The sequence below is a fragment of the Mauremys mutica genome, chromosome 3 (genome assembly GCF_020497125.1).
Source record: "Mauremys mutica isolate MM-2020 ecotype Southern chromosome 3, ASM2049712v1, whole genome shotgun sequence".
Lineage (NCBI taxonomy): Eukaryota > Metazoa > Chordata > Testudines > Geoemydidae > Mauremys > Mauremys mutica.
In genome coordinates, this window is record NC_059074.1 from 175894911 (window position 1) to 176039089 (window position 144179).

At 43.3% G+C, this 144179-nt stretch overlaps 4 protein-coding genes across 7 annotated transcripts; 2 read left to right on the forward strand and 2 right to left on the reverse strand.

The window, feature by feature from the left end:
* Window positions 1-1579: 1579 nt before the first annotated feature.
* Window positions 1580-44241, forward strand: RHOQ (ras homolog family member Q). 2 transcript variants are annotated; one of them, XM_045008943.1, is made up of 5 exons: window positions 1580-2098; window positions 2669-2727; window positions 30772-30936; window positions 34227-34322; window positions 34991-35160. In XM_045008943.1, the coding sequence occupies exons 1-5, from the start codon at window positions 1957-1959 to the stop codon at window positions 35021-35023; spliced, it is 495 nt and encodes a 164-aa protein (XP_044864878.1). In that variant the 5' UTR covers window positions 1580-1956; the 3' UTR covers window positions 35024-35160. The 2 variants fall into 2 exon arrangements, with proteins under 2 accessions (XP_044864878.1, XP_044864877.1); XM_045008942.1 differs by having other exon boundaries at window positions 1602-2098; window positions 34987-44241.
* PIGF (phosphatidylinositol glycan anchor biosynthesis class F) lies at window positions 34620-82216 on the reverse strand. 3 transcript variants are annotated; one of them, XM_045008941.1, is made up of 7 exons: window positions 82081-82216; window positions 79835-80085; window positions 77539-77630; window positions 76222-76338; window positions 52823-52931; window positions 35539-35668; window positions 34620-34770 (listed from the first exon to the last, which is right to left on the reverse strand). In XM_045008941.1, the coding sequence occupies exons 2-6, from the start codon at window positions 80060-80062 to the stop codon at window positions 35555-35557; spliced, it is 660 nt and encodes a 219-aa protein (XP_044864876.1). In that variant the 5' UTR covers window positions 80063-80085; window positions 82081-82216; the 3' UTR covers window positions 34620-34770; window positions 35539-35554. The 3 variants fall into 3 exon arrangements, with proteins under 3 accessions (XP_044864876.1, XP_044864875.1, XP_044864874.1); XM_045008940.1 differs by lacking the exon at window positions 34620-34770 and adding an exon at window positions 80327-80454 and having other exon boundaries at window positions 35335-35668; window positions 82081-82197; XM_045008939.1 differs by lacking the exon at window positions 34620-34770 and having other exon boundaries at window positions 35335-35668; window positions 82081-82214.
* Window positions 82217-82272: 56 nt separating this feature from the next.
* On the forward strand, window positions 82273-89643 carry CRIPT (CXXC repeat containing interactor of PDZ3 domain). The gene is made up of 5 exons (XM_045008944.1): window positions 82273-82421; window positions 83027-83092; window positions 84026-84080; window positions 85168-85271; window positions 89169-89643. Exons 1-5 carry the CDS (start codon window positions 82406-82408, stop codon window positions 89231-89233), a joined length of 306 nt encoding a protein of 101 aa, XP_044864879.1. The 5' UTR covers window positions 82273-82405; the 3' UTR covers window positions 89234-89643.
* Window positions 89644-104840: 15197 nt separating this feature from the next.
* Window positions 104841-118933, reverse strand: LOC123365737 (GTP cyclohydrolase 1-like). Its single transcript, XM_045008598.1, has 6 exons — window positions 118322-118933; window positions 115283-115392; window positions 110225-110280; window positions 107460-107491; window positions 106544-106628; window positions 104841-105261 (listed from the first exon to the last, which is right to left on the reverse strand). Exons 1-6 carry the CDS (start codon window positions 118605-118607, stop codon window positions 105135-105137), a joined length of 696 nt encoding a protein of 231 aa, XP_044864533.1. The 5' UTR covers window positions 118608-118933; the 3' UTR covers window positions 104841-105134.
* Window positions 118934-144179: the final 25246 nt, after the last annotated feature.

The window sequence follows — 144179 nt, forward strand, 5'->3', positions numbered from 1 at the left end:
ATAATTTCCTTCAACTGTGAAAATGTAAACTAATAAAAAAAGAAAAAAAATTAAACCTTATAATTTTGCACAATTGTGAAAATATAATTTGATAAAAATTGAAAAAATGCTTTAAAAAATTGATATCCATTGAAATGATTAAAAAATAAAAATTGATTCTGCCAAGCCTAAATAAAAGATAAGTGAGTTTCACTATCACTGAATTCACTATCAGTGTGGTCTCCTGCATTTAAGGAATCTGCAGTTTAAAAAATTGAGTAAGGGGGTGAACTCTGAGCACCAATGGGAGTTTTGTCATTGACCTTAATGGAGCCAGGGTTTCATCCATAATCTCTTATACAATATATTTTATTATTAGTTCTTGCCAAGCTAATGTGAGGGTATTGGCCAACAAGATACTACCTGGGAACTCAATAAATCTCAGGGCTCTGTTAAGTATTAAGTACTTGGCAGCTCAGCACTGCATCCAGGCTTCTCAATGATGGTTTAAAACTTGACGCAAAGTTAGCAGCACCCCCTAGTTTGGATGCATTGCGTGTTGCTTGAAGACCCAACATGTGTGGTTGTTTGGATATATGGACTATTGTGGTTTAATTTATTAGCTATGAAAGGCCTGGTTTCTTCAGCACTGGATATATATTAGAGATGGGTTCATACTGAGGCAAATCTGTATTTAGGACTGAATTTCATGACTCGGACATATACACTTCCCGAATGTATGCACATGACGCAGTCATGAAATTCAGACCCAAGAACAGATTTGCTTCTGTATGAGGGCATCTCTAATATATATGCAGTGCTGAAAAAAACGGTCCTTTTCTGACTGATTCTTTTCACACTGGCCTTCGCAGGTCAGCCCCATTTCAACCTGACACCATTTTGTTTTTAAAAGTTCTCTTCTTATCCATAGAGGCTAAGTTCTCATTTTGTGGAGGGAAGGGAGAAAAGATCCCAACAACTCTTCACAATAGGAAAATTAATTGGTGTTAATTTCTAACCTGTCAAAATCACACTCACTGAGAAGGAGGCTCTCTCAATTCGAAAGTAATTTTTGTAAATCTACCCCTTTGGGATAAAGGATGAAGGATTTTGCTGTGTGTGTGTGTGGCGGGAAAGAGAAAAAATGCGACATTACAATCTCATGTTCTCTAGTGATGAAATTTCAATATGCATAGATATGTGCTTGTTTAATATAGGTGCATGTATATGTATGTACATCATCTCACACCATCATCTCTATCCATCTAGTTTAAAACTCCCTCTTTCAGACAGCCAGCTCATCTACGAGACGATCAGCTCCCAAACCCGCCGGCATGTGACGATGATTGTATTGGAGGAAGGGATTCCCCTTTTTCTTTTCCTTTCCAGAAGGAGGCCCTGGGCGCACTTGCAAAGCCTTGGACGTTTCTAAGAGCTGCTGGCTCTTTGGAGAGGAGCCCTGAGTTGCTCTTTAGCAATCTGGCTTCGCTCCTCCTTTTCTCCTCCGAATCAAGCTAGTCTGAGATTGCAGGGTTTCCGAAGTGGTGGCCGAAGCCGGGACAAGTTGGGGGAGGGGGCGGGAAGGAAAGTGGCCGAACAGTTGCTTCGGGGAGCTCTGCCCTGGCCCCTCTCTCGGGGCTGTCTGTCACCGCAGCCTGGGGGCGAGGTTGCACCTGGGTGGCCGGCTGGGCTGGGCTGGGGGAGAACAGCGCCGTGCTTCGTACGGGTTTTTCCTGCTCAAAGTTCCTGTTTTCTCTGGGCTGCAAGTCTTATGATCCATTGTGTCATCGTGCTCAGCTGGCAGGGGCGAGAGGAAGGAAAATCCCTGCGAGCCAAATCTGGCACTGCCCGGGGGAGAAGTGCCATCCCCGGCGGGCTGCGGCGCCTGCTAAGCGCCCCGCGGCCGGGGGCGGCCGGGATGCGGACTCGCCCCTCGGCGCTCAGCTGAACCCTGACAATGACGAGTGGCCTCGAGCCATGGCCAATGGGAGCGGGACGGTCATGCTGAAATGCGTGGTGGTGGGGGACGGGGCCGTGGGGAAAACGTGCCTGCTGATGAGCTATGCCAACGACGCGTTCCCGGAGGAGTATGTGCCCACCGTGTTTGACCACTATGCAGGTAAGGGGCGCCGGGGTCGGTAGTAACCGTGTGGGCTTGGAAGTGCTGAGTAAGAGGCTCCTCCTCTGCAACAGAAGAACTTTAGCGGAACTTTGCCATTTCCCGACACTGGGCCTCCTGCCTTGACCTTCTTCACAAAGTCTGGTTTTAACCCTTCTGTGCCGGTCCTGCCTGCCTGCCCCCTTCCAGCTCCCCTTGGAAAGGATCCTCCAGAGGAAAGTACATACAAAGGCTCCTGGCCCAGTATGCTTTAACTGCTGGGGGGCGGTGCCGGCGGATGTCTGAACAAGACCAAAACGTTAAAAAGTGCCTGGAAAGGTTTTAAACAGAACTGCCACTGGCTCTGGGTGCTTGACATGAAAGGACATAAATATTACACCCATTCTTTCTGCATCTCCAAGTGCATTGCAGATGTGTTCTTGTACTAGCTTGTTTAGAGCTGCTGTTGTTTTTTAATGTTGAGTCTGCTTGTAAAACTGAAAACAGTCCTCTGCCTGTGTGTCAGAAGGGTGCTTTGTACGCCCCTTAGCTACATTATTAGCGACATCTTTATTTTTTCCTCTTTTACAGTCACTGTTACAGTTGGGGGGAAGCAATATCTGCTGGGGCTGTATGACACTGCAGGACAGGTGAGTACTCTCAGATCCAGCCAAAACGCTAATCCAACACCTGGACGTTTTTTATTATTCCAGCCTGAAGTGTTTTCCAAAGCGTAGTTATTTTCATGGTTGAGTACACATTGATTAATTCAGGGGTATTTGTTTATGTTGGGCTGTCTCTACACTGATTTGTAGTAATCACCTGCTTCCATCAAGTTCCATGTGTTGCCATGTTTTTAAAACCAATGATAAAAACAGGATGTTGGGTTTAAAAAAAAATTAAGCGAACTCTTATTCGAATCAGCTATGATAGACTTTATTTTTAGTTTTAAATGGCCAGGTCCTCTTGAGTTCTCTGTCTAGTCCCTTATTGGTGACTGAAGTACATGACTGTAGGGTTCTGATTGGTGGCTAATGGCATCATCTAATATTATGGGAAGGCATTTTGTGTGGTTCGGTTTGTTACAGCATTGCAACACATCACTTGAATTCCTGAAATCATCATTCCAAGTCCAAACAATTGCAATGACTTCTGTAGCCTGTCTAGATTTAAAACCCTCTTTTGATTAGTATTCTGAATGGCTTTATGCAGTGTGAGATCTGTTTCTCTTCCTTTTCAAGCACACCACCTTAACAGAAACCCAGATTATTGCAGTCTCTCTCGATCATGCTTAATTAGGAAAATTTAAATAACTAAAAGTTTTGCAATTTATAAAAAAGACTGCCTCATTTTAAGTGTTATCGCTCTCCGCCACCTCCATTTGTAATAATTTATCTGGTGCCTGAACAAAACAAACTGAATAATTTGTGTTAGCAAGCCTCCAAATACAAATCCTATTGTGAAAGATGCTTTGTCCATCTGTAGTTTTTGAAACTGTTTATAGCAAACAAAACCTGCTTGAAGTGCAAGAGATTCCTGGTATTATTGTATTGATATTTGTGGCATCTGTTAAGATGTCAAGAAAAGATTTCAGTAACTGTTGAGTTTACATTAAAAACACCTACTTTCTGCAAATCTGCAGACGAAGAAACTGTCACAAGTTAAAGGACATGGAGCTGCTTGGGGGGCTTATGTAAACAAAATAATTCATAAAGGTTGACATTGCAATGTCTTGAGCCTCTCACAAGGACATGACTGTGTTTTTCATTTCAAATATATGTAAGGGTTTTTTTTTCATTAAGATAATCTAGTCTGATCTGCATAATACAGACCATAGACTTCATCCTGTAATTTCTATATGTAGCCCAACAACTAGTGTTTGAACTAGAGTATATGTTTCAGACAGACATCCATCTTAAGCAAAGTAAACAACATTCAACGTAAACACGCAAAGTAAGCAAAGTAATGGGCAGCAGGTTTAAAACAAATAAAAGGAAGTTCTTCACACAGTGCACAGTCAACCTGTGGAACTCCTTGCCTCAGGAGGTTATGAAGGCTAGGACTATAACAGGGTTTAAAAGAGAACTAGATAAATTCATGGAGGTTAAGTCCATTAATAGCTATTAGCCAGGATGGGTAAGGAATGGTGTCCCTAGCCTCTGTTTGTCAGAGGATGAAGATGGATGTCAGGAGAGAGAGAGATCACTTGATCATTACCTGTTAGGTTCACTCCCTCTGGGGCTCCTGGCATTAGCCACTATCGGTAGGCAGGATACTGGGCTGGATGGACCTTTGGTGTGACCCAGTATGGCCATTCTTGTGTTCTTATTCACCCAGTTATATATAATATGCTTTCATTGGGCATGAAGTGAATTGCAAAATTCCTACTAGCAGAGGCAGCAGAAATAAGTATTTGAACTGGCCTCATTTCCAGCTAGGCAAAAGTCATATCTATATCTGAAGGATGTTTGGTTTGGTTTTAAACCAGAAAGTCATGTTTCAAGACTAGGGCCCTACCAAATTCATGGCTATGAAAAACACCTCATGGACTATGAAATCTGGTCTTTTGTGTGGCTTTAACCTGTACTATACAGATTTCCCAAAGGAGACCAGTGTTTCTCAAATTGAGGGTCCTGACCCAAAAGGGAGTTGCAGGGTTGTTGCAAGGTTATTTTAGGGGGGTGGGGTTTGATGGTATTGCCACCCTTACTGCTGCCCTGCCTTCAGAGCTGGGCAGCTGGAGAGCGGCAGCTGTTGGCCAGGTGCCCAGCCCTGAAGGAGGTGCCCCACCAGCAGCCGTGCAGAAGTAAGGGTGGCAACATCATACCGTACCACGCTCCTACGCTGCCGCCTTCAGAGCTGGGTGGCCAGAGTGGGGGCCGCTGACTGAGGGCCCAGCTCTGCAGGCAGCAGCGCAGAAGTAAGGGTGGCAATACCATACCCTGCCATCCTAACTCCTGCGCTGCTGCTGGCGACAGCTCTGCCTTCAGAGCTGGGCTCCCTGCCAGCAGCCACCGCTCTGTGGCTGCCCAGCTCTGAAGGCAGCACCGCTGCCAGCAGCAACACAGAAGCAAGGTTTCAGAGTAGCAGCCGTGTTAGTCTGTAGCCGCAAAAAGAACAGGAGTACTTGTGGCACCTTAAAGACTAACAAATTTATTTTAGCATGAGCTTTCGTGAGCTGTGCATCCAAAGAAGTGAGCTGTAGCTCACGAAAGCTCATGCTAAAATAAGAGAGTCATTTAGTGTTTCCTCTATCATAGTCCTATTATCCAACATTCAACTGTTCTGTAAATGTTTTGTTGTCAGACTGGAATTAGGCCTCTCCTGTAATGCCAAAGCTCAAATATATGAAACATTTAAAAAATACATTCAAGAAAATAGGGCATTTGATTTAATAAAACATTTAACAACATTCTAAAACCTATTTAAAGTACAGTAAAGAAAACATAGGACTACTGGTTTTAAACAGAACTTAGTGTTAGGTGGCATCTGAAATCACTCTGTCTCAGCTTGTTACTGTTTTGGGGGGTTAACAGTGTACATACAGCTTTGTCTCAGTCTTGCAGTATTCTGTATGTTTATGTATTGCAAGCATACCAATATAGAAACTGGGCACCCTATGTCCTCCTGTGTAACTAGTGGGAGGCACCAGGTAAACTGAGTTTATCTGACTGCTATGCATTATCTGGAGTATTAAGTCAAAGAAACTCTGTCAAGATTTTTAGTCCTCAAAATTTAAACTTTAAAACTGTTATAATCTGATGGACCAGATCCTGCAGCCTTTACTCAAGCACGGTGACTCACTTGACTTAGGGTCAGTGAATCTGGCCCTAGCTTTTTAAGTGTACCAGCCCATTTAAAAAAAGTAGTGTCTGCAGTATCTTTGTAAGGTGTCTAACAATGGGGGAAAAGAGGAAATTTGTGTTTGGCTCCTCTCCCTTACCAGATCCACATGCAGATCTCCCTTCCCCCGCACCAAATCTCCCCTTTGTGATGAGAGCTCATCTGCCTTTATATCACTGTCCCCCACGCTCTTGTTCCTCCACCTCCATGGAATGTGCCCACCAGGTCCAGGATCAGTACAAGGGAGGAGAAGAATAGAAATTGGGCTGGGGACAGGGATGTGTCCTCCCGCTGCTCCTCTGGAGAGTCTGAGGAAATGGTCATAAAACCTAGGTGTGTGAGATCCTTTCTGCAGGGTCCCCTGTGTGGTTGGGAGTCCCTTTCAAGGGTTGGAAAGGGATCCCCAGGGGCAGTTATAACTAGGGGGAGTACCTGATAGCTAGGCACAAGTGGAGCTGTGCTAGGAGGTGCTGGTGGCCAGGCCTACAGCATTACCATGGATCTCTGCATGGGTAGTAGCCCCAGCCTCCTATGGCTTCCCCAAGGGCATTTGGATAGGTTTGTGACTTTTTCTAGAGTGGGGTGGTAGGAAGAGCATCAAATCCTTCCTTCATCAGAAAAAATCAGAGAGGAACTCCATGAAGGGAACCTTGTAGAGGCTTCTCCTCCTCTGTGCTCCCCTCCCAGTCAACCCAGCCTGGTGTGTTTATACTGTCTGCTGGCTCATCAGAAGCAGTTATCTGGCAAGCCCTTCTTCCCAGAGTTATGATGTCATCTGGGATTATGCTGGTGCATGAAGATACAGATGCTTTGCTACAATGAGTTGCTGTATAAAGTGGAGGTTTTTAAGACAAAATAGTCTCTTTTTTTTCCAATTCCTTGGAAACAGTAGTGGCACTGTGACGAGGTCAGTGTTTGCCAAATGGAACAAGAGAAATGGGGTAGGGAAGCAGTTCTCAACCAGAGGTATGGGCCCCCTTGTGGGGCTGTGAGCAGGTTTCAGGGGGTCCACCAAAATAAAACAGAGAGCAGGGCCAAAATTAGACTTGCTGGGGCCCAGGGCAGAAAGCCAAAGCCTGAGCCGCCCTTTCCTGGGCTGAAGCCAAAGTAGGGTTGCCAACTGTCTAATTACACAAACCCAAAGACCCCTGCCCCTTCCCTGAGGCCCCACCCTACTCACTCCATCCCCCCTCCCTCCATCACTTGCTCTGTCCCACCCTCACTCACTTTCACGGGGGTGGGACGGGTGTGGGGCCGAGTGGTTCGGAGTGTGGGTGGGGACTCCGGGCTGAACCTGGGGCAGGGGGTTGGGGTGCGGGAGGGGATGAGGGGTACAGGCTCTGGGAGGGAGTTTGGGTGCAGGATGGGGCTCTAGGCTGGGGTAGGGGGTTGGGGTGCAGGAGGGGGTGCGGGGTGCAGGCTCCAGCTGGGAGGTACATGCCTCGGGTGGCTCCTGGTCGGCGGTGCAGCAGGGCTAAGGCAGGCTCCCTGCCTGCCTTCCCTGGCCCCAGGCCGCTCCCAGAAGCGGCTGGAATGTCCCTGTGGCCCTTGGGGGAGCAGGGGACTCTATGCACTACCTGTGCCCACAAGCGCTGCCACTGCAGCTCCCATTGGCTGCAGTTCCCAGAAGTCTGAGCAGCTTAGCTTTTGCAGGCCTCTTGTGGTGTGGCTCTTGGCAACTGCTCTGCTTGCTATGCCCTAACACCAGCCCTGGTTTTTAATCTACTCCTCTGGGGTAGGGGGACAGAAAAGCTTCTAAAACAATATTCTTAAAATAGAAAATAAAAATATTTAAAGCATTATAGATATTGCTTCTGGGTGTCTCCTCCACATCAGTGTGATAGCAGGCGGCTTCCTAAATACGTCGTCTGCTGACTGCTAATTTAACAATATACTTCACAGCCTGATCCCCAGTGGCTGTACGTAAGAATAGCTCCATTGAAGCTTTGCTGATTTACACTAGCAGAGGATCGATCCTTGCATTCTGACTTAGTGATGCAGGTGATTTTCTCCCCCTCCCACTCCAAATTGGTTCGCTATGAAATACTGTGTCAGCCCTATAGCACCTATCTTCTCAGAGCTTTGTCACGTACGTGGTCCTCCCTTTACCATAGTAGTTCTCCATATAACACCCCTGTAGATGGGGACTTAGTATTTACCTATTATACAGATGGGAAACGGGCACAGAGAGAGACTAGGTGACTTGCCCAAAGTCGTCTGTGGCAGATCAAGGAATTGAACTGGGGTCTCTTGCTAGTGCCCTAACCACGGGCCCTCCTCCCTTTCCTGATGTCCTCACTCTCTGTAGGCCTGAAATTCTGACCTCTCTTGTCAACCCAGGTGTCTCTTTACTTATTCCCACACTTATCCACCTGTGAGAGGCTTTTGTTCAGTGGAAGGTTCAGTATCCTTCCAAGTTACTGGCGGTGCTGTGAAGAAGCCAGTTGGAAACTAATAGTAGGTTTCTTAATCACCACAAACGACTACAGATCACTTAATCCCTCAGACCTAGGTTGAAGTAAAATGGTTTGAAAGACTAATTCTGATATCTTCATAAAAAGATGAGAGGATAAAAGTTACGTTGGTCCGAGGTTGTGAATATACAGAACGAAAAGACTGGTCAGGATCTCACACACACAAACTTCTTTCTATACACAGACAGACATTTCTCTGTAGGTGCATGCGTGCACCCACCAACCCATCAGGCTTTCCTCTGACTGAAAATATTTAGGGCCTAGTTCAGCAGAAAATAGCCAGTTCAGCTGCTGGACAGTAGAAGCTCTAGTAGCCTGTTTAGTTCTGCAGCTGTTCTAGCTCCTAGGCCAGGAGAAGGGTGATAATTATGCCTCTCCAGTGGCCATGCCATGCCAGATAAGGCATTCCACAGCCAGTTCCTCTCAGAGGCGCAGTCTGCTGCTCCACCCAGCCCTGCTGCTGTGTATAGGAATTCAGTGAAGCTGAGGAGAATTATTTTTGACCATCTGAGTTTCAGATCAGGCCCTCAGGATTTGTAGCAATGTCACCCATTTTTAAGTTGCCTAGATTTCCTCCCTTATCTTTATTTTCCCTCACTTTCTAGCAACCTCTCCCTTTGAGAGGATATGCCAGTGTCCAATGGACAAGTAACAGTGTGCTGCAGTGGTGCTTATGAGGGGACCACTGTTTTTCAGGGTGGCTGGATTTCATCTAGAGGTTAATGTTACTGCCTCCGTGTTTCCTTGCTGAGACTCAGCCTCCTTCCAGAACACAGACTGTCCCTCCCTTTTGAGTAAGGAGCATGTTGTGAGTCCAAGGCTGTAAAGCTCTGAGCTCCTCTTCAGCTCCCACTGAAACGGACAGAAGTTGAAGGTATTGAGCACTTTGTTTACCCAGTTTAGATAATGATGAAGATTTGTATTCCAGTAGCACCCAGCAGCCTCAGTCAGGATCTGGGCACTATTGGACTAGCTAATACTTAGGTGCATACTTAAATCTGGGTATTCTCACTGAAATCAGAGGCACTTATACCTTGTCTTAGTGTAGGCCCTGGTATTGGAAATCCTTTTCTTTCTTGAGGTCAATATGACTAGGTGCTAAAAGTTAAGCACGTGTGTAAGTGTTTGCAAGACTGGGGCCTAAATTAAGACAAGGCACAAAAACAAGTGAGTAACTAAGAAGCTGGGGGCATGCATGAGGGCAGGGGCGGCTTCAGGCACCAGCGCACCAAGCACGTGCCTGGGGTGGCAAGCCATGGGGGGCAGCCTGCCGGTCGCCGTGAGGGCGGCAGTCAGGCAGCCTTCAGTGGCATGCCTGCGGGAGCTCCGCCGGTCCCGCGGTTTCAGCGGCAATTCGGCAGCAGGTACGCTGAAGGTGCGGGACCGGCAGACCTCCCGCAGGAATGCTGCCGGATCCGCATTACCAGCGGACCTCCCGCAGAAGTGCCGCCAAAAGCTGCCTGACTGCTGTGCTTGGGGTGGCAAAATACATAGAGCCACCCATGCATGAGGGAGAATGAGGGTGACGGAGGGGCATGGTTACATTGACAAGCTGCATACACAATTTGCAGAATGAGATTTGTTGTTGCTCTAAATCAGGGGTAGGCAACCTATGGCACGGGTGCCGAAGGCGGCACGCGAGCTGATTTTCAGTGGCACTCACACTGCCCAGTGCCTGGCCACCGGTCCAGGGGGCTCTGCATTTTAATTTAATTTTAAATGAAGGTTCTTAAACATTTAAAAAACCTTATTTACATACAACAATAGTTTAGTCATATATTATAGACATATAGAGAGACCTTCTAAAAACATTAAAATGTATCACTGGCACGCGAAACCTTAAATCAGAGTGAATAACTGAAGACTTGGCACACCACTTCCGAAAGGTTGCCGACCCCTGCTCTAAATAAACCGAGAGATAGTAGTGATATCTGTAGTCCCTGCTGGACACCTCTCTAGCCATTATCAGATGATCCAGTTCAGCCATCTTTTCACCATGGTACTGACTTGATAATGCAACACATTTTCTGGCTGGTTACAGGTATGTGTGTTGAAATATGGCTTTCCTCCCTTACAGCCCGTTTACTCTTACTTGGCCCTGAAATGGCATCTTGGGCCAAATGCAGCCCCGGAGCATGCAAGTGCAAATCCATTGAACACTGGGCCCATAACAGTTAACGGCTTGCATCTCAATTACTGTAAAACTTGAAAAAACTGGCTATTTTAGTAGATAAAAAATAAATTACAGCAATTATCACTTCTCCCTTCCTAGTTAGGCTAGCTGCAACCGGGAAGTTATGTGCCCACTGTTCAGTGCCCACTGCCCCATGTGTATTTCAGCACCTCAGTCTGTGTAGAGCACAGGACGTGCTCCCTTGAGCGGTTGGTGTGTGCATGGGGATGATGTCCCTAGCCAGAACGTATGGAGCTCTCCAGCAGCAACTAGCCTGTGGAAATGGGTGTGTGCAGATGACATTAAAATGAAAATGTGCCTAATGTGCTGTGTGCAGTTTAAGCCTTACAGTATCTACAGGGCAACAGACTAATGTCAAACATGATTTTGTTAATTCTTATATCAGGCTGAGAATTATAGGGAAGAGTTGTTAATGAAAACCAGATTTCCTCAGTAACAGTAAAGGGAATACTAAAAACTACAGGTTGATTTTAAAAATGTTTTTTGAAGAATAATTCTTGTGCAGCGCTTTCCATTTAATCATTTCAAAATGATTCATAAACATCAATTAAACAGGTTCCAAGCACCCTTGTGAGGTAGAGAAGTATCACTATCCCCCATATATAGATGGGGGAACGCTGAGGATCAGAGATACTAATGCCTACATTTTCAAAAGTGCCCATTAAACTTGGGTGGTAAATTTGAGACACTTAAAGCATTTTTCCCCCCAGTTTGTGCTAAGAAGTAACAGTTTCTTTTGAAAATCAGGCCCTGGGTACCTTAAATTGGGTACCAAAATGTAATGGATGCTTTTGGAAGCTACAGTGATTTGACCAAAGTCAGTGGTAGAGCTTAGTAAAGACCTCAGAGCCAATTAACCCAGTGTGAGAGGCCCTTCTGTAAAATCTCTAACACTAAAGACTACAAATGAAATGTTTGAAACATATTTCTGGAATCTCTGCTGATTGGGAGACCCTACTAATAAACAGACTATTTCACGCTGACTATACAGTCAAGTAAAAAAAATCCACATTTTAGATTAATAATAACTAGGTGTCCTTGAATTTGAGACCAACATCCGTAAGAACTCCATTCTTTATTATGATATTTAGGTTTTTGTGAAACATATCTAGTACTCTGTGCATCTCCCATAAATTAAAAAGACAGTATTGAACACAAACAGTAATTATTGATCTGGCAATACAACATTTCCACCTGTTTGGTTTTTTGTTTTTCTGCATTGATTTTAACTTGTCACATCAGCACTCATTCCATAAAGGATAATATCAAGTAGAGGGGGCAATCTCATCCCTCTTTCCTCTTTGAGTTAAGGTGGTTTAATTAAGTCTAGAAATTCTGATAGAGATTATATCAAACTTTGAGAATTTCAGGCAGGTTTGTCATTGACTCTCCTGATCTGAATCTGTTTGCTTTGGTTCTAAAATAAGAAGGGACTCATTTTCTGGAGCCAACTTTGAACCCACGCCTAAACCTAATCTGTACCTGAATACATCTTTTTCAGTCTGTCTACTTTCCATAGTTAAATACCTTAGATCACATTACTTGTCTTCTTAGTATCTATATTAGGGGCTAACCCAAAACTATTTGAAGTTAACAGGAGTCTTTTCATTGACTTCTATGGCCTTTCCATCAGGTCCTATATCAAGAGTACACTGACAAAATGACGGTCAATTTAATTTGACAAAATATTATTAATTTCCAATCCTAAACATTCAAAAATCATGAGTCAGTTCCATCCCTTCCCCAATCCATGACACTTTTGGGAAAAAAATCCACTCTGAAGTTCTTTTCATTTGTCTTCTGATTTGAGTCTTTTGGGTTAATGTTTTCAAGTTTTTCTCCACACCCATAAGGGCTAGAAACTCACCTTTGACTTTAAATTAAAGCTGTGATTCTTATGTAATCACAGGCCCAGCTGCTGGGGCTTTAAGAAAAACACTAGGTTTCATGAGACTTGCAATAAAAATCACAAGAGTTAGCAACACACATGAATATTACCATTCCTAGAATACAGACTTTTGAACAGAGCCTCAAGACTTATTTTTTCTAACTAAAAAACCAAACCCACCATCACAGCTTCTTTTTATAATCTTATTGAGAAACTGGAAAGAATGGGAGAGCAGTAAAAAGAAAAGTTCACTTCATATTAGATTGGAATTGAATAATCTGTTTATGAAAAATGCTTTTGAATACCAAAGTAACACTTATAAAAGTGTTGTGGAAATATTGTCATTTGACTCATGTAGCTACTACAGTATTCTTCTTTAATGTTCTATACTGCATCATTCTGTGACAGTAAATGCAGTAATTCTTCTTGCAATAGCCAACACTTAGTGGTTTGCATATAACAAAACACTGTTTATCCTCCAGAGCAAAGGAACATTTATCAGCATCATAGGTGAACATAGTGCTTTATAGACAAAACAAAGACAGAATCCTGCCTCAAGCAGCTTGCAATCTAAATTCGACATAGCAACGGCCAGAGATAAGAGTGAATGCTGAATGATCGTCAGTGTTGCTGAGTGTTAAGTATGCATCTTGCTAGTTCCTCTTAGGTATTGCTTTTCATTGAAATTTGGATACAATGTTTGGAGTGAATGCTTGGGTGGAGCTCAGAAGTGACACAGGCGGCCTTTATTAGTAATTTAACACAGAGGTAGAGACTGTACATAAACAGTGAGATGTTTGTGAACAGAACAGTGGAGACCCAGGGTAGGATTTTCAAATGCACTCAATGTTAAGCTAGTTCTGCTTCTACTGAAGTCCATGAACACGTCTTGAAGGGAAGGCTGATGCTGAACACTCTTGAGAAACCACCCCCGCCCCCAGCACATTGTGCAAAAGAATTCCAGAAAACACATCCCCTTTAATTCCTGAAAGTTTCTCATAGTGATGTATTCTAAAATGTGCATGAGGTGACATCAGCATCATAGGTGTGATGAGTCAACAGTGTGCCCTTGTTGCCAAGAAGGCTAATGGCATTTTGGGTTGTATAAGTAGGGGCATTTCCAGCAGATCGAGGGATGTGATCATTCCCCTCTATTCAGCACTGGTGAGGCCTCATTTGGAGTACTGTGTCCAGTTTTGGGCCCCACACTACAAGAAGGATGTGGATAAATTGGAAAGAGTCCAGCGGAGGGCAACAACAATGATTAGGGGGCTGGAGCACATGACTTATGAGGAGAGGCTGAGGGAACTGGGAACTTTGTTTAGTCTGCAGAAGAGAAGAATGAGGGGGGATTTGATAGCTGCTTTCAACTACCTGAAAGGGAGTTCCAAAGAGGATGGATCTAGACTGTTCTCAGTGGTAGAAGATGACAGAACAAGGAGTAATGGTCTCAAGTTGCAGAGGGGGAGGTTTAGGTTGGACATTAGGAAAAACTTTTTCACTAGTAGGGTGGTGAAGAATTGGAATGGGTTACCTAGGGAGGTGGTGGAATCTCCTTCCTTAGAGGTTTTTAAGGTCAGGCTTGACAAAGCTCTGGCTGGGATGATTTAGTTGGGTTTGGCCCTGCTTTGAGCAGGGGGTTGGACTAGATGACCTCCTGAGGTCCCTTCCAACCCTGAGATTCTATGATTCTATGATCAGTGCTTCATATGTGCCAGGGCTGAGCCCTCACACCTCTCAGCTTGCTGCATCAGTTATAAATGTTAAAATTAAATTGCTTGCTCCCTGGCATGTCTTTCATTACAAATAAAACACTGGGTGGCACTGGTCTCTTAAAACTTTAGTGCTATTCTAGATCTGCTGATGCGCAACAATGACTGGAATTAATCTTAAGGAGTCTGTATAAAGACTTGGGTCCATTTATCTTATAAGAACTGTTTTTAAATTACTTAGTGTTGGAACAATCACTTTTGTCTTTATTTGTAATAGGTCCTTTCCCTGGGAAGGTCTATAAGATCATTGAGTCCATCGTCCGGCATGTGTAGGATATAGTACCCAAACAGAGGACGTGTCCAATATTAGACAATACACTACCCCAGCACACTTTTTTTTCCCCCCATTCCCTCTAGAAAAGGCTGCTTGACCTCCAGGCCCTACTACAAATTGTAACGAGTGCTGGTACAGTAGAAGGAGTTGTCTGCAGTGCACTCAGTCTCCCAGGAGAAAACAACTGAGCTGAAAGTTAAATTTCTGACCATCCCGTTATTCTCAGAGTGTAGCATTTTTGCCATATTGTTGAACTACTGGGTGAATGTCAAGTATTTAAATTTAAGTCCAAGGGAGTAATGGTTGCTAGTGTGAGGTTCTTACAGGGGGATGTCACAGAACTCAGTGGGATCCTATTCCTTTTCCTTTCTTGAAAAAAAATCTCTGCTTGATAGTTGAATGAATTTATCTAGCATTAACCTAGAGTTGCCAATTTTGGTTGGATGTATTCCTGGAGGTTTCATCACGATAGTCTTTCTTTAATTAAAGATTACTCTTTGATTCCTGGAGACTCCAGGACAATCCTGAAGGGTTGGCAACCCTGCATTGACCCTATGCATGCTTCTCCCTCCCCCTGCCCCCAGCTTGTCTCAGGTTGGTGCCAGTGTTGTTAGAAAGGCTGCAGGCTCAAACACATGTGAACCACTGAGGTTAAGAGCTTGTTTTAGGAAGCTGCAGACTAATTCACTCTGTGCCAGATCCTCAGCTGGTGTAAATTGTTTCCCACCATCATAGTATTGGAGAGTCTTAGTATCGGTTTGACACTTAGAAGTAGTCCCACACATGAAGTACTTGCTTGGTGTTAGCCAGCCATGATGTAGAACACCTATAAAAGCATTAAACAGACCTCCCCTCTCAGCTGTCCACTTTAGGTTGAACAGTATCATTAAGAGTTGCTCCATCGTTTCCAACTCTCAAATAATATAGAGCTATTTGCATGGGTCTCAGTCCTCAAGTGGTGAATATGGCCATAGCTCCTCTGGGCCAGATCCTCATGGATTTCACTTTGGTCTTGCATTGTGTTGCAGGCTACAACACAACATTTTAAAAAAAATCTGTCACTGTGGATTTCTATGATTCTGTTGTTAGTGACTGTCTAGAATTAACACTGGTGGGAATACATGCCATATAAGTGACATTCACATGAAATTGTGTGTTAAGGACCAAATCCTGAGTCTAGCACCAATCAGGCTGGGCAGAAGTAATCCTCCTTCATGCTCTGACAGCAGTGCTGTAGATGCTCTGTGAAAGCTGCTTCACAGCAAAGTAGACTTTGGTGGCCCTTCTGTGTCTCCCCACATGAGGAAGGACTGGAAAATCCATGCAGGAAGTGATCGTCTGGCTCCCTCCAGCCCCACTGAGAAGGAAGCTCAGGCAGACTGGAGTTCTGTGCCATTCAGAGCGGGCAGGCTTCCACCCCAGCATCCATTCCCTTCCTTGCCCAGGAGAGTCACACAAGTTTCGCTGCCAGGGGGACCGCCTCTGTAGTCCGGAAGGTGGCTGGGCTTGACCCAAAGGCTTAAATTTACCTCCCCCAATAATCTTTCATTCTATTCACAGTCCAAATAAACAAGGTTTGTTCTAGGGACTATCATGGGGGTTGGGAATAGAATCCACTTCTGAACATGAGGGTTAGGGTAGGGCCAGTTCTGCAAACCACTCTACCAACCTATAGACTGGTATAGCAGCTGAGACCCTTGCCTGTGTGGAGATGTGTGGCTACTGGGGCTGCATAATGGTGAATGCAGGGAGCAGCCCCCATCACTGCAGTCCAGCCTAGTTCTTTTTGTGGTGAGCCATGCAAAGCAGCTGTAGAGGTCAGCCACACCGCATATAGAGGGGAGCAAAGTGTTCCTGGGTTCCTGCTTCATGGCCATCCCACCCACTCATATGCTATGCAGCACCATGGCTCTTCCACTGCATTGGGGAGTCTTCTGCTGTCACTGTGGTGGTGGGTAAATTTCACCCACTGTGATTATTATAAATGCCATTGGTCTCTTCCAGTTGTTAAATACATTGAAACTAAGTTTAATAGGCTTCTGTATAAAAGACAAATATCCAGCTGGAAGAAGCAGCTACTCAGGCATGTAAGCAATCCCACTCTTACAAATGCTTCAGAATAAAATTGTATCAAAATCATAATTCAACTAGGCTTCTTCAATGTATAATTAATACCTGCTCTGAACAATTCTGCTCATCCCAGTTTGGAAGTGGATTTGGGTCTACTTATTTCCTTCTATAATACAGTAAGAGAGCACTTATCTTGTGCTCTCAGTGTCTTTGCCATAAATTAAAAATACATGACTGCCATAAACTGGCAGCCTCTCGCCTTCCCTGTGAATCTAATATTAGCGGACCACAATCTGGGCAAACAGATCACTTGCTCCATAAATGCAACCAGAAACCTGTGAAAATAGATGGGATTTGCTGTGTGCTCTCTTCCCCAAATGCTTTTCATGGGTCAACAGAACTTGTTTTGCAAGTATAGAAAATAAAGTTTGAAGATTTCAGGAAGTAGGAAAACTAAATGTAGCAGCCAGCACAACGGGGCCTTGGGCCAAATTGGTGCCTCTGAACACGGCTATAATAGGAATAACACAGACTATCATCAGGGCAAATTCTGCTTTCATTTAGGGCCAGATCAGGACCTGCCTAGTTAGTTCAAAATTTGGCTGCTCTCCCTCTGGCAGTGCCTCCTGTGGCAGCTTCCACACAGGTGGGTACGGGAGTAGGTAGAGCCAAAGGTGAACAAGATCAGATGAGCCTATGCACCAGGCCACGTAATTTGTGCTTGGTATAGAGCTATCACAGACTACTTCCCGCTCCCCTCCAGAGCAAGCAGGGAAACTAGAAACCAGATTGTGGCTGGCTGAAACAGTCTTGTTCACACTGATCCTTGTTCAGGGTTTGTAGCAAAACTGCAATTTAGCCCTTATTTCTGGGTAACTAGGTTTGAAGCCAGTGGAACTATCCTGGATTTACCCTGGTGTAACTCACAGTCCAATTTAGCTGTCAGGTGTGCACAACAGACACTAGAGATAGTACTGTCCACTTGCTTATTGGTGAACAGATCTAAAAATATCACACTAGACCTTTTAAAATGGAAATGCTCTTATCGAGGAAGAAAACTATTGGTGCTGTAATCGTTCTTTAACTCTTCAAGGATAGCTTTGAAACAAACTCTGAAATGATAAAAGTAAAGCAAAGTGACTCAGACCAAGTGAGGATTTATAGACTGTCATTACCACGTACTACTAGGGAAATGGATTATAATTTAGATTTGTAGCAGGGACTTCTCTTCAGAAGCCAGCTCTTGTAAGTGTGTGCGCTTCACTGATACCCTTTGAGCAGCAGTAACAGTTACCCTTCACTGGATGAAGGTTGGATTCCTCCAGCAGCTTTGCCTGATATCTATTTTTGGTTTGCCTTCTAAAAACAGATGGTTCTGATTGAGAGCCTCCTCTTATGATTGCTGTTATAAGCCATGAAAGCAACAGATGATTACTAACAGATCACAAAACCAGAGCTGTCAAGTTGAAATTTTTCTCCACAGTGATGCAAGTTTTACGCTCTTAGAAAATTTCTATTCCACATTTTAGATATTCCCATGGTATAAGAATTAGTCAAAGTAGACCCTGTATTAATGTTATATAATATATGATTGGAGGTATCAGATTCCTCCCCTAGACTGCAATACAGTCAGGCCTCGATTTGCACTGTGGTTATGTTCTTTTAAAAACACCATGCAAATAGAAGTCATGTAAAAAGATACCAAGGGTCGATGGGAAATAAGGTTTTAGGTTCCAGGCTCACAAAATGACCTCCCTAATTTACACAATATAGTACAACAGGTTTTATTAATTTTTTTAATGAAATTTAAACTTACTACAGGTACTAACCTTTACTGATGTTGAGGATTAACTTGATACAGTATCAGCATTATCATCATATTGTTGAAGTCAGTGAATCCCTACCATGTACACAAATAAAGGGTTATAATTAATTGACCGTGCATAACTGAAACTGTGCAAAAAACCCCTGTGTAAATTCAGGCCTGACTGTATAGGGAAGTGTAATGGTGTGCACTCACCTCTCCTGAGAGCCTCCTGTCAGGTGAGTGCAAACCTGCTCTCTCTCTGCTCATGGTGCCCCCTGTTGGCAGTTGCCCTCGTCATGTGGATCACCAGTGGCTCAGCCTTCCAGCTAAGTCATACATATTCCAAACACATGAAGGACCCCCTTCTGGGGTAAAAAGGTCAACAGGGCCTTTCCTGTGCCCTTGGTAATGTCAGCCCTGTCTCTGGGCTCAATTCTCAGCCCCTTCTGGGCTCGCTTAAAATCCATTCCTATTGCTCTCTTGCATCCGACGAAGTGGGTATTCACCCACGAAAGCTCATGCTGCAAAACATCTGTTAGTCTATAAGGTGCCACAGGATTCTTCGCTGCTTTTAAAATCCATGTTTGCCTTGGTCTAGCACACTGCCCCCGGGGCTTCCTCTCTGGAGACTCTTTAAGTCCTGCCCTTCACCTGGGCCTCTAAACAAGCCTTATCCCCTTCTTGGGGCTTAGGCCACTCCCCCAGTGGCCAGTGGGGGGGAATCTAGCTCCACCCACTACTCTGGATCCTAACCCAGGGACCCTACAAATAGCAGCCACATGCTGCTTTCTTTAATAATTACTGCTGCTATTCCCTGGGTTGCTTCCCATGTAGCCCCTTTCTCCTCGCCCTTACCTCAGAGCTGAAATTCTTCCTGGTCAGGCCCAGCAGCTCCTTTTAACTGAGCCTGCTGTGCTCTGATTGGCTGCTTCCCTGTGACCTATCTAGGCAGGCCTGGAGGACCCACCTTTACTGCTCCTTTTCTGGGATGGGGTATGGTAGGACTGCAAGACCTCCAGCAGGGGTACTCAAAGGGCCTGGTACACCCTGTCACAGGAAGATATTAGCTTTTTATTTTCAGTGCCAAAAGAGATGCAGTAGATTGGATTAAGCCATAAATTGCTATTAGGCCTGTGCCTAGGGCCCCAGTTCCTGGAGTCATGTGATTACATCAGGATGTCAGCTTTCATTTAAAGTAAAGTTTCTAGCCCTCATCGTTGTGAAGAAAAGCTTGAAAAAGTGACCTAAATATAACCAGCTCAGTGACATCTGAGTCTGCAGGCAGCCTGAGACAATAGCGCTGAGAGGTGTGAACTACTCCATGCATCTCAGTGGAGGTGTTAAGTGCAAGACTCTGCTAAAGCAGAGCAATCTGCATGGGACAGGAGGAGATGAGTGCAGCATGCCAGACTCACCTGCTAAGCAGATAAACTCTGGTTGTTGGGGAAAAGTACTGGGGGACGGGGCTTCCGGGGACTGCTGCTAACACCTCTTCTGGTCACAAAGGGAGGAGGACTTCTGATGGCACGCCTGAGGAGAAGTGGGCATTGTTCCCTTGCCTCTTTGGAAGGAGAGTGGGGCCCATTGCCACCACCGCTCCAAGTTGAGGGCTGGGGCCATGGCACAGGGGGAGCCATAGGGACCCAATGTCTTGGTGTGCCTCAGGCCCCAGATTCTCAGTCCAGCCATGTAGCAGGTACTAGGAAACACCATTTACTGCCGTCTTAGAGGGCTGTCCAGAGGTCCAGGGCTGTTAGAAGTTTTAATTTGTTTAATAAAAAAACTTCCATTAAGTATAATCTGATGTTAAATAAAATGTGTACTTTTATTGCTCCTTTCTTCAAAGGACCTCCGAGCATTTCACAAACCCTGATGCATTAAGCCTTACAACTGTCCCTGAGGCATCCTAATTTTACAGGTGGACAAATTGAGGTACAAAGTGGATAGTGACTTACTCCAAGTTGCACAGCAAGTTGGTGGCAGAGGTGGAACAGAACTTACATCTCCTGACTCTGTCCTCTTGTTTTAACCCACAGAGCACCCATCCCATCTCACATCTGTCGAGTCAGGCAAAATATCAATTTAAAATCAACTTTACACAGTGTTAACAGAACTCCCCTGAAATCAAGCAGTACAGTCTATGATTAGTCTGAGCCAGTGGTCCCCTACCTTTTCGTCTGGCGGGCGCCAGACGAAGGACCACTGCGGCGGTGGAGCACCCGCCGAAATGCCGCCGAATTTTGGTGGCATTTCCGCCGAAATGCCGCCGAATTTTGGTGGCATTTCCGCTGAAATGCCGCCGAATTTTGGTGGCATTTCAGCGGCGATGCCTCTCGATGACGCTGCTTGCCGTCGACAAGTGGCGTCATCGAGAGGCGTCGCTCCCGAATTTCGGTAGCGACGCCTCTCGATGACGTCACTTGTTGACAGAAAGCGGCGTCATCAAGAGGCGTCCCCGCCGAAAAGCGTTGTCATCAAGAGGCGTCCCCACCAAAATGCCACTGAAATTCGGCGGCATTTCGACGGGTGCTCTCCTGGGGGCCAGGACGCGGGCGCATTAAGATGGCGCCCGCGGGCACCGCGTTGGGGACCCCTGGTCTAAGCTGACACTTGGAATATAGTACTCTGCTGCAGAACTGCAAGCCAATCCCTCACATTAAAAGCTTTTTTGACAATAAAGGAAGGGCAAGCTGTAGACTGGAGAAATAATCAAGTTTTGGATGAGTTAAAACAAATCCATCCAAAATGTGAATGCAGTGACACTCTGCTTCAGTGCTCCACCACAGGGGGGCACACAATGTCAAATGTGCAGGTAGAGTAATTGCCAGCTACCATAAAGAAAAGGAGACCAGAGGAAAAGAAGAGCTACCCCACAGAGCAGCAGAGAAAATGAACTACTTCAAGTAATGGTCCCTATTGTATTCCATTGTGGGCTTACACATGCGCCCGGAGTCAGAGAATTTGAAAGTCGTGTCCATTGTTCTGTGCATGCGCCCTGGCTCACCTCATGCCTCTGACTGAAGTGATAAAGGGCGGGGTGGACCGACCACGTCTTCAGTTCCTTCTCTCCCCCGCATGGGTGGGGTCAGAATCTTTAGCATCCTCAGGTCTGATGTCATTCTGCAAAACCATATTAATCCAGTTGCAAATAGTTCATAATTTTAATAGGATATGTCCCTGCTAGGTTGAGGAGCTTATATGGGCAACTGCATGGCACAAGGAACGTGGATATCTCGAGAGTCTAGAATGCATATCAATTTACTGGAATTACATGCAGTAAGAAAGGTAAGTGAATCTTTTCTCCCATTCATCTGCTCTCACCATGTCCTGATACAGTCAGACAACTACAACTGTCTTCTACACCAACAAGCAAGGGGGAGTGAGGTCTGCCTCCCTATGTGCAGAGGCAGTCATGCCAGTTTCAGAGACTATCAGCAGTCAGATCACCCTATCTGCAGCCTACCTTCCAGGGACACAGAATGTGCTCGAATACTTCTTCAGCAGACACTTCATGACTGACCACAAGTGGGAAGCTCACAACACAGTGCTGCGTGACATTTTCACACAGTGGGGAATCCCAACCAGAGATCTCTTCTCTTCCCAGGCCAACAAGAAGTGCGCAATGTATTGCTCCAGAGGAGCCTTAGGTTACCGCTCCCAGGGCAACGCTCTCCTTTTCTGACCAGACCAGTTCAACTTCCCTCCACTGCCGCTACTACCACAAGTGCTATGCAAAATATGGCAGGACAGGGCAACAGTCATCCTGATCTCCCCTTTGTGGCCCAGACAGTTCTGGTTCCCCAACCTCCTGTGGCTGTCACCTTGGCTGCTGATTACCCTCCCAATATTTCCTGAGCTCTTGGTCCAGTGCAATAGCAGGATCAAACACCCCAAATCCATGACCGCTCTACCTCAGGGTGTGGTATTTGGATGGGCAGCATCCCTAGAACTTGCATGCTCCTCAGCTCTATGAGACAGCCTCTCTAATAGCAGAAAGGACTCGACTAGAAAAATGTTACCTAGTTAAACGAAAACGCTTCTCGTCCTGGGCACAACAAAGAGGAGTTCTACCAGAAACTACAGCTATCCTTGAAGACATCGGGTCTATCCCTCTGGCCCTTTGTGAGTCCACTTAGTGACAGTCAGGGCATTCCATCCACCTACTCAGGGCTACTCCATCTTCACACACCCATTAACCAATTGATTCTGATAAGAACTTTCCCACCACCTCAAAAAATTGTGCTCCAGTTCGACCTGAATCTTGTTCTTTCGATAATGACAAGGCCCCACTTTGAGCCTTGTTCCATGTCCTTCCTCTCCATAAAGGTCACCTTCCTTGCAGCCATCACACTAGAACAGGGAGCAATGACAGACCCTTCCATACACTGTGTTCCACAAAGACACAGTTTCTTTACACCTACACTGCAAATTTATCCCTAAAGTGGTTTTGGAATTTCACCTTAACCAATCCATTCATTTGCCTGTATTCTTCCCAAAACGGCATGCATCGGCCTAAGAATGTAGACTCCACTCCCTCAATGTTCAATGAGCATTGGCCTTGAGAACAAAACCAATCAGGAAGTTCCTGAGACTATTTGTCACTATAGTCAAGAGAGTCAGAGGGCACACCATCTCTACCCAGAGAATTTCCAAATGGATATCTGGTTGCATTCCACTCTATCAACTCTCTCGAACGTCCCTTCCCCTATAGGGGTATGAGTTCTCTCCACTACAGCTCAAGCAACGACCATAGTTTCTCTTCAGGACATACCCCGCCTAGACATCTATAAAGTGGTCACATGGAGCTCCATCCACACGTTTGCAAAGCATTATGCACTGGTATAAGACTCAGCTGCTGAAGCCTCCTTTGGGAGGGTGGTTCTCCACTCAACCCTACCATCCTCATCCTTGCACTCTCCTCCTACTTAGGTACTGTTTGTCAATCGCCCACAGTGGAATACAATAGAGACCATCACTCAAAGAAGTTACTTATCTATAACTGCAGTTTCTTCAAGATATGTGGTCTTTGCCTGATTCTACTACCTGCCTGCCTTCCCTTCTGCTTCGGATATTCTCTGATTGGCAGTGGAGAAGAAATTGCAGAGGTGGTTGGTCCGCCCCACCCTTTATCACCTTGGTCGTAGGCATGAGGCGAGCCAGGGTGCATGTGTGGACCAATGGACACTACTTTCAAATTCTCTGACTCTGGGCACAGTGTGTGCATGCGTAATCCCACAGTGAAATACAGATAGGGACCACGCATCTCAAAGAACCTCCAGTTACAGGTAAGTAACCTCCTCTTTCCTAGAATGCATTTAAAAACAACCGTGAGGGTATTTTGAATAAAGAACTATGCATACACAAATCTGTCAGCATCAATAAACATGTCTATAGTTGAGATGCTGAGACAGATTATTAGCAACAGTTCCGTATATCCTTGTCTTTTTATTCCTTTCACTTCCTATTGGCAGCCACTTTCTTTGGTTACCAGAGTGACACCCAGCAAGTGATGGCCAGTGTCTTACTGCAATTAACAACATAAAATACTTTGTACTAATCAAGTGTCTTCCACTGGAGGTGTTCAAAGCACTTTGCAGACATTAAACAAATAGGATGCAATGGTATTGGCTTAGTTAAAATAATTCTTCTTCTTCTTTTCCTATCCTGTTTCTCCATTTGTATTTGGCTGCTTTGACAGATGACAAATAGGGTTGGTTTTTTTTTATTGTTTGTTTGTTTTTTTGTTTTGTTTTTTTAAAAGCTCATAATACAACTCTCTCCACTTTGAATGTTAGGCAAATGTATTGCACCATGTTGGTCCTTAATCACTTTCTTTCATAGAATCATAGAATATCAGGGATGGAAGGGACCTCAGGAGGTCATCTAGTCCAACCCCCTGCTCAAAGCAGGACCAATCCCCAAATGGCCCCCTCAAGGATTGAACTCTCCTCCTATCTTTGGTTCTTAAAATATTCCAGTCAAATTCTTCAAATGTTCTTAATACCTAAGTCTACCCACGCCTCCCCCATATTAGAATGAAAGTTTAATTGAGATAGAGTGTGAGTGCATGCACTCAAACTGGAATTTATGTTGACTTCTGACTAGTATAGTTAGATTTTGCCATTGCACTTAATTTTGGAATAAAGCTAATTTCTCTCCTGTACACTGACGAATTCAAATAATAAAAGTATACTGTGGCACGCTGATTTTTTTTTTCCCCCATGTTTCTCAAATGGTCAGTGTTTAGACTGACAGTATTTCTAGCTGATCCCATGGAATTCAGCCATTATTTAGGCCCGAATACAGGAATTTTTTTTCCAGAATTCCCACCGTTGCTAACGTGGGTTTAGCTCAGTCAGTGCTAGCCATGTTAGGGATCATAGTGTAGATGGGAACCTGGCTGCTGACAACATTTTAAGCACCATGTCATCTTACCTTGCTTAGAGCTGGTCTAATTGACGTGTTGAAACTGGTGGAAGCAGCTGGCCATCTGTTTACATTTGGGCTACCCTTGTTGCTAATACTGGTGGAGCTGAACCAGTGTTAGCAACAGTGGGATATTTTTGAAGAATTTCCATAGCATAGACAAGGCTCTAATATGAGAGACATGACAACATTATGACTGTTTCAAGTGGAATATGGTGTGTGTATATATAGACTCAAGTTCCCTGCTGCTGTAAGTGGGCAGAACTCCATTGAAGTCAATGGAGCTGATACTATGTACTTTAGCAGGCAATTTGATTGTGATGCATAAAATATCCAAACAAATGGTATTTGTCTTTAGTTTAACACCTTAATTATACAGGATGGACTGAGACACGTAGGCCTTGCTGTTGTAGAAGAAGCAGAGTATAAAGTTATATAAATAGATGCAGAGAGCAGAAAGGAGAAGTTTGTCCGCATAGGCACCAAAGGAACAGTAGTAGTGCTCATTTCTAAAACAACTGCTAGCCAGCTTTTTCAGACGGAATGCAAGGTACCAAGATGTATCTAAGGGCAGGTCTACACTAAGAATGGGGGTCGAACTAGGGTACGCAAATTCAGCTACGTGAATAGCGTAGCTGAATTCGAACTACCCTAGTTCGAACTACGTACCCGTCCAGACGCCGCGGAACCGAACTCCGCGGCTCCAAGGTCGACTCTGCTAACTCCAGCTGCCGAGGTGGAGTACCGGAGTTCGAACTAGCGCTTCCGGAGTTCGAACTATCGCGTCTAGATCAGACGCGATAGTTCGAACTCCGGAAAGTCGAACTCACCGCGTCGACCCGCGCGGTAAGTGTAGACTAGCCCTAAGTGTAAAAGGAATAGTGTCCTAAGACAAAAAAAAGTTAGTCTAAACTTTCATGCACACTGCAAGTTTTCCAACAAAGTATGCAAATGTAAGACAGCTTTGCAACTGGGAAATAATTAGTGTTCATTGTCTGGAAGTAGAGCTCTAGAATTTAGACTGATTGAGAGGCACTTTAAGGTCATTGAACTAATTTAAATATATATATTTTTTGAGTGATGGTGTGTGTTTATCATGCTAACAGCTGATGAAATATTTTATTGCTCTTTGTTTTAAGACACATTCTCATGTGTTAATGTTATGTTGAGCCTGAATAAAGTGATTTCTTGCTGACAGGAGAGGGTGACTGATTTGTAATTAAAAAAAAATATTTTTTTTTACAGGTTTTCAGTAGTCCTGAATCTGAGAATGACTGACTAACCTGCTTAGCTGATTTTCTTATGTATTAGCTTGAAGATCCTACACTCCAGGGACCAGTCTAATTTGTAGTTGTGAAGTTTCTTTTTAGGATTTTGATCTCCACCCAGTAAATGTGGTTGCTTCCCTGAATAGGCTCTGACTGCATACAGTAGTAGAGGTAGAGGGTAAAATGTATGCTTATAAGAAGATGGGAGATTGTAAAAAGGGACATGAACTTCAGTTACATTTCTCCCTCAAAATTTTGTATCTACTAAAGTTACAAGTAAATTACTAGAACTGAAAGAAGTGTATTAGGAAGAATATTCTCTATATTTTAATTTTGTTTAATCTCTACATTTGGCAACATTTTGGGCACAGTCAGCTTACATGCATGGAAATAGTGGGAGTTAGTTTCTCTTCTGCCCTTATAAACAAACATCAAAGGGGGAGAGAAATATCCCTTTTACACCTTTCATGTATAAGGAGGGGAGGGTGGAAAGTGTATCAGGGCATTCTGTTTAAAGTGGGCTCTATCAGAAACTGAAGGAGGTTTTACATAATTCATGGTAACGGTGCCTTTTTATTCTCTGTTCTTAGTAATTTCAAACATTTGGGGCATAGACTGTGGCCTGAGATCTGCATCTATTTTTGTACACATGTGCATGTTTTCTACTGCACATTCATTTACTGCAGTTGTGTACACAGTGGGAGGGATTGGCATGCTCACAGAAAGTCCCTGACTTGAAAATGCACATGCGTATATAAGCATTTAATGCACACAATCCACCAAAAAACCAAAACAAACAACCTTGACTTAATTCTGTTTCAAGTGATCAGAAAGCATGGCAACTCAATTAATTATTATAATTTATTATTATTTTATTGCAGTAGTGGTACAGCAGGGATGGGCGACTGGTATCCCGAGGCTGCACTGGCCCACCAGCCAGGGGCATAGGAGAGGTTCGGGGTGTGGGCTCCGGCCCGGCGCCGCTTACCTTGAGCAGCTCTCATTACCTTGAGCAGCTTCTGTTCCCAGCCAATGGGAGCTTTGGTGGAGGTACCCGCAGGGGAGGGCAGTGCAGTGCACAGAGCCCTCTGCCACCCGTCCCCAGGGGCTGCAGGGACATAATGCCAGCTGCTTCCAGGAGCAGCGCGGGGCCAGGGCACGCAGGGAGCCTGCCTTAGGCCTGGTCTACACTAGGCGTTTAAACCGGTTTTAGGAGCGTAAAACCAATTTAACGCCACACCCGTCCACACTAAGAGGCCCTTTATATCGGTATAAAGGGCTCTTTAAACCGGTTTCTGTACTCCTCCCTAACGAGAGAAGTAGCGCTAATATCGGTATTACCATATCGGATTAGGGTTAGTGTGGCCGCAGATCGACGGTATTGGCCTCCGGGCGGTATCCCACAGTGCACCACTGACCGCTCTGGACAGCAATCTGAACTCGGATGCAGTGGCCAGGTAGACAGGAAAAGCCCCGCGAACTTTTGAATATTTCCTGTTTGCCCAGCGTGGAGCTCCGATCAGCACGTGTGGTGATGCAGTTAAAAATCAAAATAAAGAAAGAGCTCCCGCATGGACGATGCGTACGTGATCGCTGTAAGGGCAGGCAAATCTGTTCTATCAGCGCTCCGTTACAGAAGACGAAATTCAAAATCATTTTTAAAAAATCTCCAGACAGATGCCATAGCAGGGACTCAGCGCACTGCTGCGTGACAAGCGTAACGGAAAGCCAAAGAATCAAATGGACGCTCATGGACTGGAGGACTCAAGCTATCCCACAGTTCCTGCAGTCTCTGAAAAGCATTTGCATTCTTGGCTGAGCTCCAAATGCTTCTAGGGTCAAAAACAGTGTCCGCGGTGGGTCAGGGCATAGCTAGGCAATTTACGCACCCCCCCACCCACCCCCAGAAGTGAAAGGGAAAACAATCCTCTCTTGACTCTTTTACATGTCACCCTATCTTTACTGAATGCTGCAGATAGACGCGATGGTGCAGCACTCAACACCAACATCCTTGCTCCCCCCACGCCATGGATGGCTGATGGTACAATATGACTGGTATCCATCCTCATCATCAGCCTATTGGCACATGGGGCAGTGCAAAAGGACTGGTAACCATGCTGACTAGCATCGGTAAGGTCAATCAAGGGCACCTGGTCCTAATTTTTAGTGGTAGATGGTACAGTATGGCTGATAACCATCGTCATCATAGCAACAGGGGGCTGAGCTCCATCAGCCCCCACCCTTCATGTGTAAAGAAAAGATTCAGTTGCCCCTGGACTAGCAGAGGGATGCTGGGCTCCTCTCCTCCACACTCCTTACTGTCCTGTCTGGACTATCATAGCAGCTGGAGGCTGCCTTCCACTCATATCTCACTAACAAGTCACTGTGTCTTATTCCTGCATTCTTTATTACTTCATCACACAAGTGGGGGGACAATGCTACGGTAGCCCAGGAAGGCTGGGGAAGAACGGAATCAACAGGTGGGGTTGTTGCAGGAGCACCCCCTGTGAATAGCATACAGCTCATAATTTCTGCAGGATCTGACACAGAGCAGCTGTGCTCTCTGGTTCTATGATACAGTGGTTCTCTAGTACACTTGCCCATATTCTAGGCAGGACTGATTCTATTTTTAGATACCAAAAAGGAGGGATTGACTCAGGGAGTCATTCCCAATTTTGGCTGATCTCAGCCAGGGGCACTTATGCCAGCAGCAAATGGTGCAGTGCAAAAGGACTGGTAGCCACAATCATCTTATTACCAATTTATGGTATGGTAGATGGTACAATATGGCTGGTAACCATCTCTGCTATCATGAAAAAGCAAAAGCATGCTGCTGTGTAGCGCTGCTGAATCGCCTCTGTGAGCGGCATCTAGTACACATACGGTGACAGTCACAAAAGGCTAAACAGGCTCCATGATTGCCATGCTATGGCATCTGCCAGAGCAATCCAGGGAAAAAAGGCACGAAATGCTTTTCTGCCGTTGCTTTCCCAGCGGAAGGAGTGACTGACGACATTTACCCAGAACCACCCACAACAATGATTTTTGCCGCATCAGGCACTGGGATCTCAACCCGGAAATTCCAAGGGGCGGGGGAGGCTGCGGGAACTATGGGATAGCTACAGAATAGCTACCCACAGTGCAATGCTCCAGAAATCGACCCTAGCCTCGGACCGTGGACGCACACCACCGATTTAATGTGTTTAGTGTGGCCGCGCACACTCGATTTTATACAATCTGTTTTGTTAAACCGGTTTATGTAAATTCGGAATAATCCCGTAGTGTAGACGTACCCTACGTCCCGCGGCGCCACAGGGGTGGCAATCCCGCAGGCCATAGTTTGCCTGCCCCTGCCTTAGCTGTTCATTTCCAGACTTCTGAGGGAGACAGGGTTGGTAGAACTATTCTGTGGAAATTCACACATTCTCTGGCACCCCACTGACACGCTTTCAATTGTAACTATTTGCTAATGAAGTTTTTCATTTACAAGTAAATATGTACAATCTGGCAGTTTGGGAAAAACTATAGCTGAATTTCCCAAAGTGTAGGTAGTGTTGAATTACATCGGGCTGTTTTTATTTAATGAATAAACAGGTCTAATATTTGTGGAATGTAATTCAGATGGGAATTTGTATCAAGAAGCTTGCAGCAGACTGTGGTTAGCCCTGCCTTGGTGCACATTTTAGGAGAGAGGGGACCAAAATCCTTCCCTGTGCAATGTGGGCATAATGCCAGTCCTCAGTGCAAAGGCTCTGAGGCTAGTGATATACATTAAACTCTTTCAAATAGGAATGACACCAGCATAGCTTGCTCTCTTCAATGCCATCCAGCAGAACAAGCCTAATGTGTCTGTGCACCTTCCCTATATGGCCAAGTGGCTTCGATGCTGTGGCTCTAAAAAACTAAAACCTGAGTGATTTGTCCATCCACACTGAGAATTCCTCCAAAGGAGCATCAGTGTCTTTTGGATGGTCTTTTCCTTTAGAAAATGTCAGTACTCTTTAATGCCGAATCTTCCCTGGTGTTTGGTGGGTGCACTGGGCTAAAGAAGAGTGTGGATAAAGGAGCTCTGATCCCACTCTGTGCCCCAGGACAGGATCATAAGTAATAGGACACAATTTCCTGCTGCCACTTTAAAATGCTAGGAGAGGGCCCGGGTACCATTCATACCTGAGATCCAAGAGGGAGTGGTTTCTTGGTTAGGTGGATAGTCAGAAGCAGCACTATGGATTTCTCTGATTTGCCTCACCCATTTTGCTTTGTACAGGCAGAATGGTTGTGGAATCAGCATGTGTCTGCTTATTTCCCCTCAGCATGCCAGGGCAAAAGCTAGCTCTTAGGTTGCAGATATGCAAAGATTGTTTAAAATGAGGCTTTAAAGAAGTTTTTAGCTTTCCATAAATACCATATTGCATAGATAACAGTGTAACTACTGGTAGCGACATTACCAGGGTTTTCACGTGCATTCATGTATATGTTTATGTCCTGTGTGTGGATTTTAATCTAACAGCCATAGTAATTGACTGGGAGTACCGCTAAAACAGCCAAGTAAACTGAGTCTGTTTAAATGAGTTTTCGATTTGAGATATTTGAGCACAGTCCCTGAATGTAACTGTTACAATGAACAAAATATGAGCTTCAGTTCAGGATTGCCGATAACAACATTTTTCTTCCTCAGGAAGACTACGATCGTCTGAGACCTTTATCTTATCCTATGACAGATGTCTTCCTTATCTGCTTCTCCGTGGTAAATCCAGCCTCATTTCAAAATGTGAAGGAGGAGTGGGTACCAGAGCTAAAGGAATATGCACCTAATGTACCCTTTTTATTAGTAGGAACCCAGGTATGTCTGGTTTTATTTTGCTTGTTTTATTTAAATAATACAGATCATCTAACGTGTGCTTTCTTTGGGCCCAAGGCCCCTGCAGCAGGATCCAAATAACTCCCTTTCTCTGACTTCAACTGGAAGAGTTAGACCTAGCCTACACCTATAACTTAGGTAGACCTGGCTACGTCACTCAGGGCTGTGAAATATTTCACGCCCCGAGCACTGTAGTTAGACATAAGTACATGAGAATGGTCTGACCCAGTTTGGCCAATGGTCCTCCTAGCCCAGTATCCTGAAGGAATGAACAGCACAGGGCAGTTATTGAGTGATTCATCCTGTTGTCCAGTTCCAGCTTCTGGCAGTCAGACGTTTGGGGATACCCAGAGCATTGGGTTGCGTCCCTGACGGTCTTGGCTAATAGCAACTGATGGACCTATCCCTCCATGAACGTATCTATCATATATACTCGTTCATAAGCCAGACTTTTTTAGTAAAAAAAGGGAAGCACCAGAGATGGGGGTCGGCTTATAGAGAGGGAGAGGTGGGACACAGCCCCTCCCCCCAACAGAGGGAGCAAGGAGAGGCAGCACAGCCAGCAGAGCCAGAAGGGAAGAGGCAGGACCACGCTGGTCTCCCCCCAGCCTCCAAAGCAGTTGCAGCTCCGGAGCTGGCAGGCTGCAGCCGTGCTGCTCGGCCCCGCCCCCCAGAACAGGCTGTGGCTGCGCCACCCGGCCCGCTGGAGCACGCTGCAGCCATGCTGCCCGGCCCGGTGTATGATGTGGCCGCGTTGCCCGGTCTGACCTGCCAGAGCAGGCTGCAGCTACGCTGCCCAACCTGCCGGAGCAGCTCTAGCCAGGCCAGAGACATCCTCCCCTGGCCCTCCCCAGATAAGGTGGGAAGGGATGGGATGGGGAGAGTGTGGGGGGTCCCAGGCTAGGGGTGGGGTCATGTGTGGGGTGGGCACAGGGGTTAGTCCTCTGACTCCCAGCTTCTCCCCCCGCAAAAAAAATTTCCCACCGGTTGCTGTCCCAGCCTGTCAGGGTCAGAGGCTGGAGTGCCGGAACACTTTGTTTACTTAGCTTTACCTACGTGCCTGCAGACGCTCGAGGTAAACAAACCGTCTTGGCCCACCAGTGGCTTATCCTGAGGGCCTGGGAGCCAAAGTTTGCTGACCCCTGAATTATAGGGTCGGCGTATGAATGGGTTATAAAAATGTTCCATTTTTACTTATCCATCAGGGGGAGGGGTGTCGGCTTATAAACAAATCGGCTTCTGATCGAGTGTATACGGTAATTTTTTTGAACCCAGTTATACTTTTGGCCTTCACAACATCCCCGGTAATGAGTTCCACAGGTTGACTGTGCTTTGTGTGAAGCGGTAGTTCAGTTAGTAGTTTTGTTAGTTTAAACCTGCTGCCTGTTAATTTTATAGGGTGACCCCTGTTTTTGTATTATGTGAAGGAATAAATAACACTTTTCTATTCACTTTTTTTCTCCACACCATTCATGATTTTATAGACCTCTATCATATCCCCTCCTTAGTTGTCACTTTTCCAAGCTGAACAGTCTTAGTATTTAACTTCTCTGCATATGGAAGACATTCCATACCCTTGTCCTTCTGTCCTTTTTCCAATTCTAGTACTGTATATCTTTTTTGAGATGGGGTGACCAGAACTACACCCAGTATTCAAGGTGTGGTTGTAGATTTATATAGTGGCATTATGCTATTTTCTTTCAGACCTTCCCTCTTATTAGGCAACCTAACCCCCAATGTAGATGCCTAGGTACTGCCTTTCAGAGAGGTGGATTAATTACGTCAATGGAAAAACCCCTTCTGTTGATGTAGGAAGCATCTATACTATGCTGCTGTAGCGGCTGTAGTGTAGACATGCTCTTGCTCACATCCGATAGTAGGAAAACGGGGTCACTTGTGTTCTAAGTACTCCTCTATGAATAACCGATTCTTCAGTTTGTTGGCAATACTGAAAAAATTAAAACTACACTTTGGGTAGACCTAAAATGAATTTTTCTCTAAATTTTTGGTGAACTGAGGAGGCAAAGAAAATTATTGTTTCAAGGTCATACAAAATGTTTAGTTTGACATTTTAAAATCTTTTAAAAAATAAATCCAGTAAATTTCAAAACAAATTTGTTTAGACTGTATACACCTCATTTAGAAAATGTCAAAACAAAAGGTTTCAAATTTATGGGAATATTTTTAGGGTTTTTTTTTTCTTTTTCCCCAAACTAAATCAATATGGTGAATTCCCCATGAATTTGCAAAATGTTTCCATCAACCTGGATCTGCATTTTTCAGTGAAAAGTTTTGGCCAAAAAATGTGTCTCAGCTCCAGAGTTATCTTCATTCTATTAAAACAAAATGCATCATGTTACGCAAGCAGTTGAGGCTGTTGAGCAGGGGTCTGGGTTGACAAGCATTACTCTTCCAGGAAACTCACTGAAATCAATAGGATTACTAGTCCCAGAATGCACTGCAGGATTGGGCCCCACATTAGTAGCATAAGCCTGTGCCACAACTAACAGTCCTACCAGTACCCATTGAAACTAATGGAGAGACTTCTCTTGATTTCAGTGGACACTGGATTTATAGGGAACCAAGGTGTAGGCAATCTGGCTTAGCAGTCATGGCTGGGCTGGTGTCCACCTGTCAAGGATGGCCATGAGGCAGTAGTTAGAGAGCAAGGATCGGAGTAGTCACTAGACCTGGTATCAACAGGCAAGAGTCAGGCTCAGACTCAGGCTGGGGTTAGAGGCCAGAGATCAGAAAACAAGGTGAGGTCTGGAGTCACAGCATGCCAGAAGTCTGCACGATTGCCTAGACAACTTTCTGGGGCATCCTCCAGGGTTAAATAGTGAGCAAGAGCCAATCAGAAGGCCACAGGGACTCTGTGGGCAGTAATTCCTGAGGTGCCAAATCTCCATAGTGCTCCTTGGATGTGGCACTGCATGGCCTCTCAGTAGCAACGTGGGACTGTCCCAGGTTCTAGTCCCATGGATTGTGGTCTAAGCAGAAGCAGCTCAAATTTCCCCAGTGTGTATTGGATTAATCCTGCCCTCCTGTGTTCATTGGTGATTCTGGAGTGTCACACTGAAGTTAAGGAAAAAGAGCTGAGAATAAATAACCCACCTACCCTTCCTTTGGATACTCGGGTATTGGGGAGCTGATCTACATCTTCATGTGGTTTTTGGATCAGGCCCTAGAACTGAGGACATGATATGGCTCAATGATTTCTATTTGACATGTGTGTAATCATCATGCAATATTATTACCATCTTTCCTACTAGATTGATCTTCGTGATGATCCAAAAACTTTAGCAAGACTGAATGATCTGAAGGAGAAGCCTGTATCTATGGAGCAGGGACAGAAGTTAGCAAAAGAGGTAAATCAGACACTTGGGGGGAAGATAAACCTGCTCCTACCCAACTTATTCTTGATTGCATTTTTTCTCCTTATGTGCTATTTTCATACTTACTTCACCAGTCTAGATAATCAGCTTTTTATAAAACCACTGCTAAGAAGCAGACTCACTTAGATGTTTCCCTTGTAATAACAGTATAAATCTTTTCAGTACAGAAGTCAATAATGATTGAGTCAGATAATTAATTAAAATGGGGGCTGTACCTGTAGGCCGTTAATCATTACAAAACACAAACATTTTTTTTAAAAATGTCAGGAAGATGCTAGGCATTTTTATTTATAGCCCATTTTCAGAAACGAATCTACAAGTTGGCAACAATTTTTTTTCTTCCTGTTCTTTAGCTGAAGCATTTAGGACTGTATAGTCAACCCAAAAGCTGCTTGTAACATGCTTTCTTCAGAAGCAGAACCTAAAGAAATGAATTCCAAAACTATCTTCAAAAGACAAAGAAAAGGAATAATTTGCTTTACAGGACACGGAACATATTGGGATGATTTTTCTAGGTCAAACAAGACTTTGAGGTGTTTCTATAAAAACAAAAAAACCTCAAGAGCTAACGAATAGATCTGAATATATACCTATGTAGCTATTAAATTCATCCTTTTTTTTTTTTTTTTTTTGACAGATAGGAGCCTGCTGCTATGTGGAGTGTTCAGCTTTAACACAGAAAGGACTGAAGATTGTTTTTGATGAAGCTATAATAGCCATTTTAACTCCAAAGAAACACACAGTGAAAAAAAGAATAGGATCAAGATGCATAAACTGCTGTTTGATCACGTGAGATACATTTGACAATGGCCAGGCCTGCTGTGAATTTCTATCAAACGTAAATGATACAGTTCATAAGTACACAGAACTTGTGTTAGATCATAGAAGTTTGTAAGCTAAACTTAGGAATCTAACCTCTGAAATCAGTGAAATTCAGAGGAACAAAACCAAGCAAATCAACAAAGCTCTGGTAAGAAGCAGCCACCATCTTTTACAAATACTTTATTTGGACTGGAAGATACAATCTCTCAGGGGTTAAAAAGCGTAGAGCTGGCAACAATAGCATATAAATAATGCCCTAAGTGGAGATGCTTGGCCCAGAACCACATTGAAAATATTTCAATAGTCTCTTGCTATGATCACATAAAAATTTCTGCCCAGTCTGTGTGGGATCTGCACAAAGAAATACCTTCTCTCTGCCCCCGTTATCTGCTTTTGTATGTAAGCTGCTTCCGATTCCAGTATATCCACAGAGGTGCAATAATGAGGCCAGCCACGTAGCCAAAGGTAGCTCCGAGGGAACAGGAAATGGGCCAGATCTGAGGGCAGAAAACATACAGTAAAAACAGAGAAACAAGGAAAATATTGTTTGAGCACAAGTTCAGTGTAGTCGAAATACTGAAAGGCGGTACAACCTTTTTCTCTTTAAAGCTTGACATGCTTTCCTAAAGAATGCGAAAAGTATAACAATCATACATGCATTTATCATGAACACTAAGTGTTGTACAGTTAACTACTATACATTAAAATGTAACCAGCCTTCTGCCTCCTGCAGGCTTAGTGTGATACTCACAAAAGCATCTGAGAAACTTAAGTATTTGTGTTACCTGAAGTTTGGGCTAGATTTATTGAAAAAGTATTCTTCAATTTTTCTGCACTCCTTTTGAGACTTTAAAAAAAAAACCTGCATATTTTACAGCATACACTTGTACCTTTTGCCTTCTTTCTCCCCATGGACCTTCTAAGCTGTTGGATAAGCGTGCAGAAAAGAATGAAGACTACGGAATGAGCCTACATACCAAGATGGGGACAGGGTTTGGTTGACTACACATACCAGCATGGACTTGAAAAGCAGGCAGGGTAATTTCATAGTTCCTTCCTACTGCTAGTCAAAGGGGAAGTATGGATGCTGACTGCACATTTTACACACAGCTCAGCAATCAGTTAAATGCGTGCCCCACTGGGATTTACTGCTTAGAAATTCATTTCATTTCCTACTACAAGGACAGAATTGGCTCAATATGGTCAACTCATTCTCACACTGCCTCAGGTAATGGGGCAAGCACTAGAGTGGATTTTTTTTTCCATATTTGAACCTGGGGGGAGAGGGAGAAATCAAAAAAGTATTTAAATTAAAGCTGTAATCTAGCCTAGGATGTGGTGATTAGAGCGTAATTACCATCCAATAACATCCCGTCAAATGAAGAGCCTCACTATGTATGTTGGTGACAAAAGATAAAATTTAATTCCTATTGCTTTTATAATGATTCCTCCATCTTTTGCCAGGACAACCCTTACTATGTCTGCAGAACAATTTTCTCCATTTTGAGGCAAGTATACAATGTACTGTTCTACTGTCTTCAAGGTGGAGGAGAAAACTGGGCATCAGAAACTATCACTTTCTAGCTTTTCGCTCCAGGTCTTGGCTTGTGCTTCATGAGCAGCAAGTGTGTGCTTGCTCTTTATAGTACTCATCTTCCTTCTGCAGTCAGCTTTTTCCTTGTTTTGATTCTGTCCATTACATCCTCTGGTTTGGGGAAGCATATTTCCCTCCTATCCTCTGATCCTGGGAAGTTTAACTTGAGTAAGAACTTTGGTCCTCTGCTGTTTCACCTTCCTTATTGTGTGCAGTTTTGTAAGCATTATTTGGAGGTCTTTAGGAGTGTAGCAAGGATGGCTATCTATAAATGAGGTGCCTTAGGTACTCTTTATTGACCTTGATTCACTTTCCATTTATGGCCCATTTCTATTTGGTAATTTTGTTCAACAGTGTCATAACTGCTGCCTCTTTTAAACCAAAGATTTGCTCATTTTCATTCATTAAGAACGGCATTGCATCTTTTTTGTATAAAGTCTTGATGTCTTCCCACAATAAGGTATTACATACATTTAAAAATAGTGTAGTGTGTTTTGTGGCCTTGGGTAAGATCATGCTTCAATTGGATCTTTGCATTTCCATTATCAGGTTGAAATCAACTTCAATAAGTTTCAGAATTGTACAGGTTTACAAAGCAAAAATCTCTGCAATGATATAACAAACGTGTTACCTTCTGTATGAAAGTGCCTCTTGCAGTACCACTAGTGGTAAGAAGAAACCATTTGTATTTCAGCCAAGTCAAATACCTCACAGTGGCTTGATTAACTTGGCAGTTTTGTCTGTGTCCAGTTCACTAACTCTAAGTGATCAGTGACCCTTTATTAAATCTTACCTACATTAGGTGAATTCAAGTATGTAGGTCCTCCTCTGCTTTTCACAAGTACATGTTGTTCCTGGTGGCTTTTGGAATCTTTCATATTTCCCATTGTGAATCAATATCCCTCACCATCTTCAGCAACTCTTTTTTTGCCCTATCCATGCTCTTACTGGGTCATTCAACTGCTACTATGACTTAAGGAATTTTGGGGGATCGTTATAGCTTCTCCTGGTCCAATTGTAAATTACATCAAACCTGGTGTAAAGCTCAACATTAAAAACCCTCCTGCATTCTCAGTCACTGTCCAGCACTTCATAACTTTATTTTTTTTTAAATACTGCCGTCACTTTCTTCATAACTTCAAAGGCATTCTTCCTTGCTTCCTTTTGAATCTGTGCTAGTATACTGCAGAAGTTCATAGACCATACCATCGAAATTCAATACAGAGATCTCTGACAGACCTCTGCAATCCTCCCTTGGCTTTTAGCAGCGCGTGCTCTCACTCCCACTCTCTCTCTTTCTCTTCCCAGCAGCTAAGTGGAAGGGGGCAAAGAGACAAGGAATGCCACACTTCCAGTGGCACAGAAGGGAAGGATGTTGGGCCAGATGCTCAACCTGACTGCAGTCCCTTTGCACTGCTCTGATGGCACAAAGGAGCTGTAAAGCCAGTTTTACTGGCCTCCCGTGGATTCCCCAAACATAGGGGGGGAAAACGCAGCATGTACAGATTGAGCCTAGCTATGTTGTGCTCATCTTCCTCATAGCCTTCAGCGTAAGGAGTGAAACCAGGAGGGGGGTTTGAGAATATAGTCAGAGCCCTTCTGCACCATTCTGACCCTTGTCAGCTGAAATGGCCCTTGAAGCTGACTTGCAGCCAGGTGGAATTTACAGGAACCCAAAGACTCTTCTAGGTTGAATTAACTGCTGGCGGGCCCCAGGACTGAGAAACTACAGAGATGACAAAGTGGCCTCTGCCCCCATGGACTACTGTGGTAACCAGAGCCACAAAACAATCACAGTGCAACTTCCTCCAATTGTGATGTGTCATGGCGTAAGTGACGCACAAAAACACTCATGACACAATACACACAGCAACTGTAACTTCATTGATTCCATAAGGGCTCTCATGATCTTCCAGGCTGAGTATCGCTGCTCTCAATTGTTTCCTGGACCCTCATTCCCATAGGTTCTAATCATTTTCTGCTTTGCCTTTTTGAATCCAATTAATTTTCTTGGTCAGGCTGGATTCTCCCTGGTTTCTGCATTTGCCCTCTATATTTGAGTTGGCTTCTCTTCAGTTCCCCATACCATGCATCAACTATCTCATTGGGGGCATGACAGAATAGAATCTAAGCAGTAAATACATCTGTGTAGTTAAATAAAAGATTTTGTTCTACTTTTAAAATGTATGCAAGTATTAAGCTCATGTAGATTGCAGTCCCCTCTCAAAGCTCATTCTAGGCCTCAGAGAATTGTAGAGGACTGTACACAGTTTAGTTTATACAGGAGTTAGGGGCTGCAGAGACACACCCTCACTGGTTCCCACATGAAGGGTGGGTCAGGAACACATAAATAGGAAAATAGGCTGTATCTTCACTTCGGGTCAGAGAGAGGGGAAAGTTTCTGGTTGAGAGACAGGGAAAGCTATGACTTTCTTCAGACAACTATCACAAATTGTCCTGCTTCTGAGATGCCAGAATAAACATCAACCAGCATCCCCACAAAACCCATGAAAGCAGCCGGTTTCCATACAGTATACATGTGGAAAATGGCCAGTTCTAAGGTGTGTGTAATTATGAATCTGAATTGAAAAAACTGCTTGGAAAAAAAAAATCTAACATCCACTCACCAAAAGCACAAATGCACCATTTTAAGGGAGGGAGCATGGTCCAGTAGTTAGAGCACAAGACAGGCATTCTGGATTCTATTCCTAGCCTGGCCACTGACTTGTTCTGTGACTTTGGGCAAGTAATTTCTCTGTGCCTCTACTTTACCACCTGTAAAAAACAGATAGTACTTGACTCAAGAAACCCCCATGAGAAGGCATAGAAATGCAAGGTTACTATCTGATAGACTCATTGTTAAGATGAAAACCTACTACTAAGTGTATTGTAGACTGGATTGGATGGTATGGTCGCATTGCAGTGCACTGCTTGTGGTTTTGGCCCTGTGGGACTGTTAGCAGCCCATATATGGCTGCTCTGACTTATACTGGGTATCTGGCCCTGCACTCAGAAGCCTCAGGATTTGGGGAGAGCAAAGGCGAACACTGCTGCCCTCATGCACCTGACTTACACTGCATGCTCATTGTCTGCAGCTGGGGATTTGGCCTAAGATCACACAAGGGGTAAAAATGTTATGTTGGTTAGTAACTTCTTTTATTTGTATTAGGTCTTCTACAAAAACATGCAAGCATTCAGATTCTGAGCTAGGGTCCAGTCCCGTAGGGTGCTGGGCACCTGTCAACTCCCACTGCCTTCAATGAGAGAGGAGGGTGCCCAGAATTGCACAGGGAGGGTTTAGCAGGTTATAGGATTACATCGAAGTAAGTAGCACTGCAAAACCATATACCTGGACAATAAAATTGGAACTCGTCATGACTGCATGATTATTTTGCCCTTTAACATGTAACTCCCATCACAAGGAATGGGAGTTGCATATAGGCAATGCTAACAGCAACACTTATAGTTAAAGTTGCTCAATGTAGTGTATATAAAGTGGGAAGCTACCTACTAGGAAAACAGGGATTTATTTTTAAAGATGCAAATAGCAGATACAGTGATCTACTGTAAGTGGTACTTACAATTTTTAATAAATTAAGCCTATTCTTTAGACATTGTATAAGGGCACTTCTTTGATTCCTGAACTATAACTTTATTCTTTGTGCATACTATTTTACAAGATCCAGTCTAGAGCTGTCAATTAGGAAGCTATGTAAGTAATATGATTACATAGATTTCAGTTAGAAATTGACTGAATAAATGTGCACAGTGATTTTTCCCCCCTTGCACCTAAGATGCCTTACAGGCTTATATGTTGAACTTGTAATGTTATTTCAATATATGCTTTAACTTTTTTTTTTTTTGGGGGGGGTGCGGGGAGGAGGGTTTGCATGCATTTCTTCCACTACACCATGTGTCTGGTCACATGCTGTATGTACAGCACACGAGTGGTGAAGAGAGAACTTTTTATTTGGCAGTTATGGCTATTAAACAGTTGTTTTTAATTCACAGAAGTTTAATGGGCTCTGCAAGTTCTCCATTTCCCATTATTAAAGACTGATGTTAATTAAGAAAATATAACCATTAAAAAACAAATCCACCCCTATTAAAGGAAAATAAGGTCCACACCTCCTACTGCATCTCAAAGTACATTTGGGTCCTGCATTTCACTTTTTCTATCCAACACCCTTTTAAAACAGTCTTTACACTAGGTAGTAAACACAATAAAGAAACCCTTGGAGCTCAGCAGTGTTGAGCTAAGAATTAGAGCAGTGGTACTCAGACTTCAGTGGTTCAGGAGCCAAATTAGTGAACGTTATCCAAAAGAGCCACAGTAGTGTGAATTCATTTTTATACACATATATATTTATTCTCACAGAAAAATGACTGACCAAGCATTATTATTTTATCAACTACAATTGGCAAACATATTAAAAGTATCCTGATGTGATTTAATTATTAACCAATTAATATCATGCGCTGCAAAGAGCTGAAAGAGACTCATTAAAGAGCCATTTGCGGCTCGCGAGTCTCAGTCTGAGTATCACTGAATTAGAGTATGTCTAGAGTTTGTGGTCCAGTTTTAACGCTACTTAATTGATTGCCTCAATCTGAGTTAACAAACACAGCTTTATTTGAGATGCTCCACAGATGTTTGTTCCAGGGGGCATCTAGGCTAGTATTTACAGTCAAGTTAGTTAAATCAAGCTTGATGGCAATCAATTCACTTGAATAAAAACAGCATCACAAACTCTAGATGGACCCAAAAGTTATACTGTATAAACAGGAACCATGAGGGTCTCTTCACTCCTTTCTGGTGTTTCTATGACAGAAGTAACCATAGTAGGGGCCGGTCTACACTACGGGGTTAAGTTGACCTAAGTTGCGCAGCTCCAGCTACGTTATTCACATAGATGGAGTCGACGTAGCTTAGGTTGACTTACTGCAGTGTCTATACTGCACTAAGTCAATGGGAGACACTCTCCTGTCGACTTACCTTACTCTTTTCGTTCCAGTGGATGTACCCTAAGTGAAATATCTGTTTCAAGATCATCTATTAGCTGCTAACAGTGATGAAGTCAACTTAGATAAAGACTACACTAGGTAAAACCAGGTATGTACGTTAACTCAGGAACAGACCTGATAGTTTAACAGTTTGGTGTTGAAAAATATAATAAAACCAAGACTGTCACATTCAAAATCCAATCTCTGTCAGGATATGTCTATGCTTAGGCCTAGTCTACATGATAAAGTTATGTTGACTCAGCTGTTTTGCTCAGGGGTGTGAAAAATCCAAACCCCTGAGCGACACAGTTAAGCCAACCTAGCTGCTGCCTCTCAGGGAAGGCGGATTACGTACACTGATGGAAGAAATCCTCCCATCGGCATAGGTAACGTCTATGCTGTAGTGTTTCAAGTGTAGACAAGCCATATAAACACTACAGCTGTACCACTGTAGCGCGTCAGTATAGACACTCCACTACAGTGATGGGAAGGGTTCTCCTGTCACTATAGTTAACCCACCTCCCCAAAAAGCAATAGCTATGTTGACGGAACTGAGCTAGGCTGCCTACAATGGGGGTTAAGTTGACATAGCTATGTCTCTCAGGAAGAGACAGCTGTGCCGGTCTAAGGGAGGTAGGTGTGTGTGTATGTGTGTGTGTAAAATACAGCTCTCAGTGAAGTGTGGGTTGCTGGGACTATTAGTTGTATGGCATTTAGAACATGCCTGTGGTGTTGGGCTGTAGCCATACCACCATGTGCTGCAAATATTGGGTCTCTCAAGCTCTTCAGCATGGAGGTGGCTCAGTAAGGTGTCCAAGCAACACCTAGGTGCAGCAAGAAGTCACGCTGGTGCTTGAAGTGGAACTCTTCCCTTTGAATCAGTACTGAATCTATGGTCTAGGGTGTTAAAGGGCACTGTGCTCCTCTAGACACCATCTTTCAAGTGAAACATAAAACAGAGGGCCTACCATCTATGGTGTCCTTCTAATAATGAATAACTTGAAATGCAGCAAATTCTGAAAGAAAGTTAAAAGTGGCTTTGGGTATGAAATCTTTCTCCTGCCAATTTTTGTTGGTTTATAATCCCATTTTCTTATTTTAATGTTTTCTCTCCCTCACTCCTGTTGCTGTGCAAGACCACAAACTGACTATACCTAAAGTGCTGTCAAAGACAAAGTAAATAAACTGAAAAAATACTGAAGTAATTTTGTCTCTAGGTTTAAGTATTACTTGTAACAGGTACAAAAAAATCCGGACACCAGTGAGATTTTTAAACTGACTGTATTCTTTTAAAGATCTCACAGCACTTCTTGTTAGACTACAGATGTTAACTCAATGTCTGGGCAAATTCCAACTACAATAATTATTTTGCCTATTTAAATTCTACCTGTTCCAACAGGCTACACTATCCATCACCATATTTGACTCTTGTGTAGAGCTGCTTTGTGCTACCAGCTATCACATTCCACCTTAGTGGTGATATTTCCATAGTGGGTAAAAAAGTTTCCCCTACCTATTGCAGGAGGGTTTTGTGAAGCTCACAGTAATTAACTAGTGTTTGTAATATGCCTTGAAATCCTGGGATGGAAAGAACTGTGTGTATCCTGAAACTGTCAACAAATTGTAGAAAATGAAGTTATTTCCTATTGACTAGAACTATCACTACATCACCGTCTTGTATCATGGGGTTAGAAGCAACTAGATTTTGCATACACAATTCTTTGAATCTTTTCAAAACTTAGGCTAGCTTTACTTAAAGGAATACAATTCTCAGAAAAACACTGCACCATATAAATCTTAAGTTTAAAAAATCTTGTGACCTATGTCAAACACTTATTCTACTATTCTGGTAATCTTGTATGCTGAAAGATTTATCTTGGGAAACATATTGCAGATATCTTTGGATTTTACAGAAATGAAATTTACAAAATAAAGGTCTGATATGCAATCCTTACGTCTATGGAAATTTTGCCTCAGTTAGGACCGCAAGATTGGGCCCTACACCCATCAAACATTGTAAGCCTATAACCTTGCTATTTTCACACTTACAAGAAGATTCCAATATTTTCAAATAAATGTAAGGCACCAAATCACACAATAATTTGGTTAAATTTCATATTTCTGATTAACAGAGGGTCTAATAGAAAGACACTTAATCATTAGGATCCCAATTATGATTTTCCACCATATATTTTGTCTCTAGTGGGAGTGCTATACATGAATTATTTTTATTTCCATTTTGAAAAATTGTTCAGACAGTGAAAGAATGTTGACATTTTATTTTTAATACTATATTTTGTTCCTGTTAGTGAAGCTGATGATTAATTGCTTAGAATATAATGTTGTACGCTTTTAAAAATGCATTTTCATGTATTTTTTCATATATAGACAGGCCTACTAGTCTGCATAGCCTCTTGTATGCAATACTTTTTCAAAATTTAAATCTGAAAAATAAAATGGAGATTTTGGAGACACTTGTATTTTTTTTTTTTAATTTAAAAATCTTGTTATTGCTGTCTCGTTGACATAAGTGGTGCATGGAAAGGAGGTAATTTGTTTGTCTAAGATCAGTGATGGGTCCAGGTTTCTGGACTTTTTTTGAGAATACAAATCTTTCCTATTTGAATCCAGAGTGTGTAAAAGTTTGTAGTATTTAAAAAAGTTAATTCTGGTGAAATACTAAAAAAAAAATCCAATCTTGATTTAATTGTTCAGTCGTGGACTTCCTTTGTGACTTGAGGCAAATCACTTAGCTTTTCTATGCTTCAGTTCCCCATCAGTAAAATGGGGATACTTACTTCACAGGGGTGTTGTAAGGATAAATACACTAAAAAATGATGAAGGACTTTTGAGATCTACTGATGAAAAGCCAAATAAGAAATATGCATTATTCTTTATTTATTAAATCTTAACCACTAAACAGGGAAGACATAAAAATAGTGGCACTACAAACTTCCTCCACATAGCCACTGGCAACATATCTGAAGGAAACCTCTCTGGCCAATCATTCCTCAGCTTTTCAACTGAGATTGCTGATGAGGGTGCCAGTGTTGATGTGGACAGGTGTCCACAAAGAATTAGACTAAAAACTCGCTTAACACAGTCACTTTAAAAATTACTTTTAAAGAAAGGATCTCAGGAAGATGGAAGTGGTGTTTCAGTGGCAGCCAGAGCATCCTTGTGTTGACTGCAGAAGCATACCCATTCACATGACAGAGAGGAAACTAAGAGTACTCTACTCAAATGAGTACACTGGAATCTTCTATTTAAACAATGCAAATGAAGAGAGAAGGAAAAAAGATGGCAGTAACTGCCCATTCCTACTGACAACTTGACTTGGGGACACTTCTGTAGGAAAATGCCTGATGGGAACTTCAGAGGTAGATCTGGAGATGACTTATTCTGGCTCTCAAGTCCAGAGGAACTTGGACTTGGTGAAGCATTTGCTAAATCCTGAGCTAATGGAAATACACATCTATCAATTATACAAAGCTTATTTTGATATGTACATCTGCTTATGTTTACCAGCTCTAACTTCACTAGATACCATTTAATACTTATCCTAAATCAGAGCAGTACATTTACAAACTTGAACTTTTAGAGTTTGTAGCTGATTTGAGGTTACCTCATATCTCAGGACTGTCACAGAGCCAAAGATTAGCACTTAAATTCAGCTTGCGATGCCTCTCCTCAACCATGACTAAACATGTTTTACTATTAATGTACAGTTTGGCCCTGCCTACAACATCCATTAAAGAAAGACTGGTCCGAATCCTAATCTATGACCACAATTCTGTAAGCCATTTTATAACACAGACAAGCCTTAGCTACACTAGCTAATGGAAATCTGCTAGCACCTTTTTGCAACAGCCAAGTTTAAATGCAGTTCACTGGAAAGGTACTAACAGTGTTTCAAATCTTGCTGTGGATAAGCCAAATAAGTAATGTTTCTGATTAAATTTAGTTCATTCTCAGGGTTAAAGTCAGCAGAATTTAATTAATTTTTGTAGAAGGGTCACAGTATAACAATTTTCACAGGAGTGTTTCACTACCAATAATTTCAAAGCAAATAAAGGTCACAGGTTTATATGCATGTTGGGATCTTTGGTTTTCTTTGTTATATAACTAACCCTAACGATGGCAATTTAATAAAGCTGAAGTACACAGTCTAGATGTGTGCATTAGTTGAGGAAGAGGTTTTAAGCATCAACCTATCATTGAAAACAGATTGTGATATTTAGTATGATGCATCTTTATAAGGAAAATGATTTATTTAGCTGATTTAATTTTCTTACCACTTATTTCATAGCTCATGTCACATTATAAATAGCCATCTCTACAAAAAATACTCTTTGCTGAAGACTGCAATTTTTAAAGTATTTGTATGGGGAAAGAAGTTGTTTTGCCCACATTTGTGGGTTTCATAGCTTAACTTTCTTTTGTACGTAAATCAGGGAAGTTAACAGATTGATACTAGGGAATAGGCTGTGGCCCTCTGCTGTTGGCACACAATTCTGATCAATTTTCAAAGCATTGGTTTCCATCACCCCTATAAATTCAACCTTTGTGCATCTGATTACTATACAGTTGCATCAGAAACTACTACTACAACATAGTTTAGAAGAGACCTGTGTATTTTATGCTAAAGTCTCTAAGAAGTGTAAAGCCCATGCAAATCCTTACTCATAACAACAAGAATTTAAATATAGCTAATCTCCTACACTGAGGCAAAGGAGCTCCAATAGCACAGAGGTAATGTGAAATTGTCTTAGTAATTAAAGGAAGTTTAGCAAAGAAAAAAAAATGCAACAGTCTGATAAATTACAAGAAGTTGCCCTAATTCCAGCCACATTAGACCTCATCCACTATCCAAAACAACCAACTCTCTCACTTTACCTAAAAAGATTGAGAAGGGAAAAAAAAGATGACTTTTGTTGCCCTTCAAGGCCATATTGCAAATAATGGCTCTGGTGAAGAATTCAGGAAGTTACAATGAATGCTCTTCAAATCTGGAAGACACTTTGCTTCCAACCCCCTTCTGCTTAAACTATGTGGCTTTTCACGTGAGTAATGGAGTTGGTATCAAACTGTGAGAGAGGTGATCCCCAGCATCTTAAATTATACCTGGAAACTAACTGGATGTTTGTGTTCTGAATGGAGCACAGGTGTAATATTCAGAAAGTACTGAAACAGAATCAGATGGAACCGAAAGATACATAGGTCATTTTCATTAATAGACCATCGAACATTGTGTGAAAAATACAAGACACCCCTTAATTGGCCTATTATATAGATTCTAGGTAAGGGTGGATCAGCATCCTGGAAATGAGGAGAGTCACCATGTTTGCTTTAACATTCAAACCCAGGTTTGCTGTATAGCAGTGCATGTGCTATCATTTGAATGCTAATCATACTTTAACTATAAATCACACCATTTCTGTGTAAATCTCTCTCATAGTTAAAAGAAGATGTCCAAGTCTGCTTTGTATAGAAACCCAGTCCATTAACAAAATGTAAGGTTTGGTAATAAGAGAGCCCAAAGTAAACTACACAGGTAATGACTATCTGAGCAGCTCATTAATGCTGTAAACATGTGGCAACATACACGTGAAAAGATTGAGAGAACATAAGATAATTCTGGAAGTAGTGCTGCTTATGGTGTAGTCAGAGGCACACTTCATTTATCTGCACAATTTAGTGAACAGCAGCAGCAATGTTGTAGGCTTACTTTGAGTGGTGACATTACTTTTGGCTTGGGTCAACAAGTACAAGTAAAAGATTTCCACCTGCTGCATCATAAGCTAGACTCTGCCACGCTGAGCCTCAGCCTATTCTGAGGAGCAGTTCTGACAGAAATTTCCGGTTGTCTTCTCATTCCATTCTGGAAGGATCATCATTTTACACAGATCCAATCACCAGTATTACAGGAATACTCAAGCTTTCAACAGCTGGAGAGCTACTTCATCACTGCAGTTATGAAGACACAACAGACTGTCCTGGCAGTGTGTTGTGATGTTGCATCAGGATTGTGTCAATATGTGACAACACTGCATCAAGGTGATTTAACACTGACGTTCCAATACAACAGCACAATCCTATGTCAATGCCTCTTTTCTTCCCACCCCGTCCCCTCAGGTGAAGACAGAGAGTGAAGGGTCCATCCTCTTTCATAGCTACAGGGAAAGGAGATCTCATTACTTTCTCTCGCTTCCCATGTGACCAGTGGCAGCACTGGGAATACTCTTGTAAAGAATGCTCTTACTGTTGGTGCCCAGGACCCAGGAATGTCTATCAGACCTAAAGATTCCATGAGGGCCTTGAAGAACCATATACAGTTCAAGTAGCTGAGCAGCAGATCTCAGTGTTCTGTTGCAGAGGTTCTTAAATTAGGGGGCACAGAATGTGTTCGGGGGGTGGGGTGGGGGGGGTTTAAAAACCTTAAAGGGGGGGAACCCGAAAAATGTACTGTGCACATTTTACCCATAGCACTGATGAACTAACAAAGCTGATTCCTCCAGCCATACCAGGTCCTCAGATGGCAATGTGTATTTGACTCTAGATGGTGCTGTGGATATTTATGGATTTCTGCTAAGCTTGCATAGCATTATACAAAGTCGTTACTGTCTGTACATTAATCCATTTGCTACAATGCGGTGTGCATATTTAATTGTAAGAATCAACCACAATCACAGTTTTGCTTTGCTCTTATTGCAATGGATTGTTGGCTCTATTTGAATCAATGCCTTACGGATTCTAATATTTAGTGAGTTGCATGTTGATTTGTTTTTATCGGTATATGTACTTGTGTGGCGGGAGGGCATAAACTACTATAGACACAAAGAAGGGGGGCGCAATTACATAAGTTTGAGAACCACTGCTCTATTGGGTGGGAGGAAGGAAAAGACCAATGTTAATGCTCTTTCTTGAATAAGCTTTCTGGGAATGCTAACGGAGTCCAACTCCAATACATCACCTCCATGGGACATCTCAGCTTGACCGGGCTGAGGGCAATGTTTCCATTACAAACACTGCAAAAGTTTGGCCAGGACACCTTTTTCATCTCTTACAATTTGGTGACCAGGTATTTTTGAAGTCCCTGTTCCTATAATCTCTCAATTGATATTTGTCAAGTTCTACAAGTCAAGCCCAGGTTAATAAAAACCAGCCTATAAAGAGTGGTTTCTACCCCAATGACCGTATCATTTTTGTGTTTGACTACATTTATTAAGATAAATGCAAATATACAAGCTGTTTTGCATTAAAAAGGCTTCTTTCACGTTCCCCTATAAAGTGGACCATAAAGAACATTAGCATTTAAAAATGTTGTCCCCCACAAGCAGTCTCCTATCTATGGCCTACAGGATTGATAAGCTGCCTGCTGTATGGTTACTCCATAAGGTCCCCAGAAAGAGATGATTAAAAAGGATACTCAAGTACTTTAAGCCCAAAATTTTGGTGAGATTTTCACCCCTGCTGAAGCTGCCATATGCTGGGTGAAGGGGCCAGAGAGACAAAAGAGCTCTGAAAACCCTAGATACGGGCATGTGAGAATTCCCCTGGCACAAGAACAGAGGAAGATAGCCTCAGGTTGTCTTTTGTGGACTCCCTCCAAGCTCCACTATAAGGCACATACCAGAGGTGAGGGCGCGAGGGGGAGGTGAGTATCAGGGACAGGGAGGTGTGCAGCCACAGTGCATAGCGCTGCAGAGGTTCTGGACAGTACTGCTGCCCAAAGACATCCAGTGACAAGCTACTGTAACTTAGAAAATTGCAGATATTCAGTGTCATAGTCTTAGGATAATTGCACCTGTATCCCCCCACTTCCTGTGGTCCATTCCAGGAGTGCCTAGTCAGGTCTCAGATCTCCAGTCATCACTTGTCTCTGGGCAGGGACCCTTGTCCCATCCCTTGAGAAAGGGGCGAGAAGGAGGGGAGGGCAAGACTGCAGGGCTCCCTGCCTTACACTGTGATATCCCTTGCAAGCCAGTCTGCTTAAAGGCCAGCACCTGTGCTTGGCTCTCTCTCTCTCTCTGAGGGCTATGAACAGTGCATTACTAGAGCTACAAGTTACCACAAAGTTCTTTCCAAGCAAGCACATTTATTCTCAAGGTAAAAGCACTGGAGAGAAAACATATAAAAAAATAGATTTAAACAAAAACTAAACCAGAATCACTTGTCATACTTATGGGGCCCTAGTAGGCCAAAGAAGGGGCTCTCTTGGACAGAAAGACCTGTCTGTTAGCTGTACCAGAAAGGAGGCCCTGAGTCAGTTTAAATGCAGCCTTTTTATATCTAAAGCCCCTTCTTTATCTGTTAGTCTCTGGAAAACCCAGTTTGAACAAATATATGCAAGCCTCCCAAGGGATGGTACCTCTAGAGGTATTTACAATCTGAGTGATTCACTTTAATCATCCCCCACTGGTTTTAGTTCCTTGTGTAATACTGTATTAATAAAGTATTTTTCAAGTAAACAACAATTTTCATCCCACAGAAGACCAAAGTACATTGTTAGGGTCAGATTCTCTGTTGCACTCCACTTTGCAAACTTAGCAAAGAGTCCTGTAGCACCGTATAGACTAACAGACGTTTTGGAGGATGAGCTTTCGTGGGTGAATACCCACTTCGTTGGATGCAAACTTAGTTATACCAGTGCTGATTTGGTAGCAATATGCACTCTTTGCATGGGTGTAAACAACATAAAGATCAGGGAAATGCAAAAATCTATCCCTATACATACAACATGCAAACACAGTGAAATGCAGTTTTCTCTGGGGTGGGGAGCTGTATCCACATCGATTGGTGCCCATTGCAACATATATGGCAATTTCCTGCAATATCTTTGGGAGAGCTAACTGAATTAAGTTTAAATAGCTTTGGAGTCCATAGTATAATAAATGCCGAGTTTTTATACTGTTGTGGGATTGTATGTAACTTCTGTAGAAGGGAGACGTGGTCAATGTAAACCCTGGGAAGTGTTATGAATTTCAAAAGATTATTTTAAACAATGTACCAGACAAGAACAAACTTTTAGGACAAAAAGTTAAACAGCATTTCCCAGGAAATCTCTAGGCAAATGTGCATGCTAATGTACCCCCTCCAATAATGCAAGAACTCAGCCTTTTGAAGCTTTGCCCTGAGGAGGGGACCGTTGTCTGCTGATCATCTGTTATATGAGAACAAGCTCAAAGGCCCAAACTGCATAAAGGAAAGAAAGAATGATTCACAGAGGTGCTTATTCTGAGCTAACAGTTGCTATGAACTCGTAACCACAGAAAAACGCCTTAGTGGAGTTTGAAGGATTGATCACATGCCAGAACCCTTGCTAGAGTTGGGGGTGATCTCTGGTAAGTTTAGCAGCCTGCATGTAGGTTCTTTTATTGTTTTCAATATGTTTTCTCTGTAATACTTTCACCTTAAGAGTATATGTGCTTGCTTAGAAAGGACTATGTGGTAACTTTCAGCTGTGGGCAATTCTGCTGCTTATAGCCTCTGAAGAGAAAGTGAAGCAGGCCTGCTTAGGCACTCTGTATTGCTGGGAAACTCACAGTTGTAGGCAGGGAACTATGCAGCCTGGAAAAACCCTGGTCAGGAGGATGAGAGACACACGGGTCTCTAGGCTGGGATGCATTCTGACCTAGGGCACTGGGACATGACTTTTAGAAAATGAAAGGGGAATGTTAATTAACATCAAAGCAGGGAAAGCAAAATCCCCATACTTACTCCTGCAAAGTGCCAAGCATTCTCAACCTCCACTAAAGTCAGCAGAAGATGAGGATGCCCTGCACAAGGCACACTTTACAGGATCGAGCCCATTGATTTTAAGGTCTCATCAAAGAAACCACGTAATTGATACACTAAATGATGCTACCAAGCACCTACCCTCAAGAGGAGGGAAGGGTGAAACATGCTCCAAGGTTTAGAATATGTAGTTGCAAGGAGTCAAGTCAAACTTTATTCTTAAGCTACTAAACCACTCATCTGCTAATCTGATTTCTTGGGATATTTAAGACATTTTAATAAAGATGTAATTATACTGATCTAAAGAAAGACTTCTGACACAAAGGTAACCTGCTCAGCTGCTGCTGGGAAAAAAAACCCTCCAATATGAGTATAAATCATCAGGCTTCATGAGGATGAGAGACACTTGACTGCTGGCTGCGCTACAAGTTTCTGGAAGAGGAGACTTCTGAACTTCATCTGATCAATAGCATTATAGGGTTGGCAAATACTGATGGATTTATTGTAAACAGTTAGCACCTCACAAGGATGGAATGCAGCAGTGTTTTTTTTCCTAGTTACACCAATAGCTATTACTAAGAATCATATCAGAGCATTTACATATTTAGGTAACAGCTAGAGAGATCATTTCCGCATGTCAATTAAAGTCAAATGGAACAGTGCAGACTGCTGAATTTACAGATTTTTCTGCAGTGCCAGCTTCCCATTTTTTATTGTGCAACAAAGTAGCTGCTACTTGCCAGTGTTTCCTTTGAAATCATAAGGTAAATTTTCAGCAGAGGTATTTGGCCACACAATCTCCACAAATCAATATTAAGCCAATAGCAATTTTAAATGCATTTCGGTAAGTGCTTTAATGGAAGGTGCAGGGAAGCTGAAACACTTGGAAAGCAACTCTCTTCCCCTCCCCATAAACAATAAAAGCTGTGCTTTCTATCCACAAACTGAACATGGATACATTCCCTGCCATACGTCATGTCGCTCTTCTCTTCCTGCTTGTGTAGCTCCTCAATATCAAACTCTGAATACTAGCTTTCAGTGTTATTTTCTTCAAGCATCTACTGATAATATCAGCACATGCACACAAAATACTTCAAAACTGACTGAAAGAGGCAGTAAAAACGCTGCATGATACATGTATACTGGAAAAGAGATATTTATTATACACTTCTTAAATGGGATTTGGCTACATTACATAAGCAGCTTCATGCTAGCACCTCTAATATACTTTTACTGTCTCCCTGCTTTTTGTTCAGCTCTCACACTGCAACAAACAAATGTGTATACACTTATAATAAAAGGTATGAAGACTAACCTGCCAAGGCCGATCCCAATCCAGAGGAATAGGAAATGCTCCAAACCATGCTCCCACTATGCTACACATCGTGGTAATCTGTAGACTGTTATCCCAGATGGACATAGCTCTGTAAGATTAGCACATATTACAAGATTTTAACAGCACAAAAGTCATCCTTTCACACCTTTAGACTCACCAATCTGATCTCTGCCACGTTCTGCAAGTTAAACAGCAGATATTAAAAAACAAAAACACACAATTGACATTTTATATATAATATACAGATTTATTGGGTGGGGGTGGTTATAGGGGTATATGTCTACCACACCCCACTCACTGTAGCAACCTTTCCCCCCACCCCTTGCATTTTCCATTTTTTTCAAGGGGGTTTGTTAGTAAGGAGCATGTATCACTTTCCCCTTTCCCTGCCTTAACCACACACCATAGATAGAGGGGCAGAATGTAATATCTCCATACCACTTCCAGGTCCTGACAACATGAGAATTACATTTCAGGCACCAAATCTGGGCTCCAGCATGCAAAACTAGCTTAAGGTTTGTACACTGTACTTAAAAATATAAAAACTGCTATAATGTTATGACTAAGAATTCTACTAGTGCTACTGCCTACATTCAACTCCAATCCCTCTGGAAATATGACAGACAAAAACATTCAACCCACTATCCAATTTTACTGAACATTACACCTTTAGTCTTCGGATGGAGGCATAACATGATGAAATGTAGAACCTAAAGCAAGTTTTATTTTTGCCACAGGATACTTAATTATTCCTTGTGGCAATAACAAACAGGTTACTTGGATTTTTGCCTTCAGACTGAAGAATATCATTATAGGTAGGCTGAAGATGTGGAACAAAGATCTGTATTAGGTTTTGGCTAGGATTCACATTTTGGATTTGAAGCTGATGAAGCTAAAAATCCTGTGTATTGTTAGTGGAAATATCTCAATATCTTGAGCCAAATCCAAACCAGAACTGTGGTAGACCCTAGACCAGCTGATGCTATAGTATGCCCAATATTCTCTGTCTATGCTGAGTCCCCAGTTGTGTTTAACCCTGTGTTAGTTACCACAACTCCCCAGGGTTCTAATATGATGTACTTTTCCAGTGCACATAGGTCTAAGGATCTCCTTCGCAGCCTCATATATTTCAGCCTTTTGTTAACATATTAAAGATAGATACCTCCTCTGCAGTTATCACTGAATTTAAGAAAGGACAGTTGCATTTGAAAGCTGAGATGAAAAAGCCTCCATGTGTTAAAAATTAATGTTATTTTAACCTTTTGAGCCTGTGACCCATAAGGTTAGCCATGACCAGCTGACACAATGTTAAACACAACAGTCCCTGTGTGCACGGTTTCACACCATGTTAATTACCATGACTCCTCAGGGTTGTAGGCTAACATGATAAAATTTCCCAGTGTAGAAAAGCCATTAGGGAGATTATTTTTAACCCAAACTCAGACAGGAGAACGAAGAAGCGGAGCAGATTTTGTATGGAGTCTATAAGAGAATACACAAGGGACTTTTCACAACAGCAACCTTTTCCCCTTGTAAGTGTAGGTCTTTCTAGCATGCAACTTTCAATCACACTGGAGGATTCAGGCTACTACCATTGTATCACATCAATGGTCATGCTAATAGGGAGGGGAAATCCAGTTAGCCAGTTCTGCCTCCAGTTATAATAGCCGCAAGAACTGGTCTCTCACGGGTTTAAGGTAAGAACTAGATGGAGGTATTTCTAGGCAAAGGACATTTTCTATCATAGAATCACAGAAGTGTAGGACTGGAAGGGACCTCAGCAGGTCATCTAGTCCAGTCCTCTGCCCTCAAGTCAGGAGTAAGTAATAACCAGACCATTCCTGACAGCAGGGGCGGCTCTAGGAATTTGGCCACCCCAAGTAGTCATGCCTGCGGGAGGTGCACTGGAGCCGCGGGACCGCGGACCTCCCGCAGGCATGACTGCGGATGGTCCGCTGGTCCCGTGGCTCCAGTGGACCTCCCGCAGCTGCGGAGGGTTCGCTGGTCCCGCTCCTCCGGTGGAGCATCCGCAGGCATGCCTGCGGGAGGTCCATCCGAGCCGCGGGACCAGCGAACCGTCCGCAGTCACGCCTGCAGGAGGTCCGCTGGACCCGCGGCTCTGGTGGACCTACCACAGGCATGACTGCGGAAGGTCTGCCGGACCCGCCTGCCGCCCTGCTGGCAAAATGCCGCCCCAAGCGCGCGCTTGGCGCGCTGGGGTCTGGAGCCGGCCCTGCCGGACAGGTGTTTGTCTAACCCGTTCTTAAAAACCTCCAATGATGGATTCCAACAACCTGCTGTCCCTAGGCAATTTGTTCCAGTGCTTAATTATCTTGACAGTTAAGAAGCTTTTCCTAATGTCCAACCTAAACCTCCCTTGCTGCAATTTAAGCCCATTGCTTCTAGTTCTATCCTCAGAGGTTAAGTAAAACAAATCTTCAATGGCCTCCTCGTAACAATCTTTTATGTACTTGAAAACTGTTACCATGTCCCCCCTCAGTCTTCTCTAGACTAAACAAACATTTTTTTTTCAATCTTTCCTCATAGGTCATGTTTTTAAGACCTTTAATCATTTTTGTTGTGCTCCTCTGGATTTCCTCCAATTTATCCACATTTTTCATGAAATGTGACACCCATAACTGGACACAATACTACAGTTAAAGCCTTATCCATGCAGAGTGGAGTGAAAGAATTACTTCTCGTACCTAGCTTACAACATTGCTGCTAATACATCCCAGAATGATGTTTCTTTTCTTTTTTTTACAACAGTGTTACACTGTTGACTCTCATTTAATTTGAGATCCAGTATAACCCCCAGATCCCTTTCCACAGTTCTCCTTCCTAGGCAGTCATTTCCCATTTTGTGTGTGTGCAATTGATTGTTCCTTCCTAAGTGGAGTACTTTGCATTTGTGTTTATGGAATTTCAGCCTATTTACTTCAGACCATTTCTCCAGATCATTTTGAATTTTAATCCTATCCTCCAAAGCATTTGCAACCCTCCCAGCTTGGTGGTATCTGCAAACTTTATAAGTGTACTCTCTATGCCTGTGGTCCCCAAACTTTTCAGAGTTTCACTCCCCACTTACTCCTGTCCATGCCCCCCACCCAGCTGGGGCCATGAACAGGGCCACAGCTTGGGGCTGTGGTAAGGGGGGGCCAAGGCTGGTGCAACAGCTGGGGTTAGGAGCAGAGCCCCAGCCAGGGGCCGAGGGTGGCAGCCAGGGCCCTGGAGCTGGCAACCAGGGCCGGGGCCGGGGCCAGGGCCAGGAGAAGAACTGGGTGGTGTTCCCTCCCTGCCCGCCTCCCGGGGGGTGGCTGGCCTGGACCTTGGCCACACACCCCAAAAATACCTCCAGGCCCCCCTAGGAGGGCACATCCCACAATTTGGGGACCTCTGCTCTACACCATTATCTAAATCACTGATGAAGATATTGAGCAGAAAATGACCCAGGATCAATCCTTGCGGGACTCCACTTGATATGCCTTTCCAGCTTGACTGTGAACCACTGGTAATTACTCCCTGGGAACAGTTTTCCAATCAGTTATGCACCCATCTTACAGCAGCTCCACCTAGGTTATATTTCCTTAGGCTATTTCTACACTGCAGCCTATGTCAGCAAAAATGTATGTTGCTCTGGGGTGTGAATATTCCACCCCCAAAGGACATAAGTTACCTCATCATAAACACTCATGTGCACAGCCAATCACAGTGGTGTTTTCTGTATGCCGACAGGAGAGGTCACTCCCATCGGCATTGAGCATCTTCACCAGATGTGCTACATGAATGCAGCTTATTGGTACAGCTGCACCACTGTACATATAGGCATGACCTTAATTTGTTTATGGGAAGATCATGCAAGACAGTATCAAATGCCTTACTAAGGTCAAGATATACCACATCTACCACTTCCCCCCATCAACAAGGCCTGTTAGTCTATCAAAGAAAGCTATTGGGTTGGATTGACATGATTTGCTCTTGACAAATCCATGTAGACTGTTACTTATCACCTTATTATCTTCTGGGTGTTTGCAAACTGATGGCTTGATTATTTGCTCCATTATCTTTCCGGGTACTGAAGTTAAGATGACTGGTATGTAGTTCCCCAGGTTGTCCTTACACCCCTTTTTATAGATTGGCACTATATTTGCCCTCTTCTAGTCCTCTGTAATCTCTTCCATTTTCCATGAGTTTTCGAAGATAATCGCTAATGGCTCATATCTCCTCTGTCAGCTCCTAGGATGTATTTCATCAGGCACTGCCAACCTGAAAACATCTAACTTGTCTAGATAATTTTTAATTTGTTTTTTCCCTATTTTAGCTTCAAATCCTATGGAGTTCACTATGTTAGATGTTCAATCACTACGACCTTTTTGGTGAAAAAAAGCATTTAGCACTTCCGCCATTTCCATTTTTCTGTTGTTGTCTTTCTTCCCTCATTGAGTAATGGGCCTGCCCTGTCTTTGGTCTTCCCCTTGCTTCTAACGTATTTGTAGAATGTTTTATTACCTTTTATGTCTCTAGATAGGCTAAAACACAAAATGAGATTAAACTTTCTAATTTTGTCCCTACATACTCGTGGTGTTGTTTTTTGATTTTCATCCTTCGTAATTTGATCTAGTTATAGGATTCTTTTTTGAGTTTCAGATAATTGAAGATCTAGTTAAGCCAGGGTGGCCTCTTGCCATAATTCCTATCTTTCCTACACAGTGGGATAGTTTGTTCTTGTGCCCTTATTAATGTCTCTTGGAAAAAATGCCAACTGTCTCAAACTGTTTTTCCCCTTAGGCTTTGCTTCCAATGGGATCTTGCCTACCAACTCCCTAAGTTTGCTAAAGTCTGCCTTCTTGAAATCAATTGTCTTTATTCTGCTGTTTCCCCTCCCACCATTCCTTAGAATCATGAATTCTATCATTTCATGATCACTTTTACCAAGCTGCCTTCCACTTTCAAACAGTGCCTTCCTATTTGTCAAATTCAAATCTAGAACAATCTCTCCCCTAGTTGCTTTCTCCACCTTATTAAATAAAAAAAATCTCCAATGCATTCCAAGAACTTGTTGGATAATATGTGCCTCGCTGTATTATTTTTCTCAACAGATGTCTGGGTAGTTGAAGTCCCCCATCACCTCCAAGTTCTGTGCTTTTGAGGATTTTGTTAGTTGTGTAAAAAGATGTATCAACCCCCTTTGATACAGTTGGGACTGTATGAACCCACTTCTTTCACTGATTGTTCACTGCTGCCATACCTGTGAAAGCACCCATTTCAGGTCTCTTGAAATAAAAGCCCTTGGTTTTTCCTGGGCAGTCTCCAAATTAAAAAGGAAAAAACATCTTAGCATCTTCTTCATAAAACGGGAAAAGACTAGATAATCCTGGGGAGAATCACCTTTCTCCACCTTCCCAATGGAAAAATACTTTGCTTCAGAGGAATCTCATTTTTTTTATTTAAGTAATAGTCCTGTTTCTCAGCCATACCTCCACCATCCCAGGCAAGTTTTCATCATGTGCCGAATCAGTTTTGGTGGTGGAAGTGTCAATGCTACTAATGTATGCATTTACACTGGTTGAGCTGAAACCATCAGTGTTCAGGTAGTCTAAAACTGCATAAGGGATTCCAGAGCATAGATCTGATAATGACTCTCAAAAACTCCATGCTAACAAGGGCTCCAACAAATGTCCATGTTAGGACATTGCTTTGGAGCATTAAGATCAGTGAAGAGACCATCACATATTAAGGAAACAAACTTCTGAAGAGATAGCATCACACCTATTAATGCAGTGTGTTTTGCTGCATCTGAGGAGCCATTATGTAGCTTATCTGTGACAGCATGTCTGGGAAGGGAATAGCCAGAAACCACAGGCAGCTGTCCGTATGAGCTGACAGCAGAGTCAGCTGCAAAATGAGGAGTTGTCTGGTTCCCTTTTGGCACTGGCAGAAGATGATGCCTTTGTGGTGATAACTAGGAAAATAGGCTGTGTCTGAAAACTTGCTAGCCAACAAATTTTTTTAAACATGACTTTGCACCTACTGTAGACACAGTTTAACACCTTGACAAATGTGGTCACTGGTCATGGTTGATCCTAAGAGGATGATCTATTTTCCTTGTCTACATGTACCCTCTGATGAGCCATGTTGAACATCACTGATTGGGTTACTTGCTCAAGGGAGAAAACCTCACCACAGTCTGGTAACAGTCGCATTAGGTCTAGCAGGACACTTTACACAGGACTGGATATAAAGCTATACATTCTCCTCTGTGGTACTTGCATGATTGTAGGTAGCACTGGGGAAGGGTTCTGACACCCAGTATGGGGTCTTACCTTGGTTCCTTTTAAACCAAAGCTTCTGAGGCTTTCCAGGCTGGCTTCATGGCAATCTTAACAGACCAATCGGAGAAGGCCAGGGAGACTTTGAGGAGTACACTCTAGGACCCAGTGGCACACACATTACATTTGTGAACATATATCATGTGCTGGCCAGTCATGGTCCCTTCTGGGGCATAAAGCACAGTAGTCATGTCAGTAGATGGTGCACCAATGCCAATAACCAAAATTTCCAAGGCAGCATGAAAAGAGACACAGAAGTGACCACAAGTGCTCCAGCACGATTGCCCAAGGACTCTGTCCAGAGGTATGCACGGCAAGTGAGCCCAAAGGCCTAGGTATGCTGATGATGCAAATGACAGAGGGAACAGATGAAAGAGGCAAAAATCCCCAAGGTGTGTTAACAATGCCACTGAATGTCCATAAATTTATTGAAGGGCGCATATAAGCCTCTCAAGTATAAACATCAGGAATAACCCCAAACTCTACCAGCTAATCAATTAAAAAAAATGTTGGGTTTTGGTTGCTGATATGTTCATTTTTTCACAGAACACACCAGTGAGACAAAAGGATGGCTTTAATCAGCCATTGTGGTCCCATATGAGCTCCTTCACCAGAGAATGGAACTGATCACTAGAGACAACTTAAGTACCTCAGTAAGCAGCATGCCCCTCTGGGTAGCACAGCTTAGACTTTTTACTTTAGGTGGTTCCCACCATGCCTGTGCTCTGGCACACCCTCTATTGGGTTTCTATCTGAAGAATCTTTCACATTCCATTGCAATTTTCCGTTAGCATTCTGCAGTTCTCATCTGCCATATACATTTCCTAATGGACCTCAACAAGACACAAAAAGGATCACAGCTAAGTAATTCAATAGAAAAAAAAAGATTAGTATTGTTATCTTAGAATTTTAGTCTAATCAAGGTTCTTATGTAATTGCTATAATAATACTGCCTCAATAGGCTTCCCAGTGAGGAAACATCAGGGGCTCTCGCTTTCAGGAACTGGAGCCAGATGGGTCTAGAATGAGCTCTGCTGGAATTAATTTTTGTTTACTTCTTACTTGCTGAATTTTTATTAAAAAGTTCTTTGATTTCTTTCTGTCCCATTGAGAAAATAGTTACTTAGGAAAACATGCCAAAACCAAAAAGACTGAAGTGACAAATTATTGTAATTCAATCAACCTACGCCAACAAAGACAAAGGACTTGGTACCATTACTTCATGTACCTCAGCATATGGGACATGTGAATGATCTCACTTTTCACAAGTTGCAGGATATCAACAAGGCTAACAATAATAAAAGGCTGGATATTTCACAAAACACTATTCCCTTAACAGACCACAATTTTGAGACTTATCTGGGGATAAGAAGATTTTGCTGCTCATAGCATCATTGAGGGCTCTGATCTCCTATTGTTACTAATTAGTTCATATGCAAGAGCACAATCCCCCATACAGTAATGCTTCATAAAAAATACACAAACATTAACAAACCCTGAAAGGGCTCCTAGGACTGCAATATAATTGGACTGGAAATTTTCCTCAGATTACTTTAGCTTGGAATATGGTTTAGTTTGGCAAAGTTAAAATAGGCTAACTACTGCAGTGATTATGGTTTGTTTTTTCTTTTAATTTGTGTAAGAAATCACATGTAAAGCTGCAACAACGTATTCTACTCTGTTGGGGATTAATTTTATGACTGAAATGGAATTTTAAATTTAAAAAAAAAATTGCCATGTGACTATCCCAAAGCAAACTTCCATTAATTAAAGAATACCATGACAAGGTGAATGGATCCTGCACATTGCCAGTCAAACCAAGGGCTGAAGCCAGCCTGAGGCACCTAGAGGTCCCACAGCTGTCTCTTATTAGGACTGCCAACATTCCCTTAAGAAACACCTGCTGGTTTATTAGGGCTAACTGCCAGATACCTGAAGCCCTTAGAGGGTGGATATAGAAACCTAGACAGGAGCAGATAGGGAAAGATGGTGTAAAGCCATGCTTGATCACTGGTTTTGCCCCTTAATGAAGGCCCACAATAGCCTCTAACCTGTAGGAAACTTAGTTCTTTCAATTATATTTGGACATAGGCTGAAAGATACATTTGTTGCACGTGAAGGAATAAAACAAGTTGCAGAATCTCCTTTTCTTCACAACCAGCTGCAACCGTGACTAGACCTTCACACATATAATGACCTGTGGTCCTAGGTTCACTTAATTAGGATTCAGACGGTTTGGAATTTGGCTCCAAAATTCTGAAGTTAGTCTTTTAACACAACTGTCTGAGGCACTGTGAGCCTACTGAATAGCACCAAGACTTACCACTTAGGAAGACAGAATATTAAAAAGACAGCAAGAATTTTGCTTAACTTATACAGATCTCAGCACGTGAAGCAATTTTTAAGGATTCATGGTCTGTTGTTTCCTATCATACAAACAGATTGTTTCTACAAAAAATATGTTGTGATTTGTCTTAGCAGGCCTGGGGTGGGACTTCATACTATTGATACCTATTAGGGAATGATATATTCTGGAAGAAAAGCCTGTAAGTATGTTTTTGCCACAAATAGATTCAAAAAGTTATTGTCATCAAAAGGCAGACAAGAGTCTGGATAGCTGAAACAACTGAACGAGAGTCTAGCAGATGTTTCTAGAAGTATGATTCTGTGATGTCAGAACACTTGCTATAGCAAAAGTTAGTGTTAATGGTTTTCAACTATAAATCTTTTTCCTTTATAATCTTCTGCTTTCACATACAATTCTCTGATCCATTCACCTTTCAGGCTGAATGTTTCTTGCCCATTCTCTAACACAAGGGGGTTTATTTTTTTTTCCTCCTTTCTTAAAAAGTAAAAGGTTTTTTTTGTAAATTTATGGGACTGTGTTTTTGAGGGACTGTGTTCTTGTAAAAGAACAAACCTAACTACACTTCTTTGGACAAGGATGGAGTACAAAAGTCTGCAACTCTGCTTAGACACGGTGTTGTAAATACTAGTGGTTTTGTAAGGTTTGAAAAAATTCTTTCAGTTAATTAAACCTGAAAAGTGTTTACTGAGTGCATATACTGAAAATGTTTCTTATATTTACATCTGTGGACTCAAATGAGTCATGTCTGCAAGTTCAACTACGTAAGCGAGCATTTGGTTGTTAATTTATAAAACAGTGCCTATTACACATCTGTGGGTGCACAGAAACAAAGAAAAACTAGCTGGTAGTCTAATATTAATAGACACATCCACGTATACAAGCCTTCAGAAAAACACACCGCATAACCTCCTGCTCAGGAGAAAAGGTGGCCTTCATAGCATGCCCTGAAAGCCAATAACTTGGGTTATGTCAGACCCACATGGGGAAAAATTACAAAATGTAGGTTCCTTCTCTGCAAGAGATTATCAAATACTGTCTATCTTGTTTTCAGGTTTTATATTGATGCCCATCAGCACAGTCTCTAAGTACCATGTAAACCAGAGCACACAAGTGATCTTGGCGGTCATGAAAGTGATTAAGGTGTTTTCTCAGGCAGTTAGGACTCACACTATTCAAGGCCTTATTGATCAATATTCATATTTTTTATTGTACCTAGAAGCAAACAGGGAGACAATACAGTCGTTTGAGAAGAGTTGTAATGTGCTGCCCGCATCTAATCCACTAAACAGACTTGCTGCCATGTTCTGAACCAGATGTAGCATCTGAGTATTCTTCAACTGTAACTTTAAGAACACATTCTAATCAAGTCACCAATGCATACATAACTGTGATCAGATCAACAGCAGATAGACTATAAGCAGTGTGACAAAGTTCCTCCTCTACCTTGGTGGGTCCTGCGCTTATTGGCAGATTTGCTCACCTCAGTGATCTTCCCCTCTGGTGGAACCCACAGTCTGGGTCAACTCCTCCTGTGTCTGATCAGGAGTTGGGAGGTTTGGGGGGAACCCAGGCCCGCCCTCTACTCCGGGTTCCAGCCCAGGGCCCTGTGGATTGCAGCTGTCTATAGTGCCTCCTGTAACAGCTGCATGACAGCTACAACTCCCTGGGCTACTTCCACATGGCCTCCTCCATACACCTTCTTTATCCTCACCACAGGACCTTCCTCCTGGTGTCTGATATCGCTTGTACTCCTTAGTCCTCCAGCAGCACTCCCTCTCACTCTCAGCTCCTTGTGCCTCTTGCTCCCAGCTCCTCACACGCCCCCCACAAACTGAAGTGAGCTCCTTTTTAAACCCAGGTGCCCTGATTAGCCTGCCTTGACTGGCTGCAGGTGATCTAATCAGCCAGTCTGCCTTAATTGGTTCTAGCAGGTTCCTGATTACTCTAGTGCAGCCCCTGCTCTGGTCACTCAGGGAACAGAAAACTACTCATCCAGTGACCAGTATATTTGCCCTCTACCAGACTCCTGTACCCCACTGGCCTGGATCTGTCACACCTGTCACAATTATCATCTAAAACCTGCATAGGAGATTATGCTGTGGCCAACCCAGTTTGCAAGAGCAATCTGGACATATTCCTAAATTATGAGTCTCCTTGACAAAGGTTGAAGAAACCTCCTCACATCATAAGGGCAAACACTCTCCTGGGTAGATGCTTTTCTTCTCTACCAAAAATATCCTCTGCCTTATCAGTATTGCTTCGGGGAACTGGCAAAGACAAATAGCTATAGAGTCTTCCCTACCCCGCCTCTAGCATCTCTGTAGGTACCAAGGGCAAAATCTAATCCATATATTCCACATGCTAAACAACGCTGGATTCGCTCTTCGTTTAACTTAAAGAAAATCAAATACAGTTAAATACAAAAGATCTGTTTTCAATAGTATGACTTCCTAGTTGAAATAACAGATTTTCAGAAATGAAAAGACTAAGGTTCAAAATTCAAGTTAATGCTTCATGCTGCACATATGTTCTATCTATCATCACTAGTTTGTCTTAAGTGTGTACATCCTGTTTGTTTACCCCATGCAACAAATGATATGCAACACTAATTTTGCATTTCTTGACATTTTGTGGAACATCTTACATTGCATTTACATAATAGTTTGCATTTAACAGAATTATATTAGCACTTTTTTGACATGCATTTGCACAGGGAGTCACCTAGCAATAATGATTAGTCAGAGTGTCCCTGGACTGCCAGCTCATTTTCATATATAGTCTCTTCGTTTTTTGGTTTATTGGTATTTGATTTTCTTAAAATCTTTATAAGGATTTTCTTGTTCAAATGAGAAAGCATTGCCAAATCTAGTCAGGATGTACCAAGGATGAGGTAGCTCAAGGGTTGGAGGAAAGGCAGACATAGTAGGATTGCTGTAATTTGGTGGAAGGAGCTACACCAGGGGTCGACAACCTTTCAGAAGTGCTGTGCCAAGTCTTCATTTATTCACTCTAATTTAAGGTTTCGCGTGCCAGTAATACATTTTAACGTTTTTAGAAGGTCTCTTTCTATAAGTCTATAATATATAACTAAACTATTGTTGTATGTAAAGTAAATAAGATTTTTTAAATGTTTAAGAAGCTTCATTTAAAATTAAATTAAAATACAGAGCACCCCGGACCGGTGGCCAGGACCCGGGCAGTGTAAGTGCCACTGAAAATCAGCTTGCATGCCGCATTCGGCACACGTGCCATAGGTTGCCTATCCCTGAGCTACACTGTTTATTTATCCACTGAAATTTGACTTCCATTTCAAGACAGTATTTTGCTTTAGACATCCTGTATTACCTGACCACACTGAACAAGCTATTTTTTGAGAAATTATTATTGAATGAGCACCTCCCACACTTTTAGCCAGAAATATTTTTCCTAATGGCAGCTTATTGCACAACTTAATGTTTATGAACAGTTTTCCTATGCTAAAATAAGTTATTTTTGGCTCAGGAATAATACTCTAAATGAGGAGTTTACCATTTGTGTAGTGTTGGGTTTGATGTATGTATACAGTGATAGATTCTGAAACGATCCTCTCTTGAAGGTAATTCTTTAATATGTGGTATGGGTAAGGTGAAAGTTCTTCTCCTACTTCCCAAGGATATCAAAAATGACACTTGGTGAATGTACGAAAGAAGCCAAGATAAAAGATAACAATAATGCTCTCTACAAGCATTAGTCAAAAAAATTAAGATTCTTTTTCTTTAAGGAATGATTTTGTCAAGGTTGACAGATCACAGACTGCATCACAAATGCTCCTGTGCTGTGTCTAGGTTACATGACATACTTTGACTAACTTCAGCCCTCATTTCAAAGAATCTAGACTCTTTGACCCCAATCCTGCAAACACTTAAAAATTCACATAAACTTTACTGATGTGATTGATTTCAATGGGACTACTCACATGCAAAAAGCTAAGCATGCGTTTAAGTGTTCGTCAGATCAATATAATATAGACTATAATATATTTACAATACAAGCCAGACATTTGTTTAAGAGGAGAGAAACTCTTATTTTTTCCAACATTAACGATGTCCCTTTTAATTTAGGAATGCACAATATTATGCTTATTAGCCTTCTTTTTTAGTGTTAAGATTAAGATAATTGTAGCTAGCACAAAGAATCAGAATTGTAGGACTGGAAGGGACCTGAAGAGGTCATCTAGTCCTGTCCTCTGCACTCATGGCAGGACTAAGTATTATCTAGACCAGGGGTCCCCAACCCCCGGTCCGCGGCCCGGTACCGGACCGCGGCCTCTTACAAACCGGGCCGCGAAACCGACCCAGTGGACCTCCCGCAGGCGTGCCTGCGGGAGGTCTACCCGAGCCGCGGGACGAGCGCTCCCTCCGCAGTCATGCCTGCGGGAGGTCCGCTGCTCCCGGGGCTCCGGTGGACCCCCCGCAGGCATGACTGCGGACGGTTCGCTGGTCGCGCGGCTCAGCTGGACCGCCCGCAGGCACGCCTGCGGGAGGTCCCCCGGCTCTGGTTGAGCTGCCGCAGGCATGCCTGCGGGCGGTCCAGCTGAGCGGCGCGACCAGCGAACTGTCCGCAGTCATGCCTGCAGCAGCTCAACCGGAGCCGGTGGACCTCCCGCAGGCATGCCTGCGGGAGGTCTACCCGAGCCGCGGGACGAGCGCTCCCTCCGCAGGCATGACCGGTCCCTGGTCCTGAAAAGGTTGGGGACCCCTGATCTAGGCCATCCATGACAGGTGTTTGTCCAACCTGCTCTTAAAAATCTCCATGATGGAGATTTCACAACTACCCTGAGCAATTTATTCCAGGGCTTAACCACTCTGATAATTAAGAAGTTTTTCCTAACGTCCAACCTAAACCACCCTTGCTGCAATTTAAGCCCATTTCTCTAGTTTGTCCAGATCATTTAGAATTTTAAATCCTATCCTCCAAACAGGGGCGGCTCTAGAAAATCCGCCGCCCCAAGCAGGGCGGCGCGCTGCGCCGCTCGCGTCGCCCTTCCCCGGTCCAGCGGCCGGGGCAGAAGTGGCTGCGGACCGTCCCGTGGTCCCGCGGCTCCGGTGGAGCATCCACAGGCATGCCTGCGGGAGCTCCGTCCGAGCCGCGGGACCAGCGCACCCGCTGCAGTCATGCCTGCGGGAGCTCGAGCAGAGCCGCGGGAAGAGGGGACCCTCCGCAGTCATGTCTGCGGCAGGTCCGCTCGTCCCGGGGCTCCGGTGGACCTCCCGCAGGCATGACTGCGGAAGGTCAGCCGGAGCCAAATGCCGCCCCACGCGCCTGCTTGGCGCGCTGGGGTCTGGAGCCGGCCCTGCCTCCAAAGCACTTGCAACCCCTCCCAGCTTGACATCATCCGCAAACTTTATAAGTGTACTCTCTATGCCATTATCCTAATCACAGAAGATATAGAACAGAACCAAACCCAGAACACATGTATGATAAGAGACTAAATCACTTAAAAAAATATACACTGGGCGAAATGCAGTTGTGGTGTAAGCAGAAAGAGATCCAGTGGAAAGGCACCCACTTGTGCCAGGGCTGAGTTTTCTCCCATTGAGACACTTCTTTGCAAAGATAAAAGTTAATATTCTATCTGCATTCATAATCATTTTAATAAATCACAGGCAAATTACCTGTACATGTGAAGTATTCACATTTAAAGCTGAACATAGCCAAATTTTAGTAGTAGTTTCTCATTAGACAACTTTAGATATAAACACACTTCATTATTTATTTCCTAAAACATATGTACAGTGCGCTTTAGTTTGTTTTCATTTACTAAATAGTAACAATTGTGTGATGCTGCACTCCATATGTTTTATGGAAATATGCTTGAGTGTGAATATGATATAACAGGAATATGCTTTATGCAAAAGGTCTCTTGTTAGGTATCATAACAAAGGTTATAACCTACTGAATGTATTCCTCCTATTTGTATGTATGTATCATTCTTGTATCTGAAGCTAGAAATATGAAGTATAACTCTGAGGTCCTACTGTAATTATGCAAAGTGTGGGCCATTAATGGTGGCTTAGAATCTTGAGGGCTCCCATTGACTAGGACAATTGGTTGTAAATGGTTTATTTACCTGCAAACCTTCTTGTGCACCTGTGGGCCAACCCAGGAAGAATGGAGACTAGGAGTCTTACAGTGACATGTGACCATGCCACAGGATACTGGAATCCCTCTTAATCCTTGTACTTTTCCATTGCTGAGGGGGTGGGGGAGGTTGGGGACAAGCACAGACAAAAAGATTCCTGCCTTGTGCCAAAGCTATAAACGGGGGTGGAGCAGGACAAATGGCGTGGCCAGTCATGAGAAAACTCCTGCTTACCACCTGAGATGTCTGCTAGAACTAACAAGGACTGTACCAGGGGAAAGGATTGGGCCCAGACTAGGAAGGAGTCTAGTCTGTGAAAAAAGCCTATTGGAACATCTCTGGGGGTGAGATATTACCTGTAATCAGTGTCTTAATGTATACAATCTTTAATTACATGATCATGGATTTTTTCCACAAGATTCCTGCCTCATTCAGTACACAGGATAGAAGGCACTCGTAGAATGAATTAAGGTTATGTAGTGAATGAGATTGTTTGTAGGATCCTTGCCTCATTTTCTGCAGAAGTGGGGAGGCAGGTAGAGAACTGCAGTAAGAGGGAAGATGATCTTCTGCTTAAGGCAGGTGAACACCCCAAAGGGACCTCAGTTCTATCCCTGACTCTGCGACGTAGTTACTATGTGATGCTCAGCAAGTCACTTAAAACTAAAATTGACAGGTGGACAGTAAGTGCATGTTCCCCAATTTCTGGTTGCCCAACATGAGACACCAGGGGCATAACTTGCTGAAGTGCCGAGCACTTGCAAATGCAGCTGAAGTCAACGGGAGTTATGTATGCTCAGCACCTCTGGCTGTAAAGCAGTGTGGTCTGAAGGAATGAGGACAAGGTTGGGAATCAGGAGATCTTGAGTTCCAATTCTGGCTCTGCAACTCCGTTATCTTGAAGTGGAAACAAATTCATTAATGTCTGTGAAACACCCAGATATCAGGGTGATGAGTGCTTTAGAAAAGATCACAAGGAATAAATAATTCTGTATTCATTGCAGGCTTTGGATGGTGTGCAGTAAGGCAGGCAGGGGCCAATAACTGAATAAAGATTTTGAATAGCAGTCTCATTCCCTGAGGATCATCTATCCTATGCACTGAATGAGTAGTCAGGGTCCTGGGGAGGACATAGTATACAATCACACAGTGCAATCTCCATCCTTAGAGGTTTTTAAGGCCCGGCTTGACAAAGCCCTGGCTGGGATGATTTAGTTGGGGTTGGTCTGGCTTTGAGCAGAGAGTTGGACTAGATGACCTCCTGAGGTCTCTTTCAACCCTAATCTTCTATGATACAGACAAAGGGAGAGTTAAGGTTGCATAAGCAGCAAAGAATCCTGTGGCACCTTATAGACTAACAGACGTTTTGCAGCATGAGCTTTCGTGGGTGAATACCCACTTCTTCGGATGCAAGACGTCTGTTAGTCTATAAGGTGCCACAGGATTCTTTGCTGCTTCTACAGAACCAGACTAACACAGCTACCCCTCTGATGAAGGTTGCACAGGCAATCTACAGTCTGGCATTTCCTAACTTTTTTCAATGTTTGACTCTACAGCCTAAATAATGTATTTTAAACAAGATTTCTGTATGCAAATTTCCTCATTTTAAAAGGAAAAATAAATATAAATTCTATTATGTGCAACAGTAACAACCTCACATCATCAGTAGGGTTCAATTCCTGAACCTGCAGAACAGCTGAGCTAGAGACTAACTAACTACATCAGGTGGCAGCATAAGAAAGCTCCAGTGGCCCACTTCCCAGCCAGCATGATAATCGCTATGTGCTGTAGTCTAGGGCAATTTGACCCTGTTCCCTCACCCAGAAGGTGGGGTGAGCTTTTTCCTCATGCAGTGCCCCCAGAGAGAGATGGGCCACTGTGGCCATGTGCTAGGTGGGTCAGGAGTAGGGGCTAACAGGATGAGTCTGGCCCAGGCCTCTCCTCACAATTCTGGGTGAGGCTGTCTGCTCCCATGGTGTGCTGATGCACTTTTCGTAGGCGGGGGGGGGTCCCACCTTAGAGTAGAATATTCACGTGCAATTCCAGTTTTGGCATGCTCTAATGTAGCACTTCTGCATAAAGGACACTTTAAAGTCTCAAGAACATATGACACCATATAACTGAATAATTAAGTTACATCTTACAGGAAACTAAGTACTTCTGTTTTCAGAATCAACACCAAATAAAATCAATCAATCTCTCTCAATTCATTTTCTATAGTACAGTATCAGATATTAACAATGCAACTAATACCAGCTAGGGAGTTTCAACACAATCATTCAGACTAGTGACTTGAAACAAAGACTCAAACAGGAGCAGTAAAAATCAGCAATTGCTAGCTGATTTCTAAAGTCTTTTACTCAGGCTCCTATTTTAGCCAACAATTACTAAAAAGCCTTTTAAATAGCAGTTTCCCACCTCCTTTAATGCCGATGATCTTTTTACAGTTTTTCTTTTCCACTATCAGCTCGTGACAGCATATGATAGCATGTGATTAGCTTAGTGACACTATTCACAATACTAGCTGTCACACTACACACAGAGTCCAGAAGCAACTGGCTTAGGCAATACATTCTTTAGATGCAGAATTAGAGAAAACTGGAGCTCAGATTAGGGTTTACTTAAAATTTGGCACAGGATGTCATGAAGTAAAATACAGTAACTTATTTACATATCTAAAAGAGATCCCATGCATATGTATACTATAAATATTGTGCTAACACTAAAGCGTTCCAACTCTTAAAGTATCAATTTATGTTCAATTTTAAATCAAATACTAGAAGGCTAACCTAACAAAAGTTGTTTTTCCACAATTTTAAACTGCAGCTTTGATACTTACAATCCAATGTCACATTTTTATTTGAGAACATTACGTCTACAATTCTTCTCTGTGCACTACACAATGGAAAATTCTGCATAATGGAAAATTCTGAAGCAATTTTTGATTATTTTATAATACACAAATCTGATCTATGTAGCTTCAAAAATTATGTAAGTCATTATAAAAGGGCAAACATTCTTTTAAAAGGAGACACACATTAAATTAAAAACTGATGTTGTAATAACTTCATTCACAAGTGATGTTGCAAAGCGGTGAATGCCTCTGCAAGCAATACTAATGGGAACTGAGGGTGCTAAGCATTCAAAGAAACATTACAAATCTCGCAGGATCAGGTTCAACTATGTAAGAAGTAAGGGATTGACTCATCTGTAACTATACCAATAGGAAATAAAGGGTTACATGTGATAAGTAGTCCACTTGAAAAGCCCTTTCAGCCCTATAGTGGGGCATATTGAACATGATGTTACAATAGTTATGTGAAAAGATATTCACATCTGAATCTTTATTTTAGGAGACACTAAAATAGTGGAAAGATTTCACAAAGATCCAACGTGAATAATTTGGCAATATGAATGCATAACACAACCCTAACCCTTTTCAGGCTAGATATTTGTATTCATTAAGCTAGACTTTAATAGCTTTCTAATTTCAAGCTTTTTTTTTGTCATTGCAATAGAATATTAATTATAGCATTTTCATTACAAACACATGCACCTTCTACACAGCTTGGTTTATTGATTTTTAGAAAAACTCTTAGGTGGATAAGAGTTACAAAAATAAGATCACAGTTATTGAGCCTGATCCAATTAACTTAATGAAAAGATTACCTCTCCCTGTTCTAAAATACATTCCTACTATGTACAAAATTCTCTCCCTTTCCCCTCCCCCACAACTCAACATACTAAAACTTTTTAAGGCAAAAGTGTCCCCTGTCCTTCCCCACTCCATTCTCTCTCACCATCGAATCACCCACTCCTCACTCCACATGGTAAACCCAGTAAATCAACCTGGGAACACACTGCACCCACAATCAGCCCCTCCCTCAGCTCATGTCCCCTGACTTCCACCTCACTCCTGCGAGCATGGTTCCAGTTAATAAATTAAAAACTAAGCAATTAATTTCTGGAAAGGAAAACCATTGAGATACTAGATGACTACAAGATTGCTACAGTAGTTCTTTGTAATGGATTTGCACCCAGTAGATAATGAGTCAAATCAGCTGCATTATGTTGAATGAAATATTTATTTTAATTTAAAATGTTGTGACACTGAAAAAGAGATATGAAGAGTGTGGTCTGTCCAAGTGGAAATGCCAAGACAAGACAAGCCTGCCTCCTAAAGCATAGTACAGCCATACAAATAATTATGTTCAAAACAACATTCAAAAGCTAAACTGAATCCTAGAAAAGAATGGAACTGAGTTAAAGCTGAAATCTAACCTAGCAGAACAGACGAAATCATTGTGGAATGTGTGTCACGAACTCACCTACCGTTTGGCGAGCTAAAACCTCCCAGCACAATGGGGTGGATTGACAACATTTTAGTACTTAGTCTTACTTTATTTTGACTAAAAATACTCAATATCTTTTATTAAATCTTTCAGAGGTTTAATATCTGTTTCCCTATCTACTCTTTAGAGTGAAAGAAGAAAATGCTCTATGCAACTGACCTGAACAGGATGATTAATGACTACCAAAGCCCACACACAGCTTATATGCTAATATAAAGGTCATTACATGTAACTATTACACACAGTATGCTTAATTTTGATCTTCTCTACACTGGTATAAATCAGACGTAACTCCACTTAAGTCAATAGTGATTCACTTAAATGTAAAAACAAGTGTGATCAGACTTTAGCCGGATAGACTTACAGTATGATGTACATAATAAAAATGTGTGTGTAAAGAATTACTACTATCACGTTTGCAGTTTTTAAACTTCAACGTCTCCATCTTCTAATTCAAGTTATTGGTTATCTGGGAGTGGGTTGGCGGATTATGTGACTTTAAACAATCAAAAAGGACTCTGTCCTCAATACCAGCAAATGTAATGATCTACAGTATTTCATTATGCAACAAAGCTGATTTTATTTTCATAATTAGTTTAAATAATGACACCAGAACATTTGAGTTTTCCTATAATGAAAACAGATTTATTTGAAAATTGGAAAAAGATTATTTATAGGCAAAGATCATGTGCATCAAATTTCTGTCTAAGGTCAACTACATTTATGTACAGTTAAATTATAATATCTTGGGTGAAGGTGGTGAGAAGTGTCATTTTAAAGTTCTGTAACTTCAACACTTATCAAGTGAGGAAATGTAAAAGATTATCCCATAGAATTCAGTCCTGGGTCTCTTCTATAAAGGGTGATGATCATGCAACTTGTGCAATGATTTTGCACTGTGGACTAGTGCCCACTTAGAATCAAACTATTTTAAAGATGTGTGAAACTAGATTTTGAACCCTGGACACCAGAAACAAAAAGCTAACTCACTAATCAACTGTACCACACAGATGCTTCATAAGGGAAACAATGACAACCCTAAATTATGGATGTGATAAGTTTGACTCTAAGAATAATGACCTTGTACATTAACTCAGAAAGCCTTATCTTCTTTATAAAAGACTCCAGGACCATGTTGCTTATTGCAATCGTATATCAGAGGGGTAGCCGTGTTAGTCTGTATCCACAAAAACAACAAGGAGTCCAGTGGCACCTTGAAGACTAACAGGTTTATTTGGGCATAAGCTTTTGTGGGTAAAAAACCCACTTCTTCAAATGCATAGAGTGAAAATTACAGATACAGGCATAAATATATATTGGCACATGAAGAGAAGGGAGCTACCTTACAAGTGGAGAACCAATGTTGAAGGCCAATTCAATAAAGGTGGATGTGGTCCATTCCCAATAATTGAGGAGGACGTGTCAACACCAAGAGAGGGAAAATTGCTTTTGTAGTGAGCCAGCCACTCCCAGTGCCTAGTCAAGCCCAAATTGATGGTGTTAAGTTTGCAAATGAATTGTAGCTCTGCAGTTTCTCTTTGAAGTCTGTTTTTGAAGTTTCTTTTGTTGAAGAATAGCTACTTTTAAATCTGTTATTGAATGTCCAGGGAGATTGAAGTGTTCTCCTGCTGGATTTTGTATGTTACTGCTCCTGATATCTGACTTGTGTCCATTTATCCTTTTACGTAGAGACTGTCCAGTTTGGCCAATGTACATGGGAGAGAAGCATTGCCAGCACATCACATTAGTAGATGTGCAGGTGAATGAGCCTCTGATGGTGTGGCTGGGTCCTATGATGGTGTTGCTAGAGTAGATATGGGGACAGAGAAGGCAACAGGGATTGGTTCCTGGGTTAGTGTTTCTGTGGTGTGGTGTGTAGTTGCTGGTGAGTATTTGCTTCAGATTGAGGGATTGTCTATAAGCGAGGATTGGCCTGCCTCCCAAGGCCTGTGAGGGTGGGAAACTGTTTTCCAGGATAGGTTGTAGATCGTTGATGATGTGCTGCAGAGATTTTAGCTGGGGGCTGTACGTGATGGCCTATGGTGTTGGAGCAAATGCAGTTGTATCTTAGCGCTTGGCCATAAACAATGGATCATGTGATGTGTCCTGGATGGAAGCTGGAGGCATATAGGTAAGTATAGCGGTCAGTAGGTTTCCGGTATAGGGTGGTGTTTATGTGACCATCACTTATTTGCACTGTAGTGTCCAGGAAGTGGATCTCTTATGTGGACTGTTTCAGGCTGAGGTTGATGATAGGGTGGAAATTGTTGAAATCCAGGTGGAATTCTTCAAGGGCCTCCTTCCCATGGGTCCATATGATGAAGATGTCATCAGTGTAGTGTAAGTAGAGGAGGTGCACTAGGGGACAAGAGCTGAGGAGGTGCTGTTCCAAGTCAGCCATAAAAATGTTGGCATACTGTGGGGCCATACAGGTACCCATAGCAGTACAGCTGACTTGAAGGTATAAGTTGTCCCCAAATCTGAAATAGTTGTGGGTGAGGACAAAGTCACAAAGCTCAGCCACCAGGTGTGCTCTGGCCTGATCAGGGATACTGTTCCTGACAGCCTGTAGTCCATCCTCGTGTGGAATATTGGTGTAAAGAGCTTCTACATCCATGGTGGCCATGATGGTGTTTTCAGGAAGATCACCAATGCATTGTAGTTTCCTCAGGAAGTCAGTGGTGTCTCAAAGATAGCTAGGAGTGCTGGTAGTGTAGGGTCTGAGGAGAGAGTCCAAATAGCCAGATAATTCTGCTGTAAGAGTGCCAATGCCTGAGATGATGGTGCGTCCAGAATTTCCAGGTTTATGGATCTTGGGTAGCAGATAGAATATCCCTGGTCAGAGCTCTAGGGGTGTGTCCATGTCGATTTGTTCCCATGCAGCAGCAGAGAGTTTCTTGAGCAGATGGTGTAGTTTCTTTTGGTACTCCTCAGTGGGATCAGAGGATAGTGGCCTGTAGAATGTGGTGTTGGAGAGTTGTCTGGCAGCCTCCTGTTCATAATCTGACCTGTTCATGATGACTACAGCACCTCCTTTGTCAGCTCCTTTGATTATAATGTCAGAGTTGTTTCTGAGGCTTTGGATGGCGTTGCGTTCTGTACAGCTGAGGTTATGAGGAAAGTGATGCTGTTTGTTCACAATTTCAGCCTGTGTACATCTGCAGAAGCATTCTATGCAGAAGTCCAGTCTATCATTTCGACCATCAGGAGGAGTCCACGCAGAATTCTTCTTCTTGTAGTTTTGGTAGGAGGGTTCCTGTAGGTCAGTGCTCTGTTCCGTGGTGTGCTGAAAATATTCCTTGAATGGGAGATGGCGAAAGTAGGCTTCCAGATCACCGCAGAACTGTATCATGTTCGTGGGGGTGGTGGGGCAGAGAATCCCCGAGATAAGACAGACTCCTCTGCCAGGCTAAGTGTGTGGTTGGATAGATTAACAATATTGTTGGATGAGTTAAGGGTACCACTGTTGTAGCTCCCTGTGGAATGTAGGAGTTTAGATAGTTTACTGTCCTTTCTTTTTCCTCTGTAGAGAGGTAAAGTGTGCGTTGTAAATGGCTTGTCTTGATTTTGTAAAGTCCAGTCACGTGGAAGTTTGTGTGGAAGTTGGTTTTGCTCCAATCCCTCAGACAGAGACAAACACCCACAAGAGCTCTATCAAGCATTCTTAAAACTACAATACCCACCTGGGGAAGTGAGGAAACAGATTGACAGAGTGAGATGGGTACTCAGAAGTCACCTACAACAGGACAGGCCCAACAACGATCTCCCACCCTGACAGGCCTTGGGAGGCAGGCCAATCCTCGCTTACAGACAATCCCCCATCTGAAGCAAATACTCACCAGCAACTACACACCACACCACAGAAAAACTAACCCGGGAACCAATCTCTGTAACAAACCCCGTTGCCTTCTCTATCCCCATATCTACTCTACCGACTCCATCATAGGACCCAGCCACACCATCAGAGGCTCATTCACCTGCACATTGGTTCTCCACTTGTAAGGTAACTCCCTTCTCTTCATGTGCCAATATATATTTATGCCTGAATCTGTAATTTTCACTCCATGCATCTGAAGAAGTAGGTTTTTTACCCACGAAAGCTTATGCCCTAATAAACCTGTTAGTCTTCAAGGTGCCACCGGACTCCTCGTTGTTTTTATTGCAATCATATCTGTTTATATTGCAAGGAGGAAAAAGAAAAAACTTACCCATTTTTACTGAATACCCTTATCCATGCTTGGAAGTTTGGTCCCAGCATACACAAGCAGTGTAAAGTAGTAAACGTAGATAGGAGTACTGCAAACAGAAACGTCTCAAGCACTGACCTATAAAGGAGAGACATAACAAAATTAACTAAAAAAGATTAGTTAAATGAGTCTAAAGTTTAAAAAAAATGCCAGCTCCATTAGAAAACGTGCACACTAAAACTAATCTAGCAAGAGAAGTTTCTTCTGTTCAGCCTTTAGGAATAAAGGGAAAGGAATACAATATCCCCAGTTAGCCCCATATCCACTAAACAAACTAAAAAATGTAGTAAATCATCTTAAATATTTGGGTCCTGTACAAACTTTAACAGACACACTGGTAATTTGTATGGATAATCACCTTTGAACTAAAGTATCCACTGATTTTTTTACTTTCCCAAACCTTTCATCTTTCTAGTTTGACTGTGGAAGCAGATAATGAGCTTTACCTGCATGATGATGTCATTACTCAGCATCTCAATGCCACTTCCAAACAGCAGCCATGACAGATGCAAAGCAGGTTTCCCCTTATAACTTACATCCCAAATGCTAATATGATAGGAAGAGACAGCAGGACATGGGACATTTATACAACTACAGTAGAAGCTCAGAGTTACAAACTGATGAGTCAACCACACACCTCATTTGGAACCAGAAGTATGCAATCAGCAACAGAAAAGACCTATCACCTCACCCCCACCCCCCCAAAAAAGCAAAATACAGTACTGTATTTAACGTAAACTACTAAAAAAATAAAGGGAACATTTAAAAAAAACTTGACATGGTAAAGAAACTGTTTCTTTGCTTGTTTCGTTTAAATTAAGATGGTTAAAAGCAGCCTTTTTCTTCTGCATAGTAAAGCTTCAAAGCTGTTTTAAGTCAATGTTCAGTTGTAAACTTTTGAAAGAATCATAATGTTTTGTTCAGAGTTATGAACATTTCAGAGTTAAGAACAACCTCCATTCCGGAGGTGTTTGTAACTTTGAGGTTCTACTGTACTGCAACTCTCTCATGCAGTTTTTTTTTCCCCATCATTTTTCCATGTAGATTATAAAACAGAATGAGTATATAGTAAAAGGCAAGTGGTCAGCTGTCTGTTTTTAATTCCTACTAGTGCCTGCCTCAAAATGTATACAGACAATGGGTGAGGTCGTGCCTATTGAAATCAATGGGAATTTTGACATTAACTTCGTTTGGGACAGAATTTAATCCAAAGCCTTTTAACCAATATTTGTAAGGAGCTTTAAAGCTTTTAGGTGAAGATAGGGTTTTCAGACTTACTCTATTAGTGGTGCTCCGTAAAGAACGATAATTCCATGAAACAGTATACATGATATGAAGAAGAACACACAGCATTTTAGAAATTTGGTTACCTAAAAAAATAACACTAAAATATCAGGATAATGATCTACAAATAGTACATTAAGCAATACATATTCTTCATTTTATCAACAGTGTTCCACTGTGCCTGCCTTGGAAACATGCCAATGAAGTTATTACATTGGGCTACGGTTGAAACTAATCATTTAATATACAAGTTTTCCTGTGTTTAGTGTTTTAAAGCACCATCAGCTTAAAAAAATAAAATCACACTTCAGTTTGAAAATGTGTTTTACCTACTGTAGTACTATTACAAATAACACCTACAATAACTATGGCTGAGAAGGAAATCATGAAAAAAAATGTTTCCCAATTTGTTTCCCATGCACCTTTGACAGTACTTTGTGTTGTATGCTTCTTTTATTGGAATGCATCTTCCACCAAGTACCAAGGAAGATTAAAAAATAAACAAAATATTTAAAAAACTGGCAGAGAGACTCAGAGACATCATAGTATATAAAACTATTTTTGACTCCAACTACATTTTAAAACTGACTAGATTTCAAGATGACAGTGCCACTTTCAGAAATGGGTATCTAACTTTCTACAATTCTGTAACAGGGGTTCTCAAACTTTATTGGACTGCGACCCCCTCCTGACAACAAAAATTACTACAGGACCCCAGGAGCGGGGACTGAAACCTGAGCCCGTCCAAGCCCCACCACCCTGAGGGATCAGGATGGCAAAGCCAAAGCCCCACCTCCCCAGGCTGGGGGGCCAAAGCCCAAGAGCTTCAGCATCAGGCAGGGGGCCTGTAACCTGAGCCCTGCCACCCAGGGCTGAAGCTGTCGGGCTTGGGCTTTGTTCCCGGGACCCAGCAAGTCTAAGCCATCCCTGGTGACCCCATTAAAATGGGGTCATGATCCACTTTGGTGTCCCAACCCCCAGTTTGAGAACCGCTGATGTACATAATATTTTTTAAAATATATCATTAATTTTCTAACAATTTAGATGGTTCTCATTTGTTACCTGTTTTTCTTCTGTGGGAGTTTGATGAGCAGTTTTGATTAAAAAAGAACCACCCAAAGCTGAGCGGTTCTATTCAAATCAAGTCACAAAGAAAACTTCCAACATTAGTTAAGTTTCAAGCTCCATGTAAAGTTTTTAGTTGTTTTTTTTCTTCAAGTCACAAACCCTAAAAAGGTTTTTTAAAATAATTTTTGTATCATTTTTTGCCCTTATCAAATAAATCAATGTCACCTAACACCCTATGTTATTGCTTTCAAGATATTTGGCTTGTCAAGCTATTTGAACATCACCAAGTTCTTAATAACAGCAGTCTAATCCCTTGGCTCAGCAACTGAGGTGCAGAAGGAAGGGGGTGTCAAGATGCCTTTGTGCTTCCCCGATCCTGGGCTTGCTGCTACTGGTCCAGACCCCCATGCTAAAATTAATTTCTTGGTGTTCACATTCCCAATACTTCATCTGCAACGTGTAATATTATAGTGTCTTCTATGAAATTGCAGTGCCTGTGGGAGCTGGCTGGTTGTTCACGTGACCTTAACTATCCATTCCAATACTTTCCCAATTAATTTTGCTACGCTTTACCTTCATTTCCATGGGTTTGATTTAAAAAAAACAAACAAACAAAACCACACTTCCAAGATTTTACTGTTTTTCTTTCTCAAATTATTGAGATGTCTTAACAACTATTAACTGCAGAGGAGAACAAACCTCTCCATAATGCTGGCTTAGGCCCTGATCCTGCAGTGACTTGCATTCTCTGCATTCATAGAGTCCCACTGACTTCTGCCAGAGCGGAGCTTATTGGAGGATCATGGTCTTAGGCTATAAACCACCAGTTCTTGAAAACACACTAAGACATATCTCAGCCAGAACCCCTGGGTTCGCTGACAGTGTCAGAGGTAGAAAGATCCCAGTTGGAGTGGAGTTGGCGGCATCAGGACTCCTGGGTCCTCTGACTCTGGGAAGGGTGTGGGGTCTAGTAGTTAGAGTACAGTAATGCTCCCCCCTGAAAACTTCAGTAGAAGAGAACGTTTAACACTGATGAAAATATTGCAAAACTCATTTCAAAAGGTAATACACATTTACTCAGATCATTTACAAAGGCCAAGATTTGACAGCCAAGCACTTGAATGTATTTTGTCCTTTCACTTTCCTAGCTGATTCCTTCAGTAAAAAGATAGTCAATCCTCCCTCAAAGCTACTAGCATTAAGCTAACTATACAAATCTTACCTTGTGAGCAAATGAAATTCTCTTAGAAGATGGATTTGGTTTAAGTATTATATACAAGATTATATTTACAGTAGTTACACAAATAGAACAGATGCACAACCAGATAAGGTGTGTTCCCAAAACTGAGAAGTTCTCCAAGAAGAGAGGTGGAACAATAGTTGTTAGGATAATGGACAAAACAGAGACAATGTGGGCAGACAGCAGTCTCTTTATTTCTGTATCTTTCATGATGTTCTATCTTGAATATCCACCTACAATAAAGCAAACAATATTATTGTAGTTAATTACTGAAAGGCTTAAGAGGGAGGAAAAATATTTTTCCTGGTTAGAATGCATACCAAGATAAACTATGTGCTGTTCTAAAATAGAAAACTCAGTTTAGGAGCAATCATTATGTTTCATTCCAAAAGTTTCAGAATAAAAAAGGCAGCAATAAAATACTTCAAAATTGGTTACCAAATGGTTCAAAAACTGGCTGAACTGAATACTCACACAGCCTAGATGATGCTGATTCACTGCTGATTAATTTGATTTTGAGACAACTAATAAGAACATTTTTGATTTTTTTTTGTACAACATTCCTCTGAAGTGTTTGCAACAACTCTGTGATATACTGGTTCCTATGGTTGAGCACAAAGAGAAAATACATACAAACAAAAATGAAACTCAGCATTTTCATTCTCCATGTGAACAAAAGCACACAGTGTAAACAAAAAGTAATCAAACAGCACAAAAAACGAAAAGCAGATTTGAAAAAAACATATACTTTCATAATTTAAAGTGTTAAAACATGGGGCCATAGAAAAATATATATAAATTATAAATTGATGGAAACCTTTTAAAGAGCTGATGCAATTTTCAACCTTAACTATCCACTTCTAGTCAACCTAAATTTGTAACTGTTTGGGAGGTAGGGCATTCAGATAACTAAGATTTAACCTTTACTACATACAACTAAAAAGAAACTCAAGAACCTAACTCTCCAGCCCACCCTCTCCTGATTTTCTGATATATGGGGAATCCAATTACACAGTCTTGCAAGATACACTGGGGAGGGGAAGGGTTAATATTATTCTGTACTATTCTTTGCAACCTGTAATTGGCAAGGGATTGTGATAATGTTTCCTGCTACAACATCTGATGCATGGGCCATGCTGATGTTTGCATCCCCAGGCAGTGACAGTCTGCACTACAGGCTTTGTGCCATCAGACAATTTGCAGAGAGGCAAAATGTCATGACCTGCCTTCTTCTTAGCCTATGTGCAAGGTGCCTCAGCTGTCATATGACCAGGATTCACCCCCAAATTTGGTCAGCAGCAGGAGCAGCCTATGGAATAGTGCTTCCATATCAGGGGTCGGCAACCTTTCAGAAGTGGTGTGCCGAGTCTTCTAGTCGCTCTGATTTAAGGTTTTGCATGCCAGTAATACATTTTAACATTTTTAGAAGGTCTCTTTCTATGTCTATAATATATAACTAAACTATTGTTATATGTAAACTATTGTTATATGTAAAGTAAACAAGGTTTTTAAAATGTTTAAGAAGCTTCATTTAAAATTAAATTAAAATGCAGAGCCCCTCAGACCGGTGGCCAGGATCCGGGCAGTGTGAGTGCCACTGAAAATCAGCTCACGTGCCGCCTTTGGCGCCCGTGCCATAGGTTGCCTACCCCTGTTCTATATCCTGGGAAATTTCCCACAATCCGGGACTTTGTGAGTAAAATGTTTTGAATGAAAATTCCCAATTTCCCAAGTTGAAACATTTTACTCACAAATTCCCAGGTTCTGGGAAATTTCCCAGGATATAGAAGCACTGTAAAAAACTTTATCTGTGAATTTTTCACCAGATTTGGGAAATTTTTAGCACTAGGTTGGGAAATGTTGGCATCACGATACATAGACGCACTGCTATGGAAGAAAGGAGTCAGGTGGGGGAGCAGCCTGCCGGGGGAAGGAGACCAATGGGGGAGCTGCCTGCGGGGGGAGAGAGACGGGGGGAAGCAGCGGGAGGAAAAGCCGGGGGCGGGGAGGGGAAGCAGCGGGAGAAGAAGCCGGCGCGGGGGGAAGCGGCGGGGGGGGAGGGGAAGCCGCGAGAGAAGGAGGCGGGGGGGAGGTAGCGGGAGAAGAAGCCGGTGGGCGGGCGGGGGGGGGGGGACAGAGACGGGAGGAGAAGCCGGCGGGGGGGGGGCAGAGACGGGGGGAGCAGCCTGGTGGGGGTGGCGGTGGCGGTAAGGCCTTATTCCTCTTACCTGACTCTCACCCATGAGGCAGTGGGCGGGGCTACGCCGAACGCGAGGTCAGAGGTCACGGGGCTCACCTGCCCCTTCGCTCTAGTCTCTGCGTAGGTGGCCGCTCAGCGCGCGTTGCTCAATGCAAAGGAAACAAGCGTTGAGATTGACAGGCGGTGGGGACCAATCAGGCTAACCGGCTATGTGATTTGGGCAAACCGATAGGCTGGATCCGGGGGGCGGGCGAGGCTGAGACCGGAAGCGGATAGCGGCAGTGGCGGTTTGTTTACGTTTTTACTGCGGCGGTCTCCCGGCGGCGGAGCCTGGCGCGCGGCTCTGGCTCAGCATGGTCTGCGAGAAGTGTGAGTCCCCGCGGGCAGCCTCCCCTCCCGCTCCCCCCCCGCTAGCGCCCCGGCACTGAGACGCCCCCGAGAGCCTGCGCTGGGAGCGCGCGTTGAATCCCCGCCGAGGGTCTCAACCACCCCCCAGCCCGGTAGGGGGACGGGTGCGCAGCGGCCTCCCCGCGGTCCGCTCTCCTTCCCCGCCCCCCGAGCAGCTGTTACATCCGCGGGGGCAGGTCTCCCCTTCGGGCTGGGCCTCATCCCCACACGCCCCGCCCTCCCCCGGCTGGGAGGTGGGGGCCGAGACGGGCAGAGCCAGGGGCGGAGCTGCCCGGGGTTGTGTGGCGCACCTGTTGCGTGGCGGCCACCGCTGCCTCTGGGCTCTCCCTGCTCTCGCCTTACGTCCTGATCCTGTGCCGCTGCTTCTGTGGGTGAACAGGCCTCTCTCCGGAAAGGAACCTAGAGAGGCCAAGCACAGCCTGGCTTCTGACGGGGAGCTTGCTGAGCACTGACTCCAGAAATACATATTTAGTGACATTTGTGGTAATAAGCAGCATTTGCTTAGAGGCCTGAATGAAAACTAGGTCTAGTTTCCTCCCCCCCCCCGCTTGTATGTTCTGTTATAGGTGAGAAGAAACTTGGCACTGTGATTACACCTGACACATGGAAGGATGGAGCAAGAAACACTACAGGTACTGCATTTAAAGAGTTACTTAATTGAGGAAGAATTTATTCTCTTATTACACAAAGAGATGACAGTAGATAGGCCGGTCTCCCACTTCTGCCCATCGTTTTAGTCAGATTCTTTCCCATGATAATTCAGTCTACTGGGAATGTAACTACTTTGATCTTCTGTGGTGCTGTATGTATTTCTGCCGGATCGCAGTACAAAATAATGACATGTGTAAACATGGACTAAGAAGTCCTGTTATCTCACATCTTAATCCTTAGGGTACCATATATTCATTTTTTTCCACCCATTTATTTGCTCTAGTCCACTCACCCTCAACTTTTTACTTTGCACCTCAATTGTGCAGTGTTTTCTGTGCAGTGCTGTAGTCCACCCACCTGGGGCTTTACATACCAATGCTTTGAAGTCAATAGGAAAAGGAACCAGACCTTTTCCCATTTTTTCCTCCTTGACCAAAACCTGTATCAAATTAACTGTACAATGGAAATGAGAATTCATATGTTGTAGAGATTCTTTGATGGAAGTTTCTGTAAATGTACAAAATATTGAGTATGCATCTTCTAAGCGTTATGTTTTAATACACTGTCTCGATGCGGCAGGTACACAAGCCGGCCCGGCCCGCCAGGGGCTTTCCCTGAACAAGCGGCGGACCATCTTTGATAACCATTTTGTAGATAACTTTTCATTGTTTATAATATATTACACTTCTGCTCCATTTAGTGTATAGTAGTAGTAATATGAGAACTCAATGTGTGTTCTCTGTTGGACTTTCAAGACTTATGACATTCCTGGGCTCTTGTTTTGAATGAACTTTTTCCCCCTTATTTGATCAAGCCTGGGAGGGGCATTTGGGTGTGTCTTTTGTTTTTAATTTATTAAATAAGCTTCTTACAAATAACTTTGATATTAGTCAGTTTATCTTTCCTCTATAAAGAAAGTGGCGGACGAAAACTAAATGAAAATAAGGCACTGACTTCAAAGAAGGCAAGGTTAGTATTGCAATTTTAACTTTACTCAGATAAGAATAAAGGTCTCATACAAGTTTTGGCCCCAATACAAACTTTTTTATGTATTTCTGAGTAATTTTTAAAACTGATATACAATTCTCATTCTGTTTGTCTGACAGAATGCAAGCTATTTGAGGCAAGGACCATGCAATATTATGATGCTATAAATATTTGTAAACAAACATATGCATCTTCAGACTTGTCTTATATTTATGTGTTCTAGGGAGAACACAGCAGTACAACTGCCCAAACTTTGCAGTGCCTAAACTTACATATATCTGCATAGTTGTGCACTAATGTCTTATTTTAGATTTGGAGAGGAAGGGTTTGATATTGTTTAGGAATTGGGAGATCTGGGTTCTGTTGTTGCAGGGGTGGGCAAACTTTTTGGCCTGAGGGCCACATTGGGGAATAGAAATTGTATGGCGGGCCATGAATGCTCACAAAATTGGGGTAGGGTGTGGAAGGGGGTGTGAGCTCTGGGGTGGGGCTGGGGGTGAGGAGTTTGGGGTGTAGGAGGGTGCTCTGGGCTGGGACCGAGGGGTTTGGAGGGTGGGAGGGGAATCAGGGCTGGGGCAGGTGGTTGGGACGTGGGGAGAGGCTCAGAAGGTGCAGGCCACCCCCATGTTATTGCGTCTGACAAGACTTCCTGTGAGACCATGAGTCACTGAGAAACCGCTGAGTGCCTGTTTATCCACTTGTAAAATAGTGTGATAGATTTGGCCTCATCAGAGTGTTGAGTCTTAATTCACTTTTTGCAAAGTGCTTAGAGATCATTAGGTGAAAGGAGTGAAAGTGCAAAATATCCTGTCATTAATAGTTTACAAATAAAGACTTGCATTTGATCAGCTTTGTCTACACACTGCAGGGATGTGCAGTGGGCCATATATGGCCTTAGGACTCTTTGAATGTCTCTCTCCTAGGCCATAGTCTTTCTACATTGTCTCTTCATAGTCACGCCAAGTTCAATGGTTTTGCAGTTATCATGATGAGGCAGATGGGAGTATTTTCTCCTATGCCTTTTACATGAACGTCTAATGTGTGGAATATTTTATTTTTTTCATCCTAGATTTGATCCTTATGGGAAGAACAAATTTGCAATATGCCGGATTTGTAAGAGTTCTGTTCATCAGCCAGGGTCTCACTACTGCCAGGGATGTGCTTATAAAAAAGGTGAGATTTATGTAGCATGACTTTTCCGTCCCCATCCCAGCTTGAATTTAGTGCACAAATGGAACTCCACTTGTTTTAATTTTAGGCATCAAAAATAGTAGAGCTGAAGAATAATTCAAACTTACCTTGGTAGGTTTATGGAAAACCGTTATTGAAGGTTGCTGTTGCTGAGCAACTTCATGATCTCTCTTAATATAAAATAATGTGATTGTGTTTGAAATTCATTTATAGATTCATAGATTCTAAGGCCAAGAAGGGACTATAATGATCATCTAGTTTGACCTCCTGTATAATGCAGGTCATAAACTTCCACCCCAAAATGCCCCAGTGTATATATGCAGTCTTAATTTAAAAATTCCCAGTGAAGGAGACTCCACCATGACCATTGTTAAAGTGTACCAATGGTTAATTAACCTTACTGTTAGAAATGTACACCTTATTTCCAGTCTGAATTTGTCTAGCTTCAATTTCCAACCATTGGATCTCGTTACACCTTTGCTACAGTTTTCCCATATAGTCTCAAATTTTACTTTATATTTAATAGTCTCACACCAAAAGAAGTTATCTTTAGGTGCCTGTAGCATACAAGCCTCACAAAGCCTCTGATTCTGGCTGTGTAGCACAAAAGGAAGAGAGGGGAACCCAGTTTGTGAAAGAATTGAGTGATGGTGGTTCTTGAAGAATGCATATGTCAGTGGCTGTCTTTGTGACTGACTGACTTCCCATGAACCCAGTTGCAATTTGTGGCAATCAAATGGAGCAACTATGCCACAGTCAGTAGAAGGATAATGCAAATTATATTGAAGGAGACTTACTAAACAAAACTGAGAAGTAAAAGTTAAAGATCAAATCAGCAGCACAAAGAAGCAGACCATTGTAATGCATCCATTATGGTATATACAATAGTGTTTCCATACCGTTGAGCTGGGCACACACAGGGGTGAGTTGATACTCCATTCCTGACTCTAAACTTCCTAGCTCTTATTGGTTTACAGCAGACTTGTAATTATATTTAGGGCTGTCAATTAATCGCAGTTTGGCAAGCGATTAACACAAAACAAATTAACTAGATTTTTTAAAAAGTCATGATTAATCACAGTTTTAATCACACTGTTAAGCAATAATAGAATACCAATTTAAATGTATAATAAATATTTTTGGATGTTTTCTACATTTTCAAATATATTGATTTCAATTACAACACAATACAAAGTGTACAGTGCTCACTCTATATTATTTTTATTACAATTATTTGAAAAAAAGATAAACAAAAAGTAGTGTGTTTCAATTCACCTGATACAAGTACTGTAGTGCAATCTTTTTATTGTGAAAGTGCAGATTTGTAGTTAATATTCACCCCTTCCTGTCAACTGTTGGGAATGGGCCAAATCCACCCTAATTGAATTGGCCTCGTTAGCACTGACCCCCCCCCACTTGGTAAGGCAACTCCCATCTTTTCATGTGCTGTATATTTGTGTCTGCTACTGTATTTTCCACTCCATGCATCTGATGAATCATAGAATCATAGAATCTCAGGGTTGGAAGGGGCCTCAGGAGGTCATCTAGTCCAACCCCCTGCTCAAAGCAGGACCAAACCCAACTAAATCATCCCAGCCAGGGCTTTGTCAAGCCTGACCTTAAAAACCTCTAAGGAAGGAGATTCCACTACCTCCCTAGGTAACCCATTCCAGTTCTTCACCACTCTACTAGTGAAAAAGTTTTTCCTAATGTCCAACCTAAACCTCCCCCTCTGCAACTTGAGACCATTACTCCTTGTTCTGTCATCTTCTACCACTGAGAACAGTCTAGATCCATCCTCTTTGGAACCCCCTTTCAGGTAGTTGAAAGCAGCTATCAAATCCCCCCTCATTCTTCTCTTCTGCAGACTAAACAATCCCAGTTCCCTCAGCCTCTCCTCATAAGTCATGTGCTCCAGCCCCCTAATCATTTTTGTTGCCCTCCGCTGGACTCTTCAATTTATCCACATCCTTCTTGTAGTGTGGGGCCCAAAACTGGACACAGTACTCCAAATGAGGCCTCACCAGTGCTGAGTAGAGGGGAATGATCACATCCCTCGATCTGCTGGAAATGCCCCTACTTATACAACCCAAAATGCCATTAGCCTTCTTGGCAACAAGGGCACACTGTTGACTCATATTCAGCTTTTCGTCCACCGTAACCCCTAGGTCCTTTTCTGCAGAACTGCTGCCCAGCCATTCGGTCCCTAGTCTGTAACAGTGCATGGGATTCTTCCGTCCTAAGTGCAGGACTCTGCACTTGTCCTTGTTGAACCTCATCATATTTCTTTTGGCCCAATCCTCTAATTTGTCTAGGTCCCTCTGTATCCTATCCCTACCCTCCAGCGTATCAACCACTCCTCCCAGTTTAGTGTCATCTGCAAACTTGCTAAGGGTGCAGGCCACACCATCCTCCAGATCGTTAATGACGATATTGAATAAAACCGGCCCCAGCACCGACCCTTGGGGCACTCCACTTGATACCGGCTGCCAACTAGACATGGAACCATTGATCACTACCCGTTGAGCCTGACCATCTAGCCAGTTTTCTATCCACCTTACCGTCCATTCATCCAGCCCATACTTCTTTAACTTGCTGGAAGAATACTGTGGGAGACTGTATCAAAAGCTTTGCTAAAGTCCAGAAATAGCACATCCACTGCTTTCCCCTCATCCACAGAGCCGGTTATCTCATCATTGAAGGCAATTAGGTTAGTCAGGCATGACTTGCCCTTGGTGAATCCATGCTGACTGTTCCTGATCACTTTCCCCTCCTTTAAGTGGTTCAGGATTGATTCCTTGAGGACCTGTTCCATGATTTTTCCAGGGACTGAGGTGAGACTGACTGGCCTGTAGTTCCCTGGATCTTCCTTCTTCCCTTTTTTAAAGATGGGCACTACATTAGCTTTTTTTCCAGTCGTCCGGGACCTCCCCCGATCGCCATGATTTTTCAAAGATAATGGCCAATGGCTCTGCAATCTCATCAGCCAACTCCTTTAGCACCCTCGGATGAAGTGGGTTCCATCCCACGAAAGCTTATGCCCAAATAAATTTATTAGTCTCTAAGGTGCCACAAGGTCTCCTCTTCATTTTTACTAAGACAAACAAATTTGTTTATATTTATGGGAGTTAATGCTGCCTGCTTCTTACTTACAGTGTCCTTTGAAAGTGAGAACAGGTGATTTCATGACACTCTTGTAACCGGCGTTGCAAGGTATTCACATGCCAGATATGCTAAACATTGGTATGATCCTTCATGCTTCGACTTGTAGGCTTTAAAATACTTGTATGAGTTGAATTGAAAAATACTATTTCTTTTATATATCTTTTTTGCAGTGCAAATATTTGTAATACAAAATAATGTAAAGTAAGCACTGTACATTTTGTATTCTGTGTTGTAATTTAAATCAATATATTTGAGAATGGAGAGAAACAACCCAAAATATGTATAATAAATTTAAATTGGTTTTCTATTATTTTTAACAGTGCAATCAAAGCTGTGATTAATCATGACTATTTTTTAATCTCATGATTAATTGCAATTATTTTTAATTGTTTGACAGCTCTAATTATATTAGTTATATATGTTAATATTTTAAATGTTAGTGATTTACCCATAGTGTAGCTGTATCGTTGAGACATAAACTGCTTTAGCAGCCGTAATATCGCTACTGCATAGTTTGCCATTTCTTATAAAAATCAAGAGAGTACACAAACAACTTGAGAATGAGAGCTCATTCTACTCATCCGTCAACTATTCCTGTTTAACAACTTTTTGGAAGAGACTCTATAAAGACTTACAGCCATGAAAATCTTTGAAAAGAAATTTACCCAAACAAGAGTCTTAATATGACTTGCACACCTTATTCTTCATTTTTAGGTATCTGCTCAATGTGTGGGAAAAAAGTCTTGGATACCAAGAACTACAAACAAACATCTGTCTGATTATGTTAAGTGAGGATTTTATGCATTTGTTTCTGAAAATCTTTGTACAATTTAACTTCTAATCTAAAATAGCTTGTGAATATTATTAGAGAGTAATATGTGTCTGAAGAAAAAAACTGAAAGACACATTTGACCAGAAGTCCAAGAGATCTGACATTTATTATTTTAGCACTAAACTTACTGCTGTTTTAAAATAATGGTTTTACACATATTGATATTGTACTGAATTGCAATGAGATGTCTACGTAGTGTTCAGATCAAAACTACCACCATCATATCTCAGATTCTCAGATTTTGTATTCCTGCTAGTCCACTGTTTTGACTCAACCACTTACATAATAGTGTAAACATTTTGTAAATACTTAAAATACGAGATCATGTCAACTCATTAAAGTTGTTGTTCCTGTTCAGTTTTCATTTACTTTATTTTCTGGTCACTTTATGTATTTGTAACTTTCCACATTCAAAAATGAATGGTTACAGTTTTGTCCTGCACTGTGGAATGTTGCTGTGTAGGTATAAACAACACTTTACTGTAGTTGCAGCAAAGAATCCTGTGGCACCTTATAGACTAACAGATGTTTTGCAGCATGAGCTTTCGTGGGTGAATACCCACTTCTTCGGATGCACGAAAGCTCATGCTGCAAAATGTCTGTTAGTCTATAAGGTGCCACAGGATTCTTTGCTGCTTTTACAGAACCAGACTAACACGGCTACCCCTCTGATACTTTACTGTAGTTGAGACTTCTCATTGGTGTATTAACTGGAATAATGTTGGTCTAATTAAAACAAATGATTTGAATACTAAATAAAAAATAAACCCAACCCGTTACTACCGGTAATTTAAATTAACTGCCAATTTACTTCAATTAATGTTACCTTTGCAGCTGAGGTTAGATAGCAGAATGTTTTAGAAATATCTTATCAAGTCTCCTCTTTGAGATTAGTTATTACACCTATTTTGCACAGGGATGTCTACTTGCTCAAGACAATAAAACAAATCCTAATGCTAGTCCCCTGATATTCTTCATGTCCTACTGTAGCTGGAGTGTGGTCTTAAACAGCTATTTTGGAACTAAGGTTCTTGAATGCTGTGTTAGTATAAATGCTTCACTAGAACTATAAAAAGTGACCTTCACAAACTGAGTAGGAGGGACTGAAGCTGTACATCCACTTTCCTGGGAAGGAGGGTGCTTATTTGAGAGAGAGAATCTAGAAACGGTATGTTTGTAAATATGAGCGCACACAGGTCTGAACTTTAGCTGGTGCTGTTCCTTATTATAGTATTTTTACTGGCCTGTGGCTAATCATAGAAGATTAGGGTTGGAAGAGACTTCATGAGGTCACCTAGTCCAACCCCCTGCTCAAAGCAGGACCCACCCCAACTAAATCATTCCAGCCAGGGCTTTGTCAAGCTGAGCCTTAAAAAGCTCTAAGGATGGAGATTCCACCACCTCCCTAGGTAACCCATTCCCGTGCTTCACCACCCTCCTAGTGAAATAGTTTTTCCTAATATCCAACCTAGACCTCCTCCACTGCAACTTAAGACCATTGCTCCTTGTTCTGTCATCTGCCACCACTGAGAACAGCCTAGCTCCATCTCTTTTGAAACTCCCCTTCAGGTAGTTGAAGGCTGCTATCAAATCCCCCCTCACTCTTCTCTTCTGCAGACTAAATAAGCCTAGTTCCCTCAGCCTCTCCTCATAAGTCGTGTGTCCCAGCCCCCTAATCATTTTTGTTGCCCTCCGCTGGTCTCTCTCCAGTTTGTCCACATCCTTTCTGTAGTGGGGGGCACAAAATGACCCAGTACTCCAGATATAGCCTCACCGGTGCTGAATAGATGGGAATAATCATTTCCCTTGATCTGCTGGCAGTGTTCCTACTAATGCAGCCCAATATGCGGTTAGCTTTCTTGGCAACAAGGGCACACTGTTGACTCATATCCAGCTTCTTATCCATTGTAATCCCAAGGTCCTTTTCTGCAGAATTGCTGCTTAGCCAGTCAGTCCCCAGCTTGTAGCAGTGCTTGGGATTCTCCATCATGTGCAAGAAATATTAATAAAAGTACTACAAACACCATGAGCTAAAGGACTGTTAACTATTTGTAGCAGCCTAAATCAGGGGAATGCTCTTCCAAAGCTACCAGGACTTGTAGGGGTTTTAAGTCTTTAGAATCGAACTTTCTGTTCCCACTGAAGGATCACTTAAGCACTGATAGTATCATATGTGCCATCTACAGCTACACAAAGATTTGTTTTTGTTTCCTTATATGTAATATGTGAATATTTTAAACCTATATTTTTTTCTAAGGGTCTATGTATAGATTCCACCTTCAGCTCCTGGAAAACCTGGCTGGTAAGCCTTCCTTGTGAATTAAGCAGCACACACAGTCCACCAGGGTACCTCCACCAAGCGTCTTTATTATTGTTTATATTCTAGGTACATCCCAGCAGCTATATGGAGCCTCTTTCTACTCCCTGGTTCAGCCTTTTATATTGCTTGCTTTCTCCTCAGAGCTATGCAGCTGGCGAGATCATTAGTTCATCAAGCTTCATACAGGTGCAAGTGATCCCTTCCAAACCCAAACTACCTCAGTCACTCCTACTCTAACTACACCCAGTGCCAGGAATGTTCTAAGTGGCTGGCTTCCAGTGGCCTCAAATTATGGCGGCTAACATCACCCCATCACAGGGTCCCTTCCCTTGCTACCACTATCCCTTTTTGCCTGATTTGCAACTCCCTTCAGCTATCACTCAGATGTTGTTTCATTCTGCAAATAGCTGTACTTAGTTTAATTTTTCTCTTGCTGCCACAACTATTACTGAAACAACTTCATGACTCACCCAAGAAATACTGCAAACTGTTGGTGGTGATATTTCCTGATGGGAGGTGGAGAAAACTGAGCTATGAAGAAAGCATTAGGTGTGGCAAGCTATTCTGTTTGCAGCCTTTCTTCTCCAAACTGCCCTGCTGCAGCAGAGCTGGATGCAGGTTTTGTGGGGTCCTGTATTGACATAAGTCCCTGTTAGCTGTCAGTATTCAGTATAGAACAGTTGCAGGGGAAGGGTTTGGCAACCAGGCCAGGGATTAAAGAACTGTTAATGAGGAGGATAGGGAACAAGGGAAATGAAAGTGTTAGCTTTTGGGATGGAATATGACAGGAGTGTAGATCATATGTCTTGACAGTGACCTCAAGTAAGTCTTTTGTGATGGGGGTGGTTTCCCCACAGGAGTAGAGCCCTGTGCAGCTACACACTTGGACAATGGAAAGGGCTGGCCCTGTGCTTCAGAGTGGTGCCTGTTACTAACTCCTGTATGGTAGTTTGAATGTATCCCTCAGAGCAACAGTATCTGCCACTGCCACATTTCATACTCCTAGTAGAAAGAGGCCATGGCGATGGCTGTAGTAGTGGTGCTGTGTCTCAGCAAGTTATCTTTTGACAAAGACCTAAAGAAATATGTGATGGAAAACATTTCAAGTTCCTTTCTATCCCAGGTAGGGAAGTGACAGTAACGTTGCTATGCTCAGCTGGCAGTCACTGGTTGAAATACACTACTTTTACCTCCTGAGGTGTGCTTCTACTCCTGTGGAAACTATTGGGGCAAAAACTGTAAGTGCTCTAACATGACAGTTTTAAAACTTCTGTTTGCCTTGTTTGCACAGAGCTGATGTGTCATCAAAAACTGATGGGAAAAGAATGGTATTCACAAGATCATTATAGGCACAGTAATTTATTTAAATGCCCTAATTTCTTCCTTTGCCTTTGCCAGGCTATGCTTTGACTTTCTTTGGAGGCAGTCTTGGATCTTCCATCTTCCTGTTTTAGGAAGAGGCTGGTAAAAGCATGGTTATTAAATTCAGTGGAGCTCTGCTGATTTACACCAATGGAAGAACAGTGTAAAATCAAGTCCATTAAGGCACCTGTGATGCATCTTTTTAATTGGGTAACACTCAGAGTGTCTCCCATTTCACACCCTAGTCGAAAGCTTCACCCATGTAAAAGTTCAGACTAAGAGTAGATAAGGAAAGACCTCTTTCTGTGTAACCAACTCCAGCACATAAGTCGCTAACTTGAAAAAAAAAATCTTGTACGTCAGAAAATGTATGTTTTCTCTCTCCACTGTGAGAGCAGAAGCTAAAGTGGCATATTCTGAAAACTAGGATGTGATGCTGTATCTGCCCTATATGGATGAATGTAGGGTTAACAGGAGTCTGATATCTCAGCCCACTTTGCTGCACCAAGAGGATTTGTTGTTAGATCCAGCTGGAGGGGAGGTGCGTCTTCATAAAAGAAATCAGTGAATGCTACAGGTGAAATCTAAGGAAGAGACCCAGTAAAGAGGATTTCTCTCTCTGGGGAAAGCTGATGGAAGAAGGCTATAGGGATGGAATCCCTATGAAGGCCCTGGAAAGGGGACAAGGATGAGAGAGACAGTCCTGAGGGTTTATGTTCTACTCAAGAGAGAGCAGGAGTTGGCAGGACCTATGGAGAAGCCAAAGACCTGTGAACTAGAGGAGAGACTAGAATGAGTGGAGAAGCCCCATGAGGGTGTGCTTTTCTTACCCCAGAACAGTGGGATTAAAATGTGATCTGGCCAGAAGGCTGAGAAGAAAACTACGGGACTGGAGTGACTGTCAGCAGAGGGTGTTAGAGTGGAAAAAGCTACTGCACCTACCAAGCTATGTGGAAGCATGTGTTGTGGTGAGTCAACTCTTTCACATAGCATAAATGGGAATCTTTTACCTTGATGAGAGAAAATCAATGATGTTAAGAGACATTATGCTCCTACAGCAAGAGGAGATTATAGGATGCTCATTTCCAGCTTTCTGTCTGAAAATAGATTGTTCAGTTAGTCTGTTCAGGCTCGCATGCCTGTCACTGGCTCTACCTTTTCCAATTCTAGTAATATAATTCTTATTTTCTGTGTTCTCCCCAGGTTAAAAGATATTTCTATATAACTGCTATATTCCTCAATGTGTCCTGTTCAGTGTGCTGATGAGATCTGATTACACATGATCGCTCAGTGTTAGGAGCTGGACTTGCAAACCGAGTAATTCTAATCACATGAAAGAATTAAACTGGATTTATATTGTGTTGTGATGCATGGCTAGAAAGTGTTAAACATCCTGCAAAATAAATAACCCTCAAAAGACCTGTGGGGAGATAATTTTTGTGTATTTACATATGTATGATTAGGGTCAACAATGTAATCAGCAGTCCCTGTCTGTGATGTATTCTGATAATTCAGAGGTCAAAAGAACATCCTGTCATTTAAATGAGTTGTAAACACAGGGTATCTCAGTATTCATCTCTCTTTAAAATGTACTGTGAATGATGGAGGAACAAGCAAATGGCCTTATTTTAATTCTATAGCTAAGTACGGGTGATGGTCCTCCTTCAAAGTCATGCTAATTACCTTTTGAACTCCAACTTGTCAAAAGACATGAAATTGTATAAAAGATCTTTGGGTCTTGATTCTGTCATCTCAGATCTGCTTAGGCTTCATCGGGGAAGTTTTGGGTTGCAAGACTGAGGTCCCAGTTATGCCCTGAATATGATATTTGGACATTGGACTGTAACCTATAAACTATTTCTGGAAGAACTCTTTGCAACTACAAAGCTCAGCATCTATGCTATGAATCTGAACCTCAATGAATTGAACTCATGTCTGTCTGTATATTGATCTTTTAACCATACTCTCTCTGTTTTTTTTTTTAATAAATTTTAGTTTAGTTAATAGGAATTGGCTGTAGTGTGTATTTGGGTAAGATCTGAAACATTCATTAACCTGGGAGGTAATGTGTCCAATCCTTTGGGATTGGTAGAACCTTTTCTTTTATATGATGAAATAAGATTTTTCAGAAATCATCATATTTGACTTAGGTATCTGGATGGAGACCTGAGCCTGGATCACTTTAAGGGAACTGTGTTCTTTGGACTTCTGAGTAATCAGTGAGGTAATAAAGAAGCTGTTTTATGCTGGCTTGGTAAATCTAAGTATTGGAATATCTACAAGCTCTTTGGGGATTGTCTGCCCCATTCTTTGCAGTTCACCCTAATTTAGTGACCACAGCTGGCTCCCCACTAGGACCCCAGTCACATGTGTATTTGCACAAATGAGCTTTATGCTAATAAAGAAGCACTTCAAAAATTATTGCAAAAACCAGTTTGTACAAATTAAGTTAAACCCTACAGTTTGGTGTACTCTGGTATTTCTAAAGCAGTCTGCAAGGCAATGGTAGGATTTGCCATGTGCTGTAGAAATGTGATTCCCACCTTTTTTTCTTTTAATTGGATCAGAATGTGTGAAGTATGTTTCCAAATTAGCCTGCTACACATGTGTTTTGATTTCCAATTAGATGGGGACTTAAGTTGATGAACTCAACTCCTCGATTCTGTTGATATGTACTAAATGGGTGTTTTTCATTACACTATATAAATACCCTCTTTTGTCTTCCTAATATTTACCCATATCTTTACTTCCAAAATGTGATTGTCCATAGCTTTTTGCTCAGTCAAAGTGAACGTTTTCTTCATTCTGTAAATGCTGGTGTTGAATGTACTTAAAATTTCTTTTGCTACCCACTTAAGAATAATCATTCTTATTTTTTAAAGTGTTTTACTGTGTTTGTATCTGTTTTATGACTATATCTCTAAACATACCGACATCCGAACAATATGCTACTGTGTGGGTAATACGCATCTCAGGATAAGTAGGGTATTCCTCTTTTGTACTGCATATATGCAGTGCTGTATTGCACTAAATAACTTGTGTTTGCATGGCAGCTTTTATTTGAGGTTCTCAAAACTCTTCAGCCTCAACAGCCTTTTGAGCTAGATAAGGTCTTTTACAAATGGGAAACAGAAGCACAGACAGGCCACACAGGGCCAAAGCTAGGAACAAAATCCAGGAGTCCTGAGATCCACTCTCCTCTAACCACTTGAGCACAATGTCAGGTGCCTCAGTGCCTTTGTTTACTGGAGAAGGTTTAGTATCTTCAGTGTCATTTCAGTTTTGTTCAATCCTTGTTGTCCTGGTTTGACGTATTGAGGAGTGTGGGGATTCTTTTCAAAGCCAATCTTTCCTGCTATTTGCTCCACTCCTGATTCTTCATTTCCTCATTGCACCCATCCACTCCATTCCCTTTTACCAGCCCTTGTTCTTCCCCACTACTCCACCTTTCTCATTTTACCAATATCTACTCCTTATAATAGCCCTACCCTTGATCCTGTTGATTTTGCTAATGTTCTACACATTTCTTCCTTATCTATTTTAGAGATTTAAACAATTGCCTACCACTGTAGTATCTGAGTGCTTTGTACATAAAATCATTAGCAAAGTTCCTAATAGACTTCATGGTGTGTCTGACACTTCCCCCTTCTCAGTGTGACAACTCTGCTTTGGGTAGGATTTTTTAATATTTGTTTTGTTGGTAGAGGTTTGGGGAAGGGGTCAGTGTTGTGAATGCCTTTCTTATGGTGGAAAGGCATTTTTGAAGAGAGAGGTTTTGTAGCATTTCCTAACGATGGTCAGACTCGGTAGTAGCCTGATCTTTTGAAGTTAGAGTGCTTGCCTTTTTTCCCAGCTCTCATGTCTTTATCCTCCTTCATGTTTTTCCCATCCCTATTCTTTGGCCTGAACTTTATTGCAAAACTCTCCTATTGCATCCACCCTTCATTTGATCCCAAAAATCTAACTAATCACACCCTCACTATGCTGACTTTGATCTTCTGATGTAGTGCGTTTTGAACTTCCTCTGTTTCACTGAAATGTGTCCATTTCCATAAGTGGGTCTTCATAGAGTGTTCCATCCAGACCCCCACATTGACAGGTTTGTTAACAGAAGTGACTAGCTTCTTGGTATTCCAAATGTTGACTTTCCAATTTCTCTTAAAAACATAATTCTTGTGCAAAGAACTTAAGGTGCTGCTGTTTGTTAGTAAATGGAAAAACTGATAGCGATGTGTGATAAATCCACTTTATGATCAACCAGTGCTTTGTTCTGAATAGTATCTATTCATTATTTACTTATAACTGTAAGCTCCTCAGGGCAGGGCCATGTCTCCTGTATGTGCCACACAGCAGCTAGGGCACAGTCAACAAATAATAATGTAAATTACTACAGGAGTCCCTAGGATCAAGAAGGAAAAAGGTCCCAGCATCAAGGAGAAATGCACTGACTCCATGTAGGCAAATGAAGAGGTTAAAGATAATGAAACCATTCAGTCCAAACATTTTTTGAGTATTAAGATTATTTTTTTCTTAGCATATTGTGCAATAGAGACTAAAAGAACACTGGTAATGGGAATTTGCTGTTTGTTTTTTTTAATGTACTCTTTCCAGAGATGATCAGCCTACCATATAATTCCTAAAGGTTATAAAAGAGACTTGTATTGACAGATTTAGTGGGATTGGTGCTTTCTCCAGTGCTGCTGAATTTCTATATGGTTTCTTTGACAGGTTTCAGAGTAGCAGCCGTGTTAGTATGTAACAATATATGTTCCATTCTATCCGAAGAAGTGGGCTGTAGCCCACGAAAGCTTATGCTCAAATAAATTTGTTAGTCTCTAAGGTGCCACAAGTACTCCTGTTCTTCATATGGTTTCTGCTACTTGTGTACTCCATGATCACTTGATAGTTACTTTTGAGCAAAGTGTAAATCATGGCTTGATAGAGATTAGTGGGAGAAAAGAGAGGATAAGCTATAATGCAAGAAGTGTTGCTCTGCACACATCAGTTAACTAAATGATACCCTAATAGAAAATGTTAACGGAAGTGTCCTTACTCAATCCACAGTGCGTTCTGAGTTTCTTTAGCTGCAAGCCATGACCATTCTTTCATCCCAAAGGGGCTCAAAGCACTTCACAGACTAGATGAAGGAATCACTTCCCCTGCCACTGAACTGTTCTGTGGCAGGACAGCATACTACATAATAAGACAGAAAATATCGTATTGCTGTTTATATAAATGCATGGTATACCTACATCTTGAATACTGTGTGCAGATATGGTCACTCCATCTCTAAAAAGATGTATTGGAATTGGAAAAGGTTCAGAAAAGGGCAACAAAAATTATTAGGGATATGGAACAGCTTCCGTATGAGGAGAGATTAATAAGACTGAGACTTTTCAGCTTGGAAAAGAGATGACTAAGGGGGGATATGATAGAGGCCTATAAAATCATGACTAAGGCTAAGTCATGGGTATTTTTAGTAAAAGTCATAAACAGGTCACAGGCAATTTAAAAAAAAAGTCACAGCCCCGTGACCCATCCGTGACTTTTACTAAAAATACCTGTGACTAAATCTTACCTGCTGGGAGGGGGGTACTCCTGAAGACTGCTGCTGGGGGCGGGGAAAGGAGGAACCCAGGGCCCCACTGCAGCTAGGGGTGGCCTGGGGCCCCCTGTTGTGGGGGGGCGGAGCGTCAGGCCAGGGCCCTGCCACAGCTCCAAGCAGGGGGTGGCTGCTGCTGCTCCAGGTGGTCCTGAGGTCAGCCACACCAGCACTGCAAAATTCACAGAGGTCACGGAAAGTCACAGAAGCTGAGACCTCAGTGAATGATTTGCAGCCTTAATCATGACTGGCGTGGAGGAAGTAAAAAATGAATTATTTACTCCTTCTCATAAAACAAAAACTAGGGGTCACCAAATGAAATTAATAGGCAAATTAAAATTAAACTAACAAAAGGAAATATTTCTTCACAATGCACAGTCAATCTGTGGAACTCCACAGCAAACTTGCAGGTATTACTAATGTTTCAAACCTTTGTATTGCAACTGGCTCACTTAAGTGATAACAGTTCTAAGTTTATTCTGATACAATGTTCTAATACTGTAGTCTTGTGTGGGTAGAAGTTTATTAAATGAAAACCATTTACAATAGTGTGTTTTTGTCACCAAGACTATTTCTGGGTGACTTCAGTGTCTGCATGAAGGCTCTTCTATGTTGGCTCAGCATTTTATATTCTCCATGGCAGTGTTTGGGACCCAACCTCCACTGATGAGAACACTTAGACTCTGATTTTGGGGGATGGGATCAGAACTGGAGTGTCATCAGCTTCCCTGGGCTTAAGTCAGGATTTTTCTTCACTTCTGTAAGGTTTGTTTGTTTTTTTTTCTTGTCAGAGATGGGCCTGTTTCCTTGATTTGCTTTTGGAGACTGACAAACCAGTGAGGATCCAGATTTTCAGGGGATGTTACTGTTCAGTCATTGGGTCTAGGGCTGTTGCGCGATTAAAATGAGTAACAGAATCCCATTTATTTAAAATTTTTTGGATGTTTTCTACATTTTCAAATATATTGGTTTCAATTACAACACAATATAAAGTGCACAGTGCTCACTTTATATTATTTTTATTACAAATATATGCACTGTAAAAATGATAAGAAATAGTATTTTTCAATTAACCTAATACAAGTACTGTAGTGCAATCTCTTTATCATGAAAGTTGAAGTTACAAATGTAGAATTATGTGCAAAAATAACTGCACTCAAAAAGAAAATGTAAAATTTTAAAGCTTGCAAGTCCACTGAGTTCTCCTCCTTGTTCAGCCAATCGCTCAAACAAGTTTATCTCCTGTAAATGTAATGCTTCCCTCTTCTTATTTGTCATCAGAAAGTGAGAACAGGCATTTGGTGCAATCCATTAGGTGCATGAATAGGCATATGAGCCTTAGTGTGTCTAACTGGAGAAGCAAACTCTTTCAAATAACATTTTAATTTGATTTCCCACATAGGGCTGGTGGATGCCATGCACTCTGTTGGGGTAATCCTTGAACATCTATCTTTATTCTTGATATTTGGTATCACCTTGTCCTTTTTTGTTAAATTAATGATTTACTTTTACTATAAACCAGGAGTGGCCAAACCGTGGCTCACGAGCCACATGTCTCTTTTACAGTTGAAGTGCGGCTTGCAGGCCCTCCCATATGGGGAGCGCCCCCCCCCCAGACTGGGAGAGGGGTCTAGGGCCTTCAGCCCTGAGCCCCACCACCCTGCTGCAAGGCAGAAGCCCTGAGCCCTGGCAGACACACCTAGCTCTTGAACTTCTTAAGATTATCGTATGCAGCTTGGAGGACCAGTAAGTTTGGCTACCCCTGCTATAAATCAATGCAGTGCTGTGATTGATATGAGAGTGTTTGTCAAACCCCCGTTAAATTAACGAGCTACCGTGTATTGTCTCTCTAAAGGAGCAACTAACTTCTGGGAGTGTTCCAGGAAAGGGCTGAACACTGCAGGAAGACATCTCTGGGAAACTCGGGTGTTAGGGTTCACTTTGTTACCTACAAGGCAAGGTTTAGACTCAGATTCCTGAAGAGTTTGCTGGCCAGGCAGATAAGTTGCTATGTCATGGAACTGTCACATGCTGAGGCTGAGAGGAGTAATATAGTAACTCACAATTCTGGGAACCTCAGCAGATTGTCACGCTGGCAGATGAGTTTGGGTAAATTCAGAGCTGAGGGGGGGAGTTGGGGTCACTCTTCAAAACATAACTGGGCAGTGGAAGCTAGCCTGTGACCTGCATGCTTGTTTACAAGCTTTTGGTGTCAAAACTGTGAGCCACAGTAGCATAGCATTGAAGGCAGCCAGAGTCCCAGGGCAGGCAGTGATACAACCCCTTACTGGTCTAGGTTGAACCCTAAAGCATTACAGTATCAGACTCTGGCCCTATGTGGTTATCTTTTTATTCATCAAAATAATTAAATAATAAATAGAATAAAAAACAAGGACCATTGCTAATTACTCTCCTGTCTCAAACCTCTATTTTTATGGAACTTTATTGAGACAGTGGTGGTAGGGCAGCTGCAACAACACTTGGCTTCCACCAGTTTCCTAAATCATTGTTTTCTACAGTATGGGACATTCCCCCATAGGGTATACAGTATAGACCTCTCAGCTATTTGCCAGAGTCTCAGCTTTTATCATTTGTTTAAAGATAATCTGCAATTGTTGCAGAGAAAGTCCTCAAAATACAAAGTGAGTGTTACCATTCAGCGATGTGTGCCTGAGTTTGCAGAGAGCATGAAACAATAGCTCTGAGGTGTAATTGCCCTATTCTTCCAATGCATGCTAGCTCAGATAGGATGATAAAATGTCAATATAGCTAACTATATCAGTTCTCATCAAAACACATTAGCAAATGCTGATTATAGATCTCCTTTCTTAAGTGTGGTACACACTCCCCCAAGAATGTATGAAGGGCTACTTGGGGGAGCAAGTGTGGGAGATGTGTCATTAGAGATCTATCCATGTCAATTTATACATGTCAGGGCTGCAAGGGGTGTGACTGAAAGACAGCTCAGATTTCCAAAGTTTGGGAGACGCTGTCATAAATCCCTAACCGTCTGCTTTCAGAGATGGGTATGGAACAGAGACAGTTTCCCGTTGAAGACTAATTATTTTCTGGTGATGGATAGAACTAGAAAAAGTGTACATTTTGCTTTCATTCAGTTTGTCAGCAGCCTGTGATGTCACCCATCGTGAGATATTTTTAACTCATTGCCGTGCTTTAGTAGGGTGGCCCTTTATCAAGCTGGTTCACGCCTTCCCCTCAGAGAGATCACAGACACTGCTGTTGGACAACTGCTCACTCTCCCCAAGAGCATCATCCTGTTACACATACACATTGAATAGGAAAGTTAGTGTATCTCACATGCATTCAGTGTGGTGTTTGGCTCTAATAATGGCTGGGCCACATAGAGAAGGTCTCAGCCTGCCTCATGAGATACCAGAGATGAGGCTTTTATCTCAGGCTCCAGTAGCTCATACTTTAAGATGCAGAGGTCCCAGGTTTGACTACTGCTGATGGTGTGTGGCATTACAAGTGGTTATCTGTATGGGGAATTATGGTGGATGAACCTCTGAAGCCCACTTTCCCCGTAGGTGAGGCCACCATAAGGGGTATTGTGAGAGAGGCTGCACTCCTGCCATATTGCTTATGGTTAAGGCTACTGCTAGGTTTATATCACAGAGGTCATGGAAGTCACAGAACCCATGACATTTGCTTCAGCCTCAGGTGCTGCACTGGCAGGGTTCCAGCCACAGGCGACAGCATCCTGAGGGGGACCTCCTCAGGGTTGCAGCAACAAGCGACAGCCTCATGGGGGAAGAAGAGGTGAGCACCTTGGGTGAGCAGCTGAGGGTGTCTCGTTTTCTCCCTGGGAAATATGGTCACCCTGCAGCTTCCAGCTGCTGTGGGCAGAGGGGGAAACCCACAGCTCCCAACCACCACGGTGGCAGGGGAAACCACGGAGCTGCAGCAGCAAAAATCACAGGCAGATCATGGCTTCCTTGAATTTTTGTTCATTGCCCGTGACTTTTACTAAAAATCACCATAACACAATCTTAGCCTTATAGTACTCCGCTTTGCTCCTTTTAATCAATTTTTTCGTTATCACTGCTTCCTCAGCAGCTGGCTGAGAAACACATGTTAACACTGAGCTTGACTAAGACAGTGATAGCTGCATAGAAAAGAAGTTGACAACTCAGCATTATGGTAGATGAAGTGTATATATCTTTTTTTAAAATGTTACATACATTATAACATTGAAAACATTTTTTGGCTATTGAGCTCAGGTTAAAAACCAAAACCAAACCTGCTAATGTTATAAAGTACATAAAATCATTTTAAATAAAACCCTGTGTTAATTACCCACTTCATTTTGATCGCTAGAAAAATTAGATGAAGGTGATGGCCTTCAAAACCATGGAATTGGGGCCCAGTGTATTTAAGGGGGGTAATCATTAGGCTTTTGTATTTATGAAAATATTTAGGAAGTATCAGATCATTTGAAATGTAGACCCAAATACTGCAGGATCATTTGGATCTGAATTTATGGGTTACCCATATTTTAGCATAAATATCACACACCGCTGGATTTGAGGTATTTGGGGGTTTTTTTTCTTTTTAATTTCCATCCTATGTTACCGTGTGCACTAGCTGCATTTTGTTTCCAGTTTTTCTGTTCTATTTGTAATGTAAAATCAGGGCTCAAATTGAGGGTGTAGAGCATATTAACAGTAACACTCAGCACTGACTATTTTCATCTTCAGAGCACTTTGCAGACATTAACTTATCCTCACAACACCACTGCAAGGTAGCAGTCAATCCATTTTACAGAAAGGGAGCCTGAGGCAGAGTGACTTGTCCAAAGCTAAAAAGGAAGTTAGCATCTTCCTTTGGTATTAAAACTCATGGAAAATTCATGGCTCCTAAACTGCTAGATAAACATGTCTCTGCCTTCTATTAATGCAAAATAACTAGGGCTGTCAAACTACTTTAAAAAATCATGATTAATCACAAGATTTTAAAAATTGCAATTAATCGCAGTTTTAATTGCAACATTAAACAATAGAATACCATTTATTTAAATATTTTTTGATATTTTCTAAATTTTCAAATATATTGATTTCAATTACTACACAGAAAAGTGTATAGCGCTCATTTTATTACAAATATTTGCACTGTAAAAAAGATAAAAAATCTCTCTAGTCTCACATATATCAGACTTGTTATTTTTAGGGCTTCAATTAATTACAATGTCTGATATATGTGAGACTAGAGAGAGAAGATGGAGGAGGTTATATCTTTTACTGAACCATCTTCTGTTGGTGAGAGGGGCAAGCTTTCAAGCTTGCACAAGTCTGCCCAGACCTGAAGAAAAGCTCTGTGTAAGCTCAAAAGCTCGTCTCTCTCACCAATAGAAGATGGTCCAGTAAAAGATATGGCCTCCCCATCTTGTCTCTCTAACTTCATGATCCAACACAGCTACAACGACATGTGAGAATAGGACACGTAAGAAGAGTTTGCCCCACAATCTCCATGTAACAAAGCAAAAGGCTAATAAAATATACATAAAATATAACTATGCACCAAAAGATTTTTTAAAATGCATTAATGCAATTTCCACAAAACACTCATATATATGTTTTAGCACCACTATTGAACACTGTTATGCAGCTCTTATTGATATAAAACCTCCTTCTCTAAGACTGTTCAACATTTACTTTTGAATAGAGTGAGCTGCAAAATGTTTGTCTCTTGAACATTTCATTTATAAAACCAATATTTATCAGTTTAATTTACTGCTAACATTTACTCAGACACACACTGCTTTTAATGTGTTCCCCCATTTTGCGAAAGATTAAGGCACATTCCCAAGCTGATCTGGCATAAGTATAATACAGTATCATTACAGTACATTTATGATATACACAGATGTATCTCAAAATACATTTGCTTGAAAAATACAGTATCTGTAGGGCCCTTTTTGGTTTTTATTTTATTTAATTTTTCCTGGGAATTTCAGTCTTTTACAACAACAAAAACAGCTGAAAATCGGTGCAAAAAACCTTAATTTTTCTGGGTAAATATCAGGGTTTATTTTGGTGGATATTCATTTGATTGATTCCCATTTTAGTGTGTCAAATCTTTAAACTGTTATCTGCTAACAGCTGGGGAGATCTGCTGGCTTTCTGACCCTTTTGTCTAATACAAGGAACACAAAGGGGCTGAAGATTGAGTCATAAAGGCCACAGGATTTTGTGCTTAATTTCACCTTTCTGTGGTGGCTTGGTTTGTTTGTTTTTTTGTTTGTTCGTTTGGGGGGGGGGGGGGGCTTGTTTTAGCTCCCATCTAGCAACATCTTTCCATAGCACTCTATGGTTAGTATTGGGAAACAGCTAATCTCTTTTCAGTTCAGTAATTGTGATTTAGGCACATTCATTCTCTACCAAATATTTTATGACATTATAAGGCACTAGTGAGAACCAAGCTGTCACAAAGCTATTTCTAATACACAGACTCTACAAACAGTCCTGCATCACACACGGTGATTAGTTTCTGGCAATTGGTTTTACTGTTAGAGCCAACAAACAGTGAGTGGGAAGCTGTTTCCATTTAATTCTTGATCAGTGTAAGAAATTCCTCTCTGGTTTTTGGATCTTCTCGCAAGACTCCGAGCATGGTGCTGGTGACAGTCCTGCTGTTCATTTTCTGAACCCCTCTCATAACCATACACATGTGCCTACAAGGTAATTAGTTAAATAGCCAACCTTAGTTTAATATGTTAATAACCTGCACACTGGGATAATTGGATCTAATTACCAGTATGATAATCAGCAATACACGGTGTGACAAGTAGTGCCTTTGATTAATTAAAGCATGTCCAAATATTATTGGGAGCCACCAATTCACTCAGAACTATTGATAGAAGAATCATTCTTGAATTCTATTTTCTTTAAATGTTGTAGTATTTCAAAGCAACATTTAGTGAGGGGGGTTGTTTGTTTACAACCATACTTAGTGACTGAAGTTGAAATAAATGAATAAATATTGACAGGAAGCTTAAGCAGATCATATTTGAACTATTCAGTTTACGTTCACCACTTTTGCCCTGCAGAACAGCACAAACCTGGCTAATAAAGGTATGTGTACCTTGCAATTAAACACCTATGGCCAGCCTGTGTGAGCTGACCCAGGCTCATGGGACTGGGACTAGGACTATGGGGCTGTAAAACTGCAGTGTAGATGTTCAGGGTTGGGGACCCCATGAGGAGGGAGGATCCCAGAGCTTTATGCTCCAGTCCAAGCCCAAATGTCTATTCTGCCATTAAATAGCCCCTTAGCCCAAGCCCCTCAAGCCTGAGTCAGCTGACATGGCCAATCACAGGTGTTTAATTGCAGGGTAGACACATCCTAAATGTATTGGTGCCAGATATGACTGGTCCACATGTTGTTAGAATACAATCGGACAATTTTTGGGGTAAGCCTGAAAAAACTACTAAGATTTGTACCTATTTGAGCGCACAAAGTGACACATAGTGGAATATGTGCCAAAAACTTTATACCCCACTTTTAGTCACTTTAATTTTACATTGTCACTTCAAGCTAAGTTACCCATACATACCCTGCAGCATTTGTTGGAGCGTGTGAGAAAGGATGATGTTGACAGAGGTCACCATTTCTGATAAGATAGTATCTGAAGTACTATAATATTTCTCTATACTTACAAGTTATCTATCCAGGTACTTAAATGGCCCCATCTTCATGGCATCTGAATACCTCACAGTTATTAATGAAGGCATCCTGATGTGCCCAGCGAAGAGCAATGATATTAGGATCCTCATTTTACAGATCGGGGAACTGAGCTAGAGAAATTAAGTGACTTGTCTAAGGTCCTACAGGAAGTCTGTGGTAGGAACTGAAATGCAACTCTCCCAAGTCTGTTTAGGTAACAATGACATTTCATAGTGGTAACTGTTCTTAGAGGTTGACTTTAGTGGGACTAACAATAATGAATTACTTACGATGCTTCTACAATCACAGCCACTCCGGCAGGTTTCAGAGCCTCAGTAATTGCCAGAGCAATCTGTCTGGTAAGCCTCTCTTGAACTGGAAAGAGAACAGTATGATTTTTCTACATGTAATTGCCACTCCTGGTACTCCTTGCAAATTCTTAAAGAAAATACATTCCTAAGGTGCTCTAAATACAGTCCATCAAATTCTCCCACTAGATAACTAACATAAAATGAGCCCCTATGCTAGAAATGGGTTTTATTAATTATTTTTTCAATGTGAATTTAGTGCTTGTAAAAAGTTCTGGAATGACAGCTTTGGAGCCCTGAAATCTGTTCTTTATCCAGTGAGCAGATATTTATCTACCTTGATTGCCCGCAGGATTTTTAATAGTTAACAAAACCGCCCTCACTCCCTGTGAAATACATTATCCAAAGTCAGTTTTCCGCACACTGCAGAGACAGCTGTCCTCCTTGGCTACCTATCAGAGGTGGCCTATGCACTGAGTACACTTCCTCATTCTTTCAGAAAAACAAGCCCCAATGCATTTCCTATTTTATATGCATAACTTCCCCATTATACCGACCCAGCTGTTGAACTGTAAACACTGAAGTTCTGGATTTAGGAATAGACGCCTCAAGCTTCCAATAAAGTCAATAGACTGTTGACGTGTAGGATCAGGCTGCTTTAGTTTGATGTTTTCTGTTTGGTCCCTTGACAACTTTAACAAATATGCCACACTGATTATGGTCCCAGTTCAGGAGAGTACTTAGGCCTATGCCTAACTTTTTTTAAATACGTTTACTTCAACAGAACTAGTGCCATAATTAAAATTAGGCATACACTTAAGTACTTTCTTCCGCTGGGCATCATCTAGCTGAAATATAGTTCAGCAGAACAGAGAGATATTGTAGAAAGGATACACACCTTGCAGTCTTCGACTAAAGATTTCAACAATTCTGGGGGGAAAATGTAAGAATAATAAATATTTCCTCCTGATTTAAACACACAATTTCAGTTGAGCTTAATAGACTTTCTGGGTATCACAGGTGTTAAAGTAGGATGTTATCTTGGCTATTTAGAAGGCTAAATATACTGTAGTATAAGTGATTTTACATTACAATATGTAATGTGATTTACAGACAGCTGACACTCAGTCCATTTTAGAATACCTTATATATTGAGTATTAATATATTCTACTTTGTATCACTTATTTTAACCAAAGTACCATATAAATGGATTTAGAATCCCTTTAAGAAAGCATTTTTTTAAAATATGCTAAGTACTGCCTCAAAAATCTTATTTAACCACATTATAATCTATTTTCAGTTTGTGGATTATCAGCCTTTGTGTCACATTTGTAAAGCAGCCTCTGATCAATCATTAACACGCTGGTGCTCAGAATGCAGAAGATGTGATCATAGATTATAACAGGGCTATTAGACACTTAATTATAGTCTGCTATTGACATCTGAACTGTTCTTTTAAGATGTACAGGCCACCAACTTTTACTTAACAAATTCCGCCTGTTAAGTAGAAAAGTGAATTTAATTTATTAAAAAATGTTCCTATACAAAAAGAGGCTCATATCTGAAAACTGCAGGCAACCCTGATATAGGCTAACAAAACAAATAAATTAAACCCAAAAGCTAAAGCAGCACCACTTGCAGCAGCTGCTAATAAACATAAAACTGCCAGCCATTGGTTCTTAGCTGAACTATTCACACAAATCCTTAGCCATGGTTAAGCCCCTCCTTCCTGAGAAGCAATGCCAAAGCACTGCAGCATGCTCACAAGACTGTTTCAGTCCAAAGTGGGGAGGCAGTGCCAAAACTGACAGCCCCTCAAAGGGAACGTTCTCCCACTAGCCCCCTTCTATTAGCTCCCTTCTATTAGACTGAGGGGTCTCAGTGGTTGGGGGGCATTACAAATTCAGCACAATTATGGGATAAAAGGCTTATATCAGCCACAAATGCTTATGCAGTTTCTCTTATGGTAAGTTATCCTTAAGAATCACAGTGAGGAAATCTAAATTTTCTATTGAGCAGGGTCCTTCTCAGCTCACCTTCATAATCCTGGTTATTGGCTTACATGAACAGTGGAAAATCCTGCCCCTCTGGAGCCATAGGGGACGCCACACCACTGTGAAAGGGAGATCAGAATGCCATACAGGAGTTCCATCTCCCTCTGCACAGTAGACTCCATGCACTCCAGTGTGGAGGGCAAGTGGGAACGGGATCTGCTACGCAGAGCCACCAGCCCAAAGGAACCCCAGGGCTTACTGCAACCCTAAAGCTTCAGTAGTGCCTCTAGAGCAGGGGTAGGCAAACCACGGCCCACGGGCCGGATCCGGCCCCTCAGGGCTTTGGATCCGGCCCCTCAGGGCTTTGGATCCAGCCCATGGGATTGCCCCCCGTGGTGCTGCTGGCCCCACACCAGTCTCAGAAGCGGCCGGCACCACTTCTCTGCAGCCCCCCCAGGGGTGGGGGGGCAGAGGGCTCCATGTGTTGCCCTTGCCGCCAGGCACTGCCTCCCGCAGCTCCCATTGGTTGGGAACGGGGAACCATGGCCAATGGGAGCTTTGGGGGAGGTACCTGGAGGCGCGGCAAGGGCAGCGCATGCGGAGCCCTCCACCCCCCCTTCCCCCAGGGGCCACAGCGCTTTCCGGAACGGCGCAGCGTGGGGCCAGGCAGGGCCGGCTCCAGAGCCCAGCGGGGCAAGCACCCGCCTGGGGCGGCCCTTTCCCGGGGGGGCGGCAGGCTGGGCCGGCGGACCTGCCGCAGTCATGCCTGCGGGAGGTCCACCGGAACCCCGGGAGCAGCGGACCTGCCGCAGGCATGACTGCGGAGGGGACGCTCGGCCGGCGGCTCCAGTGGACCTCCCGCAGGCATGACTGCGGACGGTTCGCTGGTCCCGCGGCTCGGCTGGACCTCCCGCAGGCATGACTGCGGCAGCTCAACCGGAGCCACCGGACCTGCGAACCGCCCGCAGCTGTGGGAGGTCCAGCCGAGCCGCGCGACCAGCGAACCGTCCGCAGTCATGCCCGCGGGAGGTCCGCTGCTCCTGCGGCTCGGGGGCGCCTCCCGGGCATGACTGCTTGGGGCGGCCAAATTTGTAGAGCCGCCCCTGGGGCCAGGGCAGGCATGCAGGGAGTGCGCACCGCTGCCACCCCAGAGCCGCTTTAGGTAAGTGGCACGGGCCGGAGCCCGAACCCCTCCTGCACCCCATCCCCCAACTCCCTGGCCTAAGCCCTCTGCCTGCACCTCTCACCCCTCCTGCACCCCAACCCCCTGGCCTGAGCCCCCTCTCGCACTCAGCACCCCTCCTGCACGCCAACCCCCTTCCGAGCTCCCTCATATGCCCTGCACCCCTCCTGTGCCCTAATCCCTTGCCCTGAGCCCCTTCCTGCACACCACACCCCCTCCCACATCCCATACTCCCTCCTGCACCCCAACCCCCGCCCCGGCCCTGCATACAATTTCCCCACCCAGATGTGGCCCTCGGCCCAAAAAGTTTGCCCACCCCTGCTCTAGAGCAATAACTTTGTTGCTATCCTACATTTCAGGGGAAGTATCCCTGTCCCTTTCTGTCTGCAGAGCATCCCAGTACATGGCATCCTCACTTGGGCTGTGCACTGAGAACAGGATTTGGCCTTTACACCTTCACTATAGCATTGCATAGATGCACTTACCTTGCAAGCTTGCTTAGTCCAACCACTTTCTTTATAGGTAAGTATCCAATATGTACCTGCAAATATGAACAGGAGTCTAAGTGCTGAATGATTACTACACACCTGATTCTGCAGGAAAGTTGAAGGTCTGAATAAACTCAGGGCTCTGAGGTGCAATGTACAATGCACAGTCATGACTGTCTGTGAGGAGCCCTAGCCTAGTCAATGGGTCTCCACATTCATAGCAGTCTGCCTACACCAGTGGAAATTGCAGGATCAGGGCTCCCAGAACCTAAATCTGCTGGCTTTGGGCCTGATCTTTCCTCTAGTGATGTCAATGGGAGTTTCAGTGCTGCTTTTAATGGGAGCAGGACTGGATCCTTAATGCAGACAAAGTGCCCTGTGACGTCAGACCTGCACCATGTAGTAGATGGAGAAGATGCATATGTATAGATCAGTGGCTCTCAAATTTTTTACTGGTACCCCCCTTTCATATAGCAAGCCTCTGAGTGCGACCCCCCCCCTTATAAATTTAAAAACACTTTTTATATATTTAACACCATTATAAATGCTGGAGGCAAAGTGGGGCTTGGGGTTGAGGTTGACAGCTTGTGACCCCCCACCCCATGTAATAACCTTGCAACCCCCTGAGGGGTCCTGACCCCCAGTTTGAGAACCCCAGTATAGATGCTGTGTAGCTTATGAGCATATATAGAGCAAGTAGATTCCTTGGTAAGGAAAAAGACAGTCGTTCAAGTTGTTGTACATTCCAAACAATTTGAGCTCTCAAGAATTATCAGTCTTCATGGAAAAAGCGTCGGAGAGAGGCACGAGAAGGGAAAGCAGCAAGTAGGAGAGGAGGTTTATTGAGCGAATGAAGCTGGAGAAAGGAAAGAAGGAGATTGCTTTTTCTCCTGTAACAATGTGGAAGGGAGGAAGATGGAGCTGGGAAGAGGCAGGAGTAAGATACATGGAACTATTTATTTATTTAATCTTCATTCTAGCAGGCCCCTACGTTGAGAGCTTTGCTTGTACAATGATTGCCAGTTTGGGATGCTGAGTGCAATCACTTTTAAGGAGTTTAAGTTGTGTTTGGAAGAGACTTCAGGGAAAATTTCCCTGCCCATACTCAGACAAGCTTGATCCCATATATCTGTGCAGGCAATGCCCCCCTCCCCCACAAATTGACTTCAGTGGATATTTAGTGTGTAAGGGGCAGGAATCCTAGTTTTCCATGATTAAAAAAATCCAAAATTCTCCGATTTTAAAAAACAAACATAAAACTCTGTGTTTTTCCACAATTAAAATGAAATGCTTCACTTTAGTTTCCCTAGCTACAATATATATAGGTATCAGCTGAACACAATGCTTTAAAATTGTAAATATATCAATAAAACAAGTTCCAAGCCTACCAGCGCCATCCATCATTATAATCATTATAATAAAATCATCCAGTCATAGTGTATTGTTTCTTTGTTAAGTATCAGAGGGGTAGCTGTGTTAGTCTGGATCTGTAAAAGCAGCAAAAAGTCCTGTGGCACCTTATAGACTAACAGACGTATTGGAGCATGAGCTTTCGTAGCTGAATACATGCATCCGACGAAGTGGGTATTCACCTATGAAAGCTCATGCTCCAATACGTCTGTTAGTCTATAAGGTGCCACAGGACTCTTTGCTGTTTCTTTGTTGTTGTTGATGGCCCTGCTGTTTCAACCTCTTCTTTTCATTCAGTTTGTTTAGTGCTTTCCATGTGTTCTACAATTGTCTGCCTTTGAACGTAATCTACAGCCTTGTTGCATACAGTACAGAACAGCACATCACCATGAACGTGAAATTTGTCCTTGCCAAACTTAGTGACACAGGCTTTAGGGGTGACTTTAAAATCTTTCTGCCATCTTTTCATAAGTTTAATTACTCATGGCTGGAGGCTGAAGTGAATTCAATAATAATGGAGGATTTCAACTATCCCCATACTGATTAGGTACATGTCACCTCAGGACGGGATGCAGAGATAAAATTTCTTGACACCTTAAATGACTGCTTCTTGGAGCAACTAATCCTGGAACCTACAAGAGGAGAGGAAATTCTTGATTTATTCCCAAGTAGAGCTCAGGAGCTGGTCCGAAAGGTGAATATAGCTAGACTTCTTGGTAATAGTGACCATAATAAAATTAAATTTAACATCCCCATGGCGGGGAAAAACAAATTAAAAGGTACAATGCCAAAAGTGAAATCTCTGCAAGCTGCATGGAAACTTTTTAAAAAAGACACCATAATAGAGGCTCAACTTAAATGTATACCGCAAATTAAAAAAACAGAGAACCAAAAGTGCCACTGTGGCTAAACAACAAAGTAAAAGAAGCAGTAAGAGGCAAAAAGGTATCCTTTAAAAAGTAGAAGTTAAATCCTAATGAGGAAAATAGAAAGGAGCATACACTGGCAAATGAAGGGTAAAATATAATTAGGAAGGCCAAAAAAGAATCTGAAGAACTGCTAGCCAAAGACTCAAGAAGTAATAGCAAAAAAAAATGTTAAGTACATCAGAAGCAGGAAACCTGCTAAACAACCAGTGGGGCCACTGGACGATCGAGATGCTAAAGGAACATTCAAGGATGATCAGGTCGTTGCGGAGAAACTAAATGACTTCTTTGCATCAGTCTTCACGGCTGAGGATGTGAGGGAGATTCCCTAACCTGAGCCATTCTTTTTAGGTGACAAATCTGAGGAACTGTCACAGATTGAGGTGTCATTAGAGGAGGTTTTGGAACAAACTGATAAACTGAACAGTAAGAAGTCACCAGGACCACATGGTATTCACCCAAGAGTTCGGAAGGAACTCAAATGTGAAATTGCAGAACTACTAATTGTAGTTTGTAACTTATCATTTAAATCAGCTTCTGTACCAAATGACTGGAGGATAGCTAATGTGACACCAATTTTTAAAAAGGGCTCCAGAGGTCATCCCTGCAATCACAAGCTGGTAAGCCTGACTTCAGTACCAGGCAAACTGGTTAAAACTATAGTAAAGAACAAAATTGCCATAGAGACATAGATTAACATAATTCATTGGGGAAGAGTCAACATGGTTTTTGTAAAGAGCAATAATGCCTCACCAATCTACTAGAATTCTTTGCGTGTTGACCCCTTCATGAGGGCAAAGGGCATCCAGTGGACACAGTGTACTTAAATTTTCAGAAAGCCTTTGACAAGGTCCCTCACCAAAGGCTCTTGAGCAAAGTAAGCTGTCATGGGATAAGAGGGAAGGTCCTTTTATGGATTGGTAACTGGTTAAAAGGTAGGTAACAAATGGTAGGAATAAATGGTCGGTTTTCAGAACGCAGAGAGGTAAATAGTAGTGTCCCTCAGGGGCGTGTACTGGGACAAATCCTAGTCAACATATTCATAAATGATCTGGAAAAAGGGGTTAAACAGTGACATGGCAAAATTTGCAACTGATACAAAACTATTCACAATAGTTAGGTTCCAGGCAGACTGTGAAGAGCTACAAAAGGATCTCACAAAAGTGGGTGACTGGGCAACAAAATGGCAGATGAAATTCAATGTTGATAAATGCAAAGTAGTGCACATTGGAAAACATAATCCCAACTATCTATCTATATATCTATAGATATAGATATATAAAAAATGAGGGGGTCTAAGTTAGCTGTTACAACTCAAGAAAGATCTTGGAATCATTGTGGATAGTTCTCTGAAAACATCCACGCAAGGTGCAGCAACAGTCAAAAAAGCAAACAGAATGTTGGGAATCATTAAGAAAGGGAGAGATAATAAGACAGAAAATATCATATTGCCTCTATATAAATCCATGATACGCCCACATCTTGAATACTGTGTGTAGATGTGGTCTCCCCATCTCAAAAAAGATATATTGGAATTGGAAAAGCTTCAGAAAAGGGCAACAAAAATTATTAGGGGTATGGAATGGCTTCCATCTGAGGAGAGATAAATAAGACTGGTACTTTTCACCTTGGAAAAGAAATGATGGAGGTGGGGGGGTGAATATAATAGAGGTCTATAAAATTATGACTGGTGTAGAGAAAGTAAATAAAGAAGTGTTATTTACTCCTTCTCATAACACAAGAACTAGGGGTCACCAAATGAAATTAATAGGCAGCAGGAAGGAAGTATTTTTGCACACAACTCTGTCAACCTGTGGAACTCCTTGCCAGAGGATGTTGTGAAGGCCAAGACTATAACAGGGTTCAAAAAAGGAACTAGGTATGTTCAGGGAGGATAGGTCCATCAGTGGCTATTAGCCAGGATGGGAAGGCATGGTGTCCCTTGCCTGTTTGCCAAAAGCTGGGAATGGGCGACAGGATGGATCACTTGATGATTATCTGTTCTGTTCATTCCCTCTGGGGCACCTGGCATTGGCCACAGTCAGAAGACAGAATAGTGGGCTAAATTGACCTTTGGTCTGACCAAGTATGGCCGTTCTTATGTTAAATTTGAGATGCATTAAAATATGAACCCCTTTATGCCGCTGAGTAACTTATATACGCCAGAAGCAGTTTATTGGAGATGTTTAGCTATGTAGATTTAAAATGTATTCAAAAACCAACCACAAGAGGGGGAGGTTGCATGCACTGAAAAAGTGAAACTGGTACTTTCAGTAAAATTTAGTTAATAAATACATTTTTAGTTTTCCACAAAATGTAAAAACTAAAGATTCTCTGTAAAAATGCATATTCCATGTTTTTCTGCAGCAAATGGATTTCTAGGATCCCTGCTAAGGAGTTTCTCCAAGGGTAATCAATTTCCTATTACCATACTATAGAAAATATGGCTCTTCTTTCCTGATGCTAATATGCTTCATGCTGCAGATGCAGTTAGTCCACAAAATAAATCCTCTATTTATCACCTCAAAATCCCCACATCATAGTTGGCATGTTTTAAAACTCTTCCTAAGAATGATTATTCTGGATTCTACAGGACTACATTGGCTATGAGCAACACCTCACCCTAGTTTTTCAAAACACATTTTATTTCCCTTTATTCAGTAGAATATCCAAGACCTCTGAATGACAAATATTTGCTATAAGGCAGATGGATAACTACCTTGCCAAAGAAGGGTACCAAGTGGTGTTCACAAAGGGAAAACATATCAATATCCTTAACGATCACCATTTCGTTATGGTCTTCATCAAAGATTGCATCATTGAGTATATCTGAAAGGACAAGATGAGCAGATAATGAAAGATTCTACGCAGGATTAAACAGCATTTTGCATATACTGCAACTTTCTTAAGCACAAAACAAAATCTGACGTGAGAGAGAAAAGCACAACCCCAAACCTTTTAAAAATAGTTTTAATATGGACATATTCTTAGCTGAAATTCAATGGTTGTATAGAACTGAAAGCATATTTTAAAAAATCAGTTGTACGTACAGGTGGAATCCTACACTCAACTCGCACACCCCGCCTTACACACATATAAGTAACTTTATACACAGGTAACATCCAGTGGGCTTCAGCCCTGCCAAGCAGCGCTAAACTTCTTTGTATGCAGTTCTTACTTTTTGGGGCCTACTGAATGGTCCCAGCTCCCAGTCACAGGCAGGGTGAAGGGAGCACTGATCACAGTGCATGCCTATAAATGGAAAGAGGACAGCACCCACTGTTTAGGTGTATATGCGCTTATTTCCAAATAAAATAATTTTATCTGTTTGGAGAAGATGAGTCTCTAGTACACAAATTCTTTATCAAATCTGTACTTCAGAAGCTGCAAAGCCTTATTTGTTTATGTTCATTTGAAATAGAAAAGTCTAAACAATGAAGATGAGAAAAATTTGTCATCACAGAGACCAGCTTCTATTGTGGATATTAAGATACAGAATAGAGAACCAGAAAAATACAAAATGGGGGAAAATTTAACTAATATAAATGTCAACAGTGGAAAAAGAAAAGTTTAGGATAAAAATCCCTGAAAGGTATAATTGCAATTGATTCTTACTCCTGGATACCATTGTTTGCATAAATTCACTTCTAACAGTAAACTTATTTGCATACCCCCCCAAAATGTTTGCGGGCACAGGGCCTTATTTTACAAAATTAAGGTAACAAAGATACTATTAAGTTTAAACTTTATTAGCATACCTTCAGGAATAATTCATACACAACCCTCGAGCCTGCTGCCAATTGCCTTCCCCCTCCCTCTTTTTTAACTGATGCTCAAGCTGAAATTCTTGTTTCCCATTATTTGTATCGCAGTAATGCAAAGGAGCCCCAGTCCTGGACCAGGACCCCATTGTGCTAGGCACTGTACAAACATAGCACAAAATGGCATATTAGTTTTCTATGAGTGTGCTTAGATTCATTTATTCAAAAATTACTTCCGCCCCCACCCCCCATGCCACTTATACATATGATCACTATCCTGAAGCTGGAGAGTAAAATGGAGAAATTTCCCTGTTTTTATTGGCCCCCTCCCCAAGCACACCATGTTCCTCCTCCTCCTCCCCCCCCTCCCTCACAGGCTTGCTGCGCGAAACAGCTGTTTTGCGGCGCAAGCACTGGGAGGGAGGGGGGAGAAGCAGGACACGGCGGCGTGCTCAGGGGAGGAAGCAGAGTGGAGGCAGAGGTGAGCTGGGGCAGGGCAAGGAGCTGCCAGTGGAACCCCAGAGCACCCACGGAAGAGGCGCCTGTTTCATTGGACCCGCTTCTCTTGGTGAGAGAGACAAGCTTTGGAGCTTACACAGAGCTCTTCTTCAGGTCTGGGAAACTTATTCACAGTGTCAGCTAAGTACAAGGTGGAAGAGATTGTTTAGCATAAGTAGTTAAAATGTATTTCAAGGTGAAGTGGTCCATTAACCCTCCAGTTGAGGGAAGCACCTGGGGGAGGAAGGGGCTATTAGTGGGTTACAGATTGTTATAATAAGCCATAAATCCAGTGTCTCTCTTAGGGTGAACAGACAGCAAGTGTGAACAATCGGGACAGGAGTGGGGGGGGGGTAACAGAAGCCTACATAAGAAAAAGACCCAAAGATCAGGACTGTCCCTATAAAATTGAGACATCTGGTCACCCTAGTCTCTATTCAGTCCCTGACTTTTAGTGTCTAGCAGAGTTATGAATTTAAGCTTCCAGGCTTCTTTTTTGAAAGAGCTGTGCAGGTTTCCTTTGAAGATGAGGACTGAGGGATCAGATATAGACACACTGGATTTGTGGCTTATTACAACAATCTGTAACCCACTACCCCTGCCCCCCACTAGGGTGACCAGACAGCAAGTGTAAAAAATCAGGACAGGGGGTGGGGGGTAATAGGAGCCTATATAAGAAAAAGACCCAAAAATTGGGACTGTCCCTATAAAATCGGGACATGTGGTCACCCTATCCCCCACCCATCCCCAGCTGCCTTTTCCCCTCCCTATGACAGGAAGGATGTCAATAGGCCACTTCACCTTGAATGATCCCTTGAAAGATGTGTTAACTTTTACCCTAACCACTCTGTTCCACCTTGTGGTTAGCTGTGACCCACTGAGTCAGTTTCCCAGCCCTGAAGGAGGCTTGGTGTAGTTGAAAAGCTGGTCGCTCTCACCATCAGCCATGGGTCCAATGCAAGCTATACTCCCACCTCCCTTGTCCCTGGAGGAGGGTGGAAGACAATGAAGCAGCAGCTGAGAGGAGAGGGTCTAGCTGAGGGACTCTGGTCTCCATGAGCAGGGAGGCAGAGACCAGGGGCGCTTGCACCTTCCCCTTCATAGAACCATAGAAGATTAGGGTTGGAAGAGATCTTAGGAGGTCATCTAGTGCAGTGGTCCCCATCGTTTTTGTGTGGCGGGCGCCGGACGACTAGCCACCGAGGAGTGTGGTCACCGGACAAGCAGCTGCTGAAATGCCGCCGAGAAGCAGTGTCATCAAGAGGCGTCACCGCCGAAATGCCGCTGAAAATCAGCGGCATTTCGCCAACGGCGCTTCTTGATGTTGCTGCTTCTCGGTGGCATTTTGGTGGCATCGCTTCCTGGCAGCATTTCGGTGGCTGCTTGTCCGGCGGCCAGTAGGTGGGCGCACATAGATGGGGACCCCAATCCAGTCCAACCCCCACGACCGTCACAGGCAGGTGTCAGCAAAGCGCATCCCTGGGGCCAGCAGGACTCACCCTCGATGGTTTCTTGGTAGCCTTTTGTGAGAAACTGCATGGCTTTGGCAGCCCTCCTGGGCGTCTGGAGCAGCCCCTGCCTGGCAGGGTTCTCCCCCAGCCCCTCCAGGATGCTCAGGTAGGCGTCCTCCAAGGCAGGCAGCTCGCCGCCCTCAGCCGCCTCCTCGCGGCTGTGCTTCTCCGGGCGCTCCTGCACCAGGGCCCGGCGCATGTCGGCCGGCGCCAGCTCGCTGTAGCCATTGCAGCAGGGGCGCGGCAGCTCCTCGCCGGCCGCTCGGCACGCCATGCTGCGGGGCTGGCCGCGGAGAGGTGCCGGGCGGTGCCCGGGGCTGCCGGCCGGCCTCTATTTATCCCCGCTGCCTCGCCACGGCTATTTCCCCCGCTCCGCAGGAGCCGTCCTCGGGGCTGTCAGCTGGGCAGGCTCCTCTGAGCGGCCATTGTCCCCGGCGGCCCCTGGGCCCGGCGGGCAGAGCCCAGCTGACCTGCCGGCAGTAATCCGAGGACACGGGTGCTAGCCACGCTCCACGCTCCTAATGCGCCTGCTTTCCCGGGCCTTTTGAGCGGGCCCAGACCGTAACCCAGCCGGGAACTGGTACGTCTCCGCCCTGCTCCTTCCCTCCCGCTGCAACGTCTGGCTTGGGGGCGCTTTCCTGGGGCGCTGCTGGCCCCTCTTCCTGGCCGAGGGGGCCGCAAAGCAGGAGGATGAAGCTGGTTCCTTATCCCCAGCTCCTGATTTGTGGTTCCCAGGTCCTTATTGCAAGGTCCAAACCAGTTAAAATCCATCAGCATGGGACCTTATACAGTTATACAATCACATTCCTGTGGTAAAAAATTAAATGAGCCAATTCGGAATTCATTCAATAATCAAGGAGTTGGCGTGTGTCTGACTGTAAGTACTATGTGCCATTCAGGTCACCCCAAGTGACCCGTTCCCCACAACCATCAGATTTTGCTGAAGGAGCTGGGACATGCTACTCTATGACCCAAAGCTTGGTTCCTGCACAATATGCTGCCCCAGGTCATGCCTCTGCCCCTCTTCTACACTGTAAGGAGAGCTTGAATAAGAAACTGGGATTTTACAGACCGTATGTGACAAACTTTTTCTTCGGTCATCACAGGCACAACATCCCCACAACCTTCAGGCCGTTCTGAGGGAGCTGGGACACAGGGACACACTACTCACCAATCCACAACTTTGTTCCTGTGCAATATGCTTCCTCGTGTCAGACCCCCATTCCATTTCAACAAGGAGCTGGGTTTGTACATGACAGACTACATATGTTTTGTCACCTCAATGACACATCCCTGTCACTGTCATTTCATTATGAAGGGAGGAGGATATGCCACTCCCAGAGAAACAACAAGGAATCCGGTGGCACCTTATAGATTCATAGAATATCAGGGTTGGAAGGGACCTCAGGAGGCAGGGCCGGCTCCAGACCCCAGCGCGCCAAGCAGGCGCGTGGGGCGGCATTGTCGGGGCAAGGCGGCATTTGGCTCCGGCGGACCTTCCGCAGTCATGCCTGCGGGAGGTCCACCGGAGCCCGGGACGAGCGGACCTGCCGCAGGCATGACTGCGGAGGGTCCCCTCTTCCCGCGGCTCCGCTTCAGCTCCCGCAGGCATGACTGCGGCGGGCGCGCTGGTCCCGCAGCTCGGACGGAGCTCCCGCAGGCATGCCTGCGGATGCTCCACCGGAGCCGCGAACCAGCGCACCCGCCGCAGACACTTCTGCTCCAGCCGCGTGCGCCGCCCTGCTTGGGGCGCCGTAATTTATAGAGCCGCCCCTGTCAGGAGGTCATCTAGTCCAACCCCCTGCTCAAAGCAGGACCAATCCCCAGAAAGATTTTTTGGGAGGGATAGCTTTGGCCTCTTAAACCCAGGGTTGTGAGTTCAATCCTTGAGGGGGCCACTTAGGGATCTGGGGCAAAAATTGGTCCTGCTAGTGAAGGCAGGGGGCTGGACTCAATGACCTTTCAAGGTCCCTTCCAGTTCTAGGAGATTGGTATATCTCCAATTATTACCTTTACCTTTGCCCCAGATCCCTAAATGGTCCCCTCAAGGATTGAACTCACAACCCAGGCCAATGCTCAAACCACTGAGCTATCCCTCCCCTCAACCTTTAAGGAAATAGTATGCAATCTTATTATCTTAAAGACTAACAGATTTATTTGGGCATAAGCTTTTGTGATTAAAAAACCCACTTCTTCAAATACATGGAGTGAAAATTACAGATACAAGCATAAATATACATTGGTACATAAAGAGAAGGGAGCTACCGTAACCTTACAAGTGGAGAACCAATGTTGAAGGCCAATTTAGTCAAGGTGGATCTGGTCCAGCCCAATAATTGAGGAGGAGGTGTCAATCCCAAGAGAGGGAAAATTGCTTTTGTAGTGAGCCAGCCACGGAACACCACTAGCCATCATGTACAGCCCCCAGCTAAAACTTCGCCAGTGCATCATCAGTGCATCTACAACCTATCCTGGAAAATGATCCCCCACTCTCACAGGCCTTGGGAGGCAGGCCAAACCTCGCTTACAGTCAGCCCTCCCAACCTGAAGCAAATACTCACCAGCAACTACACACCACGCCACAGAAACACTAACCCAGAAACCTATCCCTGTAACAAACTCCATTGCCTTCTCTGTCCCCATATCTACTCTAGCGACTCCATCACAGGACCCAACCACACCAGCCACACCATCAGAGGCTCAGTTCACCTGCACATCTACTAATGTGATATACGCCATCATGTGCCAGCAGTGTCCCTCTACCATGTACATTGGCCAAAATGGACAGTCTCTACATAAAAGGATAAATGGACATAAATCAGACATCAGGAATGGTAACATACAAAAGCCAGTAGGAGAATACTTCAGTCTCCCTGGACACTCAATAACAGATTTAAAAGTTGCCACTCTTCAACAAAAAATCTTCTGAAACAGACTTCAAAGAGAAACTGCAGAGCTACAATTCATTTGCAAATTTACCACCATCAATTTGGGCTTGAATAGGGACTGAGAGTGGCTGCTCACTACAAAAGCAATTTTCCCTCTCTTGGGATTGACACCTCCTCATCAGTTATTGGGAGTGGACCACATCCACTCTGACTAAATTGGCCTTCAACACTGGTTTTCCACTTGTAAGGTAACTCCCTTCTCTTTATGTGCCAATATATGTTTATGCCTGTATCTATAACTTTCACTACATGCATCTGAAGAAGTGGGTTTTTTACCCACGAAAGCTTATGCCCAAAGAAATCTGTTAGTCTTCAAGGTGCCACTGTACTCCTCGTTGTTTTTGTGGATACAGACTAACATGGCTACCCCTCTGATACTCACTTCCAGAGATGAACCTTTATTTCTGGTCTGACAAATATATTACTCCAACTTTTATTTTGTGTTTTCTTTGTCCGTTAACATAAAATATGCATGTAAAAAACAATAAAAAGCAATATTCAGCCAATTTGTTGGAAATCTAGCTGTAATGATTTCACAGAAATTATAAGATAGTTACAAATGTACAAATCTATAGGAATGTTCCTTTGTTGTCAGATGAATTAACAAAAAAATGGGCGTTTACTGAAATTCCTTTAATTGTGTTACAGATATAAAAATATTTGGTATGATTAATATGTCTTTTGCTCAACAAAACTAGTAAGACGACACTGCTTGAGCATAGTTGGTTCCCAAATAATCATGTTTATTAAATATATCCAAACATACAAGTTCTAGCTTAATGCATAGTGCTGCTCTGAGTGCTTTCCAATGGCTTCTAAAATAGAGAAAACAGAGAACACCACTAGAGTGCTCACTAACTAGTTTTAAAGGCATTCTACTGTATTCCTATCTACTACTATTAGTTGAACCAGCTAGAGTCAATAGTGTTGCTGTGAGATTTATACAGCAACAATATGGCTTGGTTATAGGTGCTGGAACTAAGGGTGCTGCCACACCCCCTGGCTTGAAGTAATTTCCATTATATAAAGGGTTTACAGTTTGGTTCAATGGCTCTCAGCACCCCTACTATAAAAATTGTTGCAGCACCCCTGGGCTTGGTACACTTTAATATAATTTGGAGAACTCTTGTCGGGGGCTAGAATAGCCCCACCTCCTTTCCTTTTTAATTCCAAAATTCTATCATAGAAATGCCAGCCCTCAGTATGACCAAGTTTGTGGAAACGTACAAAATATGTATTGCATGTTATCCCAGCATCTTTGTATCTACAATGACACCACCTTTGTTTTAATAAACTCTACTGTTTATGCAAATAATGTTGGTGACTTCTATTGAACTAATCAATATTTGAAACATGATGTTAAATATGAATGCTATATTCAAGTTACAGGGAAAAGTGCTACAGAGAAGGCAGATAAAGTTTTTTTCTGGGATAGAGGCATTTCATATTTGTCTAAATAGTCAGCAAATAGTATTTGAAAAAAATCACTATTTTGAGATGCATCCACCAAAATGCACATTGTTTCCTTTCAACTCACTTACTATCATGCACAGAAATCGCTGATGGAAATAGCCAAGGGTCAAATGTTTTAATCTTTTTATGATCAGACTTTACTGCAAGTGGAATGAGTAAGATGCATGGCTCAGCGCTGATTAAATGACGTGTATTTACCTGACATAATCCATTGCATTTGTTCACTTTGAAATTGTAAAATAAGAAGTTGCTATTCAGTATAAAAAAAAAAAAGTTGAGCAATTAACTGAGCAATTGTTACTCTTGTCGGTGCTGCCCATTAGTGATATACCCAGGGACAGGAGTATGTGCAGTGGAGTGTCTTCTTTTGGCTGGGTTTTACGTTTGTTTTTTTATCTAACTATATCTGTTGCTATGTGTTTGTTAGAGAAGTCAAGGCCAAAGAAATGAGCCTTGCAGGTGGTGAGGTTTGTGATGATGCCTTAGTTCCTGAAAGAGGTCATTCCACAGTCTAGGACCAGTTGCATGTGCTCCCCCCTCCCCCCCCCCAAAAAAAAGTTTGTCTCCCATACAGATAAGCTTTGCCCTTTGTGACATTCCCCTCTGGTGTTATCTGGACCTGTGGTCTGCTAGGTCACTCCAATCCTTGACTCTGGGAGCCAGCCTTACCCTGCTCTGCTATGAGAACCCCCACTCCTGGGCTGTTCACGCACAGCCTCTGGTATGTAAGCTTCTCCATCTTGCAGTGTCCAGTTATGCCTGCTGGACATTGCAATCTTATATGAGTTCATCAATTTAACAAAGAAATGTATATGTACCAGGCTTGTTATCCCAAGGGGAGTCTCTGACATGCTTCAAACCAAACGCACTGCTTCAGGTAGAATAAACAAACAAATTTATTAACTACAAAGATAGATTTTAAAGTGATTATAAGTCAAAGCACAAACAAGTCAGATTTGGTCAAATGAAATAAAAGCAAAACACATTCTAAGCTGGTCTTAACACTTTCAATGCCCTTAGATGCTTCTCATCACAGGCTGGCTGGTTGCTCTTCAGCCAGGCTCTCCCCTTTGATCAGCGCTTCAGTCGCTTGGTGTGGTGTCTGTAGATATAGGTGGAAGAGAGAGCATGGCAAATGTCTCTCCCTTTTATCATGTCCTTTCTTCCCTCTTGGCTTTGCCCCCCGCCCTTCAGAGTCAGGTGAGCATTACCTCATCACAGTTCCAGATTGACCAAAGGAAGGGGGGGTGACTCCCTCGAGAGTCTAAGAGGTTCTTTTGTTGCTGCCTAGGCCAGTGCCCTTTGTTCCTGTGAGGCTGGGCTGGGTTTGTCCCATACCTACCCTGATGAGGTGTGAACTGCCTCTCTGCTCTTAGAGAGTTTTTTCCTGGGCTTATTTTAAGCCGTGAGAATATATTTTCAGCCTCATAACTACATACATGAAATTATAACCTATAACATTACTGTAACAATGATGCTCTGTGCATCATAAGCCTTCCGACGACACCTGACATGACAAACTTTGCATTGGATACCACACAATCATTTTACAAGGATGAACGTGGGGGTGCTAGGTGTTCCCCCAAGGTACAGAGCATCACACCCTTATCCTGGAGCGTTCCATTGTGCCTGAAAAGCAGTGATATTGACCATAGTCTTTGTTCCGGAGCTGAGGACATTTTTTTGTTTGTGGTTTTTTTAAGATATCCTGGGCTCAGGCCATCGAGTGCCTTGAAAATAAGGACTGAGACCTTGAACTTGATTTGAAACTCAACGTGAAGCAGTATAGGGAGTGGAGGATAGGTTTGATGTGTTCGTAGTAGCTTGTGTTGCTAAGGAGATACACAGCACTCTTATGGAGTTTCCTAAATGCTAAAAGTGTCATGCCCAGGTATAATGCATTGCTATAGTCCCTCTGAGAAGCAATGAAGGCCTGAAGAACTGAAGCCATGTCCTTTTTCACTAGATTGGTATGGCATCTCCTAATCAACCAGAGATGGCAGAAAGCATTACTTGCAGCTGCTGCTACGGGAGAATTCAACATCAAAGAGGAATACAAGAGTACTCCGCTTGTAGGGATCCAAGTGGCTAATTGTGGATGTGCACCTTTAACCAAAGGAGATGGCATTGTGCCTGCAAACTCCTATGTTATCAGCTAAACTTGTAATGTCATCAAAGAATGAAATCAGGTTTGTTTGACCAGTTTTCCATAAAACCATTTTGACTGGAATTAATTATATTCCTATTCTTTAATTCTATAGCAACTGAATCCCATATCTGCTTTTTCATTTTTTTGCCTGGAATTGATCTCAAGTATAGGAACTGGCCTATAGTTACACAGATCATACTGCTTACACTCTCTGAATATTGGCACAACCTTTATGTTCTTCCTGTTTTCTGGAATTTCCATAGGACAGAGATCTCCTTAGCTGACTCTTTTAGGACTTTTGGGTGCAAGTTCTTAGGGTCTGCTGATGGGCTGGAAAGTAGTTCATCAACCTCATGTTCTATGAATATTAGGAAAGGGATAGATAATAAGACAGTAAATGTCATAATGCCACTATATAAAGCCATGGTAAGCCCATACCTTGAATTCTGTGTGCAGTTCTGGTTGCCCCATCTCAAAAAAAGATATATTATAAATGGAAAAGGTACAGAGAAGGGCAAAAAAATGATTAGGGATATGGAACAGCTTCCATATGATTAAAAAGACTGTGACTGTTCAGCTTGGAAAAGAGAAGACTTAGGGGGGATATGATAGGTGTCTATAAAATCATGAATGGTGTGGAGAAAGAGAATAGGGAAATGTTATTTACCCCTTCACATAACACAAGAAGCAGTGGTCACCCAATGAAATTAATTGGCAGCAGGGTTAAAACAAACAAAATAAAGTACTTCTTCGCACAATGCACAGTCTACCTGTGGAACTTGTTGCCAGGGAATGTTGTGAAGGCCAAAACTATAACTGGGTTCAAAAAAGAATTAGATAAGTTCATGGAGGATAGGTCCATCAACAGCTATTAGCCAAGATGGTCAAGGATGCAACCCCATGCACTGTGTGTTGCTAAGCCTGTGACTCCCAGAAGCTGGGACTGGATGACAGGAGATGGATCAGTTGATGAGTGCCCAGTTCTGTTCATTCCTTTTGAAGCATCTGGCATTGGCCACTGTTGGAAGACAGGATATTGAGCTAGGTGAACCATTGGTCTGATGCAGTATGACAGTTCTTGTGTTCAGGGTCCAAAAACTATTTCCTGTCCTCACTCCTTTCCTTTGAGCGACTAATATTAACATCAGCACTGCTCTCTACTGCCTGAGTGAGGCTCACATCTTTGCCAAGTGCAGCATCTGCCACTTCCCCTCCCCCGAGAACTCCTGAGGGTTGGAAACTGAGATTTAGAAAATATCTGATGGTGAAGGCAATGAGACCCCAATCAGATCTAGGCTCAGTATTCCCCCAATACATCAATCTAAACAAGTGACCTCCGACCATGAACTTGCTAGGTTTGCCAAGTATACGGTTTTTGACCGGAATGCCTGCTCAAAAAGAGACCCTGGCAGCTCTGGTCAACACTGCCGATCAGGCCATTAACAGTCCGGTCAGCGGTGGTGCAGGGCTAAGGCAGGATAGTCCCTGTCTGTCCTGGCACCACGCTGTGCCCTGGAAGTGGCCAGCAGGTCCAACTCCTAGGGGGAGGTGCCACGGGGCTCCGTGCGCTGCCCCTGCCTCAAGCACTGGCTCTGGACTCCCATTTGCTGGGAACCATGGCCAGTGGGAGCTGGGGGCGGGGCATGTCTGCGGGTGAGAGAAGCGCATGGAACCTCCTCCCCCCAGCCTAGGAGCTGGACCTGCTGGCCACTTCCAGGGCGCAGCACAGATCCAGGACAGACAGGGAGCCTGCCTTAACCCTGCTGTGCCGCTGACCAGGAGCTGCCTGAGGTAAGCCCAAACCCCTACCCCAGCCCTGAGCCTCTCCTGCGCGCCAAACCCCTCATCCCCAGCCCCACCTCATTGCCCGCATCCCCAGCCCAGAGCCCGTACTCCCTCCTGCACCCCAACCCTCTGCCTCAACCCACAGCCCCCTCCTGCACTCTGAATCCCTCGGCTCCACCCCCCGAGCCTGCAGCCCCCTCCTGCACCCCAACCCCCTCATCTCCAGCCCCACCCCAGAGCCCACATCCCCAGCCCAGAGCCCATACCCCTCCTGCACCCCAACCCACAGCCCCCTCCTGCACTCTGAATCCCTCGGCTCCACCCCCCGAGCCTGCAGCCCCCTCCTGCACCCCAAACCCCTCATCTCCAGCCCCACCCCAGAGCCCACATCCCCAGCCCAGAGCCCATACCCCCTCCTGCACCCCAACCCGCAGCCCCCTCCAGCACTCTGAATCCCTCGGCTCCACCCCCCGAGCCTGCAGCCCCCTCCTGCACTCCAAACCCCTCATCTCCAGCCCCACCCCAGAGCCCACATCCCCAGCCCAGAGCCCGTATCCCCTCCTGCACCCCAACCCACAGCCCCCTCCTGCACTCTGAATCCCTCGGCTCCACCCCCGAGCCTGCAGTCCCCTCCTGCACCCCAAACCCCTCATCTCCAGCCCCACCCCAGAGCCCACATCCCCAGCCCAGAGCCCATACCCCCTCCTGCACCCCAACCCACAGCCCCCTCCTGCACTCTGAATCCCTCGGCTCCACCCCCCGAGCCTGCAGCCCCCTCCTGCACCCCAAACCCCTCATCTCCAGCCCCACCCCAGAGCCCACATCCCCAGCCCAGAGCCCATACCCCCTCCTGCACCCCAACCCGCAGCCCTCTCCAGCACTCTGAATCCCTCAGCCCCATCCCCCAGCCTGGAGCCCCCGCCTGCACCCCAACTCCCTCATCCCCATCCGAGAACTTGCACTCCCAGCTGGAGCCCTCACCTCCTCCCACACCCCAACTCCCTGCCCCAGCCAAGTGAAAGTGAGTGAGGGTGAGGAGAGAGTGAGCCACTGAGGGAGGGGGAATGTAGTGAGCAGGTGTGGGGCCTCAGGGAAGAGGCAAGGTGGGGCCTCGGGGAAGGGGTGGAGCTAGGGTGTTTGGTTTTGTGCAATTTGAAAGTTGGCAACCTTAGAGCTTGGGAACATAGACTAAGACTGCAAAGCCTAAGGAGAAGGTCTCACATGACAGCAGAGGGCACTCTCATAGACACAAGGACAAGCCATCTTCATCTAAAACTGCCCCGAAGAGAAAAGATCCCTCCTTGACCCCATCAAAATTGACAAAGTCAGTGAGCATGGATGCTACGGATTTAGGCCCAAGTAAATCTTCTCAGCAGGAGAAGGAGGCATGCAAAGGTATGGTTCTGACATCAGCTCTGATGGTGAAGGCTCAAGATAAACAGCTCCCTGGGCTCCCATCCACTCCTAAAGCCAGTGTGGTACCAGTAGCAACACAGCCCTGGAGGGAACTTCCATGGTGACCAGGGAAGCTCTGGCTCTGCCAACTAATGTGCCTCATACTCCAGGGCAGTCTGAGACCTATATCTCCTCAGAGGACTACTTTGTTATCCCCTATTTGCATTCACTCCTCCTATGGGGTCTGTCTCTATGCTGGGACATTATTATACCAGCGGAAGAGACTATCCTGATGAGGCAGAGTCATTCTCCCATTCCACTTGCCAGCCTCAAAGCACAGGTGTCGATTCTGCTGGTAGTACAAGATCCACCTTTCTCTTTGCATGAGCCGGAGGCCCTGAGGAATCTCTGTGGCACTGGGTGGAGGTGGCATGGGACAGAAGCCCTTACAAGATCAGGCTTCTAGACTCAGGCCAGACACGATTGGCCAAGAGACCCCTATGCCATGGGATCCTCCTCCACCGGTTGATCCATCCTACTGGCTATATTGGGGACCATGGGAGCCCTACCCTAGACACCCAGGATTGGTCCATGTGTCCTTTTTTGCCATTGCCTTGCCATCCACAACTGGATGCACTGGAGTATTCAGAGGAGGAAGATGAGCCGCATTTGCCAGTTCCAGGAGCAATTTCGTCATCTTTGCTGTTATGAGGAGAGACTCGTGGTTGCAATCCTCAGGTTTCCCTAGAGAGGTGCAGAGTACTATCAAAAATATACCCTTTGATATGATCAACCTTTTCCATGAGAAGACAGATGAGTCTGTCCACTCCCTCAAGGACTGAAGGAGAATGCTTTGCTCGCTGGGCACCTATACTCCTACCCCTAAGAGAAAACACCATAGACAGGGGCATAGGGCAAGACAGCATCCTCAGTAGTCACCATGTAAGAAACAGAGGATTTATAGATCCAGGAACCTTGCCTCTGCAACATCCACTGCCACATCATACTCTAACCCATAAGGAAAGAGTTTCTTTTGATTGGACTATCGAGACCCACATCCTTTTATTGGTGCCTCTTCATTCCCCTTCTCAGATATTTGGAGGTCACCTTACCCAATTTGCCAAAAACTGGAGCACTATAACTGCAGACAAATGGGTACTAGAAGTTATTCATGGCAGATATCTGACCAAGTTTCTGGCAACCCCTACCCACAAACCCCCTTTCCAGTTCCTTTTCAGGGACTACTCTCACAAGGCAATTCTACTACTGGAGATGAACTCCCTTCTTCTCAGGGGACTTACGCTGCTGTAGAATCTTTTCTATAAGGGAAGGGATTCTATTTCCCTTACTTCTTGATCTCCAAAGAGAATTGGGGGCTGAGGGCAATTCTCTATCTGCAACAACTGAACATGTTAATCTGAAAACTAAAATTCTGCTTGATCTCCTTAGCATCAATAATCCCTCTTTAGAGAAAGGCACATGGTTTGCAGCTCTCAACACGAAAGACTCATACTTTCCCATAGAAATTTGCCCAGTGCACAGGAGGTTCCTTGGGATCCTTTTTGGTCAAAATCCATTACCAATTCAGAGTTCTCCCCTTTGGACTCGCTACAGCACCTAGGGCCTTTACAAAGGTGTTTTCAGAAGTGGCAGCTTGGATGAGAAAAGTGGGATTTACAGTCTTTCCATATCTCAATGATTGGCTTCTGACAGGCAACTTGTATGAAGAAGTCCAGCAGGCAACGCATGTTCTGCTCAGCCTTCTGTCTTCCTTTTTGTCAACTACAAAAAATTCACATTGATCCCCAAGAGGTACATAAACTTTACAGTGGCAACATTGGACTCAACCGCAGCAAGAGCATATCTACCTCTTAAGAGGTTTCAGGCTAAGAGCGCTTTCATGCACTAAGTCACTATCAGACGCAGGATGTCAGTCAGAACTTGCCTTTCCTTTCTCAGCCACATGGCCTCGTGCACACATGATGCCATTCACCAGGCTTCATCATTGTTGCCTACAAACCTGGATTCTCTCCACTTACTCACCAGATAATGGCAATGTGACAATTCCATCCTAGGTGTTGGACTCTCATCTGGTGGAAAAAATCAGAGAAGGTTGGGTGGGGATTCCTTTTCTCCCATTGACTCCTGAGGCAACCATTGTTACTGATGCCTCCCTCTTGGGTGGGGGTGCTCACATGGGTGACCATATGGCACAAGGCATCTGGACCCCGCAGGAGGACCAGGATGAATGTCAATTTACTAGAACACAGGCTGGTCCATTGAGCCTGCAACACCTTCCTCTTGCTCATCCAATTCAGACATGTCCAAATAATATTGGATGACACGACAATGATATTTTATATAAACAAGCAGGGGGAATGAATTCTTGCCCTCTGTGCACTAAAGCAGTCACCATGTGGAACTTGTGCATCAGCCCTCCGATAACCTGATCAGCATCATACTTACCAGGAGTGCAAAACTAGCTAGCGAACAGCCTGAGTAGACGTTTTCCTGCAAATTACAAATAGGAGATTCACAATTGGATTCTTGATGAAGCCTTCACCCAATGGGGAACACCAGCCTGGGACCTTTTTGCTTAGTGGGCAAACAGGTAGCTTCCTTGGTACTGCTCCAGAGCAGCCTTGGGCAAGGGCTCAATGGGAAATGCCTTCCTTGATGTCATATAAGGGTCACCTGGGATATGCCTTCCCTCCCATTCCATTGATACCACAAGTTCTCAGGAAGATCTGCTAAGACAGAGCTCGAGTCATCCTGATTGCACCCAACTTGCCAAGATATTTCTGGTCTACGGATCTACTGAAGCTCTCAGTTCAACCACTCCCGAACATCCCTCCCATTGCTGGATCATCTAACACAGCACAGGGGCAGATTCAGGCTTCCCAATGCAGGACTGCTACAACTCAGACCTAATTTTTGGATGGGGATTGGAAATAGAATGTTTATGTTCCAAAAACGTGTTACCATCCTTACCCAAAGCAGAAAGGACTCTGAGGAGCTGTTATTCAGCAAAATAGAACTGTATCTTTCCTTGGGCTTACCAATGCTACAATCAGCTATCACTTCTGCATCCCCAATGTTCCACAAAACCAAAACCTTCAGCCTCACATCAGTCATATAGCCCAGAGGTTCTCAAACTGGGGGGCATGGGATGTATTGTGGGCTGGTGTGAGAAGTTTTAGGGGGAAAAACATACTGTGAACATTTTATCCACAGCAATGAATAACTAGCAATGCTGATTCCTCCAGACATATCAGGTCCTCAGATGGTGCTGTGCATTTTGACGGATTTCTGTTAAATTTGCATAGCATTATACAAAGTCATTGCCATCTGTATTTTGTTAATCCGTTTGCTACAATGTGGTGTGCACATTTAAATTGCAAGCATCAACCACAATCGCAGTTTTGCTTTTGCTCTTTTTACAGTGGGTCGCTGGCTCTGTTTGAATCAATATTTAGTGAGAGTTGCACATTGTTCTTATTTTGTCAGCATATGTACTTGTGTGGCGGGAGGGGAAGGTGTAGATTACTACAGACATGGGCAGCAAGTTATATACCCACGGGGTGCCCGGGCACCAGCAATGTTCAGAGCCCAGTGGCCCAGCTCCACCAAGGTTTGGGGCTCGGTCTCCTCCCCGGCCCCACCTGCCTCCCTCCCGTGCCTCCCCCGAGTGTCCCCCGGCACCCCCTTGCTGGCCCCGTGCATGTCCCCGACCCCGGAGGGAGCAGAGCATCCCTGCCTCTTCCCTGCAGCTCCATGCTGCCTCCCTGCAGCAACTGCTGCCGCAGGGTCCTAGTGCCCCCCATATCGACTGCCAGGGCAGACTGAACTCTGACCCTGCCCTTCCACCTCAGACCCTTCCTTTTTCCGGCGGGACCCTCCAGCAGCACAGCCCCCCGCCCAGCACACAGTCATTGCTCCTGCCCCAGGCTGGCAAGGAGGCAGCCCCATCCACCACCCCCAGTGAGGCTACAGTCAGGGGCAACAGCACGGGAGGAGGCTCACGCAGCAGCCCCTGGCACCCACCACAGCGGAGGTGAGGGAGATTCCTGGACCGGAGAGGGGCCCCTAGGAGCACATGCAGTGAGAGTGGTGGGGGTGAGTGTGCTGCTGAGGGGATGGAAAGGGGGGCTCCTCCCCCAGAGTTCGCTGCTGCCGGCAGGGAAAGGGTTGGGGGGAGTCCTCCTCTCTGGCCCCTGTCCCAGAGCAGCCTGCTTGCACCCCCTTGACTGTGAGACAAGGGACACTGGCTAAGCAGTGCGGCACACTGGGTAGCTGAGGAAGCACCCTGTGACACCTGGCAACTGACTTATATACTTAGGGCTGGTCTATACTGGGAGCTTACATCTGCATAGCTACATCGCTCAGGGGTGTGAAAAATCCACACCCCTCAGTGACATAGTTAAGTCAATCCAAACCCCAGTGTATACAGCAGCAGGTCGACAGAAAAATTCTTCCATTAACCTAACTACTACCTCTGGAGGAGTGGATTATCGATGCTCAGGGCCGGCTCCAGGGTTTTTGCCACCCCAAGCAGCAAAAAGGGGGGCGGGGGAAGTCGCGATCTGCAGCTCTACCACCGCTGCTTCAGTCTTTGGCAGCAATTCGGTGTCTGGTCCTTCGCTCGGAGAGGGAGTGAGGGACCCGCTGCCAAATTGTCGCCGAAGACCCGGATGTGTCGCCCCTCACCGTTTGCCACCCTAAGCAGCAGCTTGCTGGGCTGGTGCCTGGAACCGGCCCTGTCGATGCTGATGGGAAAACTGCTCCCCTCAGCATGGGGAGTGTCTATGCTGAAGTGCTGCAGTGGTGCCATTTTAATGTTTCAAGTGTAGACTAGCCTTAAGTCTCAGTGTTCAGTTCCCACCCTTGCAAATAGGGAGGGAATAACCACTCAGAGACTTCAAACACGGATTCTGTTCAAAGCCCCAAGGATCTCAGTGTCAAGGCCTTCTCTGAGACACAGACAGACCTGTTTCTCCTGACTAGTTCAGGAGCCCATAGCCCAGCCACACAACCCTCATGGAGAACAAATAACCTATAGAACAAAGAAAACACTAACGAGGTCCCTCTGCCCACAAGCATAGAATCCACAGCTTCACCCTCTGACACTCCCCCTGTGACATTCTGTGCCACAGAGTAACACCTGCACCCCATATTCACCACAGTGATATAATTATGACATGTTTTGTACAAAGGAACATTAATATTCTGTTAAGTTATGAAGTTTTGATATGTATGTGCCTCTGAAACATGTTAAAGGAGCAAAGAGTCCTGTGGCACCTTATAAACTAATAGACGTATTGGAGCATGAGCTTTTGTGGGTGAATACCCACTTCATCGGATGCATGACAAAGTGGGTATTCACCCACGAAAGCTCATGTTCCAATATGTCTGTTAGTTTATAAGGTGCCACAGGACTCTTTGCTGCTTTTACAGATCCAGACTAACATGGCTACCCCTCTGATACTTGAAACATGTTGTGAGGTTGGAAACACCCACAAGCAGCCTTTCAGGTACAACAGTAAAGAGGCCAAAGAACTTTGATTGCCCATTGAGGAGAATACAAACACACAAGGATTACCCCAGGAACTGTGTACAATGGAAACCTCTCAGAGACAGCACATACCCAAGGGAGACTGTTTGACTAATGTCACAGCAAAAGACCTTTCCAGCAACTTGGAAGAAGATATAAAAGGGGGAAGTGGCATCATGACTGGGCCTCACTCCCCTAAAACAACACACCTGAAAACTCCTTAGGAAAAAAGACTGAACTGGGGAGGTGCTGGTCCCAGGCAGGAAGAAAGGATTGCTGCCTGTGTATGTAACAGCTGTAACTTGCTTGTACTACCTAACAGGGTGAGACACTCCTTGATTCAAATCCTGTCTAGTGTATAAGACTTAGATTGCAGTTTTGTTTATTTCTTAGGTAATCTTCCTTGATCTGTCCACCATTACTTATAATCACTTAAAATCTATCTTTCTGTAATTAATAAATTTGTTCTATATTTGTACCTAAAACAGTGTGTTGTTTAAAATGCTAAAGGGAAATCTGTTCAGGAGCAAGGGCTGGTGCATTGTCCTCTCCACACTGAGGGAGACGTGGGCTGGGTAATTACTTTATACTGGTCAGGATTTTGACCAGGGTAGGACAGAGGTGCAAGGCTAGGGAGCTGTGGGGGGATAGGTTAGAGCCTCTATTGTTGATTCATGAGTAATTCAGCTAGGTGTGGCCACTGCCTGTGCATGTTGGTGTGAGTGCCAGCGTGGACAGCCTTGCAGCTTGTCATAGTGCCACGGTGTGAGAGTGAGCCCAGGCTGGTGAGAGAGAGGGCTCAATAATGCCCCAGTTTCAGGTTGCATCCTGGGAATATCCATCACACTCCCATTTGCAGCTCCTGTTACCTTGCTAAAGAGTGCAAGTGTGTTTGGGGGTGGGGAAGGGCTGGTGACATGAACCACAATTTTTTGCAGAGAAAAAGTTTCAAGTAAGGGATTTCCATGCCTCAGCTACATCAGGACAATTTAATAGTTGTGGGGATGTGCCACCTGAAGCAACCTGATACTTATATTGTTACATACAGCCAGTCAAAATCCACTTCCTTATTCAATCACTATTTACAATACAGAAGAGGGGTGGGAGCATGATGTGTGGCAGCGTATTGCTCAAGAACGAAACTTTGGGTCAGTAAGTGGCATATCCCAGCTCCTTCACAGCAGTCTGATGCTCACAGGTATGTCACTTGGGATGACCTGGAACTTATTTTATTCCATACAGCCACCTAAAACCCAGCTTCCTATTCAAGCCCTATGTACAATATAAAAGTGGGGTTGTGAGGGGCAGAGGTGCATTTTGCAGCCTATTGCCAGGAACAAAGCCTTAGGTTGGCAAGTGGCATGTCCCAGCTCCTTCACAGTAGTTGCAGGGATGTTTCACTTGGGTGACCAGAAAACTTATTTTGTCACTTACAGTTGGTCAAAACCCAGCTCCTCATTTGATTATTTAATAAGTAATTAAATAATTAGTAATTTACATTTTTATCACATTGATTTGATTACATTTCTAAAAATTTAATCTTTCATTGATATATTTGTATATAGTTTTGGCCTTTGAAAAAGGAACTGGGAACCACAAATAAGGAGCTGATACCATGAATAAAGAACTGGGAATAAAGAACAAACTTTAACCTCTTTGGCAACAGAAACTCCTTTAACAGAGCATAGTCTCTCTTTTATCAGGATAAACCCATGAAAGGGAGGATATTTCCTTTCATTGATTTACTGCTTTATCAGATGGACCTTTCAGAGAAGATAAACTGTGACTTTAATTTAGCAGGGTATGTCCAGCTTTTCAACAGCTGTATTGTTCACATCAACAGTAACTAATCCTTGCTGTAAGAGTGATTCACTTGTCAGATTGATCAAGGTATCAGTGCTCATCTAGGGTTGTTTTAATTGCACATTTGTATTTTACTTTGTTTTATTCTTAAATCAGTTTTGTATCTTTTTAAAATGAAGTTCACTGCTAATCTATTTTTATGGCTAAAGGGCCAGCTGGTATAAATAACCATAGCTCCTCTGAAATCAATGGAGTTATGAAGTTTTACATTAGTTAAACATCTGACCCAACCAGTAGATAATTTGAGTGCTCTAGGCTAATGTCACATTGCATTTCTTTACTTTTGTAGAGTTTGTCGAATAAGTTCTCATTTTTATATTAGGCTTGAAAGATCTGATCCATCATTTTAGTATAGTTGTTGGCTATATATAAATGTATAGCAGTGTCTTGTTGTCTACTCTCTCTCTCTCTCTCTCTCAGAACCTGCTTCAAGAATCTGAGTATTATTATAAATTCTATGTCCTATAAAGCATGCATCTCCTAGTGTATTCCAACCATTCATGTGGAGCTGGTCAAACCAGGCGGGAATAATGCAAAATGTTTCCCCTTCAACACCCCTTTTTTGTTTGTTTTTTCAATTGAAATATGAAGGAAAAATGTTGACATCTTGAATTTCAAAAAAAGTTAGCCTGCTCTGTAACTGGTTGGAAAAATGAGGAAAAAAGTTTAATGACACTTCCGGCCCAACCTTCTCTTTCCAAATTCTATTTTCGGGGGGGGGGGGAGGGGGATGGTTGTCAAAATTCAAAATGTTGAGTCAATGTTTTGATGAGCTCTACCTGCATATCCTCCAAAATATCCAAAACACATGGATACAAGTATGGAAAATTATGACAGCATCATGCTGATCATCCCACTGAATGTCAGTAAATATGTGGAACCCTTCACTTGCTGTACCATCAGAAGCACTCTTGACATGATGTTCCAGACATGGTATTCTTTTGGCTGAGATGAATGCTGTTGTGGTTGCAATTTTACCTCATAGGTTAAGAATGGAAGGAATCTCACTCTGTGTACTGACCACGGAGTTTACACAGTGATTTAAATAATGGTTCTGTTCAAAGCCCTCCCCCCAAAAATATTGTGTAGCTGGGTCTTCCTGTATTGAGAGCCTGAACTGCAGCAAAACATCCACTGAATGCACAAGCTCCACCAAAACCCAAACCCAGATGTCTACCAAGATCATCCTATATGGTTCCAAGCTCAGTCATTATTTTTTCTGCTCTGCCTTGTCCAACCATACCAATGATTTCTGTAAACTGGAGAAAGCTTCCTCTGATAATATTTTTATGGAAGAACCTTAAGCAAAGGGTTATTTGTTCCTTTTCTCCATTGTCCATGGTTTTAATGGCAGTCACACTCTCAGTCAATTGCTGAAAGTGTTTCTTAGGCATATATATTATTTCTTGACTAATATGCTAATACTATATGATTTTGAATAACTGTGCTTATTTACTGCACATGTTTGGAACCATATTTTAGGTGGTTTCTCAACTATTTGTCACCAGGGTGGAAAAATACATGAAAAAATCCTTCATTCTGAGTTGGGTTATTCCCTAAGGCAGGACTGTTATCTCTGTGACAACATAACAGTGCCACACAGACTCCAACACCCTGTTGCCACTATTGAAATGCCTATTTAAGTATTTATGCACAGTGCAATAGCTTCAACAGCAAAGACTGAGAGCAATCTGCCCCAGCATACCCATAGCCCAATGGCTAGGGAACATTCCTGACAGGGCAAGGGAGAGACCCATATTCAAATCCCTTTGCTGCAGTGGGGGGACTTAACCCCAATTTCACACATCATAGTTGTGTGCTCTAACTACTGGGATAAAAATCTTGTTCCAGTGTTGTTTTGTGTGGGCCCCGATCTGGTAGGAGGCTTCTGAGAACACCTACCGAATTGGGCCCTGCAAGAAAGACAGGCTGCGGAATGCCTAGTATGAGAGTCCCAGGGGGACTTGGGTGGGAGCTAGGAGCTCAGGAGTCTAGAGTGAGGTGGCTTTGCACATGCCCAGTTACAGATTTTTAGGTGGCTAGTGGACTTTACCAGCAGAAATTTAGGCGCCCTAGGGGCTTTAGGCTCCTAAAGACTGAGACAGAAGCTGAGCTGGTATTTGGAGTATCCAAATTTTAGATTTAGTCACTTAAAGTGGCAGTTAGATCCCAAGTTGTTGGTAAAACATCTGGTTGAAATAAATAACTACAAGACTGCAAAAATGAAAATTTAAGCATCTTCTGAAATCAACTGTGAAGACTGACAATCTGTATACAGCATTAGTTATACTCGATTGTTCTGAAATCTCTGAAACAAACATGGATTCATAGATTACAAAGCCAGAAGGGATCATTTTGATCAACTAGTCTGACCTCCTGTATGCCACAGGCCATAGAACTTCTCCAAAACAATTCCTAGAGCATATATTTTAGAAAAACATCCAATCTTGATTTAAAAAATTGTCAGTGATAGAGACTCCGCCATGACCCTTGATAAATTGTTCCAATGGTTAATTACTCTCAAGGATAAAATGTACCCCTTATTTCCAGTCTGAATTTGTCTAGTTTCAACTTCACATTATCCCTTTCTTGGCTAGATCAAAGAGCCCCTTATTTAAATATTTGTTCCCCATCTAGATACTTATGGACTGTGATCAAGTCACCCCTTAACCTTATCTCCGTTGAGCAGCTCTTTTAGTCTATCATGGCAAGGTATGTCTTCTAATCATTTAATCATTCTCTTGGCTCTTCTCTGAATCCTCTCCAGTTTATCAACATCCTTCTTGAACTGTGAGCTCCAGAACTGGACACAATGTTCCAACAGCAGTTGCATCAGTGCCAAATGTAGAAGTAAAATAATCTCTCTGCTCCTACTTATGATGGCCCTGTTTATGCATCTCATGCTGGTATTAGTGTTTTTAGCCACAGCATCACACTGGCAGCTTCTGTTCAGCTGATTATCCACCATGACCCCCACATCTTTTCAGACTGCTTTTTAGGATAGAGTCCCCCATTCTACACATATTGCCTACATTCTTTGTTGCTAGATGTATACATTTAGCCTTATTAAAATGTACAGTGTTTGCTTGAACCCTGTTTACCAAGCGATCAAGACTGTTCTGAATCAGCAACCTGTCCTTTTCATTATTTACCACTCCACCAATTTGCGTCATCTGCAAACTAGGTCAGTGATTTATATTTTCTTCTTGGTCATGGATAAAAATGTTAAAATAGTGTAAGGCCAAGAACCGATCCCTGTGCAACCTCACTGAAAACACACATTGTAAATAGGGAATCCTCATCAAGCCAATCACATTTTGAGACCAATTAGCCAGCTTTTAATCCATTTAATGTGTGGCATTAATTATATGTCATTCTAGTTTTTAAATCAAAATGTAGTACAGCACCACATCAAATGATTTACAGAAGTCTAAGTATATTACCAAACTTGTAATCTACCAAACTTCTAATCTTATCAAAAACAGATATCACGTTATCTTGACAGGCTCTACTTTCCTTAAACCCATGTTGATTTGTATTAATTGGGATTGATGTCAGACTGACACCTATCATTACCCAGGTCATCCCATTTACTCTTTTTAAAATTAGACACAATATTAGGTTTCTTCTGGAACTTTCTCAGTGCTCCAAGATTTATTGAAAATCAACATTAATAATCCAGTGAAATCCTCACTAACTTTTTTAAAACTTGGATTCAATCTGTTTTTAGTAGCTTCTATTTAACATCACCCAGAGTTACCAGTGATATGGAAAGTGTTATAATCACCATATGATGAGACCATATGGTCTTTTTTCCCCAAATTCAGAACAGAAATATTTATTGCACACTTCTGTCTTTTCTGCATTATTATTGATAATTCTACCATTTCCATCTAGTAACAGACCAATGACATTGTGAGGATTATTTTTGTTCCTAATAAATTTTAAGAACTCCTTATTGTCCTCAACTCTGCTGGCCATAGATTTTGCCTTGTGTCCCTTTGCTTCCCTTATCAATTTTCGACAGTTCCTAACTTCTGATTTTAGTCATTACTATCTATACAAGTTATGAATTCTAAGACCACGCAGCCTGGTCTAGATAAAAGTTGTTAAACAGGTCTGTTCTACACACAAGGATGTGGGTTTATCTCAGTTTACGTATAAGCAGTAAACAGGGGCATCATGCTAACAAGGGGAGGAGATTACAGGAAACAGAACAATGTGTTTTAGCAAACACCACAGGGGAAAACAAACAGCATGGAGCTTCCTTCACCACTAAACTCCATGTTGCCTTCCTCACAGCTTGAATAAACTGTACTTTGAGGGGTAACCTTCAGACAATCCATTTAAAAGGTTCATTGGACTGTGACAGAAAGGAACAAAGACTTTTCACCTAGGAAGATAAAGGAACCAATACTTTGAGCTTCTGGAGGAGATCCTGACCAAGGCGGGGGCGGGGAAGAGGAGAGTTAGTCATCTTGATGGAAGACTGTGGGTGAAGAAGGAAAAAAAACAAAAACCACACCCAGACTGTTCTCAATTGCTTCTTGCTAGGTTAAGTTTCAGTCACTAGAAAGTTAGTTTCACTTTTATTTGCTTGTAACCACTTTTCTTATACTTGAAATCCTATCTTTTGTTAATAAACTTGTTTTTAATCTAAACCACCACTGCTGTGTTTGAGTTAAAGTGTGTGTTAAAGTCAGTCAAAGTAGTAAGCTGTGCATTGTGTCTCTTTAGAGTAGAGAATGGACCTTAGCATTCCTCTGAACGTTGCAGGACAAGGTTGGACATTGCAGAGCACAGGGGTTTGGGAAAATTCAGGATGTGATGATGACATCAGCTGAACTATGGCATAGTCTGATGTGGGACTCAATCTCTCCTATGGAAGCCATTCTACTTTAAGTATTCATTGAACCAGAGGAAATTAAGAATAACTCAAGCAGAGAGGGAATTGAACAGAGGTTTATTAAAAATACAAAAAAAACCCAAAGTTGTTCACTGTTATTGTTGATATTCATGTTGTTAGTTATTTTTCTGTTATTGCGTGGGGGTTGGAGCCTATAACTAAAGTCCTACTTAATTTGCAATATGGCCGATCCCACATTAGGCTTCCACCACAATTTTGCCAGCTGCCCAAGGCTGATGCAGGAGCCCCAGGCAGTTGATGGCCAGGGCTCCTGCTGTCAGTCCTGGGTGGTGGGCAACCAGGCCTCCCACTGTCAACCCTGCACGTGGTGGGGCTCCTGCTGTCAGCCTTGCACATTACTAACTAATATAGTTGCAGCAAAAGGTCTGGTTATCAAAAAAAATTAGCAGGCATACCATAATACTTGAATATTCATATTGTTCCAGCAAATTTTTCTTAAAATGGTCTTCTGTGGCTTTTCCAAATTACCACAATAAATAAAGGTCCATTATTACTTTTCTGTGATTTTTCAGGTCTTGTCTGCAGCTCAGCCAGTTATTTGACAGCCATCCTGTGATTCAAGTAGGGCCTTACCTAGGGCCTGATACAGGCTCCCAATCACACATAGTATACTTGCACGTGTTTATATTACTGACACCCACAACACAGCTGTGCTTTTCTTACCATCTCATCCTCCTTCTGCTTTGAGGGGGCATGCCCTGATCCTCTCTTCTTTGTTATGCTCCTAAAGTCCATCGGAAGAAACTGTTCTGGAGTCAGTTTCTCACTTTAAACAATCTTGTTATATTTAGGAAACTATTTAAAAAAAACAAATGGGGAATTTTATCCACAACTTCTACTCTTGATTTTTGGTCTAGGTTAGAGTACAGGTGATCTAAAAAAATCTGCTCAGTACTCCCCCTCAGTAGCTACCCAACTACCCCATGCCTACATGCCATCCACCTTCACGGTGTTTTCCCACACAGAAACCAATGCCACATCAGATGTGAGAAATGCTGAAAAAAATCTTTGTAGCTATTTTCTGTGACAGTGTGATGGGGTAACTGAGCCCCTTAGGGGAGAGTCTGTCCTTTCTGGGGCAGTTGGCCCTGGAAGGCCTGATAAGGAGTATCAGCTTAGATAATGGGTTTAAGGAATACCCTTGAGAGGTGATCTCCCAACCCCCACTGTAAAAGGTCAGGTTAGATGGAAGGTGAAGGCAGACAGCTAAAGTAGGGAGTACCAGTCAGTCAAGAAAGGAGGCTAAAGGAAGAGGAGGTGCATAATTTCTCTCCTGGGTATGAAGGCAGATGTGGACCCAGCTGTAAGGGAAGGTTAGGAATAACTATGGGGCCAGGATTAGATCCATTAGTTTGCCTTGGTGAAGAAGGCAAGACTCAAAGGAGACAACTCTATGGATTAGCACCTGGAGAAAAGGATGGAAGGTTGAAGGAGAAAGTTTGGAACCCTAAGCCCCATTAGGGATGGGAGGGGCTCAGTAGCATTTCTCTTTCTTAGTTAGTTGTGGGGAAAAAGTTGGGCCAGAGGAGAAGCTCCGGAAGGGCCAGAGGACCTTTTGGGGTCCACTGCATACATTTAATGCTGGTGGAGGACATTGAAGACAATGAAAATATTGCTACCTCAGAAGGTGTGGGACTGTAAAGAGACTCAGCTGGAGAGCCACAGAAACCACAGGATGCTCCAGGACAGGGACTCGGTCACAGACAGGCACAAACTGAGTAGTAAAGAAACCTAATGTATGGTGAGCACATCCAAGTGTGTTTTGTTTTCACATTATCTTGAAGGAAAAACAACAAAAAAACCCAAAGTTAAGAGGGGGGGTATTCCTCACACAACTCCTCCCAGCCTCCTTCCCCACCAGCAATTTAATAGCAACATTTTTTTCTGTGACAGTCTCACACAGAATAGTAAAGAAATCAAATGTAGTGGGAGTTCACCCTCAAGTGTGTTTTCATGTTATTTAGCTAAAATTAGAGAGAGAGAGAAACAGGTGTGTGATGACAACTCTTACCAACCCCTCCACAGCACCACAGAAACCTAACAAAAATCCACTCAGCAGAGTCCTCTTCCTTCTCTGCAGCCATGGCCTCAGGATCTTCCACCAGGCTGCTGTTGGTGTCCTCTGTCACACTCAGGGCATGTTTCTAGGAAGCCAGTGTCCATTAGGATGAATGACAGCCTCTCCACATTCCCTGTGGAGAGACAAGTGTGCCTGGCAGAGACTACAGTGCCTGTTGTACAAAGATGCTTTTTGAATATATGCTTGATAGTAGGCAAGGGAGAGGGAGGTGGGCAATCACCTGCTCATGCAATGCTGGCCATACATCCTTCCTCAGCTGCCAATAATTAAGGTGGTCTAGGTTAGTGAGCACCAGCATTGTATCTGTGCTTTACTATGCCCTCCACTGCAGCAACACACTTCTCCTGAAGGAGGAAGAGGCAATGTGGGCCAGTCCTACATGCTCCCAGAGGGCCTATTGCTTTCTCCCTCAGTGCCCATGGTGGTACTACCCTCCTGCTGCTGCAGCATCTATTGTGGTGTAGCCTCCTGGTGGTGAAGATGCTGCGTCCAGATCTTGGAGGTCCACAGGCAATGACTTCAGCCACTATGTCACTCAATCCGTTTTTCAGGTGAGATAAACCTGCCTCCCTGTTACCTGAGGGTAAGGAAGCCAGGGTGCTTCTGAATTGAGGCTCTAGTTATGTTGCCATCAACTAGTGCTACTCTGATGATTTGAAGATGGCAATTTCTCAGCACAGCAGACAGTGTCACTCCCACCAGGGATCCCCAGTGCTGTAACTTGTGGAAGAGGATCTCCATGTGTGTCAGTTTTCTCTCTGGTAGGCACAGCAAGGGAATTACTTGTCTTAACCAGCATCATCCCCACTGGTCAGTTTTGTAGCCTCCTCAAAATACTGAAATTCTGCCCCTTGATACCTTCACAGATGGTCCTTATGGATAGATTTGGATTTAGTCCTGGGGCCCAGCTGTAGCCTATTCATTGATTTGTGTCTGTTAAAATATATATTTTACACACACACACACAGAGTCTGTAGTGGGGTGGTCACTCACTCCTGCCCTGAAGGGCTTGAAATCAGCCCTGGGAGAGGGCTGATAGGGGAAATAGCCACAGCTGTGGCCACACCCCAATCCGGCCACAGCTGGCCCTATAAAAGGCCAGTGAGCCAGGAGCTGGCAGAGACTCACTCTCAAAGCTAGAGGGAGGGACCTGAGAGAAGGTACCTGGAGTGGAGCAGGGCTGGGGGAAGGCCAGGGGAGCTCTGGCCTGGAAACCCCCGGCCTGGAAACCCCCCAGGCTGTGGCCTAGTGGAAGGCCAATTTGGTATTGGGGTTGCAGGGGAAGCCCACGGGTAGGCATAGGCAGTAGGTCCTAAACTCCCTTGCCTATGATGAGTGGCTTTTACACTGCAGTCTGCACCAGTGAGCAGAGGCTAGATGGTGACTAGCAGTAGCCCATGACTGAGGCAAGGTGGGGATAGAGGATTGGGAGAACCTGAGACTGCAGGAGTATTGCCAGGGGGCAGCACCCCCAAGACAAGGGGCGCTGGGTCCTAGAAGGGACATAGGGGCCAGCAGCAAGCAGGACACCAGCCTGCAGAGGGCGCTCTGGAGCTGGAAAAAGAGCTAATTCCCAGGACACCAGCAGGAGGCACCACAGGGGTGAGTCCCACCCCATTACACAGTCCCTCCCAAAGTCTATCCAGTTTAGGGCTCCTACTCTTCTTTTTTCTAG

Bases quoted from the DNA above. Each gene is read 5' to 3' on its own strand.
- RHOQ (XM_045008942.1), top strand. From the start codon at position 1,957: ATGGCCAATGGGAGCGGGACGGTCATGCTGAAATGCGTGGTGGTGGGG. The intron at 30,937-34,226 runs GTATGTCTGGTT...CTTTCCTACTAG, and splicing joins TTTTATTAGTAGGAACCCAG to ATTGATCTTCGTGATGATCC. The intron at 34,323-34,986 runs GTAAATCAGACA...TTTTTTTGACAG, and splicing joins GACAGAAGTTAGCAAAAGAG to ATAGGAGCCTGCTGCTATGT.
- PIGF (XM_045008941.1), bottom strand. From the start codon at position 80,062: ATGAAAGATACAGAAATAAAGAGACTGCTGTCTGCCCACATTGTCTCT. The intron at 52,932-76,221 runs GTAAGTTTTTTC...CTAATCTTACAG, and splicing joins AGGGTATTCAGTAAAAATGG to AGCTATGTCCATCTGGGATA. The intron at 35,669-52,822 runs GTTAGTCTTCAT...TTCTGCCCTCAG, and splicing joins ATTGGGATCGGCCTTGGCAG to ATCTGGCCCATTTCCTGTTC.
- CRIPT (XM_045008944.1), top strand. The intron at 83,093-84,025 runs GTACTGCATTTA...TCCTCTATAAAG, and splicing joins TGGAGCAAGAAACACTACAG to AAAGTGGCGGACGAAAACTA. The intron at 84,081-85,167 runs GTTAGTATTGCA...TTTTCATCCTAG, and splicing joins CTGACTTCAAAGAAGGCAAG to ATTTGATCCTTATGGGAAGA.
- LOC123365737 (XM_045008598.1), bottom strand. From the start codon at position 118,607: ATGGCGTGCCGAGCGGCCGGCGAGGAGCTGCCGCGCCCCTGCTGCAAT. The intron at 110,281-115,282 runs GTAGTTATCCAT...TCATATTTGCAG, and splicing joins TGGTACCCTTCTTTGGCAAG to GTACATATTGGATACTTACC. The intron at 105,262-106,543 runs GTAAGTAATTCA...ATTACCTTGTAG, and splicing joins GCTGTGATTGTAGAAGCATC to GCACATGTGTATGGTTATGA.